The 109,665-nt window shown below is 36.6% G+C and overlaps 3 protein-coding genes and 2 long non-coding RNA genes across 8 annotated transcripts; 1 reads left to right on the top strand and 4 right to left on the bottom strand.

Moving 5' to 3' along the window:
• Positions 1 to 13,938: 13,938 nt before the first annotated feature.
• Positions 13,939 to 16,901, bottom strand: LOC117329933 (uncharacterized protein DDB_G0290685-like). The gene is made up of 3 exons (XM_033888165.1): positions 16,683 to 16,901; positions 14,813 to 16,600; positions 13,939 to 14,697 (listed from the first exon to the last, which is right to left on the bottom strand). Exons 1-3 carry the CDS (start codon positions 16,899 to 16,901, stop codon positions 13,939 to 13,941), a joined length of 2,766 nt encoding a protein of 921 aa, XP_033744056.1.
• Positions 16,902 to 45,758: 28,857 nt separating this feature from the next.
• Positions 45,759 to 68,687, bottom strand: LOC117328673 (ATPase family protein 2 homolog). Of its 3 annotated transcripts, XM_033886121.1 has the most exons (15): positions 68,444 to 68,687; positions 66,663 to 66,930; positions 64,349 to 64,407; positions 63,459 to 64,034; positions 62,871 to 63,000; positions 60,752 to 60,808; positions 59,557 to 59,680; positions 58,548 to 58,679; positions 56,765 to 56,882; positions 55,690 to 55,838; positions 55,060 to 55,269; positions 49,914 to 50,047; positions 48,273 to 48,399; positions 47,095 to 47,259; positions 45,759 to 45,978 (listed from the first exon to the last, which is right to left on the bottom strand). In XM_033886121.1, exons 1-15 carry the CDS (start codon positions 68,634 to 68,636, stop codon positions 45,802 to 45,804), a joined length of 2,619 nt encoding a protein of 872 aa, XP_033742012.1. In that variant the 5' UTR covers positions 68,637 to 68,687; the 3' UTR covers positions 45,759 to 45,801. The 3 variants fall into 3 exon arrangements, with proteins under 3 accessions (XP_033742012.1, XP_033742014.1, XP_033742013.1); XM_033886123.1 differs by lacking the exons at positions 45,759 to 45,978; positions 47,095 to 47,259; positions 48,273 to 48,399 and adding an exon at positions 48,420 to 48,651; XM_033886122.1 differs by lacking the exons at positions 45,759 to 45,978; positions 47,095 to 47,259; positions 48,273 to 48,399 and adding an exon at positions 48,669 to 48,901.
• Positions 50,439 to 54,552, bottom strand: LOC117328674. The gene is made up of 3 exons (XR_004532997.1): positions 54,362 to 54,552; positions 54,033 to 54,319; positions 50,439 to 51,179 (listed from the first exon to the last, which is right to left on the bottom strand). It is a non-coding gene; the product is annotated as an uncharacterized LOC117328674 (long non-coding RNA).
• A 208-nt stretch (positions 68,688 to 68,895) lies between the features above and the next one.
• LOC117328675 (RNA-binding protein 26-like) lies at positions 68,896 to 108,408 on the top strand. The gene is made up of 22 exons (XM_033886124.1): positions 68,896 to 69,146; positions 70,455 to 70,573; positions 72,134 to 72,327; positions 72,585 to 72,670; positions 74,695 to 75,086; positions 77,073 to 77,246; positions 81,545 to 81,655; positions 83,698 to 83,853; positions 84,192 to 84,419; positions 84,997 to 85,236; positions 86,492 to 86,619; positions 87,090 to 87,221; positions 87,592 to 87,825; positions 92,937 to 93,095; positions 94,215 to 94,289; positions 95,653 to 95,718; positions 96,979 to 97,077; positions 99,402 to 99,506; positions 99,766 to 99,999; positions 102,978 to 103,064; positions 104,219 to 104,347; positions 104,683 to 108,408. Exons 1-22 carry the CDS (start codon positions 69,088 to 69,090, stop codon positions 104,776 to 104,778), a joined length of 3,303 nt encoding a protein of 1,100 aa, XP_033742015.1. The 5' UTR covers positions 68,896 to 69,087; the 3' UTR covers positions 104,779 to 108,408.
• A 110-nt stretch (positions 108,409 to 108,518) lies between these two features.
• LOC117328679 lies at positions 108,519 to 109,180 on the bottom strand. 2 transcript variants are annotated; one of them, XR_004533000.1, is made up of 3 exons: positions 108,876 to 109,180; positions 108,680 to 108,817; positions 108,519 to 108,550 (listed from the first exon to the last, which is right to left on the bottom strand). It is a non-coding gene; the product is annotated as an uncharacterized LOC117328679 (long non-coding RNA). The 2 variants fall into 2 exon arrangements; XR_004532999.1 differs by lacking the exon at positions 108,519 to 108,550 and adding an exon at positions 108,553 to 108,621.
• Between the last annotated feature and the right edge of the window lie 485 nt (positions 109,181 to 109,665).

Raw genomic sequence — 109,665 nt, forward strand, 5'->3', positions numbered from 1 at the left:
TTCGTGTAAGTAATATCAATTCGGTAAATGTTGTTCGTGTTTAGTAATGTCAATTCGGTAAATGTTGTTCGTGTTAAGTAATATCAATTCGGTAAATGTTGTTCGTGTTTAGTAATATCAATTCGGTATATGTTGTTCGTGTTTAGTAATATCAATTCGGTAAATGTTGTTCGTGTATAGTAATATCAATTCGGTAAATGTTGTTCGTGTTAAGTAATATCAATTTGGTAAATGTTGTTCGTGTTTAGTAATATCAATCGGGTAAATGTTGTTCGTGTTAAGTAATATCAATTTGGTAAATGTTGTTCGTGTTTAGTAATATCAATTTGGTAAATGTTGTTCGTGTTAAGTAATATCAATTCGGTAAATATTGTTCGTGTTTAGTAATATCAATTCGGTAAATATTGTTCGTGTTAAGTAATATCAATTCGGTAAATGTTGTTCGTGTTAAGTAATATCAATTCGGTAAATGCTGTTCGTGTTAAGTAATATCAATTTGGTAAATGTTGTTCGTGTTTAGTAATATCAATTCGGTAAATGTTGTTCGTGTTAAGTAATATCAATTCGTAAATGTTATTCTTGTATAGTAATATCAATTTGGTAAATGTTGTTCTTGTATAGTAATATCAATTCGGTAAATGTTGTTCTGGTATAGTAATATCAATGTGGTAAATGTTGTTCGTGTTTAGTAATATCAATTCGGTAAACGCTGTTCGTGTTAAGTAATATCAATTCGGTAAATGTTGTTCGTGTTAAGTAATATCAATTCGGTAAACGCTGTTCGTGTTAAGTAATATCAATTCGGTAAATGTTGTTCGTGTTAAGTAATATCAATTCGGTAAATTTTGTTCGTGTTTAGTAATATCAATTCGGTAAATGTTGTTCGTGTTAAGTAATATCAATTCGGTAAATGTTGTTCGTGTTAAGTAATATCAATTCGGTAAATGTTGTTCGTGTTAAGTAATATCAATTCGGTAAATGTTGTTCGTGTTAAGTAATATCAATTCGGTAAATGTTGTTCGTGTTAAGTAATATCAATTCGGTAAATGTTGTTCGTGTTAAGTAATATCAATTCGGTAAATTTTGTTCGTGTTTAGTAATATCAATTCGGTAAATATTGTTCGTGTTTAGTAATATCAATTCGGTAAATATTGTTCGTGTTAAGTAATATCAATTCGGTAAATGTTGTTCGTGTTAAGTAATATCAATTCGGTAAATGTTGTTCGTGTTAAGTAATATCAATTTGGTAAATGTTGTTCGTGTTTAGTAATATCAATTCGGTAAATGTTGTTCGTGTTAAGTAATATCAATTCGGTAAATGTTGTTCGTGTTAAGTAATATCAATTCGTAAATGTTATTCTTGTATAGTAATATCAATTTGGTAAATGTTGTTCTTGTTTAATAATATCAATTCGGTAAATGTTGTTCTGGTATAGTAATATCAATGTGGTAAATGTTGTTCGTGTTTAGTAATATCAATTCGGTAAACGCTGTTCGTGTTAAGTAATATCAATTCGGTAAATTTTGTTCGTGTTTAGTAATATCAATTCGGTAAATGTTGTTCGTGTTAAGTAATATCAATTCGGTAAATGTTGTTCGTGTTAAGTAATATCAACTCGGTAAATGTTGTTCGTGTTAAGTAATATCAATTCGGTAAATGTTGTTCGTGTTAAGTAATATCAATTCGGTAAATGTTGTTCGTGTTAAGTAATATCAATTCGGTAAATGTTATTCGTGTTAAGTAATATCAATTCGGTAAATTTTGTTCGTGTTTAGTAATATCAATTCGGTAAATATTGTTCGTGTTTAGTAATATCAATTCGGTAAATATTGTTCGTGTTAAGTAATATCAATTCGGTAAATGTTGTTCGTGTTAAGTAATATCAATTCGGTAAATGTTGTTCGTGTTAAGTAATATCAATTTGGTAAATGTTGTTCGTGTTTAGTAATATCAATTCGGTAAATGTTGTTCGTGTTAAGTAATATCAATTCGGTAAATGTTGTTCGTGTTAAGTAATATCAATTCGTAAATGTTATTCTTGTATAGTAATATCAATGTGGTAAATTTTGTTCGTGTTAAGTAATATCAATGTGGTAAATGTTGTTCGTGTTTAGTAATATCAATTCGGTAAACGCTGTTCGTGTTAAGTAATATCAATTCGGTAAATATTGTTCGTGTTAAGTAATATCAATTCGGTAAATTTTGTTCGTGTTAAGTAATATCAATTCGGTAAATTTTGTTCGTGTTTAGTAATATCAATTCGGTAAATGTTGTTCGTGTTAAGTAATATCAATTCGGTAAATGTTGTTCGTGTTAAGTAATATCAATTCGGTAAATGTTGTTCGTGTTAAGTAATATCAATTCGGTAAATGTTGTTCGTGTTAAGTAATATCAATTCGGTAAATGTTGTTCGTGTTAAGTAATATCAATTCGGTAAATGTTGTTCGTGTTAAGTAATATCAATTCGGTAAATTTTGCTCGTGTTTAGTAATATCAATTCGGTAAATGTTGTTCGTGTTAAGAAATATCAATTCGGTAAATGTTGTTCGTGTTAAGTAATATCAATTCGGTAAATGTTGTTCGTGTTAAGTAATATCAATTCGGTAAATGTTCGTGTTAAGTAATATCAATTCGGTAAATGTTGTTCGTGTTAAGTAATATCAATTCGGTAAATGTTGTTCGTGTTAAGTAATATCAATTCGGTAAATGTTGTTCGTGTTAAGTAATATCAATTCGGTAAATGTTGTTCGTGCTAAGTAATATCAATTCGGTAAATGTTGTTCGTGTTAAGTAATATCAATTCGGTAAATGTTGTTCGTGTTAAGTAATATCAATTCGGTAAATATTGTTCGTGATAAGTAGGCCTATTGTCCGATCAGAATGAACACTGATTAGCATATTGATTACAGACGAGTCTATAGTCATTTAGGGGAAATAGGTGCTTTGTAAATATACATGTATATCTGTTAGATGTTTATAATGTAACAAACCTTATCATCAGCTCCATCATTTGTATCTATACTGGTCTAGATTTAGCGACAAAACTGTTAACATGTGAACAATTGATCACATAGTTTGTTGAATATGTGTAAACTATGCATCAACAATAAATGATACAATCCCTGTGTTGTCAATATGAAATTGTAACAAAAACGAATGGTCCAAAACAGCACCCTGCTGGACACAGTAGCATCCTAATCAATATCTGTGTTAACACACCTGTGCATTCCACGAAAAGGTCAACGCGACGGGTCATTCTAGTTTGACTATGATATCAATTCGGTAAAAGTTGGTAGCTTTTATGTTATATTCGGTTATACCTTTATCTAAATATCTTTTAGTAAAATGATCATGATGAAGTCATTTTAAACATGTGCAAACATCACAACGTAGTGTAATGCATGGCGCCATTATTAAAGGAACAACATATCAGAAATAACAAAGAAATGTTTTTGAATTTAAGGTATATATACATCTTTTTACACACGGAGAAAATGTTAAGATAATTATTTGTTATAAGTACATTGAATTTGGCGGTATATGCATCACAAAAGTTGATATGTTTAGTATATGTTTCACACACGTTTGTATATAATAGCAAACGATGTTATTTCTTTGTTTGGGACGGTATGGTTTTTCATTGGGACGATCACAAAACGTTTTTCAATATCTTCAAGTTAATGATTTGTACGAATGTTTCTATGAGTTAACTATGTTTTCCAATGATACTTCAATAATTTCCAGTTTATCGTTTCAATTAAGAAATATGAGTTTCAGCTTTGTATAGTTGTATGATGTCTGTGACAAGAACGAGGTTATTTTGTATAGCATTGCATGTGTGATAAACGATAAGCTATTATGATGTCCAAAATGACAGGTGTCTGTATGCCAATAATTGTACAGTGTTTTGTTTAAATAGCCAACTGTTCTTAGTTGCAAAACCCAATCACCTGTAGAATTACCGTAAATGAAATCTGTGACGTAATACTGGTAATGTTTAATATCAGCTACAGGCCAGATTCACGGGTCATTTATATGTTTGTAGTATGTTTGTTTTGTCAATAACTCCCGGAGTCTTGCCTTGCAGTGACGCTGCATTAAATGACCACTGATGAACGTCTACTGTAGTGGAGTATTGTAAGTTATTTGTGATGATAGCCACACAAAACGTGATTATAAAAGACTCCCCTCCCGGGACTGACGACGGAGAATGTGTTTTATCGATAGGTATGCCCCATCCTCAATGGATATGACAACCAACAAAGTTCGGTTTTACATGTGTCCGACATGGCTTTGTGGGTTATACTCACCACGTCGACGGACACTCACACCACAACAATGTAGACACATTGGTCACTATGTCCAACGTAACAGTATTGAAATCCTGATACCATGATAATTCTGATCAACGCTCAGTATAAATAAAAATTTAGGGATCATCAATCTAAATATTTTGATTGATGATTTAGAAATTGAGATATGAATAAATATGATATGTTTCGCTTCCAGGTGTTCAAGCTAATATTAAGCTTACAAACGAGTGCGTACAAATCAAACATTCTATTGTAGGAGTGACATCCATCTCCCTGATTAATCGACACTTTTATTGTCGTAGATGACTTGCATCAACATTTCTCTTGATAGCAGTCACTCGAGATAAACAAATAAACAAATAAAAAGGAGTCGTCAGAATATTTGTCAGCGACGGTAGAGTTAATTATAACCTCTCATACATCTCCATGGACACCGCCTACTCAAAAGTCAACATGAACACTGCCTACTCACAAATCACCATGAACACTGCCTACTCAAAAGTCAACATGAACACTGCCTAATCACAAATCACCATGAACACTGTCTACTCAAAAGTCAACATGAACACTGTCTACTCATAAGTCAACATGAACACTGCCTACTCACAAATCACCATGAAAACTGTCTCCTCACAAATCACCATGAACACTGTCTACACACAAATCACCATGAACACTGTCTACACACAAATCACCATGAACACCGTCTACACACAAATCACCATGAACACTGTCTACTCACAAATTACTATGAACACCGTCTACACACAAATCACCATGAACACCGTCTACACACAAATCACCATGGACACTGTCTCCTCACAAATTACCATGAACACCGTCTACACACAAATCACCATGGACACCGTCTACCCACAAATCACCATGGACACTGTCTACTCACAAATCACCATGGACACTGTCTACTCACAAATCACCATGGACACTGTCTACTCACAAATCACCATGAACACTGTCTACTCACAAATCACCATGAACACTACCTACTCACAAATCACCATGAACACCGTCTACACACAAATCACCATGGACACTGTCTCCTCACAAATTACCATGAACACCGTCTACACACAAATCACCATGGACACCGTCTACCCACAAATCACCATGGACACTGTCTACTCACAAATCACCATGGACACTGTCTACTCACAAATCACCATGGACACTGTCTACTCACAAATCACCATGAACACTGTCTACTCACAAATCACCATGAACACTACCTACTCACAAATCACCATGAACACTGTCTACACACAAATCACCATGAACACTGTCTACACACAAATCACCATGAACATTGTCTACTCACAAATCACCATGAACACTGCCTACTCACAAATTACTATGAACACCATCTAGTCACAAATCACCACGAAAACTGTCTACTCACAAATCACCATGAACACTGCCTACACACAAATCACCATGAACACTGTCTACTCACAAACCACCATGAACACTGTCTACACACAAATCACCATGAACACTGTCTACTCACAAACCACCATGAACACTGCCTACTCACAAATCACCATGGACACCGTCTACTCAAAAGTCAACATGAACACTGTCTACCCACAAATCACCATGAACACTGTCTACTCACAAATCACCATGAACACTGTCTACTCACAAATCACCATGAACACTGCCTACTCACAAATCACAATGAACAACGTCTACCCACAAATCACCATGAACACCGTTTACTTACAAATCACCATGAACACCGTCTACTCACAAATCACCATGAACACCGTTTACTGACAAATCACCATGAACACTGTCTACTCACAAATCACCATGAACACTGTCTACTCACAAATCACCATGAACACCGTTTACTTACAAATCACCATGACCACCGTCTACTTACAAATCACCATGAACACTGTCTACTCACAAATTACTATGAACACCGTTTACTTACAAATCACCATGACCACCGTCTACTTACAAATCACCATGAACACCGTTTACTTACAAATCACCATGAACACCGTCTACTTACAAATCACCATGAACACCGTTTACTTACAAATCACCATGAACACCGTCTACTTACAAATCACCATGAACACCGTCTACTCACAAAGCATGGTAGATTAAATAACAACCTCTCACAAATCACGGTAGGGTTAATTACAACTAGAACAAAATAACATCCCCTTGTATACACTATCCTGGTAGTAGTTAGTGTTGTTATACCTATATAACATCCCCTTGTATACACTATCCTGGTAGTAGTTAGTGTTGTTATAACAATATAACATCCCCTTGTATCCACTATCCTGGTAGTAGTTAGGGTTGTTATAACAATATAACATCCCCTTGTATACACTACCCTGGTACTAGTTAGGGTTGTTATAACAATATAACATCCCCTTGTATACACTATCCTGGTACTAGTTAGGGTTGTTATAACTATATAACATCCCCTTGTATCCACTATCCTGGTACTAGTTAGGGTTGTTATAACTATATAACATCCCCTTGTATCCACTACCCTGGTAGTAGTTAGGGTTGTTATAACAATATAACATCCCCTTGTATCCACTATCCTGGTAGTAGTTAGGGTTGTTATAACAATATAACATTCCCTTGTATACACTATCCTGGTAGTAGTTAGGGTTGTTATAACAATATAACATTCCCTTGTATACACTATCCTGGTAGTAGTTAGTGTTGTTATAACAATATAACATCCCCTGTATCCACTATCCTGGTAGTAGTTAGTGTTGTTATAACTATATAACATCCCCTTGTATCCACTATCCTGGTACTAGTTAGTGTTGTTATAACTATATAACATCCCCCTGTATCCACTATCCTGGTAGTAGTTAGGGTTGTTATAACAATATAACATCCCCTTGTATACACTATCCTGGTACTAGTTAGGGTTGTTATAACAATATAACATCCCCTTGTATCCACTATCCTGATAGTAGTTAGTGTTGTTATAACAATATAACATCCCCTTGTATACACTATCCTGATAGTAGTTAGTGTTGTTATAACTATATAACATCCCCTTGTATCCACTATCCTGATAGTAGTTAGTGTTGTTATAACAATATAACATCCCCTTGTATACACTATCCTGATACTAGTTAGTGTTGTTATAACAATATAACATCCCCTTGTATCCACTATCCTGATAGTAGTTAGTGTTGTTATAACTATATAACATCCCCTTGTATCCACTATCCTGATAGTAGTTAGTGTTGTTATAACAATATAACATCCCCTTGTATACACTATCCTGATAGTAGTTAGTGTTGTTATAACAATATAACATCCCCTTGTATACACTATCCTGGTAGTAGTTAGTGTTGTTATAACAATATAACATCCCCTTGTATACACTATCCTGGTAGTAGTTAGGGTTGTTATAACAATATAACATCCCCTTGTATACACTATCCTGGTAGTAGTTAGGGTTGTTATAACAATATAACATCCCCTTGTATACACTATCCTGGTAGTAGTTAGGGTTGTTATAACTATATAACATCCCCTTGTATACACTATCCTGGTAGTAGTTAGTGTTGTTATAACAATATAACATCCCCTTGTATCCACTATCCTGGTACTAGTTAGGGTTGTTATAACAATATAACATCCCCTTGTATCCACTATCCTGGTAGTAGTTAGGGTTGTTATAACTATATAACATCCCCTTGTATCCACTATCCTGGTAGTAGTTAGGGTTGTTATAAGAATATAACATGTAACAAGAACTATGGGCATATAAACAGAGTAGTCATGAGTAAAGATAGAAACACGTGTTAAAACCCTGCGTTCTCTGTCCCTTGGATACATTGTAATGAGTGTCGATGGTTGATCCTTTAATACACTGACTTTAACCATACAACAGATCAATCATAAGTAAGGTACATACGAAACCACGTGACACGAATACTTGTTTACGCTATAAATCATATCGAACGGCATTGATGGCTGTCAGATACATGTCCTCGGTAACAAGTAATCTCTTCAAAGTTACACACCTCTGATAAATTTGTGTAAAATCTATTACTGGGGAAACGATAAATAACTAGTTCAAAATACAATACATCCACAACCTATTAAATAAAACAATACAAAGAAGAGTTATATGTTCTATCTTCAAAACCCATTATAAAATGGATGCATTGTGCAAAATTTAGGCTACATAGGCTTTTGCCTGTTGCCCAATACCTATTGAATCTAATTCAATAAAATCTTTGTGAAAACCATAACTGTAGTAGGTAGGTGGAGATGGTTGTACATTGAGATTATAGAGGTTTTGAACAAATTCAGGGAAGGCAACGATCGTACAGGTAGATCTAACAAGTTCCAACTACGAATAGTGGAAGGTATAAACCAGAGATTCGTTTGAGAAAGCCCAAAAGGAGGAACTCGATAATCACTGTTATTTCTAAGAACATATCGGTTATTTCCTGCAACAGTATCTGGAAGGAGATCATCTAAATAGTCCGGAGATAACTTATTATGCATTTTATATAAAAGTTGGAGTTTTTTTTTTAGGTTTTCGACGATTTTAAAGCGCATCTTAACCAGTTTCAAAAAGTAGATCTTCTGTAAGTGCATACGAAGGAAGGCCTTATATGATACGGGCAGCTTCCCTTTAAGCTTTTTCTATCAATTCAGTTTCAAATTTAGTACAACCATCCCATACTTCTCACGCATATTCTAAAACTGGCAAAATAAAATGATTTATAATTTTTTAAAAGACTATTTCGATTTAGCAAAAACTTGTGAATACATTTATTTTCTTCATAACAGAACCAACCACGTTTTAGACCACACGTTTAGAGATTCCATCTCCCTATCTAAAACAGATCGAATTTCAAGACATGGTGATGAAGACATTGATAGAGACGTATCATCCGTAAAAAGACGAGCAGCTGAGTCAAGGACATCAGCAATATCACTAATGTAATTTAATTGTGAATAAGAATTATATAAGAATAAATTTTGGCGCCTGTCAAATAAATAGTTTTCTAACCACGTATATAATTCACCACAAATTCCATAAGATTTTAGCTTTACTATTGAACCTTTATGCCACACACGATCAAAGGCTTTTGAAATATCACAGAAAACAATACATATATGTTTCTTTTCTTCAAGTGAAGTACAAATGTTGTGATAAATTTCTATCAGCTGATACACAGTTGAATGGACATGCATAAAACCAGATTGGTATTTGTAAAACAATGAAGTTTTTTTACAAACTATTTATACAAATGTTTGTAAATTACACGTTCAAACACTTTACCAACAGTAGATAAAAGAGAAATCTGTCTATAATTAGAAGGTGAATGTCTGTCTCCTTTTTCGAACAAAGGCATGGCTTAAGCTAATTTCCAAGTGGTTGGAAAAATACCTATTGACAATGACCTATTAAAAATAAGTTCAAGAGGAAAACAAACAGTTTGCGATGTATTCCTTAACATATGGTGACTGATTGCATCCTCACCCGAGGTCTTACCAAGCTTCAGTATCTGTACTACGCCTCGAATTTCATTATTAATCACGTGTATAGAATGAAAGTTTTATTAGTCTTTGGTTCAATAATAGGTTTTTCAGTATAATAATAATATACTTGTGTTACATTACAAAAATAGTCATATAGTAGGTAAGCTTGATCTTCTCCATTAGTGACAGGATCTACAAGAGTAGGAACAGATTGTGAAGCACCAGTTGATTTTAGTAACCGTTTAATAAGTCTCCAGTACGATTTCGGATCAGAAAGTAGAAATCAATTTGTAGAAGTCAATTAACCATGAACATTTTCGTAAAAAAGTAAACGTGCGTGTTTTGTCATGTTGCTCACGTTGCTTAAATTTATTTATGTCCCAAATAAGCTTTGATGACCTCGCTATTTTATGCGACCTATCACGAACTCTTAAATTTTCCCTTAAAATCTGAGGTCATCCAAGGTTTATCATTTGGCCTCAAAGTGACCAATTTAGATGGAATACATGAATTTGCAAAGTTTAGAAAAAATCATTAAAACAGTTACAAGCAATATCAACCGAGCTACAACCAAGGAAAAGGTCGTTCCAGTTATTATCAGAAATATGATTATTAGATTTTTGAAAGTCAGCCTTCTTATACAGTCAAATTTTACGCTTATATGTAGACTTAAAAGCACAATGAATGTTAATGGAGGCGGTACAACTATCATGATCACTGACAGACCTATCAACTAAAATCACAGATGAATCTATACTTGGTAGTGATTGGGTTAAGAGGATCGGGTCGAGTAGACTCCATCGTGTCGGTCCAATACGAGTTGGTTAATTTATGACATTAGTAAAACTAAAAGAGTTAATGATATCAAAAAGAACATGATTTGTAGATGCAGTTAATAAGTCGACATTTAATCACCAGTAACTATTATATTTGGTGTGGTATCTTAAGCAATGTTAAGAGATGTACGTAGATTTTCCCAGTGTTCAGATCTATAAGCAGTGCCAATAATAAAAGAGGAATTTGTTAGAATAACATTAATCCAAATTACTTCATCGCCAGGAAAATCTAGTTCCGGTAAGCGTTCACTTTTAAAAGATTGTTAGCATAGACTAGTACACCTCCACCAGCAAAATTTCTATCGAGTTCAAAAGGTTCGTGAAATCCAGATATAAGTAAAACATCAGTAGAAACTTGATCATATAGACGAGTTTCTGTTAAAACATATACAATGTAATATCATATTTACCAGCTATGTCTTCAACATAATCCAATTTATTCTTAATACATATGTACTACGAATGTTTAGGTGGGAAAATGAAAGCTCGTCAGGCCTCGGACCAGGATTGGACTCTATGTCCATCTTTCTGCAAAAGAAGTAATACATGTATTAAAACAACTAAAAATTCAAGATTTTGAAAACATGAAAATATCAATATATTAAATCGATTTATCAACCACGACAGATGCAGACGACAACGGCCATGCAGCCACAAAAACATTTTGAAACCAAATGATATAAATGTGAATGATTGTATCACGCATTTACCGTAGACCTTTGAATAAAAGATACCGATCGCTATTCTGTGACATATGTTATTAAACAAGGAGAAACATATATTTTCAAAATAGCGAATCGGTACCATAGATGAACAAAGTGCAATCCAGCAAAAGGTTTTGATTTCCTGTATCAGAGTAAATGTTGGAAATATCAAAGAGTAAGCCACAGTACAGAGATGTAAAAATGACAGATAACATGTAAATAAGACAATAAGCCGTATACTCAAAGTCATGAAAAGCAATGAGGTAAGAGACATCACTAATTTATGTGTTAAAGTCAAGAAAAAGTGAAGAACTCATAACCAATGTGTTTTGTATAATCAAACACAAATAAATACTTGAAATCAGTTGACGGGGAGAATAATTTGATTGATAAAATAAAACATCGATTTCTGAGGAGAAAAAATAGTAATACCAAAGGTGATAAGAATGCTTGATCCCAATAATCAATGTAACAACTGTCAATCTTATGTTTATTCTTCTACAATGACAAGAGATTCCCTTCATCTATTTCAGAACACCGTGAAGGTGAAGACATAGAAAAAAAAAGAGAAAAAAATGAGAAGCTATCGTCTGCACATATAGAAGGCGAGTAAACAACCTCCGCCCACTTCTCGCGCAATCTAATTAAAATTTAGATGGCCATCCTCACTACGTTACATGAACATCTAACAACATCCCATAAGGGGTCACGTTCTGATGACCTTGGAAATGTGTGTATTTCACTTTCAGGGCGAATTGCCAATTTGTCGGTGTCATCGAAGCAGGCCATTTCGTCACAGCATGCATCTGAAGCAAATTTACCATTTCGGTACAGCATGTACATATTGCTATATACTTTGTGGGACGAAATGACTTGAAACAAATTGACAGATTATGTAGGCTATGCACTCTAGTCATGCTAATTAATGAATGACACATGAAACTCACTTCCAAGAGTCTGGAAGTAGTCATTTGATTGGCTAATCCAAAAGGTCATCAGAACGTGACCCCTTATGGGATGTTGTTAGGTGTTCATGTAACGTAGTGAGAATGACCATCAAGATTTTAATTAGATTGCTTCTCGTGGTGCTTGGCAACTGACGACGTTCCTGTAACAATCTCCGCCCACTTCTTGCGGTATTTGACAACTGACGACGTTCCCTGTAACAACCTCCGCCCACTTCTCGCGGTGCTTGGTAACTGACGACGTTCCCTGTAACAACCTCCGCCCACTTCTCGCGGTGCTTGGTAACTGACGACGTTCCCTGTAACAACCCCCGCCCACTTCTCGCGGTGCTTGGTAACTGACGACGTTTCCTGTAACAAGCTCCGCCCACTTCTCGCGGTGCTTGGTAACTGACGAAGTTTCCTGTAACAAGCTCTGCCCACCTCTCGCCTGATTCGCTCAGCGGAAACATCCGAGTGCTTGAGGTTTTTTTTGTTAGTTCAGTAGGGTTTTCAGTTCCAAGACTAACACACAGGGCTAAGCTAAGCGATGTCGAGGTAAATATAGAGTAAATAACGTAGAGGTATCAAAAAAAGTTCATACGAAATTAGGTTTAGGATGTCCTCAAATTTCTTTCATTGACTTCGTTTTTATGACAAGCAGTCTACACGTATGTGTATGGTAGTATTGTCCAGTGAGGAGTGTGGTCGGCCGAAGTGACTACAAAGTCTACACCACATGTATGTGTGTGGTAGTATTGTCCAGTGATGAGTGTGGTCGGCCGAAGTGACCACAAAGTCTACACGTATGTGTGTGGTAGTATTTTCCAGTGAAGAGTGTGGTAGGCTGATCATGAAGTGACCACAGTCTACCACAAGGTACATGTAGTCCGACAAACGTTGTTAGCTTATCAAATACATGTAGATAGAAACATGTCAAAATAAAACAGAATTATTTCACGCGAAATCAGTTTATCATTCATCTGTTGTAAGATCTATCAACACAGGTTTAATAATGATGATGCAAATTTCTCAAGAAATCCGTTTTGGACAAAAGCAGGAATATCTCAAATCTACATTTTTGTAATTACTCCCTTTACATATAAATCAGTGCCTCGGGGCTAACCACTGCTAGACGTACTTCCTGTATACATAAACCGGTACCCAGAGGCTAACGACTGCTAGGCTAACTTCCTGGACTGATGAAACAGTTTATAAATACTCGATAAATAAAACGTCACTTGGTAATTATGCAATGGACTCAAAAGATAAATAACAAATCGCACATGTGTAATCATCAAATTTGTTAATTCAGTAACAGAAAGAATTCATGATGACAGCAGAATATGACCAGCGGTACCCCTCTTCCCCTTGTAATGTTTGGTCTCACGTCGTATGGCGATGTCGCCTTCTCTTTTGTTGTTATATCCTCGATGTTCCAGTTCACGATGTCGCCGTCTCTTTTGTTGTGATATCCCACGGTGTGTCGGTTCACGATGTCGCCGTCTCTTTTGTTGTGATATCCCTCGATGTTTCGGTTCACGATGTCACCTTCTCTTTTGTTGTGATATTCCTCGATGTTTCAGTTCACGATGTCGTCTTCTCTTTGTTGTGATATCCCTCGATGTTTCAGTTCACGATGTCACATTCTCTTTTGTTGTGATATCCCACGGTGTGTCGGTTCACGATGTCGCCGTCTCTTTTGTTGTGATATCCCTCGATGTTTCGGTTCACGATGTCGCCATCTCTTTTGTTGTGATATCCCCCGATGTTCCAGTCCACGATGTCGCCTTCTCTTTTGTTGTGATATCCCTCGATGTTTCGGTTCTCGATGTCGCCTTCTCTTTTGTTGTGATATCCCTCGATGTTTCGGTTCACGATGTCGCCTTCTCTTTTGTTGTGATATCCCTCGATGTTTCGGTTCTCGATGTCGCCTTCTCTTTTGTTGTGATATCCCTCGATGTTTCGGTTCACGATGTCGCCTTCTCTTTTGTTGTGATATCCCTCGATGTTTCGGTTCACGATGTCGCCTTCTCTTTTGTTGTGATATCCCTCGATGTTCCAGTTCACGATGTCGCCTTCTCTTTTGTTGTGATATCCCTCGATGTTTCGGTTCACGATGTCGCCTTCTCTTTTGTTGTGATATCCCTCGATGTTTCGGTTCACGATGTCGCCTTCTCTTTTGTTGTGATATCCCTCGATGTTTCGGTTCACGATGTCGCCTTCTCTTTTGTTGTGATATCCCTCGATGTTTCGGTTCACGATGTCGCCGTCTCTTTTGTTGTGATATCCCTCGATGTTTCGGTTCACGATGTCGCCTTCTCTTTTGTTGTGATATCCCTCGATGTTTCGGTTCACGATGTCGCCTTCTCTTTTGTTGTGATATCCCTCGGATGTTTCAGTTCACGATGTCGCCTTCTCTTTTGTTGTGATATCTCTCGATGTTTCGGTTTACGATGTCGCCGTCTCTTTTGTTGTGATATCTCTCGATGTTTCGGTTTACAATGTCGCCTTCTCTTTTGTTGTGATATCTCTCGATGTTTCGGTTCACGATGTCGCCGTCTCTTTTGTTGTGATATCCCTCGATGTTCCAGTTCACGATGTCGCCTTCTCTTTTGTTGTGATATCCCTCGATGTTCCAGTTCACGATGTCGCCTTCTCTTTTGTTGTGATATCCTTCGATGTTTCGGTTCACGATGTCGCCTTCTCTTTTGTTGTGATATCCCTCGGTGTGTCGGTTCTCGATGTCGCTTTCTCTTTTGTTGTGATATCCCTCGGTGTGTCGGTTCTCGATGTCGCTTTCTCTTTTGTTGTGATATCCCTCGGTGTGTCGGTTCACGATGTCGCCTTCTCTTTTGTTGTGATATCCCTCGGTGTGTCGGTTCTCGATGTCGCTTTCTCTTTTGTTGTGATATCCCTCGGTGTGTCGGTTCACGATGTCGCCTTCTCTTTTGTTGTGATATCCCTCGGTGTGTCGGTTCACGATGTCGCCGTCTCTTTTGTTGTGATATCCCTCGGTGTGTCGGATCACGATGTCGCCGTCTCTTTTGTTGTGATATCCCTCGGTGTGTCGGTTCACGATGTCGCCGTCTCTTTTGTTGTGATATCCCTCGATGTTTCGGTTCACGATGTCGCCTTCTCTTTTGTTGTGATATCCCTCGATGTTTCGGTTCAAGATGTCGCCTTCCCTTTTGTTGTGATATCCCTCGATGTTTCGGTTCACGATGTCGCCTTCCCTTTTGTTGTGATATCCCTCGATGTTTCGGTTCACGATGTCGCCGTCTCTTTTGTTGTGATATCCCTCGATGTTCCAGTCCACGATGTCGCCGTCTCTTTTGTTGTGATATCCCTCGATGTTCCAGTCCACGATGTCGCCGTCTCTTTTGTTGTGATATCCCTCGATGTTCCAGTCCACGATGTCGCCGTCTCTTTTGTTGTGATATCCTCGATGTTTCGGTTCACGATGTCGCCTTCTCTTTTGTTGTGATATCCCTCGATGTTTCGGTTCAAGATGTCGCCTTCCCTTTTGTTGTGATATCCCTCGATGTTTCGGTTCACGATGTCGCCTTCCCTTTTGTTGTGATATCCCTCGATATTTCGGTTCACGATGTCGCCGTCTCTTTTGTTGTGATATCCCTCGATGTTCCAGTCCACGATGTCGCCGTCTCTTTTGTTGTGATATCCCTCGATGTTCCAGTCCACGATGTCGCCTTCTCTTTTGTTGTGATATCCCTCGATGTTCCAGTCCACGATGTCGCCGTCTCTTTTGTTGTGATATCCCTCGATGTTCCAGTTCACGATGTCGCCTTCTCTTTTGTTGTGATATCCCTCGATGTTCCAGTTCACGATGTCGCCGTCTCTTTTGTTGTGATATCCCTCGGTGTGTCGGTTCACGATGTCGCCGTCTCTTTTGTTGTGATATCCCTTGATGTTTCGGTTCCCGATGTCGCCTTCTCTTTTGTTGCGATATCCCTCGATGTTGCAGTTCACGATGTCGTCTTCTCTTTTGTTGTGATATCCCTCGATGTTTCGGTTCACGATGTCGTCTTCTCTTTTGTTGTGATATCCCTCGATGTTTCGGTTCACGATGTTGCCTTCTCTTTTGTTGTGATATCCCTCGATGTTTCGGTTCACGATGTCGCCGTCTCTTTTGTTGTGATATCCCTCGATGTTTCGGTTCACGATGTCGCCGTCTCTTTTGTTGTGATATCCCTCGATGTTTCGGTTCACGATGTCGCCGTCTCTTTTGTTGTGATATCCCTCGATGTTTCAGTTCACGATGTCGCCGTCTCTTTTGTTGTGATATCCCTCGATGTTTCGGTTCATGATGTCGCCGTCTCTTTTGTTGTGATATCCCTCGATGTTTTGTTCACGATGTCGCCTTCTCTTTTGTTGTGATATCCCCCGATGGTTCGGTTCACGATGTCGCCGTCTCTTTTGTTGTGATATCCCCCGATGTTCCAGTCCACGATGTCGCCCTCTCCTTTGTTGTGATATCCCCCGATGTTCCAGTCCATGATGCCGCCTTCTCTTTTGTTGTGATATCCCTTGATGTGTTGTTCACGATGTCCTCTTCTCTTTTGTTGTGACATCCCTCGGTGTGTCGGTTCACGATGTTGTATTCTGATTGCTCGGATACCTTTCGACTCCTGTTGTATCTCTTTATTTCGATTCCAATTTCTGATTTTGTCTGGGTTAGGCAAAATTATACGATCGATTAAAATTCGTTTAGTACAATATTCTGTCTCGCGAAAAGTCTGAATACCTTCCTAGAACGACCAGACTATAAATAATAATTACAACTAGACAGTGTTCTCCCTCACCACTATGACTTTGACAAATGACTGTCTGTCCGGCTTGATGCATACATGTATGTAATATTTGTATACAATATATATACCTCAGGGAATGCAACATTACCAGCTTTAAGCAGGGGCGTACAGTATAGGCTACCACAGCACTTTATCATGACTCTGCCCCCAGAGCCTGTTTACAGTACCGAAAGGCAGAAATACGGCCATGAAGCTATTGTCAAAAGGCAATTTCTCAAAAAAGTTTGACACACTAGTCCTGTACTATAAAGAATTCTACAGAACCACAGAAGTAGAAGTATATAACAACTTTAAATATGAATTTAGTGATAACAGCATATGCTGAAATAGGGGACCGCGATAACTTAGTCGGGTAGAGCGCTTATCAGTGAAGATCCGCGGTGTGTGGTTAGACGCTCCCTACCCGTGGCGGTTTGTGTTTTTCAGGAAGCCGAGAAACGGGCCGGTCTGTGGTTGTGTTCTAACAGTATGCTGTTCAGTGTTCAGTAGTGTATTCAACTTGAAACCTTACGACTCATAAGTATGTACATAGAAACATCAATTACCTCAACATGTCTACCATATGTAAGTTAGGGGGGTGGACAAAACAATAGGCGTAACTGGCGATAGGGACAAATAAACATCATTCCAACAACAAAGGATGAACGAAGCTGTATGTATAAACGTTTTGCTAGAATAGTTAGTAATGGACCAAACAATAGGTATAACTGGAGATAAACACATCACACATGAATAAAGCGTTCTTGTAAATATTTTAAAAACGTTTCAGTGATACGGTCATTATATATCAGTCTGGTTAGAATACGGCAGTGTAATCTGGTCACCTCACCAAACTACCTTAATTCATCAACTGGAATCGGTCCAAAGAGATTTTTTGAAATATTTGTGTTTTAAGGCGCACTTGGATTACTTATTCTGATTTTTGTAAACATTTTAACCTGCCTACATTGGAAAGTAGACGGCAATATATGCATATCTTTTTCCTTTTTAAATGTATTCACGGACTTTTTGATTGTCAGTATTTAGAAGAAAAGATAGGTATTCTAGTCCCTAACGTTCTTCTGGAGTTTTACAATGTGTTCGCCTAATAGGATCAATCTTAGAAAATCTAGTGCAATAAATCGTGCAGTAATTTCTTTTAACAGAAACGCCGGTGACCTAAGCGGTATATTTAATTGTAAATTGCCTTCCTTTATATCTCACCTAAAGGTAACGTGTTTGAAATAAGCCTTATGTTACATGTATTTCACACTTACTTTGCGAATGTTACACATCTTATATTGTTTATATATGTATCTGTGATATCTTAATATACCTCTGTTTGTCTTGTTATCAATTCTGTAATTGGATCCTCGGGTCTGTTGAATTAAAATTGGATACTGAACTAAAACCAAGGTTGGAATCTCAACTATATTAACTAGCTTCATTGCAAATACTTCTCAAGATGACATAGCTCTTTTTATTACGTATAGATAGTGGTTGGATAAGGTTGAATGAAAAAGGACGGTTCCTTTAATATCTTTTAATCAGCCATTTTCTTACGAATATCAACATATAGTCCACAAATAAGAACAAATGGAACTCGCCCTCTACTTGGTTTTGGTTAGAATAACGACATAAGCTATTGGTCACTGTGATGTTACGATACCGGCCTTCTACATAAAGCTTATGAGATGAAAGTCTTAATTTCGAAATGAGATGACGACACGCTTCAGGAATAGACTTTGTAAGGTAAAATTGCAGTATGAAGCTGTCTAAAATGAACTTTCAATTAAATCATTTCTTACTTGAATAAAATCATCTATCAAACTCTGCTTAAAGCAATGTAAAAATACCCTTTCTATTATCAACATAATGAGTTAACTAGACACTACCAAAACCAGAAGACAACAACTATTGTTTACCCTAACAACGCCAATTACAATTTCTATGATTACAATCCTCCCTCCCTCCGTAAACTGACAGAACAACATTGTCACATTTAATCAATTTCAAGTTCAACCAATATTTGATTATTCGATATTTTCTGATGTTATGTACAGGCAAACGTCCTATTTGCGAATACATCTTAAAATATGGTGTATTCGTTTTAAGAATCCTTCTCAAAAATTAGCATGAACCTTTTCTACTTTGGCGGGAAACCCTTGGTGTTTGCCGTTATTAAGAATAGAGGAGATGTAAACATCAAAAACATTCATTTTAGATTCTACATTAGGAGAGGCACTATATATACATTAACAGCCTTGTACAGCAACATTAACTCGAGTTTTTGTGAACTTGCCGTTTAAGCTGAACACAATACCTAAGTAAGTAAAGCGATGAAAATTCTCCTTTTCGTTGCCTTTAAATTAAAGTCTTTCGACAGCTTGCAAAACTTAATTACACTATTACGAAATACATTCTTTTTCTCAGTATTGGTGGTCAATTTCTGCTCTATTGTTTTAAGGAAACTTACATTATTTGCAAGCCAGAGGCAGATTCTGAGAAAAGGACAGTGTCATCTGCGCGCATAAGAAGAAATATCTCTGGAAGACTAGGGCGTCACAGGAGGAACTATTACATGGAGTAAAGGAAGGGAGATAACCCCTCCCCATGCATCAAACCTCGGGAAATAGAAAAAATTCAAATAAACAGACTTGGATCTAACACATGATTTCAGACCTTCAGATAAAGACTTCAAAAAACATTTAATAGCTTTCCACTTATTTATTTCTATTCACGCCTTACATTAATCAACAAAACAGCAATAAAGTTTACGATTGTTTGGAAGCATTTTCTTAATTATACGATATAAACTTAGCAAAAATAGCTTCATTACTTCCAAAACCAGGTTTAAAACCAAACAGAGCATCCCTAGACCAATCTAGCAGTCTATTACCACCAGTAAATAACTTAAACAGCTTACAAGAGTTATTACTCTGTAATTGTTTGTATCATTGGCGTCACTCTTTTTGAACAAAGGAAAAATGATACCATTGGACTATATTGAGTTGGGTTAGGGTTATTTTGTTTAACGTCCTATTAACAGCTAAGGTCATTTAAGGACGGCCTCCCGTACGTGCGACATGCATGCGTGTGGTGAGTGCGTATGGGTGTTTTGGGAGGATGCGGTATGTTCGTATTAAGTCTCCTTGCGATAGGCCGGAACTTTTGCCGATTTATAGCGCTACCTCACTGAAGCATACTGCCGAAGACACCCAGCAGGACACCCCACCCGGTCACATTATACAGACAACGGGCTAACCAGTCTGGGCTATATTGAAGGGAAATCACCCGGGAAAAAAAAGACATTACAAAGTTTGGATAGAATTGGAGCAAATTTATATTTCACAAAAAAATCACTAAGAATAGCATCTTATTATAGCATCTTATTTTGTCTGGGTATATGTTTTATCGATTCTGCTTGAATTATAAAAAGCATGCTTGACTAATTAATTGTGCCTTTAACAGCTTGATGTTCAAACAAATCAAGTGGTTTGGGGGCCGGCCGGGTTTTTTCTTTAAATATTTATAAAACGGTTCAGGATTTTTTTTTCTGCGTAGCAAGCTGAAACTGTTCCCTTCTGATCTAAAATAAGTCTTAGATCGGTGAAGTTCACAATGTTCAAAAGCTAACCAGCAATCAAATGGACGTCCGGAAAAATCGGAACTCGAGTCTATTCCTTTTTCTTCTCTCGTTAAGTTCCAACGAATCATTTCCTTTCCAAAGGAAATACTCGAGTTATGCCGATTCCATTCATTTTTGTGTCTTTTTTTGGCAGAATCGGTCTGGCGTTCCGCCATTTTGTATGCACAGTAAAACTCGCCGTTGCATTGTGGAACTAATTTTCAGAGAAACTTGGTCCGGCAGCCACAGTTATTATTTTTGGAAATTTCCCGTATACTTCCATAAATACACATCTTTTTTCAGTTTCTGATTCACGATAATCTGTACGGTATGTATCAAGTCCAAAAACTGTAAAAAGTGTAACGTCCGCTCTCCATGAACACGGGACGTGAAAGTTCTTTTTGGGATGGTTGTGGTGTGATAAACATAATTCAACACTGGATATAAAGTTTACTTATATTTATTAATCCACAGGAAAATCCCGAATGTACAATACAATCCAATGCAGTTTCATCCATCTTCCACACTATCGCCGGCGCATTCATACTTAACAGTTCACACACATTTAAACAAATCTAAGTCTACATATCCTAAATATGTACATCCAAAACGGCACTAAGTCCGTTTAGACTGAAAGCTGCTGGAGAACTCCTTATGCTTTTTGATTGATTGATTGATGGGGCTTAACGTCCTTGTTCCGGTTATAACCGAGCCTAGGACACTAAGGGGAAAGGGGTGGGTCGGGGCACTAAATAGGGAGCAATTTCGCATTTCGTCATCGCCAAATGATCTAATATGAGAGGGACAGACGATTATCTCTATGTCCAAAAAAAAAAAAAAAAAAAAAAAAAATTTTGACCTGTCACTGAATTGCCTTAATGCCCTACATTATCCTAATCTAGATCTCTATGAACCTATACTCTGTGGCGGCTAGCAATTAGCCTACTCTTGTTCGAATACCAGCAGAGGATCTTTAACGTGCACGGCGTGACTCACCGTACACCGGACCCCGGATTAACGTCCCTTCCGAAGGACAAAACTCCTTATGATTGATTGATTGATTGATGGGGCTTAACGTCCTTGTTCCGGTTATAACCGAGCCTAGGACACAACTCCTTATGCAAAACGCGCAAGTCCTTTTATATCCCCTAAGGGTTAATTAATATGTATGAATTGAGGATGTGGTCAATTGACCAATCCTGACCTTTAACCCGAAATATGGGCGTATCTAAACCCCTATCTCGTCATTTCCAAATATAGCCCTAGGCACTGACCACTGGTCCCACAGACCGTGTGCTACCTAATAACGACTGACTTTCAGGTTCTATCGTTTGGTTATATTTTACCTTGATATAGAATGAAGGGTGTAAACCTAAAACGGGTTAATTAACTACTGATCTAAGGGAAGCAACTCCAAAAAAAAGATTTGGCTGACTATAGCGTATAGCTTTAACTACTCTAGGTAACTTTGAACACATAATATATAAAACTTGTCTATTTCCTAGTTCACTACACAACCCCCTTCTTTCGAAGAGTTTGTGTCCCCACAAACGTCATACATAGTTAATAGTTTTCGTAACAAAAGCAATCTATCTTTTCTAACGTGAAAACATAAAACATATTAAAATACCATTTTGCGTTTGCATTAACAAAACTTTTCTTACGACATGTACGAGTCTAAACTTCAATGTCAAATATTATTTCCTGACATTCTACACTATTTCAAAACGTTTTGGCACTAAAACATTAAACGCACCAAATATTACGTACTTCTTTGAGTAATAAAAATAATGTTTACAAGTCTATAGCTAACATCGATCGCTTACGAGCTCCTGGCGGCTGTCCGCAAAGTTCAATCAAACATTGTAAAACTAATGTCTACCAAAATATTAACATACATTTTACTGGTTTACCGTAATGTTTTCAAAAATGTACCTAGTCTACAAAAACATACAACAACTCGTACTCTTCGTACATCTCTATCACACGTTATACTCCTGCACACATATAACGTCATCAGACTGTATATAAATTCTCCATTTTACATCGATATCCTACCTATTTGGCTACACGGACACAATCGAATATCATTTTTCAAGTATATTTCAGATATGAAATAACAAATATATGTATGGTTTAGTTGTAACGTCCAAACCCCCAAGTATACGTATCCACTAATACGATATACTACAATATTGAGATAAAATCCACCCATAACCCTTAATTTGAGTTACATCTAAGATAGAAATCTAACATTGGAGGCAATACTCACAACTATAATATTAATGAACATGCTATTCGTACATTACCTTTGACACAGTGAAATAAATTCCAAAAATTCACATGTATAAATGTGATCCACGGAAACAATAACTAATAATCACAGTTAGTGTGTTTGTCCTAAATAATATATCCATCGGAAATTACTTTAAGTCACTTTTTGATATCACAAAGTTCAGTTATATAATGTCACTGTAAAGTATCCACGCACGTAATAATCCTTTGGTAATTCTGCATAGTTCAATCCATTTCAAAGTTACAAATCCAAAAGTAACGATTTTCCGTATTTCACTAAATGTTCTAATCCAAGTCGAAAGTTTGAATTAATATCACAGTTCAAACACCAGATCAAAGTATCAACGTTTAAATCCCTTGATAATTTTGCACGGTTCCTATTAAAAAGTTAATAATCCATTAAAAGTCCTGAATGTTCTCTGATAATGATCCAAAATAACAGTTCAACGAACATCACTTTTTGAATTAGATAAGTTCAGTCGCTTCAAAAAGTTGAAATCTTTACCGATTCAAAACAAAATCCATTCTTCATCCCCCCAGGGGCCTGCGTCCATATAGGGCAATAATTATGTCGATGATAACTACGTAATCCAATCTTCATCCCTATTTGGCATGCGTCCATAAAGGGCAATAGTCGATGATCTTCGTAAGTCCTTTGAAGTTTAAAACTGAGGTCTCTTAAGTTTCGATGGCTCGCCCAGTTCGCGTTGTCCTGACAACGAGGGGTGTCCACTTCTGGTCAGTCGTTGGACCTGGCGAGTCCAAACGCTTAGGTAAATTATTGGTAGGGGTGGAAGCTCCCGCTGTGCTGGGGTCGGTCGCGCTGTCCCCAGTACGTGTACCTCCGTAAGGCTGTGTATTACAACTGGCTCTGATCTTCCGGAGTAACGAATTCTAAATAACACATCACTAAGCCGTGCGACTACTGTCCACGGTCCGGTCCAATCACGGGCTAACTTAGCCTTAGTTCCCACTAGTATTTAATGTATATAGTTACCGTTTTCCGTGCCGTACTGAATGATTGGTAAACTTTGTGAACACGTTTACCGAGTTAATTCGAATTATTACTGAGTTCGAATTGAATATTGTTTCCAGTATATGTCCTTTGAAAAACATTAATTTTCACTTATCTTAATGTAAATCCAGAGTTTACAATTAAATGTGACAAAGTTACTAGCATTTGTAGGTTCCCCTCGGTGCCTAGTTATGCATATTGCATTTTGAGACCAATCGGAAAACAACATGGCCGACAGGCAGCCATCTTGGATTTTGACAATTGAAGTTTGGTATCACTATTTATCAGAAATTGCTGAAGGGATCTTTCTGAAATTTCATTTGTAGGTTGCCCTCTGTGCCTAGTTATGCATATTGGATTTTGAGACCAGTCAGAAAACAACCTGCCCAACAGGCAGCCATCTTGTATTTTGACAATTGAAGTTTGTTATCGCTATTTTACCTTCTGTAAAATAGCGATAACAAACTGAAGGGATCTTCCCCTTGGTCCCTGGTGTTGCATTTTGGGACCAATCCGAAAACAACAGACAGCCATTATCGCTAAATCTTAAATTTTATATATAGGTTCCCCTTGTTTGAAAAGTACTAGAGGGCTGTTTCTGAATTTACACAGATTAGTAAGACTTAGAGGAAGGGAAAAGTAGAGAAAAGATCAATCTAACATGGAACCTATAAAGATCATTCAATGGTGGGCGCCAAGATCCCTCTGGGATCTCTTGTTTGTTTTGAAATTCATTCTTTCATTCAAATTTACTGAAATATTTCAAAAATCAGGTGACCGTTAAGGCCCATGGGCCTCTTGTTAATCTAAAAAATATTGGGTCGAAATATCATCATCCTATCACTGAAATCAATGCAAGTCTAGACTTAGGAAAAATTCCTTGTTGGAAACATGTAAATGGTAAATTCAAATTTATAAATCTACAACAGTGTCAAAATTTGCAAAAAAAAAGTTAAAGTGTTTCTTTGGTCCGACTTATTAATATGAAACATGTCTTAAATATTGATGAAATTTTCACTTCAGGAGTTTATAATGAACTAAAAGTGTTCATTTATGCTGTAAATTTTTTTTATACATGTATATTTTTTAATCAATTTTAATATCATAACAAACACAAAACTGATCTTTTAAAAACCTATGGATATTTATGTTTTATTTCAATTAATAATAGAAAAGGTCTGAATATTATTAGTAATTGAGGCAAAATACCATCTCTCAAATAATTGAATAAAATTCATGTATTGAATGATGTGTTCGATTTTATTTTATTTTGTAATTTAGATGACATGCCTACTTCACAAGGAAAAATCCATCTAAATATACGTATGGATATATATTGATGTGAAATCCTATGTATAAGCTAAGCAAATTAAAACAATATGTCTTAGCCTTTAGTTTACCTTATTATGGAAAACATTAAACATACATGTTTAGTACACTTGAAGAAGAATCTCTTGAAGTTTTCTTATGAATTGAAACCATCTAATGGACCATCATTTTAATCATATCTTCACTGTGGCAAGTTTGAAATTTAGAAGCCCATCTGAATACACAACTGTCACTGATGGTCTTATTCTCCTTGAACTTTTTTAGGGCCTCCATGGAATATACATAAAATATTTTGCTTATATGACGCCCTCTTATCAGTTTTTTGTTGTTGATTTTTTTATTCATTTAAATTAAAACAATTTTGGAATATTGTGGTTTATTATATATATATAATTTAAGGTTTATTATGGGTTTATTAGATATATTCTTATTTTGGTAAAATGTGCCATAATCAAAATAACATATGTTTTTAATATTGCCTATGCTATATATATATTTTAATGTTATTATTGAATATTTAATGTACTTAATATTAATTGCACAAGGCACAAAAGTAATTGCACAAGGCACAAAAGAAGAGAACAAGCTCAGAACCTGATACAATATTTTTAATTCATACTCAACTTTTGAGTTTTATACTGATGTTCATTGAACATAATTTAACAAAGATTTAATTTATACCTGTTATACATTTGTATTTAAATCTTAGGAAATTAACTCTTAAATATATCTCACAGGTGAAATCTCTCTCTCTCTCCGAGTGTAGGACAAAAGCCCCCCCGGACATTAGCCCCCCCGGACATTAGCCCCTAGGACAAAAGCCCCTCCGGACGAAAGCCCCCCCGGACATTAGCCCCCCCCGGACAAAAGCCCCTTCATTATAAATTTAGCTGGTATACTTTAAATAAATCTGTACTTTTGAAAAACAAAAACTGTATACAGTATATACTGCTGTTTTTATCTCTGAAATTTGGAGAATAATTGTGTGGAAAATGAAGGTCCTTGGTTCAATGTCAGAGCTGCATTATATGTCTGTGGTTAAACATCATAATTTATTTGTTCAAACTTTATATTATTAAGTAAGCTGAACATTTCAGGAAATGTACCTTTCTTCGTAAACATATAACCATCTACACATAGTTTCACTCCACCTTTGGCAGTACGTATGATCTCCATGCTGAACAAATTGTTACTGATTACACATAATTTCTGACTTCCTAATATACCGCAAATATTGTTAATCAAAGAAATGCCTACAAAAGCAATAAACATTTGATCTCTATTTGCAGTGTCTCAAATTATAACATAATAAGTACCTAACCAAACATGTTGCTCTGTGTTGTAATTTTAATTTTAGGAATGATTAAAATCAAAGAAACAATATAAAAACAATTTGAAATTTCACTGTTGATACACATGAAGCCATTAATGAGGAGAATACAACATCAATGAAAAACCTACCAAACACCTGTGTAACAGCTTATTGTTTATGTAACAGTCCAAGTAGTTGTTTACATTGCAGAAGCCACTGGTGACTGAAGTCACTTACATATATATGTAGCACTTAATATAACCACTGCTAAAACATATATTGTAATTAAAAAAAAAAAATGAATAAATAAAAATATAAAAAATAAAAAAAAATAAATATAATTTTTTTTTATGAAGGGGCTTTTGTCCACTTTTTGATTAGTGTGAAGGGGCTAATGTCCGGGGGGGCTTTTGTCCTAGGGGCTAATGTCCGGGGGGGCTAATGTCCGGGGGGGGCTTTTGTCCGTACCCCCTCTCTCCACCTTCAACACAGGTGTGTTACACCTGGACACTTCAGTTATAGCCTAAGGGGACTTTCAATACACTGGTCAATTAGTGTAAGTTACACAGGCATGTCAATCATCTCCCAAGGTGTGAAAAATTAATCTTCAAATATTTTAGAAATAACTTTCATATCTGAAAGTATTAGTTGGCTAAAAGGGTGATGTGGAGTAATATGTAAAATTTACATATCGCAAATTAATATTGTCAAGTAAGTAATTCATACAGAAATTGGATCCAATTAAGTAGTTAACTATATAATGTTCATAATCATATACTCTTCACCAAGTTAAGGTAATAATATATAGCAATGTCATAAAAATGGAAATGATCATAATCTTCTTTGTCCTGCACTCGCTATTTCTTGCATATTAGGTAATAGGTATTATATTATCATGCAATGTAAATTCTTATTTTTGCATTATACAATTTCATGTGTGTGAATTTGCTCATCATAATGAGAATTTTGGAATTATAAAACATCAACATGGTAATTATAAGGAGGTACGGACAAAAGCCACCCCCCCCCCCCCCCCCCCCCCCCCATGCCATTACAGGAGAACTGTAGCCCCTCCAGACATTAGCTCCTAGGACAAAAGCCCCCTCATAAAAAAAATGATATTTTTTATTGATTTTTTAGTGCTACATATATACATACATGTATATGTATAAGTGACTTCAGTCATCAGTTGATTCTGCAATGTAAAGAACTGGTTCCAAGGTTCAAACAAAAACTACTTGATTTGTTACATAAACAATAAGTTGTTACACAGGTATTTGGTAGGTTTTTCATTGATATTGTATTCTCCTGAAAAGAAATATATCATTAATGGCTTCAGGTGTATCAACAGTGAAATGCCCATGTTTGCACAGCCACAGGTATAATTTGTTTTTATATTGTTTCTTTGATCTTAATCATTCTTAAAATTAAAATTAATACAACACAGAGCAACGTGGTTGCATGGTTGGGTACTTATTATATTAGAATTTGAGACACTGCAATTTTTTTTGTATTCATTAATTGAAGTATGCAACATATATGACAGAAAACGTGAGTAAGTTTGTGGAAAACATCATAATTTATTGTACAAACTTTAAGAGATTTTGTTTTAAATGATAAGCTTTCCTGATTTTTTTCTACACTCAATTATACGGTATCTTAATTATGAAATGTGTGTGAATGAAAGTTAATAAGATTTCTAAAAGGTTTTCAATTCAATTCAACAACTTTTCTGTTGATTACTGAATTTTATGTCTTAATGTAAAGCAGCACAGTATACATGTATTATAAGGAAATCATTAAAATAATGCGTTGCTAGTTTTCCAATGTTTCTAACAATATCTGCATGATCCTACAGAGTTACGTACACACCTTTCTGAAAATGACAAGTAAATATTGAAAATCTTTACAACATGATTTAGGGTTGTACAAATGACACAAGATATTTATATCTTTCAAAATAAATTAAGATATATAGATACAGTATAGCAAAAATCAATTATAGTTGTTTTGTCCTAATTAATTAATAAGACACATGAATGATTCTCAGGGACTTAAAGTAATTAAAGGACCCGAAAGCGACCAAAAAACTAATATCAGATCATCTTATGTAAAACAACTAGTTAATCAAGTATATCTAATCATCATATCATCACTACTTATACACTTAGTTAGAAGCAGCTAGATATTTCCTATATCTTAAAAAAGACAGAATGTTTTAAGTAATTTATTCATAAAAAAAGAAAACCTACAGTATAAAGATTTTTGCTCACCATCATCAGACGGAAGTACATGTACATAAACAATTCCTTATAATTCCCATTTTTTGAAAAGTACTGCCTAACAAATTCCCTTGTTCCCTACTTTTACCTATTTATCTTTGAGTCTGATCAGGAAAACAAAATTTCTTAAAGGCAGCCAGCCCACCATACGTATCGACAGTTAAATCCGTTATTGATACTTTTCCAAAAGTTTTCTTAAGATCTAACTTAGACTTCATATGTAGGTTTCCCATATAATTAAAAGAATTAAAGTAATGGAAAAGTAGAAAAGAGATCAATCTCAATGGTGGATGCGTAGATCCCTCTGGGATCTCTTGTTATATACATGTACATGTATACAGCTGATGGATTATGAATATTCTGTTGATTTTTTTAGAATAGATATTATTCATGGATCTGATTTTTAACAATAATGAATTTTTGCTGAAGTTACACTGACATGTTGATTTCATTTAGAATTCAATAATCCACTTATTGTTCTTGATGAGACTTAATCTAAATTTGATAACATTCGATCATTCTAAAGTTATAAGAAAAAAGATCTGTTCATATTACAGAAATATGCATAGGCCTATATATGTACCACTATCCACTGAATGATTGGGATTACTGTAGACTACAGTCGCTTTTTTTTGACAGGCTATCATATTTTTATATTAATTTTTGATTTTAGAATTATAATGGAAATTTTGTGACAGCATGGCACAAAAAGTCATCTGGACACTTTTTTGCAGTTTATTAAAAAATAATAGGAAAAATATTAATTCATTGCCTTGACTTCAATTCAATTCATTAATTACTTCAAGTTTGAAATATGGATTGGCGAGAATAAAAAAATCACTATTTTTATAAATTGTTAAAATAAATTGTTTTAAAAATTACCAAAGGTTCCACAACAATTTTACTTAGAGAATCAAACATGGTATTTCTGTTAAAAACCTATAAAGAATAAGAAATCCTTTTATTAATTATAACTAAATTTATAAGTATTTTTGCATGTTTTTAGATAATCCGGATTTCCGTTTTCCGGCTCTTTCTTTTACTCACGCCCTATGCGAGCGACTCTGTTTACAATCTGAATGTGACATCGCGAGGTTTTTAAAAAATAAATTCAAAACATTTCCAGGTTAAATAAACCCCTCATATTTCATACATTATTCAATTATCTACTGAAGAATAATATTTTGGGTCCTTTCTCTTCAAAAACAGATAATTTCAGGTAAATTTAATTCCATTTCGGTAGTTCGTCTCAATCGAAAATTGGGCCATCAATCGGGTATTTTAATAATTATTTTTAAATACTTCTAGGCAAAATAAATAAAACATATTTTACCTCTGACATCTATACACACCAAATAATACAATATTTGGTCCATTCTCTTGTAACAATATCGATTTCGGGTCCATTATCGGCCATTTCGGTAATGCAACCCGGACGACAATCGGGCCGCTAATCGCGAATGATTAAAAAATCGAATTAAAATACTTCTCGGTCAAATAAACCCCCGATATTTTACATATGACACAGTTAGACACTGTAGAATATATATTCGGGTCCGTTCTCTGAAAAGAATGCTAAATTAAGCCCCATTTTCCTCCGTTTCGGTAATTCCATCTCCGTTTCGGTCCGTTTCGGTAAATACCCCAACCGCTTGATAGTGTATCGTGTGTCAGTCCTAGATTCGGGAAGGCTCAAATCAGGGAATAACCAAAGTCAAGTATCGCCAATTTCTGGACCTAAAACAGTAAGGTTGATGGGGTCGACCATACGGGGAAAGCGAACGGTGGTGCTAAAACAGACATTGGGAGAAAGTGGAAAAGTTTAAAATCTTCCGCGCAAAGTCGCAGACAGGAAGATGTAAAAGCTAAATTCGTGATGTTCGAAGCAACGCGGATAGAAAGTTGATAGCAAAATAGCCGTTAACTTAATTGGAAATTAGACTCTGGGGCCAGGAGTAATTCCATCATGGAAACATCTTTTGGCGTATCATCGGATACAATGTAACACCAGAAGAACGCCCTGTGCTAGTACCGTTTCGCACGCGATTTGAAACTACTTATGTCATGGATATACAATTATGGTAAAGCACCTTAAGACCCTTCGATCTGTGAAGAGTATTTAATTCTACCTTATTTGGGTTGTAAGAAAAAGATTTTTAAAATTTCAGTTAATTTGACCCTTTTTGGCCCCGCCCATCAGCCCCTGGGGGTCAGCCAGGGCCAACATGTACATACCATTAAACTGTCATCCCAAGCTGATAATGTTAACCAAGTTAGAATGAATTCCAATAAAAATTCAACAAATAATAGTCAAAAATGTGATTTCCCTATATAAACTATAGTAAAGTTTACCCCCTCCCCAGGGGCAAACATGAGACCCCAGGGTCATGAAATTTAACAATTTTGGTAAAGTACCTTAAGACCCTTCCATCTATGAAGAGTATTTAATTCTAACATATCTGAGAGTAGAGAAGAAGATGTTTGAAATTTCAGTCAATTTGACCCTTTTTGGCCCCGCCCACCAGCCCCTAGGGGTCAACCAGGGCCAACATGTACATACCATCAAACTGTCATCCCATGCTGATAATATGATACAAGTTAGATTGAATTCCAATACAAATCCAACAAATAATAGTCAAAAATGTGATTTCCCTATATAAACTATAGTAAAGTTTACCCCCTCCCCAGGGGCAAACGTGAGACCCCAGGGTCATGAAATTCACAATTTTGGTAAAGCACCTTAAGACCCTTCCATCTATGAAGAGTGTTTGATTCCACCTTATCTGAGAGTAGAGAAGAAGATTTTTTGAAGTTTTAGTCAAATTGACCCTTTTTGGCCCCGCCCCTCAGGCCCCTGGGGGATGGGGACCATATAATTCACAATTTTAGTTGAACTTTAGCCATAGAAGCTCCCTGCCAAATTTCATTGAATTTGGTGCATTGGTTTTGGAGAAGAAGTTGAAAATGTAAATTGTTTACGGACGGACGACGGACGACGCACGACGACGGACAAAAAGCGATAAGAATAGGTCACTTGAGACTTCGTCTCAGGTGACCTAAAAATCAATTTTGTGAAGTCAAAATTTACATGTTTATAATTTTTTATCATATATGGTACAGAATTTAATGATAATTGTACAAATATATCATAAATTATCACTTAGTCAAGTAAAATGATATTAGTTAAAATCCTGACTATTTTAATATTATTCGAACATACTCATTTGATGATGAGAAAATTACAACTCTTTATTCCCAGACTCTTAAACTCTTAAATAGTACGCATATTGAAGTCCTTAAATATTGGATTGATCCTGCATTAAAAACCCAATTCTTCACAAATCTTTACTAATAAGTTAAAACTCTTAATTCTTGAACCCATAGACCTTAATTTTTAACTTGTTAAACTTTAAAAAATTTAGGTCCATATTTGAGATGCCTCAATATCTAAATTAATGAACATATTGTTCAAATAAAAATGTTAATAGTCAAAATCCTGATATTTTAAGATAATTCAAACATACTCATTTGACGATGAGGAAATTTAAATGTCATCACGTGATGATTTATGATTAAAATTCTTAATTTCCAGACACTTAAATTCTTAAATCTTAAACAAAATAAACTCCAGATTTTGGACAGGGGAGATGATGCAGGTGTAGAAGAAATGACAGTCATGGAATCTGCTGCAAAACATCTTATAGGTTGATCATACTCTATTAAATTCCTGAATATTCAAAAAAAAAATCAAACATCATCATTTGATGTTCAAAAATTCAAACTCTCATTTCCTTAGGCACTTATATACTCCCAACGTTGGAAGGATCCTGTCACCAAATCAGAAAACCTTAAATCCTAGACATACTTAACTCCTAATATTGGATTGATCATGCCATTTATTAAATTTAGAATTTTTCACTCATAATCCCATAAATATTAAACTTTTAACTGCTAATATTGGACAGAGGAAAGAATATTCTTCTTCTTCTTTTTCTTCTTCTTGACTTCTTTTTCTTCTTCTTCCATAAAGTAGAGGGATACAAATCCTTAATGGCTGCAGAATGAGCATATCTTACATAATGAAGGGGGTATACAAATTCTACAGCTACTTTATATATATATAAATTGGGCATATCTTACAGAAGTTAGGGGGATACAAATCCTATGGCTATAGAAATGAGCATTTCATATGATAAAGATATGATAGAATTTACTGATTTTCTTGGATATCTTTACCTCCATATTTTCTGCATGTTATAGCAAATGCATGTAATAGCAAAGGAAGTCAGACAATTTGCAAATATCTACCATATACAAGAGGCCCAGAGAGCCTGTATCACTCACCTGGTTTCATGAGATATGAAACAAGAATGATGCTTCAGTATATTTGTCGCTGGTATTGCTATGTCAATATATATCATCAGCATTTTATATGGGTACATGTACATTGGTTTTATTTCAATACTAAAAATGCCAAAAAGTGCATTAATCCATGAAATGAAATTGACTTTTGGCGCGACCCCATAGGGATGCTACCACACAAATGCGAGTGATATCCATTGTTAAGTTTCAGAGAAGATCTTGTTAAGACTAATTGACCCCTTTTAACCCTGCCCTCTGCCCCCTCGGGGGTCAGCTCCTTCCTTTATACAATTTTGAATCTCTACCCCTATATGATGCTACCAGTCAAACCATTGCTAAGTTTCAGAGAATAATTTGTTAAAATCAATTAAGCCAAATTTACCCCTTTCTGATCAGCGGTTACGAAGAAGAAGTCAATTGTTGACGGACGGACAGACGACGGACGCCACGGTAAGGCATAAGCTCACCTTGGTCCTTTGGACCAGGTGAGCTAATAAGGAATAAAGAAATCAGAGTATTTCATAACATATGAAATAAGTTATAGTTTTTAGGTCAGGTCAGGATGACTTATGGCATGCATCGATCGTGCTCCATCCATGGTCCGCCGTTAGACTTTTTCTTTCAAAACCCTACTCCTCCTTAACCCCAAAGACAGTGTTTTATTTCCAGAAACACCGTTGGGGAAGGGCAGTTATATTTTATATAAATGAGGCTAGTGTGATTAGGGCCTGATTGGTGGGGCCCCAAAAGGGAAACTTTGCTGTTGTTTTGCTTTAAAACCCTACTCCTCCTAAAGTGCTTAGTGGATTACAACCAAATTTTGTACTGAAATATCATAAGGGGATGGCAAAAACATGATTTTTTATAAATGGAGTGACCCTTGGGGACGGGGTACGGACAAAAGAAAAACCTTGGACAATAGCCCTTTTGTAAAACAGAAAAAATATGGGTTCGTAACTGTTACTAAATGTATGAGTAGTCCTTATCACCTTTAGCTTTACATATTGAGCATAAAAGAACAAAGAAAATAAGACCATTTGCTTGAATTTCTTGAGTCAATCAAACCCCAAAGCAATTCAGAATTTGATATTTGTTCGATGATGAATTGTAACATTTTACTGAATATCTGAAATATCCTTGATATCTTTACTTATTTATGTTCTACATGTAAGAATGAAGGAAATAAGGCCTTTTGTAGTCATTTAACTGAAGAAATGGAAACAATTCTATATTTCATAATATCAGAGTTTTTTGTTCTGAATGCATCAAACAGAATTGCAAAAGTTTACTTATATAAATATCTGAGCCATCCTTCATATCTACATCATCTCTACAAATAAAGATTTTCCATGTTACATGGTACTAGGTGTAAGATATTCCAGTTATTATAAGTTATTTATGATAATTTAACAACTATTAAAATCTAAAACTATACTTAAGTTTCTAAACTTCTAAAGTATATGGACAAATAAACTGGCCCTCAATAAACAATTCTTGTTATCGCTATTTCAGAAATCATCATAAGTACAGAAGGGATCTTTCTCAAAATATCTACCCCCATTGATCACGATAATTACACCCTTGTAAAGTACATATCTACCCCAATTGATTATTACACATCCTACATATATACCCCATTGAATATTACATCCATGTAAAGTACATATCAACCCCCTTTGATTCATAGAATATTACATAATTTCCATTAACCGAGCAGTTCGAAAAAAAAAGACAGATACAACGAAGAGAGGCAATTTTTTTTTATCTTATAACCTATGATAAACTGAAATATATACATTCAACAATTCAAGTACAATATTTTTAACTAAGTGTCAGATATTTTCCTAAATTATTCATTTCATTTATATTCTGAGTAGTAACCAAACCATCATATCAGGTCTGGTATAAGTTCTGGCATTGAAATCTCCAGTTATGTACACATTAATACATTTTTGTATTTGATTTATAATTACCACAGGTAGTTGTGGAATATTGCAAAATTTGAAATAAGTCTTATTTTAGAGTTATTTTTGGAGAAAACACTGATTTCAGGTGCAAAATAGCAAACCACAAACAAGCTATGTTTTAGATTTTCTTCAAATTTTTACCATTACGCTATCATGTATATTTTCAACTAAAGACATCTTACTTTTTAGCAGTTTTATAGAAGATATTTTATATTACTTTCATCAAAACCAGTTTTCCTTGGGAATACATATTTACAATAAACATTTAAATAAAATTCATCTTTTTCGAATAACCAGCATTCACTTAAACATATATTGTAATAAATGGCAATTATAGATAATCACTTCTTCTTGATAGCTACTGGAGGATTATATCCAAAAGGGGTCAGTTTTATATAATTGATATAAACAACTTCTGCTCTGAAACTCAGCAATGGATATCACTCATATTTGCCTGGTAGCATCACTATGGGGCCTGGGTGGGGATTCAAAATTGTACAAATGGTGGGGCTGCCCCCAAGGGGTCTGAGGGGCGTGGCCAAAAGGGGTCAATTTGGCTCTCTTAATATAAACGACTTCTTCTCTGAAACCAAGCAAGGGATATCGCTCATATTTGCCTAGTATTACGTAACATCCTTTTGGGTAGGGATTCAAAATTTTATAAAGGAAGCAACTGACCCCCACTCCCCCCGGGGTGCAGAGGGCGGGGTCAAAAGGGCTCAATTGGTTTAAGCAACTTCTTTTCTGAAACTAAGCAATGGATATCACTCACATTTGTGTGGTAGCATCCCTATGGGGTTGTGCCAAAAGTTAATTTTATTTCATGGATTAATGTATTTTTTGATATAAAATCCTCACGTACCCATATAAAATGCCTATGATATATTGACATAGCAATACCTGCGACAAATATATTTAATCATCATTCTTGTTTCATATCTCATGAAATCCAGGTGAGCGATACAGGCCCTCTGGGCCTCTTGTTTTTAAAGTGCTTGTTGGTATTAAATATGAGTATACAGACATGTTTGCGTGAAATAGTTGTTTGAAATCTTTATTGTATTTTATTCCAATTATGGGTTTTATGCATTAACTGTGCTTGTTTTAAAATCAGTTATACAATATATATTACATTATTTGTTCACACAAAAAGTTGATTTATTTTTTTCATAAGTGTTTAAGCTTTTAACATATTTTGACGGGAATATTTTCTATCATCCTATGTTAACTATATAAGGCTAACTGCATGTTAGAAGCATTGTTTTCTTGTGTAACTGTTATATATATATTCCAATGAAATTTACATTATAACTTTTTCTCTTTGTGCTTATCACTTTGTCCATGCATACCTATATACAACTGATATTATATTGCACATTTGTTTTCTCATTTTCTTTTTTATTAAAATTTAATCTTTGTATTTTTCATTTTACTTAAAAATATACCTGTTTGTTATATGATACCTTTTTTGCAGTGAATACATGACTTTGTAAAATAATTAGTCTCCTTTTTATTATTCCAATTATGGGGTTTTATGCAAAATACAGTGCTTGCTTTAAATTTGCAGTATTACAGTGCTAAATTCATTAGTTATAGAACATATATTTTATTATCTGTTTACACTAAAGATTTATTTGAGTGATTTTCCATTAGTGGGTGAAGTTTTCAAAAAATGATATCTCACAAGGGAAACATTTATTCTATAACTTTAACTTGTTTCATATTGCCAACTGTTTATTTCATGTCTTTGCCTTTTGTGCTCAATAAAATGTGAAAAGTAATTATTTGTCTTATCTTGTTGAGGTTTCAATTATTTGGATTATAAACAATGGTTAAAGCACTAAGTTTAATTTTGTTTTCGAAAGATAATTAAAAACATAAATGCTCATGTATTATGCTACATGTTTCATTTCATTAATGAAAACTGAAATGATATCAAGTTTAAAAATTTGAATCAAAATTTTTACCAAAGATAGGTCTGAACAACAATGTCTTCTAGTGATCATCATGGGAATGAAAACGACAAGATTTATAATTATAAATGTCATATTGATATCTTCAACACAATTATTATGGTAGTTTGACCGACGTGACTGCTGAATCTATCTACATAAACTATAAACATCGGAACCATACAGAGATGAGCATTTTGTACTGACATCAAGAGTAGCAAGGGATGGCACACATTGAATGTCATATAATGTTGCATTGAAATTCTTATGAGTGGTTATAACCCTCACCTTGACTTACACTACAAAGTTAAATATTTAAAAGTTTAAAGAAATCGTTTGAAACAAATACTGAAATAAACAATGTGCACTAGATTGCAAAAATGGTCAAATCAAAATTTTTTTCATGGAAACACATATTTTGATAATAAAGCCTTACCAATTTCCCAATAAGTATAGAACGACAACACATTATACCATGCATATCATAATAATCTCATCAAATGTTCTGTAGGCGAAGAACTGTTGTAAAAAAGCATAACTTGTCCCGCAAATGTTTGTCATTTAATAATTAAAATATTGGATAAGTAAGATTTATATTGTGTACTTGATGGAATTAATTTGTGTTACTCACCCTGAACTGACATCATTCATTAATAGCTGGAAAATCTCTGATATCTTCAATAACACAAAAATGTTGAAGTCCAAATCATGTCATAAAGCAGGTGGAAGTTTTTTGTTTGTTTTTGTTTTTAAATAAATATCCGGATTTCTGTTTTCCGGCTCCTTTTTTATTCATGACCAATGCGTAAACGAAAATTAGGTTGTGGTTCGGGTTTTTGGATAATGATTTTAAAATACTTCTACAGAAAACATATCAAAAATGTTTTACATATGACTTCTTTATATACCAAAGAATACTTTATTGGGTCCATTACCCCGTAAAAATATCGGTTTAGGATCCATTATCGGCCATTTCGGTAATTCAACTATGACGGCAATGGGGTCGTGGATCGGATATTTTGATAATTATTTTTAAATACTTCTAGGCAAAATAAATAGAACATATTTTACCTCTGACATCTATACACACCAAATAATACAATATTTGGTCCATTCTCTTGTAACAATATCGATTTCGGGTCCATTATCGGCCATTTCGGTAATGCAACCCGGACGACAATCGGGTCGCTAATCGCGAATGATTAAAAAATCGAATTAAAATACTTCTCGGTCAAATAAACCCCCGATATTTTACACATGACACAGTTAGGCACTGTAGAACATATATTCGGGTCCGTTCTCTGAAAAGAATGCTAATTTAAGCCCCATTTTCCTCCGTTTCGGTAATTCCATCTCCGTTTCGGTCCGTTTCGGTAAATATCCCTATCAAGTTCCTGCTCATTTTACTACTTAGTCCGAGAGTTGCCACAATCTATGAACGATCATAGTTTCCTAAAAGGTCAAAAACATGTGTCTAAAATGCTTTATCATTTTATTTAGCAATCCGAAAGTTCTTTGACACCGTCATAGCTTTTATAAGCGTTATTCGACAATATTTCGATGATTTTTAAATGTACTCACGGTTCATTGGATAAAATTTCCAATACATGTCCTGTATATATCCTGTATATAATCCCGGAATATTGTCGGATTTTAACTTCCAAGTAGCGAAAATATTCACTTTTAATTTCCTAAATACTTCTCCGTTAGGCACTATTAACGCGAGAAAACACAATGAGTTAACTTCCATAGTAACTCGGAAACCACTAGAAAAATCCTCAGCTTCCCGATGGTAAATATCCTCCGAAAATCCCAGACCTATGTCCCGCATCATATCCCGAGTAAATAGATCTCTCATTACAACTTCAATATAATAGAGAACACAACTGCTAAACACACAGTCAAAACGTTCCATTACTCAACATTTCTTTGTGAAACACAACTATATGATGTGGGTAGCGGAGATAAATCCACAAGCTCGAGGCAAGCACTTCTAGGGTTAAAATCTATTTCCGAACAAAGTTTCCGAATATATGCCGTTCCTTTGTAAATTAGGAGTAACGGACTTAAAACACAGTTTTCGTGCTCTCGATAGCACTACAGGATTTGACGAGTTGTATGAATCCAATCGTACCAAACTCCGTCGAACGAAAGACATCACAGTTTTTCGTAGAATTCTTACATCCATAGTGTTAGTTCCAGTTTATCACAACCACATTTTAAAACCATCCCACCGCTGCTGCCACCAATTGTAACGTCCGCTCTCCATGAACACGGGACGTGAAAGTTCTTTTTGGGATGGTTGTGGTGTGATAAACATAATTCAACACTGGATATAAAGTTTACTTATATTTATTAATCCACAGGAAAATCCCGAATGTACAATACAATCCAATGCAGTTTCATCCATCTTCCACACTATCGCCGGCGCATTCACACTTAACAGTTCACACACATTTAAACAAATCTAAGTCTACATATCCTAAATATGTACATCCAAAACGGCACTAAGTCCGTTTAGACTGAAAGCTGCTGGAGAACTCCTTAAAAACGCGCAAGTCCTTTTATATCCCCTAAGGGTTAATTAATATGTATGAATTGAGGATGTGGTCAATTGACCAATCCTGACCTTTAACCCGAAATATGGGCGTATCTAAACCCCTATCTCGTCATTTCCAAATATAGCCCTAGGCACTGACCACTGGTCCCACAGACCGTGTGCTACCTAATAACGACTGACTTTCAGGTTCTATCGTTTGGTTATATTTTACCTTGATATAGGATGAAGGGTGTAAACCTAAAACGGGTTAATTAACTACTGATCTAAGGGAAGCAACTCGAATAGATTTGGCTGACTATAGCGTATAGCTTTAACTACTCTAGGTAACTTTGAACACATAATATATAAAACTTGTCTATTTCCTAGTTCACTACAAAAGCTCAAAATTGTGAACATTGATATATGTTTCTTCGTGAGAATGTGGCTTTAACCCGTCTTTCATAACGTTTATACAATGTACATGCGTTTGGATTCGACAAGAGACCTGTTTAAAGGGGGTCTAACAAAATTAAAAGAAAGTAAACTTCGTCGGTACAATATGTAAATCGTTCACATTTATCATCAAACCAAGATTTATTTACACGGTGTTTTGGTTTACTTTCAAATCGGTTCGTAGAAAAAACCTGACATCAAGGACTAAATATTTCATTTATAACTGATGAAAACATACCGACGCCGTGATCTACAATAGAGGTCATCACGCGTTGGGAGCAGACTAAATCGAAGTGACGCGATCGAACAGACTAAATCGAAGTGACGCGATCGGAGCAGACTAAATCGAAGTGACGCGTTCGGAGCAGACTAAATCGAAGTGACTATCTTGACTATTCATGACCTAGCATTCCGACAGAAAAATTATATCAGAACGGAAAATGACGTCAATGAAATCAGGGTCGGTTAATTATGTTCTAAACCACGAAGTTACTTTCAGTGACTGAAACAAAACTGATGATGTACATTTTCTTGACATTCTAAATATTGTAAAGAAAAACCTTTCCGAATGTAAGCAGGTAAAATCAAGAGGGATAATATTGTAGCTTTTAGACGGGGATTGAAAATGTTATTAACCTTGTAGCACGTGGTATTAAACTTGACCAAGCTGGATGTGACCATGGTTACATTTCCTTATCGTTACTGTTTCTATACCGCACGAGGATTCTTACCGGTAACACTATTGTCATCACTTTTGAGAGATGAGCATGGAACGCGTGTGTATTGACGGTGGATTCATCATCAGACCAGTGTTTCCTGTATCATTGTATTGACGGTGGTACTCACAACATCAGACCAGTGTTTCCTGAATCATTGTATTGACGGTGGATTCATCATCAGACCAGTGTTTTGTGAATCATTGTATTGACGGTGGAACTCACAACATCAGACCAGTGTTTCCTGTTTCATTGTATTGACGGTGGTACTCACAACATCAGACCAGTGTTTCCTGAATCATTGTATTGACGGTGGTACTCACAACATCAGACCAGTGTTTCCTGAATCATTGTATTGACGGTGGTACTCACAATGTCAGACCAGTGTTTCCTGTATCAGTGTATTGACGGTGGTACTCACAACATCAGACCAGTGTTTTGTGAATCATTGTATTGACGGTGGTACTCACAACATCAGACCAGTGTTTCCTGTATCAGTGTATTGACGGTGGTACTCACATCATCAGACCAGTGTTTCCTGTATCATTGTATTGACGGTGGTACTCACAACATCAGACCAGTGTTTTGTGAATCATTGTATTGACGGTGGTACTCACAACATCAGACCAGTGTTTCCTGAATCATTGTATTGACGGTGGTACTCACAACATCAGACCAGTGTTTTGTGAATCATTGTATTGACGGTGGTACTTACAACATCAGACCAGTGTTTCCTGTTTCATTGTATTGACGGTGGTACTTACAACATCAGACCAGTGTTTCCTGTTTCGTTGTATTGACGGTGGTACTCACAACATCAGACCAGTGTTTCCTGAATCATTGTTTTGACGGTGGTACTCACAATATCAGACCAGTGTTTCCTGTATCAGTGTATTGACGGTGGTACTCACAACATCAGACCAGTGTTTCCTGAATCATTGTATTGACGGTGGTACTCACAACATTAGACCAGTGTTTCTTGTATCACTGTATTGACGGTGGTACTCACAACATCAGACCAGCGTTTCCTGAATCACTGTATTGACGGTGGTACTCACAATATCAGACCAGTGTTTCCTGTATCATTGTATTGACGGTGGTACTCACAACATCAGACCAGTGTTTCCTGAATCATTGTTTTGACGGTGGTACTCACAATATCAGACCAGTGTTTCCTGTATCAGTGTATTGACGGTGGATTCATCATCAGACCAGCGTTTCCTGAATCAGTGTATTGACGTCGGTACTCACAACATCAGGCCAGTCTTTCTTAAATCATTGTGTTGACGTCGGAACTCACAACATCAGACCAGTGTTTCCTGTATCAGTGTATTGACGGTGGTACTCACAACATCAGACCAGTGTTTCCTGTATCATTGTATTGACGGTGGTACTCACAATATCAGACCAGTGTTTCCTGTATCATTGTATTGACGGTGGTACTCACAACATCAGACCAGTGTTTCCTGTATCAGTGTATTGACGGTGCAACTCACAACATCAGACCAGTGTTTCCTGTTTCATTGTATTGACGGTGGATTCATCATCAGACCAGTGTTTTGTGAATCATTGTATTGACGGTGGAACTCACAACATCAGACCAGTGTTTCCTGTTTCATTGTATTGACGGTGGTACTCACAACATCAGACCAGTGTTTCCTGAATCATTGTATTGACGGTGGTACTCACAACATCAGACCAGTGTTTCCTGAATCATTGTATTGACGGTGGTACTCACAATGTCAGACCAGTGTTTCCTGTATCAGTGTATTGACGGTGGTACTCACAACATCAGACCAGTGTTTTGTGAATCATTGTATTGACGGTGGTACTCACAACATCAGACCAGTGTTTTGTGAATCATTGTATTGACGGTGGTACTCACAACATCAGACCAGTGTTTCCTGAATCATGTATTGACGGTGGTACTCACAACATCAGACCAATGTTTTGTGAATCATTGTATTGACGGTGGTACTTACAACATCAGACCAGTGTTTCCCGTTTCATTGTATTGACGGTGGTACTTACAACATCAGACCAGTGTTTCCTGTTTCGTTGTATTGACGGTGGTACTCACAACATCAGACCAGTGTTTCCTGAATCATTGTTTTGACGGTGGTACTCACAATATCAGACCAGTGTTTCCTGTATCAGTGTATTGACGGTGGTACTCACAACATCAGACCAGTGTTTCCTGAATCATTGTATTGACGGTGGTACTCACAATATCAGACCAGTGTTTCCTGAATCAGTGTATTGACGGTGGTACTCACAACATTAGACCAGTGTTTCTTGTATCACTGTATTGACGGTGGTACTCACAACATCAGACCAGCGTTTCCTGAATCACTGTATTGACGGTGGTACTCACAATATCAGACCAGTGTTTCCTGAATCATTGTATTGACGGTGGTACTCACAACATCAGACCAGTGTTTCCTGTATCATTGTATTGACAGTGGTACTCACAACATCAGACCAGTGTTTCCTGTTTCGTTGTATTGACGGTGGTACTCACAACATCAGACCAGTGTTTCCTGAATCATTGTTTTGACGGTGGTACTCACAACATCAGACCAGCGTTTCCTGAATCACTGTATTGACGGTGGTACTCACAATATCAGACCAGTGTTTCCTGAATCATTGTATTGACGGTGGTACTCACAACATCAGACCAGTGTTTCCTGTATCATTGTATTGACAGTGGTACTCACAACATCAGACCAGTGTTTCCTGTATCAGTGTATTGACGGCGGTACTCACAACATCAGACCAGTGTTTCCTGTATCATTGTATTGACGGTGGTACTCACAACATCAGACCAGTGTTTCCTGAATCAGTGTATTGACGGTGGTACTCACAATATCAAATCAGTGTTTCCTGTATCAGTGTACTGACGGTGGTACTCACAATATCAGACCAGTGTTTTGTGAATCATTGTATTGACGGTGGTACTCACATCAGACCAGTGTTTCCTGAATCATTGTATTGACGGTGGTACTCACAACATCAGACCAGTGTTTTGTGAATCATTGTATTGACGGTGGTACTCACAACATCAGACCAGTGTTTCCTGAATCATTGTATTGACGGTGGTACTCACAACATCAGACCAGTGTTTTGTGAATCATTGTATTGACGGTGGTACTTACAACATCAGACCAGTGTTTCCTGTTTCATTGTATTGACGGTGGTACTCACAACATCAGACCAGTGTTTCCTGAATCATTGTTTTGACGGTGGTACTCACAATATCAGACCAGTGTTTCCTGTATCAGTGTATTGACGGTGGATTCATCATCAGACCAGCGTTTCCTGAATCAGTGTATTGACGTCGGTACTCACAACATCAGGCCAGTCTTTCTTAAATCATTGTGTTGACGTCGGAACTCACAACATCAGACCAGTGTTTCCTGTATCAGTGTATTGACGGTGGTACTCACAACATCAGACCAGTGTTTCCTGTATCATTGTATTGACGGTGGTACTCACAATATCAGACCAGTGTTTCCTGTATCATTGTATTGACGGTGGTACTCACAACATCAGACCAGTGTTTCCTGTATCAGTGTATTGACGGTGCAACTCACAACATCAGACCAGTGTTTCCTGTATCATTGTATTGACGGTGGTACTCACAACATCAGACCAGTGTTTCCTGTATCAGTGTATTGACGGTGGTACTCACAACATCAGACCAGTGTTTCCTGTATCAGTGTATTGACGGTGGTACTCACATCAGACCAGTGTTTCCTGTATCAGTGTATCGACGGTGGTACTCACAATATCAGACCAGTGTTTCCTGTATCAGTGTATTGACGGTGGTACTCACAACATCAGACCAGTGTTTCCTGAATCATTGTATTGACGGTGGTACTCACAACATCACACCAGTGTTTCCTGTATCATTGTATTGATGGTGGTACTCACAACGTCAGACCAGTGTTTTGTGAATCAGTGTATTGACGGTGGTACTCACAACATCAGACCAGTGTTTCCTGTATCAGTGTATTGACGGTGGTACTCACATCATCAGACCAGTGTTTCCTGTATCAGTGTATTGACGGTGGTACTCACAACATCAGACCAGTGTTTCCTGTATCATTGTATTGACGGTGGTACTCACAACATCAAACCAGTGTTTCCTGTATCAGTGTATTGACGGTGGTACTCACAACATCAGACCAGTGTTTTGTGAATCATTGTATTGACGGTGGTACTCACAACATCAGACCAGTGTTTTGTGAATCAGTGTTTTGACGGTGGTACTCACAACATCAGACCAGTGTTTCCTGTATCAGTGTATTGACGGTGGTACTCACATGAGACCAGTGTTTCCTGTATCATTGTATTGACGGTGGTACTCACAACATCAGACCAGTGTTTCCTGTATCAGTGTATTGACGGTGGTACTCACATCAGACCAGTGTTTCCTGTATCATTGTATTGACGGTGGTACTCACAACATCAGACCAGTGTTTCCTGTATCAGAGTATTGATGGTGGTACTCACAACATCAGACCAGTGTTTTGTGATTGTGACAGGTAAAACTTGTACTATCCAAAGTCCAGTCTAGTCTTGACAGAAACAGTTATCTTGGTGTTAGTATTGTGCTGTTCCACACATGTTCTTGATTCTGAATACGGGAATATTCTATCCTATACTACAGGTTTTAAACCATCATTGTCACATAAGACATACCGAGAGCTGATGTGTATCCACTAAATTCAAAATCATAATGGTAACCACAGCAACCTTTTGAAACATATGCCACATACACCGATAAAAATGTTCATATAAGTCTTTATTTATAGGTTGAACAAATAAATCAAATTTTCTGCATGCCTTTTTCTAGTTGATAGTTTTTGTAATATTGTATAAGTTGAGCAGTAATCCTAGGTTTGATAATAGTAAGAGCTTCATCAAAGTGGCGTGCATGTACAGTCTGGCTGTCTATGTCTTCTTGTAGGGCAAACATTGCAGCTTCGTGACATACTGCTGATACCTGGAAACGAAAAAGTGAAAGATATCATAAAGCAGTGAGACAACTTAAAACAGTACCTCACAAGAATTACACATACCGGTAACTATATCTCTCGTCTAGGAAACTACAAAATGCACTAAAATTTCAATATTTTTATTCCAAAAGCAACCAAACAAACCTCCACTTGAAAGTATGAAAGCACTCTAGACATGTGTATTTACTGGTGCATTGCAAAACATTAAATATCACTTTTTTTTACCAAATAGCTAATTCTTGAAATTCACCTTAATGTGTCATTTCTATTAAGATTTTGAATAAATTTATCAAAATTTAAGGTTTTTAACCCAAAACTACAACAAAGATGCCCAATAAACTTTATCCCTGGGGGGGGGGGGGGCTAAACATTAAAATTCATGTAATCTATAGGGCAGGTTGAGGTACCCATACTACAATTCAACTATATTCCAGGTTGGGTTGATATAACTATCAAAATTGTTTTTGAGTAAAGGATCTAACAGTAAAATTCAAAGTGAAATGTTGACAACACTACCACAGCTGCAGATGTTGTATTAACACCATGTGATTTTAACTGTATCACAGGCAATATTAAAACAAGTCATCTATCTGGTACTTATTGGTGCTGGATAAATAGTTTTAAAAGCTGGTCCATCAGGTGCTCAAAATTATCATAAATTGTATTGGATAATTCATATGAAGAGAGAATTTACTCCATCAGTCTACTACTACATTGTCATTGTAGTCATTCAGAGACTGAATTTTACTATATCAAATCTGCATGAATTTGAATGTGACTAAGGGAAACTGCAGTAAGCTTGCTTCAGAACCAATGTTTGGTTTGTTTTTGTTTAACGTCCTATTAACAGCCAGGGTCATTTAAGGACGTGCCAGGTTTTGGAGGTGGAGGAAAGCCGGAGTACCCGGAGAAAAACCACCGGCCTACGGTCAGTACCTGGCAACTGCCCCACGTAGGTTTCAAACTCGCAACCCAGAGGTGGAGGGCTAGTGATAAAGTGTCAGGACACCTTAACCACTCGGCCACCGCGGCCCGCCGCTTCAGAACCAAACTAATCACTTTAATCATCCTATCTCAGCCCTGAAGTGGTTTATTAATCTCACCTCAGCACCAGAGTAATCTGCAGTCCTCCTCACTAGAGATTCCACCTCAACTTCACTGTCTATAGGCATCCTCGCCATATTAATTCTGAAGATTTCCTGTCTGGTTTCTGCATCTGGTAGAGGTACATAGAGTATCCTGTCCAGTCTGCCTGGCCGCATCAGGGCCTGGGTAAAAGGGAAACAAACATGATCACACAAATAATATACAACAGTATGAGACAGTAATGAAAACTGTATCAGTGTCCTGAGAATGAAATAAGTTGAAAGAGAATAGTAATGAGTACTACTACTAGTGGAACTTCTCAAAACTGATCAAGCACACGCATATTTGGCTGGTTTAGAGAGGGTAAGTTTGGAGAAGTCATTTATTTGAAAAAATTTGGTAGCCCTTCACCCTAGTATGCTATAATACCTAATACCGACTCCCTTGACCTGATGGTTACTAAGGAGATGTGAATTAAAGATTTTAGCCTATATGTTTAGCCTGTTACCTTAAATTAGCTTTTCACCCAAGCTAGCTACAGGCTGAATATCAAGTCCCTTGACCTCTTGCTTATTAAGAATTTAGCATATTTGACCCCTGTGACCATGAAGGTATGTCAAGGTTATGCACTTTGATACAAACTTGGTTATTGAGAAAAAGTCGTTTAAATAATTTAGCCTACATGTATTTTGTGGTCTTGAATGAAGGTCAATGTCATTCATTGAACAAACCTGGTAGATTTTCACCTCAGCATGCTACAGACTCAATATCAAGTTCCTGGGTGCCGTGGTTATTGAGAGGAGGTTGTATAAGTATGTTAGTCTTTTTTACCCTTGTGACCTGTAATGGAGGTCAATATCATTCATTTGAACAAACTGGGTAGCCTTTCTTCACAGCATGCTCCAGACCCAATATCAGGTCTCTGGAACTCTGGGTTGTTGAGAAAAAGTTTTTTAAACATTTCAGCCTATTTGACCCCTGTGACCTTGAATGTAAGTCAAGGTCATTCATTTGAACAAACTTGGAGCACTTCACCCCAGCAAGCTACAGGCCCAATATTAGGTCTCTGGGCCTCTTGGTTATTGAGAAGAAGTTGTTTAAATGGAAAAGTTGACGCCAGACGGATGGCCAGACGACGGACAGATACCGGGCACCGCGTCACAGCATAAGCTAAAAATAACATAATGTCAAGTACCTTGTCAATCATATCTGGACGGTTGGTAGCTGCAATCACCGTGACATCCTGTAGACCATCGACACCGTCTATCTCTGTCAACAGCTGGGCCAGCACACGGTCACCCACATTACTACCACCCGAGGAACTGTCAACAAACAAAACACAGACTTAATACAGTACACAGTCACCCACATTACTACCACCCGAGGAACTGTCAACAAACAACACAGACTTAATACAGTACACGGTCACCCACATTACTACCACCCGAGGAACTGTCAAACAACACAGACTTAATACAGTACACGGTCACCCACATTACTACCACCCGAGGAACTGTCAAACACCACAGACTTAATACAGTACACGGTCACCCACATTACTACCACCCGAGGAACTGTCAAACAACACAGACTTAATACAGCACACAGTCACCCACATTACTACCACCCGAGGAACTGTCAAACACCACAGACTTAATACAGTACACAGTCACCCACATTACTACCACCCGAGGAACTGTCAACAAACAACACAGACTTAATACAGTACACAGTCACCCACATTACTACCACCCGAGGAACTGTCAACAAACAACACAGACTTAATACAGTACACAGTCACCCACATTACTACCACCCGAGGAACTGTCAACAAACAACACAGACTTAATACAGCACACAGTCACCCACATTAGCCCGTCATCCCAGCATGCCAAAGACCCAATATCAGGTATCTGGGCCTCTTGGTTATAAAAAAGATGTCATTTGAAGATTTTCCCATATTTGATCCCTGGGACTTTGAAAGAATGTCAAGGTCATTAAATCTGAACAAACTTGGTAGCCCTTCAACTCAGCATGCTACAGACACAATATAAAGTATCAATGAAAAGAACCTGTTTATACATATAAGCATAAGCCTTGTGACCTTGAAAGTTGGTATAGGTCATTCATTTAAATATCAGGTCTCTGGGTGTCCTGGTTATTGATAAGTTGTTCAAAGATTTAAGTTTATTTGAACTCTGTGACGTTAAAAGTAGGCCAACAAACCATGTAGCTCATCCACCCAGCACAGGACAGTTATGATATCAAGTCTGTGGGTCTCTTTATGAATAGAAGAAATCATGTAAAGATTTTTGATCCATGTGACCTTGAAAGTAGGTCAAGGTCATTTATTTTATCAAACATTGTAACCCTTCATCCTACCATACTATAGGTCCAATATAATGACCCTGGGTCTCTTGGTTATTGAGAAGAAGTTTTTAAAAGCATGTTTGACCCTTACGACCTTAAAAGTAGGTCAACAAACCAGGTAATCCTTCAACCCAGAATGCTTCAGGTCCAATTTCAAGCCTCTTTGTCATTGAGAATAAGTCATTTGAAGATTTTGGTATATTTTATCCCTGTGACCTTCAATGGTCATGGTCATTTATTTGAACGAACATGGTTTCATCCCTGCTGTCTACAGAGCTAATATCATGACCCTGGTCCTTTCAGTTTTTGAGAAGAAGTTTTTTAAAGTGAAAAGTTGATGCCAGTCAGACGAACAGACAGACGGTAAACATGCCACACTGCGGCATGAGTCACTTAGGTAGGTGAGCTAATAAATTAATCCCTTTTTAATCCTTCATAATCTACTGTACAGTATATAACTATATACCTTCCTCTTTCAACAGCGAGAGCGTCGATCTCATCAAAGAATATAATAGACGGTGATGCAGATCTAGCCTTTCTGAACAATTCTCTGACTGCTCTCTCTGACTCGCCGACCCACTTACTGAATAACTCAGGACCCTGCAACATGTTGGTAAAATTACACAAATAAACAATGGATATTGTATTTTACTTCTTAATCTTCCCTTCAAAACTTAACAAAGGCCCATGGGCCTTAACGGTCACCTGAGTTTTGAAATATTTAAGTTAATTTAATCAATCCTTTTTGCCCTGCTAATCAGCCAAGTGGGTCAATCAGGGCCAACATGTACATACCATCAAGCTGTCATCCTATGCTGATAATGTTAACAAAGTTAGAAAGAGTTCCAATAGAAATCAAATGATAGTCAAAAATGTGATTTCCCTATATAAACTATAGAAAATAACCCCTCCCCAGGGGCAAAAATGTTACCCTCAGGGTCATGAAATTCACAATTTGCTAAAGCACCTTAAGACCTTTCCATCCATGAAGTGTATTTGATTCCACCTTATTTAGGTCTCTTGAAATTTCAGTTAATTTGACCCTTTTTGGCCCTGCCCATAAGCCCTTGGGGGTCAGTCAGTGCCAATATACATATAGTTTACAACAGGCATTCCATACTGATAATTCTAACCAAGTTTGTATTATTTCCAATGGCAATTGGAATAAAAATGCTCAAAAATGTGATTTCCCTATATAAACTATAGTAAACTTTACCCCCTTTCCCAGGGGGAAAAGGGAGACTCCAGGGTCATGAAATTCACAATTTTGGCCCTGCCCCTCAGGCTCCTGGAGGGTTGGGACCATATGATTCACAGTTTGGTTGACCTTTGGCCATGGAACCTTCCTGCAAAATTTCGTTGAATTTGGTTCAGCTGTTTTGGAGAAGAAGTCGAAAATGTAAATTATTTATGAATGGACGACAGATGATGCTCGACAACAGACAAAAGGCGGTTAGAATAGGTCACTTGAGAATTCATCTCAGGTGACCTAAAAAGCAAAACCAACATTTGTGATCCTATAAATTGCAATATACCACATAAATCAGGGTAGTTCCCTATAAGCTAACCTTGACAGCCACATTATCAGGGTAGTTCCCTATAAGCTAACCTTGACAGCCACATTATCGTGGTAGTTCCCTATAAGCTAACCTTGACAGCCACATAATCAGGGTAGTTCCCTATAAGCTTACCTTGACAGCCACATAATCAGGGTAGTTATCTATAAGCTAACCTTGACAGCCACATTATCAGGGTAGTTCCCTATAAGCTTACCTTGACAGCCACATTATCAGGGTAGTTCCCTATAAGCTTACCTTGACAGCCACATTATCGTGGTAGTTTCCTATAAGCTGACCTTGACAGCCACATTATCGTGGTAGTTTCCTATAAGCTAACCTTGACAGCCACATAATAAGGGGAGTTCCCTATAAGCTAACCTTGACAGCCACATTATCAGGGGAGTTCCCTATAAGCTAACCTTGACAGCCACATAATAAGGGGAGTTCCCTATAAGCTAACCTTGACAGCCACATAATCAGGGTAGATCCCTATAAGCTAACCTTGACAGCCACATAATAAGGGGAGTTCCCTATAAGCTAACCTTGACAGCCACATAATAAGGGGAGTTCCCTATAAGCTAACCTTGACAGCCACATTATCAGGGTAGTTCCCTATAGGTAGCACACCACAGTAAGACAGCCTGGCCATGGGCGATTTTTTTGTTAAGCAAATAACTCCTGTATTAGGATATGCATAAAAAATGAAAAAATAAATGTAAACTATAATTGGTATATTCAGTATGAAGTAGTACATACAGGCTTCACATTTATTAAAACAAAAATCAATAAATTGGTTCCGGATTTTAAATATCCGGATTTTCCGAACCTGTGTTTACACAGGAAATTTAGTTTTGACTACGGCGCAAAATGGAAGCCCACAGAAAAGGTAAGATAGCGGAAAAACTTAATTTACAACATATGTCCAAACAAGATTAATTCTGTCTTTGGGATAGAGATATCTAATTTTAAATAGGTTTCAGAAAAAAAATTGTGTAGAGAATTGTGCTATTTTGGGTCAAATATCATAATATTTTGCGATTTTTGAGAATTTTTTAAGCTGTTACCATGGTATTCACAGCTCTAAAAATCGCAGAAAATATCAGTTTACTTATCCTTCAGAGCTCTATTAAAATTGAAAATGTTGTACAGATTTCAAATATATATACTTTATTAGAGGTTATATGTAAGGTTAACTGGCAATGTTTACATATCTAAAACATGTGCCATATTTTTCAGAATTTGGCATTTTTACTGTACACTGCTACCTTATAAGGGCTGAAAAATGTTATTTCTTGGAAATTGTGCTTAATTATGCTTGATTAAGCTTCATTTTAATTCATTATTGCTCAAAAATGCATAAAAACAATCTAAAACTTGTTTATTATCTGGCTTGTCATATTAGAGGAATCAAGGGAGGTAACTCGCATATCTACCCATTTTAAGGGTGGGTTAATTAAGCATAATGTTAATGAGTCAGTGTAAATTGAAAAGATATTCTATGTTTTATAACAAACCCAAAATAACTTATTGGGTATCTAACAAACCATATAGACTGGATTCTGGTTTGTTTTACCTGATTTATTACCCCGTATCCATGGAAACTATTAGAGTAAGTGTTATTTTTTGAAATATTTGGTGAAACCATTATTTTCAGTTTATTTATACAATGGTAAGCATGTAATTTCAATTGATTGATCATGAGTGTACGGTTGATACAATATTGTCAATTATTGTCATTTCCTTCAGTAGAGCAGAAAAAATAGCATTTTCCGCATAAAATGGGATCAGCGGACACTTTCACATGATCATTGGTACATATCTGAATTACCGGGGTGGAAACAGATGACTGTGATGTCATAGGCATGACATTTTGAAATCTTGGATGTCATGTCATGATTTATCAGTTAGAATATTGCATGTGTTGCTAAGCTGAGGTTTGGAAAGGAATTTGGTTATTTATTATGACACCATTGAGTATTTATGACGTCATAGATACCATCTGATGACGTCATATTTACTGATGACGTCATGGTAACTATGACGTCATATTACAAGGCTAAATTTGATAGTTGTATAGTATTTTTTGCTTGATTACATGCACAGAGACTCAAAGTACCACATTCAACACAAAACACAACTTTATTCAAGAGATATACAGAATTATGGGAGTTTTCATCTTTAAAATTACCTCCCCTTATTACTGGATTGGGAGAAAAAGTTGTCAAAATACACCTCTCAGGGAAATCAGCAATACTCGGTGACTATCAAAGATACACAGTAACCCGATATGTCATTTTGTTCGTCGGAACATATTCTAGACCTTCATGGGGTTTTTAGTAAAATTACAATTACAAAAGTGATGTATAAGGTAGCACACCACAGTAAGACAGCCTGGCCATGGGCGATTTTTTTGTTAAGCAAATAACTCCTGTATTAGGATATGCATAAAAAATGAAAAAATAAATGTAAACTATAATTGGTATATTCAGTATGAAGTAGTACATACAGGCTTCACATTTATTAAAACAAAAATCAATAAATTGGTTCCGGATTTTAAATATCCGGATTTTCCGAACCTGTGTTTACACAGGAAATTTAGTTTTGACTACAGCGCAAAATGGAAGCCCACAGAAAAGGTAAGATAGCGGAAAAACTTAATTTACAACATATGTCCAAACAAGATTAATTCTGTCTTTGGGATAGAGATATCTAATTTTAAATAGGTTTCAGAAAAAAAATTGTGTAGAGAATTGTGCTATTTTGGGTCAAATATCATAATATTTTGCGATTTTTGAGAATTTTTTAAGCTGTTACCATGGTATTCACAGCTCTAAAAATCGCAGAAAATATCAGTTTACTTATCCTTCAGAGCTCTATTAAAATTGAAAATGTTGTACAGATTTCAAATATATATACTTTATTAGAGGTTATATGTAAGGTTAACTGGCAATGTTTACATATCTAAAACATGTGCCATATTTTTCAGAATTTGGCATTTTTACTGTACACTGCTACCATAAGCTAACCTTGACAGCCACATAATCAGGGTAGTTCCCTATAAGCTAACCTTGACAGCCACATTATCAGGGTAGTTCCCTATAAGCTAACCTTGACAGCCACATAATAAGGGGAGTTCCCTATAAGCTAACCTTGACAGCCACATTATCAGGGTAGTTATCTATAAGCTAACCTTGACAGCCACATTATCAGGGTAGTTCCCTATAAGCTAACCTTGACAGCCACATTATCAGGGTAGTTATCTATAAGCTAACCTTGACAGCCACATTATCAGGGTAGTTCCCTATAAGCTAACCTTGACAGCCACATTATCAGGGTAATTTTGCTATAAGCTAACCTTGACAGCCACATTATCAGGGTAGTTCCCTATAAGCTAACCTTGACAGCCACATAATCAGGGTAGTTCCCTATAAGCTAACCTTGACAGCCACATAATCAGGGTAGTTCCCTATAAGCTAACCTTGACAGCCACATAATCAGGGTAGTTTCCTATAAGCTAACCTTGACAGCCACATTAATCAGGGTAGTTATCTATAAGCTAACCTTGACAGCCACATAATCAGGGGTAGTTCCTATAAGCTAACATTGACAGCCACATAATTAGGGTAGTTCCCTTTAAGCTAACCTTGACAGCCACATAATCAGGGTAGTTCCCTATAAGCTTACCTTGACAGCCACATTATCAGGGTAGTTCCCTATAAGCTAACCTTGACAGCCACATTATCAGGGTAGTTCCCTATAAGCTAACCTTGACAGCCACATTATCAGGGTAGTTCCCTATAAGCTAACCTTGACAGCCACATTATCAGGGTAGTTCCCTATAAGCTAACCTTGACAGCCACATTATCAGGGTAGCTCCTTATAAGCTAACCTTGACAGCCACATAATCAGGGTAGTTCCCTATAAGTTAACCTTGACAGCCACATAATCAGGGTAGTTCCCTATAAGCTAACCTTGACAGCCACATAATCAGGGTAGTTCCCTATAAGCTAACCTTGACAGCCACATTATCAGGGTAGTTCCCTATAAGCTAACCTTGACAGCCAGGAAGTTTAGTCCACTCTCTGTAGCCAAAGCTTTGGCGATCATTGTTTTGGAGCAGCCCGGCGGGCCGTACATAAGGACTCCTCGAGGAGGTTTGATGCCCATCCTAAGGAAGGCTTCTGGATGCTTCAAAGGCCACTCCACTGCCTGCTTCAATTTCAACTTGACCTCCTCTTGACCTCCAACGTCACTCCATAGCACCTAGGGACACAGGACAAGGTTATAATCTCACTTTTGTATTTTATTCGTATAATCTTATATAATCTCACCTCTTTATAATCTCACCTCTTTATAATCTGACCTTGGTATCATCTGACCTTTGTATAATCTCACCTTGGTATCATCTCACCTTTGTATAATCTCACCTTGGTATCATCTCACCTTGGTATCATCTCACCTTTGTATAGTCTCACCTTTGTATAATCTCACCTTTGTATAATCTCACCTTTGTGTAATCTCACCTTGGTATCATCTCACCTTTGTATAATCTCACCTTTGTATAATCTAACCTTTGTATAGTCTCACCTTTGTATAATCTCACCTTTGTATAATCTCACCTTTGTATCATCTCACCTTTGTATAATCTCACCTTTGTATAATCTCACCTTTGTATAATCTCACCTTTGGGATTTCTAACTGGACCTCCCTCATTGCACTGGGTTGCACAGTTGTCATAGCCACGGCCATATCCTCCCTTGTTATGACCGCAGTGGGCACTGTCTGCAGGTTGTTATGGTTGCGGAGGTGTCTTTTTACAGAACTGAAACTAGCTGACACAAAAAGAAAACAAGAGGTCATGGGCCTTATCATCTGACATCAAGTACTAGATTGTAGTATACATACTCAGTAGCTGTATAGCACTGTGACATGTAAAATGTACTTACACAGGTTAATGATCACCTAGAATCAGCCACTTTCCCTAAATCAACTAAAGCCATATGTCGGCTGAGTGGGAAGTCAAACTGACAGCCATGGTGACCATCTTGGATTTGACGACCCCAAAAATAACAGCACTTGGTCAGGACATTATCAGGATCATTTCAGGTAAGTTAGAGCTGAATCCCACTAGTGGAACTTGAGAAGAAATTTGAAATATGTGTTGTTCAGGAAAACCATGATTGTGCAATAATATTACAAAATGGCCACCGTGGCTGCCATGTTAAAGTTTTTATGAGGCTGAAAAATAACAAAACTTTGATGACTCCTTTTCCTTAACACCCCCACCACCAAATTCCAGCTTGATGGCACCATGCGAATTGGAGATGAAGTTTAAAATGTGTTTTCAAGAATTTTTCATGAATCATAATCAATAGCAAAAGAGATAGTTATCAGCCTAATACATAATCATTGAGTAATGTCAACACTGGTACTCTTATACATAATCACTGAGGCACGTCAATACTGGTACTCTTATACATAATCACTGAGGCATGTCAATACTGGTACTCTAATACATAATCACTGAGGCACGTCAATACTGGTACTCTAATACATAATCACTGAGGCACGTCAATACTGGTACTCTTATACATAATCACTGAGGCACGTCAATACTGGTACTCTTATACATAATCACTGAGGCATGTCAATACTGGTACTCTAATACATAATCACTGAGGCACGTCAATACTGGTATCAATATGACAACAGATAATTCACTTATTACTTAACTTTTCACATAGAAACATAAAGATACCTTGCTGACAAACATAAGCCAGATCTGCACCAACATAACCATGTGCTGTTTCCGCGATTTCCGTCATTTCTGTTACACTGAGGGAATTGGGCACTGTAGCCATCAGACACTGCAATATCTGGAATCGTAATCAACAAAGGTGATACATTACAACACTGGAGATAAGAACTTCATTGTTGTCATTATACAATATTGGACAATCTTAATGTCAAGAGATGTTACCTGACAATCTAAATGTCAACAGATGTTACCCGACAATCTAAGTGTCAAGAGAAATTACCTGACAATCTAAATGTCAAGAGAAATTACCTGACAATCTAAATGTCAAGAGAAATTACCTGACAATCTAAATGTCAAGAGATGTTACCCGACATTCTAAATGTCAAGAGATGTTACCTGATAATCTAAATGTCAAGAGATGTTACCTGACAATCTAAATGTCAAAGAGATTACCTGACAATCTAAATGTCAAGAGATGTTACCTGACAATCTAAATGTCAAGAGATGTTACCTGACAATCTAAATGTCAAGAGAAATTACCTGACAATCTAAATGTCAAGAGATGTTACCCGACAATCTAAATGTCAAGAGAAATTACCCGACAATCTAAATGTCAAGAGAAATTACCCGACAATCTAAATGTCAAGAGAAATTACCTGACAATCTAAATGTCAAGAGAAATTACCTGACAATCTAAATGTCAAGAGATGTTACCTGACAATCTAAATGTCAAGAGAAATTACCTGACAATCTAAATGTCAAGAGATGTTACCTGACAATCTAAATGTCAAAGAGAAATTACCTGACATTTGTCAGAGAATTTCAGGAATCTAATTCAGGTAAAACTACATTAAGTCAGAATCCACACTATGTCGAGATGTTCCTGAACAATCTAAATTCAAAGAGAATTACTGAACCATTATGTCAAAAGTTTACAAATCAAGTGGTTCCTGTTAAATGTTGATGAGATGAAAAATACAAAACATTTGAGACCTTACCGCTTAAGTCAAGAGTTACCTGACAACCAAATGTCCAGAGTTGATGGACAACTCAATGTAGAGAAGTTTAAATCTTTTCAAGAGAAATTATGTTCATGTCATAATCAATCAAGCAAAGAGATCGTTATCAGGTCCTAAACTAATGTCATGAGAATTTCAACACATGTCTCTAAGAAATTGACTGAGCATCAAATGTGAAGTTATTAATTAAGAGATTCCCTACAATCTAATGTCAAGAATTACTATACTTGTCAAATTCTGTAATCTAAAGTCAAAGATACCGCATAAGCAAAGGTTACCTGACAATCTAAATGTCAAAGAGAAATTACCTGACAATCTAAATGTCAAAGAGAAATTACCTGATAATCTAAATGTCAAGAGGAATTAACGGACAATCTAAATGTCAAAGAGAAATTACCCGACAATCTAAATGTCAAGAGATGTTACCTGACAATCTAAATGTCAAGAGAAATTACCTGACAATCTAAATGTCAAGAGAAATTACCTGACAATCTAAATGTCAAGAGATGTTACCTGACAATCTAAATGTCAAGAGATGTTACCTGACAATCTAAATGTCAAAGAGAAATTACCTGACAATCTAAATGTCAAGAGATGTTACCTGATAATCTAAATGTCAAGAGATGTTACCTGACAATCTAAATGTCAAGAGAAATTACCTGACAATCTAAATGTCAAGAGAAATTACCTGACAATCTAAATGTCAAGAGATGTTACCTGACAAATTGAACATTTGGAGTAGGATAAGAGACTATTAACCTGACCTCCAGTCTATCTGTCGCTGTGGGAACACCAATTTCTATCTCCCTGTCAAATCGCCCTGGCCTTCTGATGGCAGGATCCAGGGAGTCCGGCAGACAGCAGGCCGCGATCACCATAACAAAACACTGACTGGCCTGGAAAATAATGATAATGTGGCATACTGAAGGCCGCGATTACCATAACAAAACACTGACTGGCCTGGAAAATAATGATAATGTGGCATACAGCAGGCCGTGATCACCATAACAAAACACTGACTGGCCTGGAAAATAATGATAATGTGGCATACAGCAGGCCGCGATCACCATAACAAAACACTGACTGGCCTGGAAAATAATGATAATATGGCATACAGCAGGCCGCGATCACCATAACAAAACACTTACTGGCCTGGAAAATAATGATAATGTGGCATACAGCAGGTCGCGATCACCATAACAAAACATTTACTGGCCTAGAAAATAATGATAATGTGGCATACAGCAGGCCGCGATCACCATAACAAAACACTTACTGGCCTGGAAAATAATGATAATGTATGTTGCATCAAAATATTCCAATCTCGATCCTTTTTAATTCAAAGGAAATAAATGAAAAAATGTGAAATACTTCTATAATGAGTTATGAAAAGAACAAAATTATGAACATTAATTTTCTTGAGTAAGATAATTTTTTGCACTGCATACAATGAACCATTAAAACACTTTTTATAAGATTACTAAGTACATTGATCTACAATCTACAACAGAAAATTTTGATACATAGCAAAACTAAAAATTCTTTTCCAGACTGTTAACATATACTTGTACAAAATTTGAACTACATATATCTAAAAGCTGTTGGTTTGTGTTACAAGATTTGAGTAACCATAGCCACATTTTCATTTTAAACTACACACGACTGTACAAAAAAATTCATATATTTTAAAATGTTTACATGATTTGTTTGATATTGTTTCGTTTTTACTCACTAGGCCCTAATCACCTTTATTGTGTTGATGTTTAATCTTACCGTGTCTATTCCATCCATCAGAGTCAGAAGCGTTGCCACCAAGCGTTTCTGAGACTCATTTTGTGTGCTGTCTCTCCGTGGAAACAGTGAATCAACATCATCCATAATGATGATGCTTGGTGATCTGTAACCAGTACAATAAGTTAGTATCTCCTCCAGTGAATATTATAGCTTTGTTGTCTAATGAATGTAACACAATGGGTTGATAATTAGTTGATGGGAACAGTATAAATAAAACAGTCTCAGAGAGAGACATACTTAGATGAAAAGTTTATGTTCTTGTTCTAAATATTCGACGGAAAACAAAGTTTCTAGCATCTTGTATCTTTCTTGAGAAGGGAGAGAACTCTCCTGTATTTGGAAGGGAGATAACTCCCATGTATTGGGGAGGGAGAGAACTACCCTGTATTGAGAAGGGAGATAACTCCCCTGTATTGAGAAGGGAGAGAACTCCCATGGATTGAGAAGGGAGAGAACTCCCCTGTATTGAGAAGGGAGAGAACTCCCCTGTATTGAGAAGGGAGAGAACTCCCCTGTATTGAGAAGGGAGAGAACTCCTCTGTACTGATAAGGGAGAGAACTCTCATGTATTGGGAAGGGAGATAACTCCAATGTATTGGGAAGGGAGAGAACTCCCACGGATTGGGAAGGGAGAGAAAACCCCTGGATCAGAAGCGAGAATTCCCCTGGATGGGGATGGGGTAATTCCCATAGAGGGAATATGGTAAAAGTGACTCAAGACTCCCTTGAGAGCTCCCTTGCATGATTAAAAAGAGAGATTCTTGAAGGAGAACTAAGGATCATTATGAGCTAAGGAGAGCAAAGGAAACAATATTGGTTAGAGACAAAAGATTGGATATAGCAGAGATGTAATCATTGTAAAGTAAAAATAAATTGTCAATTAAATAACACCAGTGGTGCTGTGTTACTGAGGATTTGAAAAAAATACAAGTGTTTCCACTAACATGCCAGAAAAAAATAAAGTAGGTAGGTAGGGAAATCTTTTTGTTTTTTAAATAATTTTTACTAAGGTTATATAGACAAGCAATCTTTTCTTTAATAGTCCTTCCTTGAAAATGGTTTAAAAAACTTCAAGTTAGGCACATAAATACAGGGTCGTAGGGTTAGCGGAAACAAGTCTGAAGAATAATTTTCATTGATTTTTTAAAGATTAGAATGATTTCCACTTGCGTACCTTTCCACAGCCTCTTTGAACACATTTCGAAGGTTTCCCTCAGATTCTCCATAAAACCTACAACAATAATCACACATCAATTTCAGATTCAACATAAAACCTACAACAATAATCACACATCAATTTCAGATTCAACATAAAACCTACAACAATAATCACACTTAATTTCAGATTCAAGTTCAGCATAAAACCTACAACAATATCTACAAGAGGTCCATGAGCCTTATCGTTCACCAAAGTTGTGATATATATACTGATAGCCGTCATCAGAGACCCAAGGTTAATTGCACTATGCTACGCTACACTTATCAGCCGATACATTTAGCACATCTAACCCCTGTGATCTTAAAAGTATATCAAGAATGATTCATTTATACCAGAACAGGTCAGCAACATCCCCATTATGTGGCTATTTAAACCAGAACAGGTCAGCAACATCCCCATTGTGTGGCTATTTAAACCAGAACTGACAGGTCAGCAACATCCCCATTATGTGGCTATTTAAATCAGAACAGGTCAGCAACATCCCCATTGTGTGGCTATTTAAACCAGAACAGGTCAGCAACAGCCCCATTGTGTGGCTACTTAAACCAGAACTGACAGGTCAGCAACATCCCCATTATGTGGCTATTTAAACCAGAACTGACAGGTCAGCAACATCCCCATTATGTGGCTATTTATACCAGAACAGGTCAGCAACATCCCCATTGTGTGGCTATTTAAACCAGAACTGACAGGTCAGCAAAATCCCCATTGTGTGGCTATTTAAACCAGAACAGGTCAGCAACATCCCCATGGTGTGGCTATTTAAACCAGAACAGGTCAGCAACATCCCCATTGTGTGGCTATTTAAACCAGAACTGACAGGTCAGCAACATCCCCATTGTGTGGCTATTTAAACCAGAACAGGTCAGCAACATCCCCATTGTGTGGCTATTTAAACCAGAACAGGTCAGCAACATCCCCATTGTGTGGCTATTTAAACCAGAACTGACAGGTCAGCAACATCCCCATTGTGTGGCTATTTAAACCAGAACTGACAGGTCAGCAACATCCCCATTGTGTGGCTATTTAAACCAGAACTGACAGGTCAGCAACATCCCCATTGTGTGGCTATTTAAACCAGAACAGGTCAGCAACAGCCCCATTGTGTGGCTATTTAAACCAGAACAGGTCAGCAACAGCCCCATTGTGTGGCTATTTAAACCAGAACAGGTCAGCAACAGCCCCATTGTGTGGCTATTTAAACCAGAACAGGTCAGCAACATCCCCATTGTGTGGCTAGTTATCCCTTAATCATCAAGATGCTATAATTAGCCATCTGCCCAAATCTACAAAAATTTATATATTATACACTTTGTACTATGATGTGAATCTTGTTACTTTTCACATTCAGTTTTACAGAAATGTAAAAAAACATTTAATACTCATTTGTTATAGCTTCATTAAAAAAATTAGAACCATATAACAAACACACCCCAATAACAGCCAGGGTTACTATCATAGATCTAATATCCTTGAACTTAAGACCCAAATGAATGACCTTGAACTTAAGACCCAAATGACATCAACCTTGTGACCTTGATTTTGGTCAATTCTCTACTTGTTTGAATTTGGCCAACTTTGCTCCATAAAATCTTGATAACAAAATGTTCAGCAGCTATGAAGAACTTTCTGTGCATTAGAAATAGCAATACCAAAATTCATGGATCAACTATCTTTGAAATGCCTTCCTTTACTTAACTGTCAAAATCAAAGATGACCATCTGATGAAATTTAAAAAATAAGCCCCATCATCTGTAGCTTTTTGAGTCCCCACCACAGATGTTTGCAGTCGATTAAGGGATTAAGGTTAAATTTCAATTGACAATTAAGAAGAATAAGATGTTTTTTGTTAAATTGTTGACAGATGCCATGGCTAAAAACATTTGTCCAGTACGTCTCATGAAATAGCAATAACAATGATTGTTAACAGACAGAAGGATGACAGTCACAGGGTGAATTGAATAGCCAACCATCTAATGATGATGGGCTGTAAATGTGACAAAGAATCTTCTCATTTCAAAGGTTTGAAGAAAACACATTTTAGACATTATAGACAAACTTTGTACCAACTTACTTGCTTATAATATCAGACGAGTTAATCTCTATAACATGCACCCCTGGTTGGTTGGCTATGGCCTTGAGTAACATTGTCTTCCCTGTACCAGAGGGTCCAAACAGGAGGACACCTCGGGGCAGGGGTAGTCCTGTAATGGTATCAAAATCAGTTATGTTATGATTTCAAATTTCTTAACTAACAAATATGGATCATGCTTCCTTTGATTTCCATTAGATAACGACATAGGAATAAGTCAGGTACAGTTAAACACTCATAAGGTCTACTACATGTACTGGATATTGCTTTTTTAAGAAGAGGTCCACTAGGCTTGTATCGTTCACCTGGTACTTAATCAACTTAATTAGATAGATAGCACGCACAAGCCAAAATAATTGTTTTATAAATTTAAGTCTGCAGATATCCGGCTCCCATATACTGTACATGGGTTATCTACTAACAAGCAATACAAAACCAGAAAAGTTTTTAAACATGCACTAAATAGTAAATTCTTAATTCTTCTGAAGGCAATGATTTTGATTTTGGAAATGGATATCTTTATAATGTATATGTCTATACTGATTAAATCTCTGTTATATAGCTACTGACCATAAGACTTGAACACATCCGGAGAATGGAGAGGTAGATGTATCATCTCCTTCAATGACATGATCTGCTTTGACAAGCCTCCAATCATACCAAATGTTATAGATTTCTTCCTCTCTGACTCTGTCAACTCATCTGTGGTTGGTTTAGAAACAACAACCCTAGTATTTTCAGTCACTTTATGGAATGTCTTATGAACATTTTTCACAGCGTCTGTTTTTTGGGGTGTCTGGAAGTTGGTATCTATTAGGGACCGGTTTTTAATGTCTGGAGTACTTGAGGAAGAAGGCGAACACACACTATCAATACTGAAGCTACTGTTATTGGAGCCTTTCATTGGAGTAGAGGGAACACATGTATCTGATTTGTCTAACAAAGATAAACTGGAGTCAGTAGATAACTCCATTTGTGATAAGTCTGTAGCCAGCTCCTGTATCCTACTGGTGTCCAATCTATCACGTGGTATATGAACTTTCTTCTCACATGCATTCCACTGACTGATCTCTGTGACCTCAAGTCGACACCTTTGTCCGTAATATGACATGCTCACAACATTTCCAAGAGCTAGAGACCTTCCACCTACAGAAAGAAAGATTAACAAATCATGCAGTCAATTGTCATACCACTGTCAAGGGTTTAATTCTTACTGAGTAATAGTACTGACTCCAATAGATTAATTCTTACTCCTGAGTAATACATTGGTATAAATAGAACATTTAAATCTTCTTTATGTGGTTCAAGATACTAATTAATTTTAAATTCTATCTTTTATCACAAGTCTTACAAGGATATTTAACTCCAGTCTCTATAACCTATCAGGCCCAATGCAAGGACAATTTTATTTAAGGAAGAGAAAACATCAAAATTACTTTGTTGCAGTAGTAAATACATACACATATGGTGCTTCAGGTATTTCTCAAACTGATCATCTTCAAATACATCATTCCATTCTCTAAAGAAACAATAAAAACAATCCAGTATTACCTGGTATCACAGACAAGGTCATAGCGTGCAGGCCTAGTATAGTACTGGAAATTTATCATAACCTGCTGAAACTATTAAAATGATATCAACAATTAGATCAGGATTGTAAAGATAGGAGAGAGCACACCTTTATATATACTAAAAGATCTATCATACTAAAATCAATATTGTCTCCTATTACCAGGGAGATATTACCAGAGGGAGATTACCAGGGAGATGTTACTAGGGGGACATTACCAGGGAGAGATTACCAGGGGGACATTACCAGGGGCAGATTACCAGGGAGACGTTACTAGGGGGACATTACCAGGGGATATTACCAGGGGGAGATTACCAGGGAGATGTTACTAGGGGGACATTACCAGGGGATATTACCAGGGAGATGTTACTAGGGGGACATTACCAGGGGGAGATTACCAGGGAGACGTTACTAGGGGGACATTACCAGGGGGATATTACCAGGGAGATGTTACTAGGGGGACATTACCAGAGGGAGATTATCAGGGAGATGTTACTAGGGGGACATTACCAGGGAGAGATTACCAGGGAGATGTTACTAGGGGGACATTACCAGGGGGATATTACCAGGGAGATGTTACTAGGGGGACATTACCAGGGAGAGATTACCAGGGAGATGTTACTAGGGGGACATTACCAGGGGGAGATTACCAGGGAGACGTTACTAGGGGGACATCACCAGGGGGATATTACCAGGGAGACGTTACTAGGGGGACATTACCAGGGGGAGATTACCAGGGAGACGTTACTAGGGGGACATTACCAGGGGGAGATTACCAGGGAGACGTTACTAGGGGGACATTACCAGGGGGACATTACTAGGGAGACGTTACTAGGGGGACATTACCAGGGGGAGACGTTACTAGGGGGACATTACCAGGTGGAGATTACCAGGGAGACGTTACTAGGGGGACATTACCAGGGGGATATTACCAGGGAGATGTTACTAGGGGGACATTACCAGGGAGAGATTACCAGGGAGATGTTACTAGGGGGATATTACCAGGGGGAGATTACCAGGGAGACGTTACTAGGGGGACATTACCAGGGGGATATTACCAGGGAGACGTTACTAGGGGGACATTACCAGGGGGATATTACCAGGGAGACGTTACTAGGGGGACATTACCAGGGGGAGATTACCAGGGAGACGTTACTAGGGGGACATTACCAGGTGTAGATTACCAGGGAGATGTTACTAGGGGGACAATACCAGGGGGAGATTACCAGGGAGACGTTACTAGGGGGACATTACCAGGGAGAGATTACCAGGGAGACGTTACTAGGGGGACATTACCAGGTGTAGATTACCAGGGAGATGTTACTAGGGGGACATTACGAGGGGGGGGGGGGGGGGGGGGGGGGTTACCAGGGAGATGTTACTAGGGGGACATTACCAGAGAGATGTTACTAGGGGGACATTACCAGAGGGAGATTACCAGGGAGATGTTACTAGGGGGACATTACCAGAGAGATGTTACTAGGGGGACATTACCAGAGGGAGATTACCAGGGAGATGTTACTAGGGGGACATTACCAGAGAGATGTTACTAGGGGGACATTACCAGGTGTAGATTACCAGGGAGATGTTACTAGGGGGACATTACGAGGGGGGGGGGGGGGGGTTACCAGGGAGATGTTACTAGGGAGATATTACCAGAGGGAGATTACCAGGGAGATGTTACTAGGGGGACATTACCAGAGAGATGTTACTAGGGGGACATAACCAGAGGGACATTACCATGGAGATGTTATTAGGGGGACATTACCATGGAGATGTTACTAGGGGGACATTACCATGGACATGTTACTAGGGGGACATTACCATGGAGATGTTACTAGGGGGACATTACCAGGGAGATGTTAGTAGGGAGATGTTACTAGGGGGGCATTACTAGGGGGACATTACCATGGAGATGTTACTAGGGGGACATTACCAGGGAGATGTTAGTAGGGAGATGTTACTAGGGGGACATTACCAGGGAGACATTACCAGGGAGATGTAACCAAGTAGATATATCCAGGTAGAGGATCATATTACCATGGAGATGGAGTAGGTAATCACCAAGGAGTTATTACCGGAGGGTATAATTACCACACAATTCATTCTTTTAAAAATTATAATGAATATTAAACTTCCATAACAATTTGAATATGATTTTGTAAAATTACTTAACAAAATAATGTATTGATAACAGGTCTCACCTTGGCGAGAAAACCACCTGTGCAGCCAATATTGGTTCTGACTGTATAACAGAAACTGTGACTATATCGCCCAACTGTCTCCCTAGCGTCACCAGTGTGTCTTGAGGGACCTGTATTGAGCCTGGTGCAACGGCGGCTGATGGCCATGCTATCCTGACATACTGCTCATCAACAATACATGGCTTCCCAATTGACAGGCCACACATCATCATAGAACTCACATTCAATAAAACAATGTCATCCTGCAGTTGACTGGGCAGACTTGGTCCTGTGTAATAAAATAATGAAAGAATAAAACTTGAAATGAAAATCATCCACACTACATACATTTTTCAGTTTGTAATCAATGATGAACCCCTCCACAAATGTTTTGTTGTGCTTTATTTCTTAAAGGATTAGTTACAAAAACTTAAAAACAGATGTTTCAATATAAAATTATTTGAATTAGATAAAATAACCTAGTTTTATAATTGGTATATACCGGTAATCAGAAACTACAGAATTCAGAGAGCTTATCTAAAACTATTTTGTGTGTGAAATATATAGTTTCAATGATATCATTGAATTAGTGTTTATCTATGTCGTGCCAGGCTTGACTTATTTAAATTATCAAAATTAGTGTTGTATTGACAATTTTCATGATTAAAAAAAGCTAATTATATAAAACTATATAAACTGCCTAATTTGAGCTTTATCAGATTGTTTTCTTACAAAAAGAAATCCTGGCACGACATAGATCAACACAAATACAATGAGATAATTCTAACTGTTTCACAGAAAAACATATTAGATATATAAGCTCTCTAAATGCTTAAGTTGTTTCAGTTGCACACAAAGAATTATAGGCATGTCAATATAAGTTAACCAGATATATAATTACACGTGTGGCTAGCCTGTGTAGGTTTATTCCAGGTGTTTTTTGACACATGACATTCAGTTACATGTGCACATGCGTTATCATTCAGACCAAATGTTCCTTGGATAGTCAACATTGCCTTACATTTCTCAAATTTTCATTAAAAGTTTTTTGCCAATTACTGATCAACACCAGTCATTTATTGATATTGATTTATCTGCATAAAACATAATATTAATAGTTATATACTCTATTAGCATTCCATTGTCATATTTAATGATATTGAATATTTCTGTGATACAGCAGTATCAAAGTTATCCTGGCGCACTTTAGGGAGTGTCATGATTCATCTTAAGATTAAGAAAAAAAAAACAATCCTAACTTTCAACAATTTGTTTGGCACTTATGTCTTGAAAGTGAAATTCTGTTTGCGCTCAAATCAAAGACCTTAAGTGAAATAAATCTTAATCAAATTACCTTGGAGGGAAAAAAATGTTTAAAAGGCTTGTCGTATATATACATGTATGCAGTTATAAAATGCCTTTTAATAGCTTAATTACTGAAAATCTCATTCCTCATTTACTTCAATACCTGTGTAGATATATTCCTTCAAGTGGGCAGATAGGAAGAGACTGAGCAGTGTCATAGTCTCATACAATTTTGTCAAGCTAGTTTTAACAAAAATGATTTTATCAGGATTGTAAAAATTGTTGTTAAATTATGATTAATTAGTCTAATCACCTTTTGAACAATGCAACTGGGCCAAGATATGTATACACTCTATTTGATTTTCTTTATTCACAATAATTTTAATAATTGTGGCTTAAGCTGTATGGGTCAAATGGGTTCCCGCTATAGCAGTAGGGCATATAGTGCATCGTAGCTAGATTCTACACCATTGGGCATTGGCCCTACATGTATTTACCATCAGCCGAGTGATAAAGGGAGATCACTCCATGCAAAGTGTCATTCCAAATATATCCATGTTGAAATTGTTCTTTTTCTGCAGTAATTTGGCATTCTTTTGCGTGTTTTGATAAATCTTTTGAGTTTATGATACACAAACAACGAACACATTGCTGCCATTCCGGCTTTGGAATCTTTGATTTAGGAGGCATAACGGAGCGTCAGATTTTCCTCACTCTTACAGTCTGCTTTCATTTTGTCAACACGTGCAGTAGTCTCGCTCTAATCTCGCGAGAAAATTTAAGTTTTTACACGATTAATTTTCTGTTGACGATTCTTTCTGTATTTGTTGGGGTTTTATCGAAATGTTAATTAAGTATTTAGGAAAAATTAGGATTCAAATGACAATATTGATGCCAAATCGTGTAATTTTATCAAACATGTTTTCAATGAAAATCGTTGACTCACGTGATATGAAACGAGAGTACGTCGCCATTTTAGGTATCGTACCTGAACGTTTGAGCAAAAAGTAAACACATGTTGACCTGCTAAGTTATGAAATAATCCATATCCAAACTGTGACAGTATGTAGCTGATGTCAAAAAGAAAGCCTTTGATCTGAAACAGATGTATATGCAGTGACCTACAGCTTTTTGTTGGAAAATGATTGTCGAAAATTTGGACGCGTTGAAAATCTGGCTCACGAAAACGTTGACACCAATGTAAGACATACAGCTGACATGGGTGGCGTATTCATTTATAGACTTGTGTATTTTGAAAGTCATCATAAGTTATTACGTACTGACTGTTTATTTTTATAAGGTCGTGTTTTATATTGGTGTATTGATTGATTATACTTCTCTTGTTACAATCGAAACCGGCTCCATATGCGTAGATTTTTTAAGCGGGGGGGGGGGGGGGGGGGTTGTAGGTTATAAGCTGTGTTCGGTTTTATTCAAGTACTAATTGTTTAGAATGCTGCGTCTTCTTATAATATGTTCTCTCCTGTAATATCTTATTCATCGTTTGCATGTACTACCGCATGGTTTACATGTATCAGCTTAAAAGCTGACCTGTGTCGATTTTACATTAGAAATCGACCCATGCAGAAAATGAAAAAAAAAATCTGACCCACCCTCAGCATTTGAACAGCATCCCACCCCTTGCCCCTCCACCCCATTCCCTTCAACCTGGCACAAAAGCTTTTTACTGTACATCGATTTGAAAGTAAGATTATATTATTAGCTTGCAAACATATTTTACTCACTGATCATCATTCATTTAATATATTCTTCCAAAGTTAGGCAACATAGCCGTTAGGGCATGGTCAGCTCTTGTATGGACAGTACATAACATTAAAAGGCAGAAAATAGGCCTGGTATCCTGTAGGGTGTCCTCAGACATTATGGAAAGCACATGTACAATATTCCTGGACACTTGTTGGTGACTAGGGGGTCTATTCACGAGGCGGAAACACTAAGGGGACAGTGTGTACTGAGGTTACTGGGTTGAAATGGCAAATGGGTTAAATATGATGGTTGATAGATATGGTCATTTCAGCTGCGTAGCTATATATAGTCCAATTGCTAGCTTTTGTGGTGTTTCAAATACTGACTACCTGGTAATATTACTGACCCTATCTTTTTATGCCTATAACTTAAGCTTGAAGTTTTTTGGGCATTTTCAAGGCAGGACTATTAAAGTCTAGATTCATTTAAGCAATGAACAGTGGTTTTAATGTTGTTATTGTCGATATGGCAGCAAGATATATGGTGGGCAAATGGCATTGGAATCCGTTAGGGTTCCCATGCTACATTTTCTAAAATATTTAGAATTCCTAACCTCTCTACCTTTTCTTTTTGGTATGTACTGTAATAATATAACACCCACAAAACACTGACTGGTATATTCAGTGAAATGAAACCTAGCAAGTTGGAGGTAAAACCAGTAAGTAGATTCTATCAAACACGAGAACATTTTGAATGTGGATGCAGTACATATTTGTATGAATCGTTATCTTTATTTTGCAGATGTGATGCTGATCCAGATCCCCTTGCGAAATACGTAGTTGCACTTCTGAAAAAAGACAAGACAGAAAAGGAATTGGAGGCAGTTTTCTTAGACCAGTTAGATGTTTTTCTCCAAAGCAGTAAGTATAATAATCAGATTTTCAGGTTCGCTGTAATTAGTTATTTGTTAGCCCATCTGGTTCGAAGGACCAAGGTGAGCTTATGTCATACCATGGCATCTGTTGTCCGTCAACAATTATGATGTAAAAATAGGCCCTGGGGTCTTTCCCCACCCCAAGGAACTTAGTTTCTTTAAACACAATAATGTAAGTATAACAGTCAGGGCTTTTTATGAGGGCTTCTTGGGGTCGTTAATAGGCCCCATTCCCAATTGAAATTATTTCATATTTAAGCCAAATTCCCAAAATTTGCAGTTTACTCCTGAAAAATATTTCCCAATTTATCGATTTTCTTTCCAAAATGAGACAAAAAGGCCCCTTCCCAAATCAGTGAGAAAAAGCCCTGCTTATGTTTTCATCTTCATTTATAAATGAAAGCATACTTTTTTAGATGCTACAGTATATTGACTCATCAGACAAGGTTCTCCGCGATGTTGCTGCGACATGCTTTAGAAAGCTCGCAACATGCTTAAAAATCCTGCAACACACTTAACTACCTTGCGACATGCTTTATTTTGTTCCAATAGTGAACAAAAATTATAATGAATATTCAACAGAGGCAGTCTAGATTACTTCACACTGTTAACTCAGGAAGCCACTACATATCAGTCACTGAGTCAGTCTCTAACCGTCCATATGACCTGCTTTAATGGACAGTAACTACAGCCTTAGGTAGCGATTAGTAGAGGAAGGGTACCAGTTTGTTTTCTCAACGTCAAAGTTATAGGGGAAAGTCTTTTGACTTTAATGTAGCCAAAGCATGGCAGGGTTCACACCAGCATTTGAAATTCTTACACCAAATTTTCACCAAAGTGAAATTTCTTTCGCTGAATTAGATTTTTTTGAGCCAAAAGTTGAAAAATAATTTAAGACCTAGGCTATATAATCATTCATATCTCATCGATCCCTGACCAAGTTTACTGCCAACATGCACATTAACATTCATGAACAAGATGAAGTTATAAGTATAAATTAAGCTATTTAACCTGAATGTCTCAAACTCAAATGATATTCAGATAATACAATTTAAATTTAACTCAATACCTTTTTTATTACGTTAAATAAGTTATTAAATGTATGCTATATTTTTCAAACAAAGTAATAAATACCCTGCCTTATTAGATATATTAAATAGCATGGGAAAACACATATTGTCATTCTGTGAAGGAGAGATTTTGGTTAGCTGCAGCATGCTTAGATTTCAGAAGTTGGAAAACCCTGATCAGTCATACCGGAATTCATGTCAACTTACAACATTAGTATAAATAACAACATTAGTATAACTTACAACATTAGTATAACTAACAACATTAGTATAACTTACAACATTAGTATAACTTACAACATTAGTATAACTAACAACATTAGTATAACTTACAACATTAGTATAACTTACAACATTAGTATAACTAACAACATTAGTATAACTTACAACATTAGTATAAATTAATACATTAATTACAACATATAGTCCAGTTACACCTCTAATTGGAAAATAATCCATGCATGTTTATATTTCAGAAACAAAAGATTTTGTGGCATCATTTTTCCGAGTGTTAAGAGATAAATCCTATATTCCACTACCACCACCACCACCAACGACAACACCACCACCCAATGTTGTAGTCAAGACTGAGGCTGTCCCAGACAGTACCACAGCCAATGCTAATGTACTCACAGACATCAAAGTAGAGGTTAAAAAGGAGTCAACAGAGGTAAGTAAACAATGATTTATCAATCAGTAATTGGAGTATGACAATTCACTGATTCATGGTATCATGGAATCATAGAGGGTAGTATACCAGTTTAATGTTCGGGTTCGCTCCATCTATACTATGGGAGTGGTTTTGACTTTTCAGGTCAGGTGACTACTACGGGAGTACTTTTGACATCATAACTGACACTGATACACTTGTACTAAAGGGACTCTTTAGATGAATCAGGTTGATGGCAATTTTTTGTTTTGATTTAGAATGAAGATAAACTTGGAAAGGACGGTAAAGAAAAAGATGTCAAACCACGACGTAATAGAACTTCTAGTCAGGAGAAACGCGATTTGTAAGTAAAGTCATTACCTCATTTTAGGTCGTTCTAAGTAATGAGATTTGTAAGTCATTCCCTCATTTTTGGTCATTCTAAGTCACATAACAGTAATATACCGTATTTGACCTAATAAGGGCGCAGGGCGCGAGTAATTGACAGTGGGGGCGCCCTTATTAAGATTAGTTATTCTGAAGTTTTATGAAACAGACTATACCTTATAGCAGAATACCCAAGGTTGTGGAAACGGTAAAATATTCAGTCATGAAAATATTCCAGATGAAGATATCTATTCATTATCATATATTAAGCTTAAACATCACTTGTGAATACTCCTGTAAACTTGTAAACCATGCCAGCTGATCTTTAGACCAGAGAATGTGTGTTCCACCATTTATGTTCAAATGGAACTCTTTTGTGTTCTATTTATAGAAACAGGTAATTTCCCAGATCATATCAGACATCGTTTTCTTTGACCTTATAATTGATTTACAATGTCTTTTACTAGCTTTCTGTTCTGAACAAAAGTTATTTATCAACAAGAATGAAGTCTTTACTTTATCTTCAAATAAAGATGGTAAGTTATTATTTGTATGTGTGTTTAGTTTTGGGTGCTCTTTGCACTGACATGTCACAGTCATCTATAGCCTGTAGGAATACACAAAATGTGGCGAAAACATGGGTTCCAGTTACTTAATTTGCTGGAGAAAATTGAACACATAAAGTAGCAAAATATTTCACATGCATTATTACTTTTGACACCATTTTGACACTCAGTCAAAGATTTATTTCCTTGAAAAAAGGTAGGGGCGCCCTTATTAGGGCAGGCGCCCTTATTAGGTCAAATACGGTAACATAGAAGTATAAGTCACATAACTTCTCAAATAAGATTATTAGATTTCGTTGTTTTTTTATGCGGCTGCAGTAGCTACATTGGTAACATGGTTCACCTTATAACACTAGGATGGTGAGTGTAACTCTGACTAGTAACAATATATATATATTACATTTCTTTTAACTACACAAAGTATAGTTCTGCCATTGTACAAACTTCTGAAAATCCCCTGTGTATTCAATGGCAGTATTATTGTTGTTTATTTCCGAATCTGCATGCCGTTTGTGCATGGATATCACAGCCATTGTAAGTGTGGAGATAGTCAGCCATTTGTATCAACTAGCTACGTCTCTTTAGGGCTTGTAACTCCTTTTCATTCAAACGATTAAAAAATTTCCGATACTAAAGCGCGAACCAGAATGCATAATTTTTTTCCAGATTAACAACAGTGCAGACAAGTAAATTGTCAAATTTTTGAGGTAATCTGCCCCCTTTATAAAACACAAGTAAATACCAAACGATCACATACGGACATAGAACATGGAACAGTTACACATGTTAAGTAGATAAACAATGTACCATATTGTTATGTTTGTTTTGATGAATCCCTCAGTCAATAAATTATTCGTCGACGACTTATGTAATTCATTAGAAAACCTCTTAGGTGGTGTAGAGATGGTATAGATAAATAGTCAAAACAAAAAGTTTAATAAAATAACAGCACATGTTGAAACGATTCGATGACAACACATGCCATGTAGCAAATTTTTGTGTTTTTGTTTATCTCTGCAGTTTGTTCATTGCATCCCACCGTTTCAATTAATTTTTAATGTTCAAATTGTGCTTTTCTATATAAATATCTTTTAATTATCTATTATTTGAAAATGTTTATCTACTAAATTGTGTAACTGTTCCATGTTCTATGTCTATATGTGATCGTTTGTAATTTACTTGTGTCTTGTTAAAGGGGCAGATTGCCTCGAAAATTCAACAATTTACTTGTCTCTGCTGTCGTTTTCACTACATGCCCAATTATATATTTGAATAAAAGGAATCAACACAGTAAAAATAGTTGAATTTCGCTAACGTTTTCCGGCCTTAATACCGTGGTCATTATCAGGATGTTGACGATACCTTATTGTTAGTAGCGTTGTTATATATTAGATATAGAGTAAATATAAAATGTTTCCATTTCTGTATTTTTTAGGGAAGAGAGGCAACGAAGAAGAGAGAGATTTGGGCCAGTGGACCATAACATGCCAAGAGTTGTCAGAGGACAGGACCGTTTGGAACGACCTGACAGGCCTGACAGGCCTGACCGTCCTGACCGTCCTGATAGAGGCCCTGACAGGGGTGCAGGAGACAGACGATATTACAGACGAAGGTCAAGGTCACACAGTCCAAGGAGATATTCTAGAAGTCCCCTTAGATCTAGAAGTCCATACAGAAGGCGTCCACGTTCAAGATCAAGATCTCCATATAGGGCAAGGTCATGGACACCACGTTCAAGATCAAGATCAAGGTCATGGACTCCCCGCTCAAGGTCTCGATCAAGGTCAAGATCAATATCTAGATCTAGGTCTCGCTCAAGATCAAGAGGTTGGTTGATGTTTGAAAATTTTGTGAGAAGTTAGTGTTAAATCCACATACATGTAGAGTGGTGGTGTAGTGTTAAATCCACATACATGTAGAGTGGTGGTGTAGTGTTAAATCCACATACATGTAGTTGTGGTGTAATTACGACTTTAGAAGCTGATTCTTCCGTATTATGAAGTTACACACAAAAAATCATAACACGTATACATGACACATTTGTCAAACACAAATAAAGAATGGACTCTAACAACAAAAGGAAAGTAAAATTCTTTCACACATACGTATCTCACACTTACCAGGCTTCTTGAGCGGATCATCGTGACAGACAGTGTTTCCATGAACTTCTTATACATGTTCCTGTGTAGTAATAATTATCAGAGATATACGGTGTAAACTATACAATCAAGCTGTTGTGAGTTCCAGTCTGGGGTGACTGGTGATGGGATATCAGATAGGGTTACAGGCGTGTCGAAGGGAGTGATGGGTGAAGTCTGCAGTAAGTCATACTATCTGTTTGTCACTGGTCAAGTCTGAGAAACACTCCTGACACGCCACTCACGTGACCACATACCAGACACTTCCACACACACATACAATGATACTCACATTACAATGTGTGCAAACCTGGTCTACATACAAATTTATCTATAAATAATGACTAATAGATTGAATTATTATACCTTCATGAGATAAAGTGTTTATTGGAATGCCTACTATGGTGGAGTTTTTAGAAATTTTCAATGTATAACTATTTCTCTTGTATGGCTTAAATGTTTTACCATTGTAAGATTGCTACCCAGGAACGTCATACTAAATTACTACAAATATTGTGAATGTATTTGACGAGCTGACTTCTCAAAGTGACGTGTTTTTGTCAACTCATTCTGAAGGTGATGTTCGGCTGTGCATGATTAGAATCGAGTAGTGTACACCTAGTCACTGGTCAGAATCGGTTAGTGTACACCTAGTCACTGGTCAGAATCGGGTAGTGTACACCTAGTCACTGGTCAGAATCGAGTAGTGTACACCTAGTCACTGGTCAAAATCGAGTAGTGTACACCTAGTCACTGGTCAGAATCGAGTAGTGTACACCTAGTCACTGGTCAGAATCGAGTAGTGTACACCTAGTCACTGGTCAGAATCGAGTAGTGTACACCTAGTCACTGGTCAGAATCGAGTAGTGTACACCTAGTCACTGGTCAGAATCGGGTAGTGTACACCTAGTCACTGGTCAGAATCGGTTAGTGTACACCTAGTCACTGGTCAGAATCGGGTAGTGTACACCTAGTCACTGGTCAGAATCGGGTAGTGTACACCTAGTCACTGGTCAGAATCGAGTAGTGTACACCTAGTCACTGGTCAGAATCGTGTAGTGTACACCTAGTCACTGGTCAGAATCGAGTAGTGTACACCTAGTCACTGGTCAGAATCGAGTAGTGTACACCTAGTCACTGGTCAAAGCTTGTTTACCACCTGAATCCATTTCAATAAAATTTTGCTTGAGCGTTCTATGGCCAAAGGTGACTCAAAATTGTGAATAATGTGACCCCCCCCCCCCCCCCCCCCCCCCCCCCCCCCCCCCCCCAAAATGGGTGAAATTGACTGACATTTCATGAACGCAGATGAAATAGAGTTGAATACTTTCTCATTAACGAAAGGGGCTTAAGGTACTTTACCAAAATGATGATTTTTAGGACTCTGGAGATGGTAAAATTTACTATCGTCTATATAGCGAGAATCATTTGGTTGAGGGGTTGATGAGCGGATCCAAAATTGGCCTGTTAAATTGACAGAAACTTATCAGAACTCAATGATGTGCGACTGTTGATTATAATTTAATTAAGGCCCATGTGCCGCTTGTTGTTACTACTTACATAAAAATTCAGATCTGTATCTAGCTGTTTTTTCAGCAGTGTTTGGTATGTCCAAAATCATGATCTGTTTTTATGTTATAGGATTTACTTGTGATTGTTTATATTCTGTATATAGGAAGGAGACCCCTGCCAGACAGTCGAGGTTCAACACCTACATTAGACAATGGCAGATACAGCCACAGCATTCCAGCAGTAGGGGGTGGTGTTTACTCGATGGCTCACGGGGACCGCTGCCTTACCACCGACAGTGCAGGCCGTGAGATACGTCCTAGGTGTAAGGACTACGATGGTAAGAACCAAGCCACCATTGAGTATAATGCAAGGTGTTCATTGGACTTAATCAGTGTTTCAGAAAATGTCCACGCCATTCCCCCATACATTTCGAAATAGTGCAGCATATTTTTGCGTTTTTACATTTTCATGGGCCCTTATAACCCACGATAAAGTGATAAAGGCTTGACTTTAGAGTAAAGGTCATTATGCATACTTTAAATTAAGCAAGACAGCTAACAAGAGCATGTAAGTAAACACATAGGGAATACACTTATAGTCTAAATTTACTTAATTCTTAACTGACATACTTATAGTCTAAATTTACTTAATTCTTAACTGACATACTTAAGTTCAACATTTAGTTTTTAAACGAACATTAATGTTCGGTTATTGCCATCAAGAACTGGACTGAGAAATATGACCATATTTGGTAGCCACATTCACCAATACGCCATCTACTGTCCGTTTCAATGAAATATGGCTGCCCCCATTGCCTTACGCTTCAAATAATTTACTTGCAAAAACATCTTCGTTTTATGTAGTAGTTTTACCGAAAATGTTGAAATGTATTCAGTAGATGTTTTCAAGATACATACGATTTGAGAAATGCATAACGCTAGCGAAATGTGAAGACTAAATGAACCTGAACTTTGCGAATAACTCCAGGTCAATATATATTTATGTAAACAAATATTGCGCAGGCGCATTCGTCTCCGGATGTTTAGAAAGTTTTGCTCTTCCGTGTTCATTCCAAAATGGCTGACATTATAGCATAGGTCTGCAAATATGTCCGCGATTTACTTAAATTTGTAATATATATATTCTACTTTTCACATCATTATCAACTAGATGAGTATTTCTATAATTTAGAGAAAGAAATATATCAATAACGGCATACGAGACGATACATTGTATCATACTATAGGTTACTGAACATGTTTGCGAGAAAGGTAGATACTAGGTGGCATTTGTGGTCAGGGTGACTGGTCATAGCGTTAACATTGTCATCGATTTCCATATTCCATTTTCCTTTGACGAAAACGACCAATAAATCAAATGCAAATGATAATATCTTGTTGCCATGTGCACGGGATTGGTTGTTGTAGGCGATACTTGGAACGTATTTACTGTTGTAAGGGAGGTAACTGCAAGATTACGGAAATCAAACGTTAAACCGTTGATTGGTCGATTTTTCCATGACGTTGGTAATGGGTTTACAATCGAAGTGACAGATAACTACGGCAATATTCAGATGATATCAACAATAACATTTTTAGATACGTGTGGTCGGCAGTTGTCATGTTTAAAATGAACAATTATATAGCTTGTTTTTATTTCGGCAAAGTCGAGAATATTTACTGAAACGGACCACAGGTGAAGCAGACTTGGAAATACCGAAACGAAGAAAAATGGGGCTTAATTATAATATAGGCCTAAATTGGCATTATTTTCAGAGAATTGACCCACATATATGTTTTTCAATGCCTAATTTTATCGTATGTAAAATATTAGAGGTTTACGAATTTTAAATTAATTTTTCATTTGCGAATCGCGGCCCGATTGTCAGAGTTGAATTACCGAAATGACCGATAGTGGACCCAAATCGACATTTTTACGAGAGAATGGACCCAATATAGGATCTATTAATCCTTGGTGTGTGTATAGAGACCTGGAAGTATTTTGAAAGAATTTGCAAAATACCGAATTCACGATCAAATTTTCGATTGTGACGAACTACTGAGACGGTGTTAGTTCATGTTAAGTCAATCTGATTAAAATCAGCTGTTACATGATATGGCTACGTTTAGTATGCACTACTCCTACGTATTTTTTTTAAAGCCGGAAAACGGAAATCCGGATTATCTAAAAACAAATGCAAAAAGACTTGTGACATTCACTTAATTTGATATTCAGCCATTAATTGTTATTTGTAGTTTTATAACTTCTGAAATAGTGTGATCGATTCTCTATATAATATTGCTGTGGAACTTGTGTTATTTTTCAAACAAATTCATTTTGATAATTTGATAATTTGTTAATTTAGAACGTTCATCAAGTCATGATCAAGACTTGAAATTTTCGCTAAACCATACTTCAAACACAGTAATCAATGAATTGATAAATTGAAAATTGAAGTCAAGCAAATGAGTTAAAGGCTTGCCCGCAGAGAGATCAGAAAAATTGGCTAATAGAAAAAGATTTTTTACACATGACAGATTGTTGGAATTGTTGAGTTTTTCATTTTATTTTCCTTATAAAACGCTGAAAAGTGATATTAAACCTCATTCTTTAAATATTATTTATTTAATCGCAACCCGCAAATAAGTCCCCGCTATAAAGTGGAGTCTAATTTGATTGACACATCAAAGAAACAAGCATGTGCACAGTGCCGCACAGTGATAACTTCAAAGGCAGCGGCGATTTACAAAGAAGATTTGCCGTTATATTCCATACATTTCCCTCTCAGGTTGAGTTTTAAAACGTCTTTTAAATACATATTCTGTAATTGTTTTCAAGAAATAAAGTCGGAAAAGCCTCTAATTTTGTCACATAGAAACGTGTACTGAAGTTTATTTAGTGATCGGAGATGTGCCGTTTACCGGTCCGTCTGCGGGTAAGCCTCTTTAATATTTACCTAAATAATTTTTCAATATACAACACATGTTCAGATGACTATTTGTGCCATGCTGTTACAAGATTTCAGTTACAATTCTAAAAGTCAAGCAAATGAGTTAATATTTACCTAAATAATTTTTCAATATACAACACATGTTCAGATGACTATTTGTGCCATGCTGTTACAAGATTTCAGTTACAATTCTAAAATTGAATTAGTATGTAAATATATGTTATCCTGTCAATATCCACAAATCGAGTGTAGTTTACTGTACTCAAAGACATGCCAGTAGATAGCGGTACATATACTTACTGCTTACATCTAGTGCTTACTTGTGTGAACTATAAATCAATAACAAAATGGTTCATATATTTCTATATATGACTTCACAAACTATGCGGTGTCTGAAGATCTGAATGAAGTGAATAAACGATGTATTACATTATTTTTATGAAATATTCAAGTCATAGATCATTCTCTTAAAAATATTGATTTCAAGTCCATTTTGGTAATTTTACTATGACGGCAATCAGGATAGAATGGCGAATAAACCCCTAATATTTTACATATGATTAATTTTGACATTGGAGAACATATAATTGTGTCCATTCTCTAAAGCACTGGTAGAATGTACAGAATAGAGCTTCATAAATATATTCTCAAAATTACTAATTACCCCGGTAAATATAACATTTTACATAAACCTCCCATGACTGATGGTGAACTTAAACTTGCAAATCTCCTGTGTCATTCCAATTTTGATATGTGTAAATATATACACGTACTGTATATATATAGTTATAGATATGGAATGCTTCACAATTTGCATACAGTTATGGAATCTTATAACACCCCCAAAAATGTTATCTCCACATAAAGGATGTGATTTGTGCAATTACATTGCTGAACTGTGTGGTTCAGTATGATTGGATGATCAACATTGGAAAAGGACAATAAATAGGGAATGTGTCGTCCCATCGAATGGACTGTAATCTTTGTGATCAGGTTTGAAGTTGAAAATGAAGCTTGAAGTTTTCTTTTCCTGTTTGCTGAATTATTCGATGAAGATAGTCTTTATCTGGTTGTTATTCTTTATCACATTGTTTACAATACTGTAATTATACCAGAAGTTTATCTTCTCATATACAGATTTATTAACATCAAATGATTCCTGAACAAAAGGAGTCAGGTTTTGTTTTGTTTTGAAGTACCATAAATGCTTGCATGAGTACAGTTTCAATAGGATACATTCTTAATTCGGGCCTTGATTAGCAGCTCTGGTTTTGGTTTTTAGTAATTCTTTATGTGTGTTTCATCATATTAAGTTGAAATGCAACTATGTATGCTAAACTAACGATGGAACTAGCCTAAATTTAGTGCATATTAGAAGTTGGCATCATTAAGGTCACAGAGTCCTGGCTGTATTATAACTGATGATGCCTTCCCGAAAGAAAGAAGACATATTTTATTTTCATCGATCCAAGATAGATCAACAAACTTTCGATTTCAATTAGGACCTTACAGAAACATGCATGTGTACAATCAAATCAGAACAGCTGCAAACATTTCAAATTATTTGCAATTAATTCCTAAACCGATATCAGTAAATTTATCAACTTAAAACTTAGAAGATTACTGATTTTGCATTAAACAATAATGTTCGTTTACAGTACTTCCAGTACTTTGATTTTTTACAGAGAAAGGTTTCTGTATGCGAGGAGATCTGTGTCCTTACGACCATGGGCTGGACCCTGTTATAGTTGAGGATGTTCCTATTCCCACTGTGGGCATGCCTTTCCCTCCTCCAGGTAAGTTCAATTGATCATCAACTCCAGGTTTGTTCACATCTTTTCATTATTTCTCAGAAATTAAAGCATGATATGGTTAAATCTCAAATTTAATTGGATAGATTGCCCTTGGTCCATAGTTGTGTATGTTGTTTTTTGACTGATCAGAAGACAAAATAGCTGATTGTGGATGGCCATCTTTGATATTGACAGTTGAAGTTTGTTGTCTTTATTACTTGTAACGTTACTCAATGGATCTTTCAATAGTTTCATTTGCAGGTTATTCTTTATCTCATGATCTGCATGTTTAAGTTTTGGATTGACTAGAGCGAAAAAATCTAATTTTAATTTTAGCAATACAGTGCAACATGGCCATTTAGAAAATGTTAATTAATGGAAAAGATAGAATCAACATTTATAGAAAAATTCCAATAAAGATTAAACAATGGTGGCTGCCAGGATCTTTCTGGAATCTCTTGCTGTAATGTCTTGTCAGTCTTTCCTGTTTCTATATTATTGAATGTTATAGTTCTGTAATATCTTGTCAGTCTTTCCTGTTTCTATATTATTGAATGTTATAGTTCTGTAATATCTTGTCAGTCTTTCCTGTTTCTATATTATTGAATGTTATAGTTCTGTAATATCTTGTCAGTCTTTCCCTGTTTCTATATTATTGAATGTTATAGTTCTGTAATATCCTGTCAGTCTTTCCTGTTTCTATATTATTGAATGTTATAGTTCTGTAATATCTTGTCAGTCTTTCCTGTTTCTATATTATTGAATGTTATAGTTCTGTAATATCTTGTCAGTCTTTCCTGTTTCTATATTATTGAATGTTATAGTGCTGTAATATCTTGTCAGTCTTTCCTGTTTCTATATTATTGAATGTTATAGTTCTGTAATATCTTGTCAGTCTTTCCTGTTTCTATATTATTGAATGTTATAGTTCTGTAATATCTTGTCAGTCTTTACTGTTTCTATATTATTGAATGTTATAGTTCTGTAATATCCTGTCAGTCTTTACTGTTTCTATATTATTGAATGTTATAGTTCTGTAATATCCTGTCAGTCTTTACTGTTTCTATATTATTGAATGTTATAGTTCTGTAATATCTTGTCAGTCTTTCCTGTTTCTATATTATTGAATGTTATAGTTCTGTAATATCTTGTCAGTCTTTCCTGTTTCTATATTATTGAATGTTATAGTGCTGTAATATCTTGTCAGTCTTTCCTGTTTCTATATTATTGAATGTTATAGTTCTGTAATATCTTGTCAGTCTTTCCTGTTTCTATATTATTGAATGTTATAGTGCTGTAATATCTTGTCAGTCTTTCCTGTTTCTATATTATTGAATGTTATAGTTCTGTAATATCTTGTCAGTCTTTCCTGTTTCTATATTATTGAATGTTATAGTTCTGTAATATCTTGTCAGTCTTTCCTGTTTCTATATTATTGAATGTTATAGTGCTGTAATATCTTGTCAGTCTTTCCTGTTTCTATATTATTGAATGTTATAGTTCTGTAATATCTTGTCAGTCTTTCCTGTTTCTATATTATTGAATGTTATAGTTCTGTAATATCCTGTCAGTCTTTACTGTTTCTATATTATTGAATGTTATAGTTCTGTAATATCTTGTCAGTCTTTCCTGTTTCTATATTATTGAATGTTATAGTTCTGTAATATCTTGTCAGTCTTTACTGTTTCTATATTATTGAATGTTATAGTTCTGTAATATCTTGTCAGTCTTTCCTGTTTCTATATTATTGAATGTTATAGTTCTGTAATATCTTGTCAGTCTTTCCTGTTTCTATATTATTGAATGTTATAGTGCTGTAATATCTTGTCAGTCTTTCCTGTTTCTATATTATTGAATGTTATAGTTCTGTAATATCTTGTCAGTCTTTCCTGTTTCTATATTATTGAATGTTATAGTGCTGTGATATCTTGTCAGTTGTTCCTGTTCCTATATTATTGAATGTTATAGTTCTGTAATATCTTGTCAGTCGTTCCTGTTCCTATATTATTGAATGTTATAGTATAAACTTGTACTGAACCCTTTAGGACCACCACCACCTGTCAGTAACAGCACAAACCTGCCCCCAGGATCTGGCCCTCTGGTTACTGGACCCAGATTTATGCCGCCAACACATGGACCACCACCTGGTATGCCAAGGGTAGGAATGGGGCCGGGACCACGACCACCCCCTCCTAGACTAGGTAAGCCTTACTATTACTACTAGTCGAAATAAATATAAATTCTATCTAGGCTGTTAAGGATTAGGAAGGATTATGGGTATTTAGTTTCAGCAGCAGACCATAGCAGGTGTCTATTCTACTACATATATTTCACTGGCAACTGAAATAATTAGAAGATTTGTAATGAGAGTTATAAAACTGTCTACTTCTTCAATTCTTATAAATTCTTCGCTAATAAAACTTAATATAATGGCATATTTTTAAAGGTTAATAGAAATTGTGGTCAGAGGAACATGTTGGTGACTGGAATTTTGAACTAAGTGGGCCAGTTATTTAACAGTTGTGAATTTCTTTTTCAGACAACTTTGAAGTGTACAACCCTGAGGCCCCAGGCATTACCAGACCTCAGGGTCCAAGACCAGGTCCTTTCTGGAATGGTCCTCGAGGACCCCCACCAGGAATAGGGAGGGGTGGACCACCACCCCCACCACCACATTTTCTGTCCGGTCCACCCCCACCACTACCCCCTAACCCTAACAGACGCGACCATCTGGTCAACATACCCACCCTGCCTGAGGAAGCTAAAGGTAGGAGGATTATGTATTATAAATGTCTAGTTATACTTTTCTCCTGTTTACACACCTGCCAAGATATTGTTGGAATACATTGTATGGAGAGCACCAACCTCCATCTTTATATAACCATCCACACTGATAACTTCATTAATTATCTTTCAAAAGAAAACCTTTTACTTGTAAATGGGTATGTTTTTGAAGGACTTAAATGTTAACTCCAAGTTTGAGAAAATTACATTTACAATGAAGTTTGTTTTGGGGTCATTTGACATTTTCAACATTTCCTTATGAACCAAGTCATAAATTAAAGAAGGTCACAATATTTAAGCAATAGGTAGCTAGGGTTTAAAAGGTATTCAAATAAATGACCTTAAGTCTTTTATCCAAGGCCAGTACATGGAAAAGATTCAGATGCCCATCGTATAACCATTTACACAATAACTTTGTAAATTTTCTCAGAAGCTTCTGGCCAAAAAGATAATTATGAAATTGAGTCTAATTTGGGCAAGATTTTCAGTAGATATTAAATGAGTGACGAATGTGCTCTTTCCTTAAATTATTCACTCTATGTGTATATACATTGTTACAGAAAAAGAGGAAGCGGCTCTAGCTCCCCCAGGTACGGAGCCTGTAACAAAGCCTGTTGTTGTAGAAAAGCCTCCCGAAAGGACTGTCATTGCTCCAAAGAGAGCGTATAACTCTAGTCATGGCCCAGGTCAGGATCAGCCTAATCAGCATGGGGGTCGCTACATGGGTAACCAGTACGGAGGTCAGAACCGCTATGGTCCTCCTCAGGCCAAGAAACCATTCGACTACAATCGCATAGGTGGTATGTAGGATCTCAATCCAACAATATTCAGTGGGAAAGGGAGAATATCTTCTTATCCTGATTGTCTCTCATTTGTTGCCCTGTCTGTTCTGTTCATTTGTTCATCCTGTTGACAAAATAATCTGTTTGTCCTAAGGGAAAACATTTCAATCTATCACTCTACCTGTCTGTTTGTCTGTCAATCCATCACTCTACCTGTCTGTCAATCCATCACTACCTGTCTGTCAATCCATCACTCTACCTGTCTGTCAATCCATCACTCTACCTGTCTGTCAATCTATCACTACCTGTCTGTCAATCCATCACTCTACCTGTCTGTCAATCCATCACTCTACCTGTCTGTCAATCCATCACTCTACCTGTCTGTCAATCCATCACTACCTATCTGTCAATCCATCACTCTACCTGTCTGTCAATCCATCACTCTACCTGTCTGTCAATCCATCACTCTACCTGTCTGTCAATCCATCACTCTACTTGTCTGTTTGTCTGTCAATCCATCACTCTACCTGTTTGTTTGTTTTTCTGTCAATCCATCACTCTACCTGTCTGTCTCTCTGTCAATCCATCACTCTACCTGTCTGTTTGTCTGTCTGTCTGTCTGTCTGTCAATCCATCACTCTACCTGTTTGTTTGTTTTTCTGTCAATCCATCACTCTACCTGTTTGTTTGTTTTTCTGTCAATCCATCACTCTACCTGTCTGTTTGTCTGTCAATCCATCACTCTACTTGTGTATCTGTCAATCCACCACTCTACCTGTCTGTTTGTCTGTCAATCCATCACTCTACCTGTCTGTCTGTTAATCCATCACTCTACCTGTCTGTTAATCCAGTACTCTTTCTGTCTGTTTGTCTGTCAGTCCATCACTCTACCTGTCTGTCTGTCAATCCATCACTCTACCTGTCTGTTTGTCTTTAATCCATCACTTTACCTGTCTGTATAGCTGTCAATTCTTTACACAATAATACCATAAGTTGGGGAAGTTTTTGCAGCTGAATGGCCTTTGCATATTGAAGCATAATTTTTTTACAATACACATATCTTTCAGGTCAAAGATTATAAGTCATGGCATTCAATAACAACTGTTACCCCATTAAACCTTTATTATAGTTTTTGCAAAATTTACTCTTCTTTAAATTCAAAGCCAAAAGATTTCAAAGTAAATAAGCGCATTTCACAATCGCCTTACTTCATGTTTTGTTCTTTTGTAAAAATGAGATTTTGATTACTAATAAGTGTGTTTTGTTTTGATAGGTTACCGACGGCCTGATATCGATACGTCCAATACTACCCTCCAAGTCACAAAAGTGCCAAAAGATTGCTGTAATATTTCAAAAGTCAACGAACACTTTTCTAAGTTTGGCAATATTACCAACATCAAGGTAAATGATCAATGAATTAATAGCTACAGTATGGACGAGTATTTTGTCAAATTTTTAAGGCAATCAGCCCCATTGTCAAGACAAGTATATTACAAACGATCACATTAATAATTACCAACAAATAACACAAAAGGTAATGGTAGTAGATTAATTAGGACAATATTGTAAAATATTGTTTGTGTGAATTGTCCCCTCAGTCGATTGTTTCCAAGTTCGTTTTTCATGATTTAGTAAATGTCACTTAAGTGAATTTACCCTTTGAATTTTGAACTGTAATAACTTCTGAAAAATTGACATTTCATTTTCATGGAAGGTTAGAAAATTACAGGCTGTTATGAAAAATATATACTGTATTACTGCATGGGAACAAAATGTATTTAAGTTTTGATAGAATTCAAGTTTATGTTGAAATTACTATTAATAACTAAACAGTTTCTGTTTTGATAACATGCCTTTCTGATATCACACAGATTGGGTACAATGAGCCAGACTCTATCCTAGTCTCGTACTCCACAAACGCTGAGGCTCTGGCCGCCTACCGCTGTAGTGATCCAGTCTTCAACAATAGGTTCATAAAACTCTTCTGGCACAAACCAGACAAAGTATGTATTACTGGTATGATCAACAGGATTCGCTACAAGACAAGTGCTTAACAAAATAATGCTTTTAATCTCTTCGCTTTTATGTGTATATACTTACTGCAACAAAAAAAAGAAGTAAATTAACAAGTGATAGACGATTCAGTGAAATACAGTGAAGTGTCTTATTATCAATGTCCTTTTTTTTCTCCTCTTGAGTGATTAACTTTATGTATGGTTTATTTGATGTTGCTGCAGTTATAATTGTCCAACAAGTGGTTCTCAGTACCATAAGTCTTATTCATGCTATTTATCATGTATACTCTGTCATATTATGTATACCTAGTCAATATACATCCTTTAAGGAAAGAAAATTATTTTGTTGTGTACACAGGAGCAGGGACAAAACCAGCCAGACTCCTCAGAAAACTCAGGTATGAAAGGGAATTCTGGTGACTTTAGGAACGTCCAGCACGCCTCTGCTAAATCTAGACTGGGAGCTATTATTCCTCCAGCCAGTAAGCTCTCGCTCAACAATCTAAAGAAGCCCCCTGCTTTCCAGCCAGTGGAGACATCTGAAGCAGAAACCAACTTATCCTCAGAGGTGCAAGATCTCAGGAAAGAAAAGGTAGTCTAGATTTAAGGGCATTTTGTGTAAGTGATCATGTGATGTTCTGATTGGTGACGTTGATCAGATATATAGCCTGTCGAGTTGGAAATCAAGGATACTAGAGACTCTTCAACATCAGTCTCTGTCCTTGATCCTGTAGGGAAACCACCAGAGACAGCTTATCTAGATCTTACAACATAACCCGCAGGGAAAGCTTATCTAGATCTTACAACATAACCCGCAGGGAAAGCTTATCTAGATCTTACAACATAACCCGCAGGGAACGCTTATCTAGATCTTACAACATAACCCGCAGGGAAAGCTTATCTAGATCTTACAACATAACCCGCAGGGAAAGCTTATCTAGATCTTACAACATAACCCGCAGGGAAAGCTTATCTAGATCGTGCAACATAACCCGCAGGGAAAGCTTATCTAGATCTTACAACATAACCCGCAGGGACAGCTTATCTAGATCTTACAACATAACCCGCAGGGAAAGCTTATCTAGATCTTACAACATAATCCGCAGGGAAAGCTTAATATCTAGATCTTACAACATAACCCGCAGGGAAAGCTTAATATCTAGATCTTACAACATAACCCGCAGGGAAAGCTTATCTAGATCTTACAACATAACCCGCAGGGAAAGCTTATCTAGATCTTACAACATAACCTGCAGGGACAGCAAGCTTATCTAGATCTTACAACATAACCCGCAGGGAAAGCTTATCTAGATCGTGCAACATAACCCGCAGGGAAAGCTTATCTAGATCTTACAACATAACCCGCAGGGACAGCTTATCTAGATCTTACAACATAACCCGCAGGGAAAGCTTATCTAGATCTTACAACATAACCCGCAGGGAAAGCTTAATATCTAGATCTTACAACATAACCCGCAGGGAAAGCTTAATATCTAGATCTTACAACATAACCCGCAGGGAAAGCTTATCTAGATCTTACAACATAACCCGCAGGAAAGCTTATCTAGATCTTACAACATAACCTGCAGGGACAGCAAGCTTATCTAGATCTTACAACATAACCCGTAGGGAAAGCTTATCTAGATCTTACAACATAACCTGCAGGGACAGCTTACATCTTGGCTGGATGATAAGCATTATGATGTCAATTTCCCAATTGTTAATTTTCCATTTCTAGATAGCAACATCCTGCATCATCATCAGCAGGATTCCATATAACAATATTGTATCAACCTTAAGTGTTTTGGACTGAATTCTGCTAGAAAAACTTCACTTAATTACGATTCAGATTACAGAAATAACGGAAAATTCTGCCAACACTGTCCTTGTATTGTAACTTCAATTTTTTCCATCAAAAGATCATTACCAATGATTTAACCTGCCATATGAGTTCATATCTCTTGATTAGATTGAATTTTGATTCTTTAGAATTTATGTTAGGCCATTGTGTTTACATCATCAGTAGGTAACATTACTAAGATGTATATCGTATACACGTCATCAGTAGGTAACATTACTAAGACTGTATATCGTATACACGTCATCAGTAGGTAACATTACTAAGACTGTATATCGTATACACGCCATCAGTAGGTAACATTACTAAGACTGTATATCGTATACACGTCATCAGTCGGTAACATTACTAAGACTGTATATTGTATACACGTCATCAGTAGGAAACATTACTAAGGCTGTATATCGTATACACATCAGTAGGTAACATTACTAAGACTGTATATCGTATACACGTCATCAGTAGGTAACATTACTAAGACTGTATATCGTATACACGTCATCAGTAGGTAACATTACTAAGACTGTATATCGTATGCACGTCATCAGTAGGTAACATTACTAAGACTATATCGTATACACGTCATCAGTAGGTAACATTACTAAGACTGTATATCGTATACACGTCATCAGTAGGTAACATTACTAAGACTGTATATCGTATACACGTCATCAGTGGGTAACATTACTAAGACTGTATATCGTATACACATCAGTAGGTAACATTACTAAGACTGTATATCGTATACATGTCATCAGTAGGTAACATTACTAAGACTGTATATCGTATACACATCAGTAGGTAACATTACTAAGACTGTATATCGTATACATGTCATCAGTGGGTAACATTACTAAGACTGTTGTCGTATACACGTCATCAGTAGGTAACATTACTAAGACTGTATATCGTATACACGTCATCAGTAGGTAACATTACTAAGACTGTATATCGTATACACATCAGTAGGTAACATTACTAAGATTGTATATCGTATACTCGTCATCAGTAGGTAACATTACTAAGACTGTATATCGTATACACGTCATCAGTAGGTAACATTACTAAGACTGTATATCGTATACACATCAGAAGGTAACATTACTAAGACTGTATATCGTATACACATCAGTAGGTAACATTACTAAGACTGTATATCGTATACACGTCATCAGTAGGTAACATTACTAAGACTGTATATCGTATACACGTCATAAGTAGGTAGCATTACTAAGACTGTATATCGTATACACGTCATCAGTGGGTAATATTACTAAGACTGTATATCGTATACACATCAGTAGGTAACATTACTAAGACTGTATATCGTATACTCGTCATCAGTAGGTAACATTACTAAGACTGTATATCGTATACACATCAGTAGGTAACATTACTAAGACTGTATATCGTATACACGTCATCAGTAGGTAACATTACTAAGACTGTATATCGTATACACATCAGTAGGTAACATTACTAAGACTGTATATCGTATACACATCAGTAGGTAACATTACTAAGACTGTATATCGTATACACATCAGTAGGTAACATTACTAAGACTGTATATCGTATACACGTCATCAGTAGGTAACATTACTAAGACTGTATATCGTATACACGTCAGTACGTAACATTACTAAGACTGTATATCGTATACACGCCATCAGTAGGTAACATTACTAAGACTGTATATCGTATACACGTCATCAGTAGGTAACATTACTAAGACTGTATATCGTATACACGTCATCAGTAGGTAACATTACTAAGGCTGTATATCGTATACACGTCATCAGTAGGTAACATTACTAAGACTGTATATCGTATACACGTCAGTACGTAACATTACTAAGACTGTATATCGTATACACGCCATCAGTAGGTAACATTACTAAGACTGTATATCGTATACACGTCATCAGTAGGTAACATTACTAAGACTGTATATCGTATACACGTCATCAGTGGGTAACATTACTAAGACTGTATATCGTATACACATCAGTAGGTAACATTACTAAGACTGTATATCGTATACACATCAGTAGGTAACATTACTAAGACTGTATATCGTATACTCGTCATCAGTAGGTAACATTACTAAGACTGTATATCGTATACACATCAGTAGGTAACATTACTAAGACTGTATATCGTATACATCATCAGTAGGTAACATTACTAAGACTGTATATCGTATACACGTCATCAGTAGGTAACATTACTAAGACTGTATATTGTATACACATCAGTAGGTAACATTACTAAGACTGTATATCGTATACACGTCATCAGTAGGTAACATTACTAAGACTGTATATCGTATACACATCAGTAGGTAACATTACTAAGACTGTATATCGTATACTCGTCATCAGTAGGTAACATTACTAAGACTGTATATCGTATACACGTCATCAGTAGGTAACATTACTAAGGCTGTATATCGTATACTCGTCATCAGTAGGTAACATTACTAAGACTGTATATCGTATACACGTCATCAGTAGGTAATATTACTAAGACTGTATATCGTATACACGCCATCAGTAGGTAACATTACTAAGGCTGTATATCGTATACACGTCATCAGTAGGTAACATTACTAAGACTGTATATCGTATACACGTCCGTACGTAACATTACTAAGACTGTATATCGTATACACGCCATCAGTAGGTAACATTACTAAGACTGTATATCGTATACACGTCATCAGTAGGTAACATTACTAAGACTGTATATCGTATACACGTCATCAGTGGGTAACATTACTAAGACTGTATATCGTATACACATCAGTAGGTAACATTACTAAGACTGTATATCGTATACACATCAGTAGGTAACATTACTAAGACTGTATATCGTATACTCGTCATCAGAAGTTAACATTACTAAGACTGTATATCGTATACACATCAGTAGGTAACATTACTAAGACTGTATATCGTATACATCATCAGTAGGTAACATTACTAAGACTGTATATCGTATACACGTCATCAGTAGGTAACATTACTAAGACTGTATATCGTATACACATCAGTAGGTAACATTACTAAGACTGTATATCGTATACACATCAGTAGGTAACATTACTAAGATTGTATATCGTATACTCGTCATCAGTAGGTAACATTACTAAGATTGTATATCGTATACTCGTCATCAGTAGGTAACATTACTAAGATTGTATATCGTATACTCGTCATCAGTAGGTAACATTACTAAGATTGTATATCGTATACTTGTCATCAGTAGGTAACATTACTAAGATTGTATATCGTATACTCGTCATCAGTAGGTAACATTACTAAGACTGTATATCGTATACACGTCATCAGTGGGTAATATTACTAAGACTGTATATCGTATACACATCAGTAGGTAACATTACTAAGACTGTATATCGTATACACATCAGTAGGTAATATTACTAAGACTGTATATCGTATACACATCAGTAGGTAACATTACTAAGACTGTATATCGTATACACGTCATCAGTAGGTAACATTACTAAGACTGTATATCGTATACACATCAGTAGGTAACATTACTAAGACTGTATATCGTATACACATCAGTAGGTAACATTACTAAGACTGTATATCGTATACACATCAGTAGGTAACATTACTAAGACTGTATATCGTATACACGTCATCAGTGGGTAATATTACCAAGTCTGTATATCGTATACACGTCATCAGTGGGTAATATTACTAAGACTGTATATCGTATACACGTCATCAGTAGGAAACATTACTAAGGCTGTATATCGTATACTCGTCATCAGTAGGTAACATTACTAAGACTGTATAACTTTATTTTAGGCCATCGTATACACGTCATCAGTGGGTAATATTACTAAGACTCTGTATAACCCTGAAGCTATAAAAGCGAAGAAAGCACTTACTAGTCCCACGGCTGTACAAACTGCCAGCTTTGTCTTCAAGATTGAGGCCATTAAACGACAGGATGCTTTGAAAAAGGTTCGTGATTAAAACTTACATTTCATTTTTTGTGCATTTCATTGTTTGTGCTCACAATGAATTATACAGCAATGGTTTCAAGTTTAAGCACAAATTTCTATTGCTGACAAACATAATGAAACACAGTAGGCTGTTAGTTTTGTCAACAATACTTGTCTTCTTTAATATCAATAATGAAGGATTTAAGTAATCAACAGAACAAATATTCAATACTGAAGGATTCCAGTCGTCATCAATACAATCTTTAATTTCTATACTGAATGGTTTCAATAGAATTTTATGGGAATGGTTTATTTTTCATCATGGGTTGTATTTGACATTGTGTATGGTTAGCTGTACTGTGGGTTGTATGTGAGGTTGTGTATGGTTAGCTGTACTGTAGGTTGTATGTGAGGTTGTGTATGGTTAGCTGTACTGTAGGTTGTATGTGAGGTTGTGTATGGTTAGCTGTACTGTAGGTTGTGTGTGAGGTTGTGTATGGTTAGCTGTACTGTAGGTTGTATGTGAGGTTGTGTATGGTTAGCTGTACTGTGGGTTGTATGTGAGGTTGTGTATGGTTAGCTGTACTGTAGGTTGTATGTGAGGTTGTGTATGGTTAGCTGTACTGTGGGTTGTGTGTGAGGTTGTGTATGGTTAGCTGTACTGTAGGTTGTATTTGACATTGTGTATGGTTAGCTGTACTGTGGGTTGTATGTGAGGTTGTGTATGGTTAGCTGTACTGTAGGTTGTATGTGAGGTTGTGTATGGTTAGCTGTACTGTGGGTTGTATGTGAGGTTGTGTATGGTTAGCTGTACTGTGGGTTGTATGTGAGGTTGTGTATGGTTAGCTGTACTGTGGGTTGTATGTGAGGTTGTGTATGGTTAGCTGTACTGTAGGTTGTATGTGAGGTTGTGTATGGTTAGCTGTACTGTGGGTTGTATGTGAGGTTGTGTATGGTTAGTTGTACTGTGGGTTGTATTTGACATTGTGTATGGTTAGCTGTACTGTGGGTTGTATGTGAGGTTGTGTATGGTTAGTTGTACTGTAGGTTGTATGTGAGGTTGTGTATGGTTAGTTGTACTGTGGGTTGTATGTGAGGTTGTGTATGGTTAATAATGACTCAATTTGTATTATTACAGGAAGCAATGAAAAAGAAAATAGAAATTCAAAAACAAAAGCACGAACTTCTTCAGAAACAGCTAGAACAACAAAAGGTAAGCTTTAGATTATTCTAATTATTTGAATTAATTAGCTTGTCAGTATGAAATTCAGGGAGCTATTGCTATACCGTCAGCTTATTTAAAGTTTTCTTAAAACAGTGTTGTGTCAATACTAATGAGGATACAACTTAGGTTTTTAGGTCACCTGAGCAAGTTTTATGATCATCAGATGAAAAATGACAGAGATAAGGCACTTTGAAAAAAAAGGCAACTTTTTTTTTCCAGCCAAAATTAATAAGTTTCTACACTTTTATCTATACAATGTATATTTCAAGGTCAAATCATCAAAAATGATACAGATATGGTATTTTGAAGAATGTTTTCCTGCCAGAATTCAAAATTATCCAAAAATTGCAATGCAAATGTTTTTCTGTCATTACTGTGAAACATATACACTTATTAATTAGAACATTTACAACTTGAGTTGCTGGCTGCAATAGTTATGCAAATAGTTAACCTTGACCAACAGAGTTCAAGGTCACATTAATCAAATGACTGGTCAAAGGACAGAAATAAAGAGAAAAAGAAGAGAAAAGATAGGTATAGCATATGAAATTGACTATCAGATGGATAACATATCTTGAGATTATTTCTGGATGTAAATTCCATGTTTTGGGTCAAATTGACTGGAACTTCAAAAACCTTCTCAAGACCCAGATTTGGTTAGGTCTTTATCAAAATTGTAACTGTTCATGGCCCATAGATTTCATAATTTTCCCTGGAGAGATGCTGAACTTTATTATTGTTTATGTAGGAAAATCACATTTAAATGGAAATGATTCAAAGTTGGTTAAAATTATATGAGGGGCGAAACTATGCTATTTATCTATGGACTGTTTAGAAATACATTGTAAATACATAGACAATAGAAGTTGTATGTGTAAGACTCGGGTGACTGTTAATGGCCCATGGGCCTCTTGTTTTCATTTGTATTCATTGAGATAATGCCTTCCCATTGACTGTTACCTTTGACCTACTCTTAAAAAAAATTGACCTTGGTCATGGTGTACTAGTAACGTTAAGGGGTAGGGCTTTCAAATTTGAACTTTCAAATGGTATTACATTTGCTGACCATGACAGTGACCTTTGACCTACTTTTAAAAGACCAAATCTCCTTTTAAAGCCACTCTGCCTGCTATGTTGTCTTGTTGGTTTACTTCTCAGGTTAATATAGGGTAGCTACACATTGGAAGTAAACAGTTGATAGAGTCTTAAAACAAACTCTCTATTAGTAAATCTCACACATTCATATTTAATTATAATGCTTCAAGTCTTTTGAAAAAATATCAAAATTAATTGTTCACTGCTAAACAGTTTAGTGGTAGATCATTGATAGCTTTATAAATTCTGTCTCTAGGTGCTGATACAGAAACTAGAGAAAAACAAAAATATGAGTGCAGACGACAAGGAAGCTGTGATGAAGGTAAAGAAAATCTATTGTTAATGTTTCATAATCAAACTCCTCCTAATTTTTACCTCAGGAAACTCATGTTTTGTTTGTTATATTGTGATTCAGATGTAAAATCTTATTCACCAGCAAGGTATATGATACAAGATACAAGAAACTGAGTATTATAAACAACATAGAGATACTTTAACTTAGTAGAGCTATTCCTACAGTATATATAGTTACTTTAGTAGAGCTATTCCTACAGTATATATAGTTACTTTAGTACAGCTATTCCTACAGTATATAGTTACTTTAGTAGAGCTATTCCTACAGTATATAGTTACTTTAGTAGAGCTATTCCTACAGTATATAGTTACTTTAGTAGAGCTATTCCTACAGTATATAGTTACTTTTGTAGAACTATTCCTACAGTATATATAGTTACTTTAGTAGAGCTATCCCTACAGTATATATAGTTACTTTAGTAGAGCTATTCCTACAGTATATATAGTTACTTTAGTAGAGCTATTCCTACAGTATATAAAGTTACTTTAGTAGAGTTATTCCTACAGTAGATAGTTACTTTAGTAGAGCTATTCCTACAGTATATATAGTTACTTTAGTACAGCTATTCCTATAGTATATATAGTTACTTTAGTAGAGCTATTTAGTAGAACTATTCCTACAGTATATACAAATGTAGTTACTTTAGTAGAACTATTCCTACAGTTTATAGTTACTTTAGTACAGCTATTCCTACAGTATATAATTACTTTAGTAGAGCTATTCCTACAATATATATAGTTACTTTAGTAGAGCTATTCCTACAGTATTTCAGGATACAATAATGAGTTGAGGTGGTATTTAAAATTGCTAGATAAAATAATTAAAAGGTGCTTGAAATGCAGGGCTTTTTCTCACTGATTAGGGATGGGGCTGTTTTGTCTTATTTTGGGAAGAAAATTGGTGAATTGGGAATGGTTTTCCAGATCTAGAGGTAAACTACAAATTTTGGCAATTTGGCTTAAATATGAAATAAATTCAGTTGGGAATATGGGGCCCATTAACGGCCCATAAAACCCCCGAAGTGGTAGAGCTCATACAGAATATTGATATAGAATACTTGTGTGATGAACCTATAAGCTACCAATGATTTTCAGAATTTGTTTCAAACCATTTGACAAATCCATCAATCATCTAACACATCTGATTTTGATTCAGTCATACTTCTACAAATATACTAAGTGTGATCTTCACAAGTTAAAGCAATTTCTTGTATATTATTCTGTGTAGACATTGAAGATCCTTGAAGGCAGTATTGTCAAGCTGAAAGTTGAACTTGTTCCAAAGAAACCTGTTGTGGATCCAGCAACACTGAAGTCACCAGAACTGGTAATTATATAACTGATATATCTGGAGTACTATAGTCAGATGACCTTAAATCAAGTCACCAGAACTGGTAACTGATATATCTGGAGTACTGTAGACAGATGACCTTAGATCAAGTCACCAGAACTGGTAACTGATATATCTGGAGTACTATAGTCAGATGACCTTAGACCAAGTCACCAGAACTGTTAACTGATATATCTGGAGTACTGTAGACAGAGGACCTTAGATCAAGTCACCAGAACTGTTAACTGATATATCTGGAGTACTGTAGACAGAGGACCTTAGATCAAGTCACCAGAACTGGTAACTGATATATCTGGAGTACTGTAGTCAGATGACCTTAGATCAAGTCACCAGAACTGGTAACTGATATATCTGGAGTACTGTAGTCAGTTGACCTTAGATCAAGTCACCAGAACTGGTAACTGATATATCTGGAGTACTATAGACAGATGACCTTAGATCAAGTCAGTCACCAGAACTGGTAACTGATATATCTGGAGTACTGTAGTCAGATGACCTTAGATCAAGTCACCAGAACTGGTAACTGATATATCTGGAGTACTGTAGACAGAGGACCTTAGATCAAGTCACCAGAACTGGTAACTGATATATCTGGAGTACTGTAGACAGAGGACCTTAGATCAAGTCACCAGAACTGGTAACTGATATATCTGGAGTACTGTAGACAGATGGCCTTAGATCAAGTCACCAGAACTGGTAACTGATATATCTGGAGTACTGTAGACAGGTGACCCTTGATCAAGTCACCAGAACTGGTAACTGATATATCTGGGGTACTGTAGTCAGATGGCCTTAGATCAAGTCACCAGAACTGGTAACTGATATATCTGGAGTACTGTAGACAGAGGACCTTAGATCAAGTCACCAGAACTGGTAACTGATATATCTGGAGTACTGTAGTCAGATGGCCTTAGATCAAGTCACCAGAACTGGTAACTGATATATCTGGAGTACTGTAGACAGATGGCCTTAGATCAAGTCACCAGAACTGGTAACTGATATATCTGGAGTACTGTAGACAGATGACCTTAGATCAAGTCACCAGAACTGGTAACTGATATATCTGGAGTACTGTAGACAGATGACCTTAGATCAAGTCACCAGAACTGGTAACTGATATATCTGGAGTACTGTAGTCAGATGACCTTAGATCAAGTCACCAGAACTGGTAACTGATATATCTGGAGTACTGTAGACAGATGGCCTTAGATCAAGTCACCAGAACTGGTAACTGATATATCTGGAGTACTGTAGACAGATGGCCTTAGATCAAGTCACCAGAACTGGTAACTGATATATCTGGAGTACTGTAGACAGAGGACCTTAGATCAAGTCACCAGAACTGGTAACTGATATATCTGGAGTACTGTAGACAGATGACCTTAGATCAAGTCACCAGAACTGGTAACTGATATATCTGGAGTACTGTAGACAGAGGACCTTAGATCAAGTCACCAGAACTGGTAACTGATATATCTGGAGTACTGTAGACAGATGGCCTTAGATCAAGTCACCAGAACTAGTAAGTGATATATCTGGAGTACTGTAGACAGATGACCTTAGACCAAGTCACCAGAACTGGTAACTGATATATCTGGAGTACTGTAGACAGATGACCTTAGATCAAGTCACCAGAACTGGTAACTGATATATCTGGAGTACTGTAGACAGATGACCTTAGGTCAAGTCACCAGAACTGGTAACTGATATATCTGGAGTACTGTAGACAGATAACCTTAGGTCAAGTCACCAGAACTGGTAACTGATATATCTGGAGTACTGTAGACAGATGACCTTAGATCAAGTCACCAGAACTGGTAACTGATATATCTGGAGTACTGTAGTCAGATGACCTTAGATCAAGTCACCAGAACTGGTAATTATATATCTGGAGTACTGTAGTCAGATGGCCTTAGATCAAGTCACCAGAACTGGTAACTGATATATCTGGAGTACTGTAGTCAGATGACCTTAGATCAAGTCACCAGAACTGGTAACTGATATATCTGGAGTACTGTAGATAGAGGATCTTAGATCAAGTCACCAGACCTGGTAACTGATATATCTGGAGTACATGTATAGATAGAGGATCTTAGATCAAGAATGACTACTATCCATAGTCTGTTATAGAACACTTGTCACTGAAATCATTACTGAAGTATTTATATATAGGCCGAATAATGTATGTACATTTCATCCCTGGTTTGTCCCATTCTAATATGATATAGAATTTGTCATTCCTTTGTTTGCCTTGATACTGATCATATGACACTGATTTCTAACCTCTGTCACAATGTCAGGCAAGGAAGGAGATCCTGGATACAGAGTTAGAGTTGTTTACCAAACAGAGTACAGGAGAGGATACATCCAACTTGAAGCAGAAGCTCAGTGAACTTACAAAACAGGTATATATCTATATTTTAGGAAGTACTGGAAAGGATATATTCGACTTTAAGGAAATTATTAAACAACTACATATTCTAGATACATCCAACTTAAAACAGGAGCTCAGTGAATTTTCTTAACAGGTATTAGCCAGGACATTATTTCTATATTTCAAATTTTGAACAGACTGCTGTATATGAATATCAGTAATAAAGGTAGGGTGCCAAATGTTATTGAAATTCTTCAATTGTTTTTAACATTGGATGTTTTTTATACCAGGCATCGGCCATGGGGCTACTGGGCAGAGGGCGTGGCCGTGGAGTGCCCAGGGGACGTGGGTCTACCACATGGGTAGCCAGTGGTCTGAGGGGCCGGGGGCGTGCCAACAGGGGAAGAGGCAGGGGGACAGGCTTCCCTCCCGGAGGTAACAGGACCTTGGACAAGAGACCAAAGATGGTTGAAGTATCAGGATTTGAGATCGAAGATAAAGATGGCATCCTTCCTCACTTTTCGGTATGCTAATTTATTTCCTATACAAACATATTTCTTTATATTGGTTTACAATGATCCTTCTGATAAGAATATAAAAGTATTTATATAATAATCCGAATTTTTATGTTAATGACCGTAGCGACTAAACAACAACTGTTCTGAATACATAATGACAAAATTAGATGATCTGACCATACTGTAACATGGTACGATGTTTACTTGCAATTCAATTCCAATCCAAACCGTCTCCCAGCTTCAGGTCGCCATCTTTGTTAAAATCAAAGCATCTGTGCGTTTGGAAGAGTAAGTACTGCAAAGCTTCTAAATGATCTTGTGATACAAATTTTAAGATTATAATAGAAACGAAATATGGATTTTAAAATAATTTGATTTAAATTACTTATGCTTTAGGTTAGCAAATAGTAGCAATTATTTACAATGAACTTTAACGTTGTACTCAATACTGATCACGATGCTTTTATTTAGACGATTTCTATTTCTTTCGCTATTTCATTTAAAGAATTGTTTTAGATTTCCCAGTAATTTCGCGGGAAATGAATTTGATGACGTAGGAAGCCCACATGCTATGGAATCAGACATCTATAGTCGATAAGTGGAATTGGAGTGGATAACACTTTGGTCCATTAGCTGTATGACATGTCATTGCGTCGGTTATTAGAACGTGACCCAGAAAACACGACGATAATAAAAACAGAAGACCATTGAACATTGCCGGATTATTTTCGCAGTTTTTAAGACACCATTGTGCTAAATTACAATGGAAAGTAACGCTGATTTAATTCATTTGCTATCGTATCGTAACCTATATGTAGTTGGGCTAGACCTACTTTCGTTTTACAGTTTACGGATATGGTCATATAAATAATTCATCTTCTCAACCATAGTCAAATTACTTCACGGGATAGTTCTATCAAGTATATTTGTACTTCTCATGTACAGGGTGCATATTTGTTTAAAATTGACTGGTCTGCAGGTGTGATCTGGCTACTCTCAACAGACCCTGACCCCAGGGTCACGTTACTATCGTATCCCTTTGTAAACACTTCCTAATAAATGTATCCACGACTGATTCGTTTGGATAACTACAATTTTCTACCTTCTGGAAGAGACGTGTATATGATATACCATATTTACGTGGATGGATACTTCAGCATTTTGAATACTTTAATATATAAATACTTATAACCGGTATGCTTGTAAGCATTATAATTATCATAATAAGGAAAGGATTGTGAGTTTGGCAAAGTATGTTGTCATTTTTTGTTAACTTTTAGGTACGTCATCTGACCCGAAGTTTCAGGATGACCTAGTATAGTCACCGTGCTTCATCCGTCATCCACCGTGCAGAAACTTTCCTCATTTCAAACTTCTTCTCAAGTTCAGCCAGTGGGATTTAGCTCTAACTGACCTGAAATTATCTTGAGATGGTCATGACTATGTGTTATTTATGGGTCAGTCAGAAATTCAAGATGGCCACCATGGTATACGTAGCCATCTGGAAAAACACATTTTAACTTCTTCTCCAGTTCCACTGATGTCATTGATATGGGAATTGGAGAGACTGTTAAGGAAAGGGAGCCATCAAAGTGCTGTTATTTTTCGGCCTCGTCAAAACTTTTGACATGGCGGCCACAGTGGCCACTTTGTAACATGATTGCGCAATCATGGTTTTCCTGAATAACACCGATTTGAAACTTCTTCTCTACTTCCACCAGTGGGATTCAGCTCTAACTTACCTGAAATGATTCTTGAGTTGGTCCTGACCAAAAGTTTTTATTTTTTGGGTCTGTCCGAATTGCAAGATGGCCACAATGGCAGCCTTCTTTAAAAAAATATTTGAAACTTCTACAGTTTTACTTATGGCATTGAGCTTGAAACTGGTGAGAATGTTAAGGAAGGGGAGCCAACAAAGGGCTATTATTTTTCAGCCTCGTAAAACTTATATGGCAGTCATGGTAGCCATTTTGTAACATAAATGCGCAATCAACGATTTCCTGAACAACACCTATTTCAATCTTCTTCTCTAGTTCTACCAGTGGCATTCAGCTCAACCTTGACTACAATAATCCTGAGATGGTCCTGACCAAGTGTTTTTATTTTTCTGGTTGGTCCAAAATCCATGATGACTGACATGGCCATCAGTGCCACTATACTTACTACAGAATATGTATACTACAAAAGTTCAAGGGTCTTTAGAGATGAAGTAAAGGCTCATGGGCCTCTTGTTTTTACTTGTTATCTTTAGAGATGAAGTAAAGGCTCATGGGCCTCTTGTTTTTACTTGTTATCTTTAGAGATGAAGTAAAGGCTCATGGGCCTCTTGTTTTTACTCTGTTATCTTTAGAGATGAAGTAAAGGCTCATGGGCCTCTTGTTTTTAATCTGTTATCTTTAGAGATGAAGTAAAGGCTCATGGGCCTCTTGTTTTTACTCTGTTATCTTTAGAGATGAAGTAAAGGCTCATGGGCCTCTTGTTTTTAATCTGTTATCTTTAGAGATGAAGTAAAGGCTCATGGGCCTCTTGTTTTTACTCTGTTATCTTTAGAGATGAAGTAAAGGCTCATGGGCCTCTTGTTTTTAATCTGTTATCTTTAGAGATGAAGTAAAGGCTCATGGGCCTCTTGTTTTTACTCTGTTATCTTTGCTATTAAGATTCCATACACAGTTACATAATTGTGGATTGTTGCCACATGCTGAGCCAGAACAGGATTCTTACATCTGATCACTTTGACCTGTATTTCCTGCTTCAGGTTAGACTATCTAAAACGGTAGACTGGGAGTCCAGATGCATTTCTATCAGGAAAAGTGAATATATTTATGCATAGTTTCATTATTGTTACAAAGTTACGAGTTTTTATTTTGTACAAATATTAATTCTTGAATATCATTCTTGGAAAGTGTGATCTCCATTTAAAAAGTATGGTTGGTTAAGATATTTGCTTTTTAATTTGATACCTAATTTTCCCTTATCGTACATAGCAATTTGGAACAGTTGAAAAGGTGGACTTTGATGAAGATTCTCAATCGGCCATTGTCGCCTTTCAATCAAGAATGGATGCAGAAATGGTAGGTTTTTCTTCAACACCAGAACAGAATTTCTGTTGAATGATTTTTTGTACTGACTCTAAAGATAAAGGAAATCATCTAATTAAGTTCTCGACAAAGACCAATATGAATCTGTCATTTGTTCTGGAAAATATTCAGTACCATTATAACAATAAAACCCATTTTGCTAGAATGTCATATTTGTGTTTTTTAAAATGGTAACAAAAGGCCCAGAGGGCTGTATTGCTCACCTGGTTGGATTTTACCAAATGTCAAAATAATGTTCATGTTCAAGTTGTTGATATCTATATTTGTTGATGTCAAACAATGCTATATATGGTTATTGGGTTGGGATCTCAACAGTTTCAAAAATATAACCAAGAAACTAAGACCCTAGGGGTGGGGAAAGACCCAAGGGCCTATTTTTACATCATGATTGTGTTTATCTCTTGATGTCTAGCAATGATATATGGTTATGGGGTAGGGATCTCAAGGGTTTACACGAGTAGCAATCTAAAGGATTTAGCTCAATATCCGCTATTGGGCTCTAACCCTTCAGGCCCCCAGGGAGCCACACCCTCCTGTTTACACAACATTAGATAACATTTGCCCAATGGTGCTCCAGACGGAATTTCATCAAAATGCATTCAGGTGTTGAGGACTAGTAGCGGTTTAAAGGATTTACCTCAATTCCCCCTATTTGGCCCCACCCCTGCGACCAGAGGGGAGCTACACCCTCTGTTTATACAATGTTTGGTCTCCTTTGCCCGATAATGCTCCAGACCAAATTTCATCAAAATCCATTTAGGCATTCAGGACTAGTAGGGATTTACAGGATTATCTCAATTTCCCCTGCTAGGCCCTGCCCCTTCCAGTGGAGCCACACCCTCCGTTTATACAACGTTTGATCCTCTTTGCCGACTAATGCTCCAGACCAAATTTCATCAAAATCCATTCAGACATTCAGGACTAGTAGGATTTATAAAAAAAGTTGACATGACATAATCTCACCGGACCTTCAGTCTAGGTGAGCTAAAAATGAAACACAAAAGTTTGAATAAGTGTACTTGTCACATTAGGGAAATACTGTTAAAAGTTCACAACATTTGTGATTAAATCGCTGTGAATCCTTTTATCATGAAATCTTTATAACATTTGAGCATTCTGCTTTGTAGGCTGTGTTACGTGGCTCCAAGTTTAACAACACTGTTCTTGCGATGAAGTGGTATATTGAGCCGAAGGTGACACTGAACCTCAACATCAGCAGTGATGACAGCTTCGGAGGAGAGGACCCTGTTGAGGAGGTAATTTACAGTGCGACAGAGAAAAATATTCTGATATATATTTGGCAGTTGTATATATTGGATAATACATACATAATTATGTATATAGTCACACTATGTCAGAGATATAGATTAGATAGATGTAGATGTAGATTTAATGACACCATTGTAGATACTGTACTTGTTCATTCTATTTTAACTAAATTAAAACTGATTAATTCAATAATGAACTGTTGCTGCCACAAAACTACAGATAGCACAATCATCGTTTACAGTTAAGATATCTATTATCATTAGTTAAATTTTTTTTAGCACAATCATCGTTTACAATTGGTTAATAATTTTTGTGTTTTCAGGTGTCCCTAGCAGATGAAGAATTAGATGAGGATGCACTACTTGCAGGAGATGATGACGATGAAGATGATGAGGAAAGTCGTTCATGGAGACGATAACAAGAACAGATCCCATGTCCTGAAGAGGATGTAGTGAAATAGTTGATACTTTTAACATGCTTAAATGTCCCTGATTTGTATATAATTTTTGCAAAATTTGCATTTACTAAGGAATGTGTGACATTCAGTGACATTGTGATGAAATGAGATTTGAGAGTCCACATCCTCTGACTAGTCATTGTGACAGTATATATTACACCTGACAGTCTAGTTTATACCTGACAGTCTACATTATAACCTAACAGTCTACATTATACCTGACAGTCTACATTATATCTGACAGTATAAATCATACCTGACAGTCTACATTATACCTGACAGTCTACATCATACCTGACAGTCTACATTATACCTGTCAGTCTACATTATACCTGACAGTCTACATTATACCTGACAGTCTACATTATACCTGACAGTCTAGATTATACCTGACAGTCTACATTATACCTGACAGCCTACATTATACTTGACAGTCTACATTATACCTGACAGTCTACATTATACCTGACAGTCTACATCATACCTGACAGTCTACATCATACCTGACAGTATAGATTATACCTGACAGTCTACATTATACCTGACAGTCTACATTATACCTGACAGTATACATTATACCTGACAGTCTAGATTATACCTGACAGTCTACATTATACCTGACAGTCTAGATTATACCTGACAGTCTACATTATACCTGACAGTCTAGATTATACCTGACAGTCTACATCATACCTGACAGTCTAGATTATACCTGACAGTTTAGATTATACCTGACAGTCTAGATTATACCTGACAGTCTAGATTATACCTGACAGTATACATTATACCTGACAGTCTAGATTATACCTGACAGTCTACATTATACCTGACAGTCTAGATTATACCTGACAGTCTACATTATACCTGACAGTCTAGATTATACCTGACAGTCTACATCATACCTGACAGTCTAGATTATACCTGACAGTATAGATTATACCTGACAGTCTAGATTATACCTGACAGTCTACATTATACCTGACAGTCTACATTATACCTGACAGTCTACATTATACCTGACAGTCTACATTATACCTGACAGTATACATTATACCTGACAGTCTACATTATACCTGACAGTCTACATTATACCTGACAGTCTAAATTATACCTGACAGTATAGATTATACCTGACAGTCTACATTATACCTGACAGTCTACATTATACCTGACAGTCACCTGACAGTCTACATTATACCTGACAGTCTACATTATACCTGACAGTCTACATTATACCTGACAGTCTACATTATACCTGACAGTCTAGATTATACCTGACAGTCTACATTATACCTGACAGTCTACATTATACCTGACAGTCTAGATTATACCTGACAGTCTACATTGTACCTGACAGTCTACATTATACCTGACAGTATACATTATACCTGACAGTCTACATTATACCTGACAGTCTAGATTATACCTGACAGCCTACATTATACCTGACAGTCTACATTATACCTGACAGTCTACATTATACCTGACAGTCTACATCATACCTGACAGTCTACATCATACCCGACAGCCTAGATTATACCTGACAGTCTACATTATACCTGACAGTCTACATTGTACCTGACAGTATACATTATACCTGACAGTCTACATTATACCTGACAGTATACATTATACCTGACAGTTTACATTATACATGACAGTCTACATTATACCTGAAATGGTTTGAAAGTCTCTGTAAGAATCCTCACTAACATCATGTGTTCAATTGGTGCAATAGAATTTCTAGCATTTGTGTCTGATAGATGTCCACCGTGTTATATCGCTGGATGAAGCTGTCAATCTGAAACTTGCTCTTGTCTTCTTTCCCGCTGTGTCTGTAAGTGGTGCATCATATATATTCGAAACAAAATTTTGTGTACATAATAAAAATGTAAAAAGATTAAAGAAGAGATGAAAACATGTTCAGGTCTGGTGACTACGAAGGGGATGTAAAATATTTATTTAGCTCGATTGTTTCGTGATGTTTGTGCCTGTGAGTCTGATGGAATGGTGTTTATTGCTGATGATAGCGAGTGTGTATACTACAGTCCAAATAATGTTAACTCCATGTCATTTGTATCATAGTTGTTGTGGATTACACAATCAAACTGGCCTTTATAGTAATTAAAAAGTATTTCATATGTATCTGTGAATTTAAATGATTTTGAAATCTGTTTTATGCCAAAGGTCTTTGTTAAACATTTTTAACCCCGATAGTTTTAGGATCAATGTTTCACATGTCCATTACTAAATCAGAAAGCTTCACAATGTTTTGAAGTTTTATGTGTATTATTTGTCTCTAAGTTGATGTATATGAAATAGCAATCACAGTTTGTGTGATAGTAGAGATATTCCGAAGTATTGAGAATTATTTGTGCTGATTAAATAGTTCAGACAAAGAGATCCTGTCCAACTACACACCATTCAAACTGTGACCCTAGAACTCTGTGATTGTTACCATTGGATGTTATTGGAAATGAATATCTACTCAATATTTTATTCTTTTACTAAAGCGATAGGACATTCCACTTTGATTTTATTTGTGTTGAATATGCATTCTCTCTCTCCCTGTGTATTTGAAATTGGAGGTATTTCACTGGATCATTTAATCTCCTAGAAATAAATGACTTGCTCTTTGATAGCATTTTAAACCAATTCGTATATACATAGGAAAATAGATCTAAATTATCAATCTATATATATATATATATATATAGAAAAATATATCTAAGAATTAGCATTAAAATAGTTCACAAGTGCTATTTATCTATTGGATGAAATTGGCAGAAATATCTGGCACAATATGTAAAAGTAATGTTTGTAGTGTAACAATGAAGTGTAACAATGAAGTGTAACAATGAGGTATCTCCAACGTTTCTACAGCAATTGTTCCTTTCTAACCATTTCTTTATCTGAAAGATCATGGCAACTGTTCTAAAATGTTTCAATTATTTATTGAGATAAAATTCATCAAAGGAAGGAGTGGAATGGGGACACTTATAGAAAAATGTTCTTTGTTGTATTTTGTATTGAAATAGTCAAGTTGAATGTGTCAACAGAAACACTTGTTTAATGAGTACTGTGCTATGAAGGCTTGTAGAGCCATCAACCAGGGAGTAAATAATTTCAATCCCTCACAATTAAGAGGTATATACAACAAATTAAAATAAGAAATATTTCTGTCAAAATGGCTTATCAAAAATATCGAACTTTGAAACTAAATGTGAAGTAGAATCAGGGGAAATACAGTATTGTTTTGTACTGGTATTAATGGTGTGGTTGTTACACTCAACTGGACTATTTACTTGGATAAACAGGTGTTTGATATTTTTATTACACAGACTTGTAATTGTTGATGTTTATTGAAACAAAACAAAAAAAGAAAAGAAAACAATGCAAGACCAGAAAAAAATTAGTGGGAAAAGAATGTGCCACATAAAAAACAAAACAAAAAAAACACCAGTCTTGCTTCAATATATTGCATGCTAGGATGATGATGATGATGTGTTAAACATGGAAGAAAAAATGTTGACTTGAAAAAAAAAAATTAAAATAAACACTGAAAAGATGTGGGAAAACCCACCAAAAATTTCTCAAAAAGTGTTTTGAGAACGCTTCGAAAAATACGCATTCCAAATATCCCAGTCCAATTAAAAATCATCAGCTTCCACACTGTCTATCAGTTGATGTGACAAGCCCAACGCTCCCTACGTCAAGTATGTCCCCTACCAACCTACATATGTACTGACATCTATCCACCCTGACACTCCCCATGTCAGATTTGTCTGTATGTCCCCTACCAACCTACATATGTACTGACATCTATCCATCCTGACACTCCCCATGTCTGTCCCCTACCAACCTACATATGTACTGACATCTATCCACCCCAACACTCCCCATGTCAGATTTGTCTGTCCCCTACCAACCTACATATGTACTGACATCTATCCACCCCAACACTCCCCATGTCAGATTTGTCTGTATGTCCCCTACCAACCTACATATGTACTGACATCTATCCATCCTGACACTCCCCATGTCTGTCCCCTACCAACCTACATATGTACTGACATCTATCCACCCCAACACTCCCCATGTCAGATTTGTCTGTCCCCTACCAACCTACATATGTACTGACATCTATCCACCCCAACACTCCCCATGTCAGATTTGTCTGTATGTCCCCTACCAACCTACATATGTACTGACATCAATCCACCCCAACATTCCCCATGTCAGATTTGTCTGTATGTCCCCTACCAACCTACATATGTACTGACATCTATCCATCCTGACACTCCCCATGTCTGTCCCCTACCAACCTACATATGTACTGACATCTATCCACCCCAACACTCCCCATGTCAGATTTGTCTATGTCCCTACCAACCTACATATGTACTGACATCTATCCACCCCAACACTCTCCATGTCAGATTTGTCTGTATGTCCCCTACCAACCTACATATGTACTGACATCTATCCACCCCAACACTCCCCATGTCAGATTTGTCTGTCCCCTACTGTAACAATGTAATGTGTTGTATTTGTCTGTTATGTTTATTAAGCACGTTTTTACACGTGGCTTAGTTGTGATGTCTGACGTCACGGTATATGTATTGTAAATAGACAGTACAGGTAATCAGGAAATTCATGGGCCAAGTAATTATACAACAGAGAGAGACATACCTGTTGGTCGGAGCGCTGTTGGCTCATCAGGGTTTTACCCGTTAAATATACCCATCCAGGCACAGTAATACACAGACTGTGGTGAGTATTCTTTTCTTTCTTCTGCAAATAAATTGTTGACTGATTCTGAGTCTAAAAATGCAGGCCACAAGGGCC

This window comes from Pecten maximus, chromosome 6, assembly GCF_902652985.1.
Source record: "Pecten maximus chromosome 6, xPecMax1.1, whole genome shotgun sequence".
Lineage (NCBI taxonomy): Eukaryota > Metazoa > Mollusca > Bivalvia > Pectinida > Pectinidae > Pecten > Pecten maximus.

Bases quoted from the DNA above. Each gene is read 5' to 3' on its own strand.
- LOC117328675 (XM_033886124.1), top strand. From the start codon at position 69,088: ATGATTGTCGAAAATTTGGACGCGTTGAAAATCTGGCTCACGAAAACG. The intron at 72,671-74,694 runs GTAAGTAAAGTC...TGTATTTTTTAG, and splicing joins AGTCAGGAGAAACGCGATTT to GGAAGAGAGGCAACGAAGAA. The intron at 94,290-95,652 runs GTAAGCTTTAGA...TTCTGTCTCTAG, and splicing joins AACAGCTAGAACAACAAAAG to GTGCTGATACAGAAACTAGA.
- LOC117329933 (XM_033888165.1), bottom strand. From the start codon at position 16,901: ATGTCACAACAAAAGAGAAGAGGACATCGTGAACAACACATCAAGGGA. The intron at 16,601-16,682 runs GTGAACAAAACA...TCACAACAAAAG, and splicing joins ACAAAAGAGAAGGCGACATC to AGACGGCGACATCGTGAACT. The intron at 14,698-14,812 runs GTAAACCGAAAC...GAAACATCCGAG, and splicing joins ACAAAAGAGAAGGCGACATT to GGATATCACAACAAAAGAGA.
- LOC117328673 (XM_033886121.1), bottom strand. From the start codon at position 68,636: ATGCCTCCTAAATCAAAGATTCCAAAGCCGGAATGGCAGCAATGTGTT. The intron at 55,270-55,689 runs GTGAGATTATAC...CTGTGTCCCTAG, and splicing joins TCCAGTTAGAAATCCCAAAG to GTGCTATGGAGTGACGTTGG. The intron at 47,260-48,272 runs GTACTTGACATT...CCTTTTACCCAG, and splicing joins GTCCAGATATGATTGACAAG to GCCCTGATGCGGCCAGGCAG.